The sequence below is a fragment of the Ailuropoda melanoleuca genome, chromosome X (assembly GCF_002007445.2).
Source record: "Ailuropoda melanoleuca isolate Jingjing chromosome X, ASM200744v2, whole genome shotgun sequence".
NCBI classification, from domain to species: Eukaryota; Metazoa; Chordata; class Mammalia; order Carnivora; family Ursidae; genus Ailuropoda; species Ailuropoda melanoleuca.
This window is the reverse complement of record NC_048238.1, coordinates 60,801,686-60,945,864: the sequence shown is the minus strand read 5'-3', so window position 1 is coordinate 60,945,864 and position 144,179 is coordinate 60,801,686. Positions and strand designations below refer to the sequence as shown.

Here is a 144,179-nt window from a genome sequence, read left to right as displayed (position 1 = left end):
GCCTGAGGGATCACAACATTCAATAGCAAATTTAAAATGCCATGACAGGTTGTGGGAGAGACTGCAGAAGAAAAGGAAAAGTTATCTATTTTAGAATCCTTAACAGCATTTCCCATACCTTTGGAACAAGAGGACCTGAATTTTCATTCTGCATTGAGGACTAAAAAGTATGTAACCATTTCTGAATAGTTGTTAGGAATGTGGCCTATGGCCAAATATAGTTTTTGTGGTCCAAACTAACTTCCTAACAAAGGGAGAAAAATACTACCTGTAGGCTACCCATCTCAGATCACTATCCAAGAAATAATAATACCATCAGGTAGAATTAAAGCAGGTATATTAGACCCCATTACCTAACTATCTAGAAGCATCAGAGCACAGTGATATTGAGTGCAGATACTAGAACCAATTGCCTCAGTTCACATCCTATCCTTTCTTGATGTGCAACTTTGAGTAAGTTAGTTAACATCTCTGTATTTTCACTTCCTTGTCTATGAGAAGGATAGTGACTATAATGATACCGATTTATAGGAATATTATGAGGATATAATGAATATATATATGTGTGTGTATGTATAATATGTATATGTGAGTATATATATATATATATATAATATGTAAAATGTATATTGAATATTTCTTGATTCTTAATAAATTCTCAGTAAATGTTGTTCCAAATAGCTATGGACCCAACATATGAGGACAATTCTACTGGATAATTAATGAACGTTATCACAGAGATTGTGTCCAAAAAACACTATTAACTTCAACTTTTGAACCTTAAATATCTCAAATCTACAAGCTTACTAACAGTGTTCACTTTCTGCAAATATTTCCAATGCTTACTGAGTCATGGAATGCACAGTTCAAGGTAATAAAATTTCATTCCTTCAAGAAAATATAATGAGGCCACTGTGTGGAACATGTTCAACTTTGAAATGTATTTGGACTTCATGGTAAAATATTCTAAATAAGGTTGAACTGCAGTAGCAAGTTCACCACACAAGGTTTTTGAGTTGTATGCATTAAGTCTTGCAGTGCAAAAGGCCATGACTGTTAATGCACACAGAAGGTATTATTGCTTAACTGAAATTACATATCTAAAACATCTAGCATAGTTTGTGGCATAAAATAGATGCTCAATAAATAGGAACTATGATCATCGATATTAAATCTGTTGAAACCTCTGAGGCTAGGATGTAATTCAGCTCTCTGACCACTGGGTCATCTCTAGGATGTGACTGAAACTGAAGCTCTTTTAAAGGATTTCAGATCATCCATTATTATTATGCTGCATTTTATGACTGAATAAATCCTTGGCTATTACCTTTTGGGGAAGAAAGCAAAGAATAGTATGTTATAAGAAAGGTCATAGATGTGAATTTTATGGACAATTTTATGAGAAAGCCATTAGATGGCAACAGTAGCTCACAAAGTTGTTTTGCTATTCAGTACTAGTACTTACAGGTGCTGACTGACAGTGTAGAACCACAGAAATATAGACTCCCAGAAATGCAAGAGCCTATAAAAGCATGCATCACAAGGTCAGGCACATAGGAGGTACTCAAATGCTACCAGCCTTGGCCCCTTCCTTTGAGACTGTATAGTTCAAACTCCCAGTTCTACAAATGAGTATATGAAAGGGAATAACGAGCCAAAATTATACAGGTAATTTTGTGGTTAAATAGGAGCTAAAAAGTCTACAAAATGTCTCAAGAGACACAGATGAGGTTCTCCTCTATTTTTTAAAATTTTTTTTTTAAAATTCCAGTTAGTAAGCATACACTGTAATATTAGATTCAGGTATACAATATAGTGACATAACACCCTGTGCTCATCATAGCCAGTACACTCCTTAATCTTCATTACCTACTTACCCATCCCCTCACCCACCTCCCCTCTGGCAACCATCAGTTTTTCTCCATAGTTAAGAGTCTGTTTAGTGGTTTCCCTCTCTTTTCCCCATTTGCTTGTCTTCTTTCTTAAATTCCATATATGACTGCAATCATACGGTATTTGTCTTTAACTTATTTTGTTTCGCATGACATTCTCTAGCTCACTCCATACCCTTGCAAATGGTAAGATTTTATTCTTTCTTTGGCTGAGGAATATTTCATTGAATATACATATATATACCTTTTTAGAAATAATTTTTATTTTGTTATATTACTCAGCATACTTTACATCCCCAGTGTTGATGAAATGTTCCATGATTCATTATTTGCATATAACACCCAGTGCACCACGCAATATGTGCCCTCCTTAATACCCATCACCAGCCTATCCCATTCAACCACCCCCTCCCCTCTGAAGCCCTCAATTTGTTTCCCAGAGTCAATAGTCTCTCATGGTTCATTCCCCATTCTGCTTAACCCCCCTTCATTCTTCCCTTCCTCCTGCTACTGATCTTCTTGCTCTTTCTTAAGTTCATTAATAAGTGAAACCATATGATAATTGTCCTTCTCTGCTTGACTTATTTCACTTAGCATTATCTCCTCCAGTCCCGTCCATATTGCTGCAAATTTTGGGTAATCGTTCTTTCTGATGGCTGAGTAATATTCCATTGTATGTATGGACCACACCTCCTTAATTCATTCGTCTGTTGAAGGGTATCTCGCCTCCTTCCACGATTTAGCTATTGTGGACAATGGTGCTATGGACATTGGGATGCATATGGCCCTTCTCTTCACTACATCTGTATCTTTGGGGTAAATACCCAGTAGTGCAATTGCCAGATCATAAGGTAGCTCTATTTTTAACTTTCTAAGGGACCTCCACACTTTTTTCCAAAGTGGCTGTACCAACTTGCATTCCCACCAACAGGGAAAGAGGGATCCCCTTTCTCCACAACCTCTCCAAAATTTGTTGTTTCCTGCCTTGTCCATTTTTGCCATTCTAACTAGTGTAAGGTGGTATTTCAATGCGGTTTTGATTTGCATTACCCTGATGGCTAATATTTGGACATTTTTTAATGTGTCTGTTAGCCATTTGTATGTATTCATTGGGGATACCAGACTTTTATCTGTAGTGTCATTTGCAAATATCTTCTCCCATTCCGTGGGCTGCCTCTTACTTTCTTGGACTGTTTCCTTGGATGTGCAGAAGTTTTTATCTTGATGAAATCCCACAAGTTCATTTTTTCTTTTGTTTCTCTTGCCTTTGGAGATGTGTTTTGAAAAAGTTGCCATGGCCAATGTCAAAGAGGTTACAGCCTATGTTCTCCTCTAGTATTTTGATGGATTCCTGCCTCACATTGAGGTCTTTCATCCATTTGGAGTTTATCTTTGTGCATGGTGTGAGAGAGTGGACAAGTTTCATTCTTTTGCATATAGCTGTCCAATTTTCCCAGCACCATTTATTGAAGAGACTGTCTTTTTTCCACTGGATGTTTTTACCTGCTTTGTCAAAGATTAGTTGCCCATAGAGCCGAGGGTCCATTTCTGGGTTCTCTATTTTCTTCCGTTGGTCTATGTGTCTGTTTTTATGCCAGTACCATGCTGTCCTGGTGATCATAGCTCTCTAGTATAGCTTGAAATCAGGCATCGTGATGGCCCCAACTTTGTTTTTCCTTTTCAACAATTCCTTGACGATATGTGGCCTTTCCTGGTTCCACACAAATTAAGGGCTGTTTGTTCCAGTTCTTTGATAAATATCATTGGTATTTGGATTGGGATGGCATTGAAACTATAGATTGCTCTGGGTAGCATGGACATTTAAACTATGTTAATTCTTCCGATCCATGAGCATGGAATGTTTTTCCACCTTTTTGTGTCTTTTTCAATGTCTTTCAAGAGTGATTTGTAGTTTCTAGAATATAAATTCTTTACAGCTCTGGTTAAGTTAAATCCGTGATAATGTATGATTTTGGGTGCTATTGTAAATGGAATGGATTCCCTAATTTCTCTTTCTTCAGTCTCATTGTTCGTGTATAAAAATGAAACTGATTTCTGAGCATTGATTTTGTATCCTGCCACATTACTGAACTGCTCTGTAACTTCTAGTAGTTTGGGGGTGGAGTCTATTGGGTTTTCCATATAGAGTATCATGTCATCTGTGAAGAGAGACAGTTTGACTTCTTCTTTGCCTATTTGGATACATTTTATCCCTCTTTGTTGTCTGATTGCTGTTGAGAGGACTTCTAGTACCATGTTGAATAATAATGGTGAGAGTGGGCATCCTTCTCGTGTTCCTGATCGTAAGAGGAAGGCTTCCAGCTTTTCCCCATTGAGAATGATATTTGCTGTAGGCTTTTCATAGATGATTTTTATGAGATTGAGGAATGTGAATAATAATGGTGAGAGTGGGCATCCTTCTCGTGTTCCTGATCGTAAGAGGAAGGCTTCCAGCTTTTCCCCATTGAGAATGATATTTGCTGTAGGCTTTTCATAGATGATTTTTATGAGATTGAGGAATGTACCCTCTATCCCTACACTCTGAAGGGTTTTAATCAGGAAAGGATATCCCACTTGGTCATGATGGATAATCCTTTTAATGTACTGTTGGATCCTATTAGCTAGGATCTTGTTGAGAATTTTGGCTTCCATATTCTTTAGGGATATCGGTCTGTAATTCTCCTTTTTGATAGGGTCTTTGCCTGGTTTGGGGATCAAGGTAACACTGGCCTCATGGATTGAGTTTGGTAGTTTTCCTTCTGTATCTAGTTTTTGAAACAACTTCAGGAGAATAGGTATTATTTCTTCTTTGAATGTTTGGTAGAATTCCCCTGGAAATACATCTGGCCCTGGACTCTTGTTTTGGGGGAGGTTTTTGATCACTGCTTCAATCTCTTAATAATTAATTGGTCTGTTTAGATAATCAATTTCTTACTGTTTCAGTCTTGGTAGTTTATAGGTTTCCAGGAAGGCATCCATTTCTTCCAGGTTGTTTAATTTATTGGCATAAAGCTGTTGATAAAAGTTTCTAATGATCCTTCCTATTTCCTTTGTGTTGATAGTGATCTCTGCCCTTTCGTTCATAATTTTATTAATTTGGGTCCTTTCTCTATTCTTTGGAATAAGTCTGGCCAGTGACTTATCGATCTTATTTATTCTTTCAAAGAACCAGCTTCTAGTTCTGTTGATCTGCTCTACTGTGCTCCTGGTTTCTAATTCATTGATGTCTGCTCTAATCTTGATCAACTGCCTTCTCGTGGGTGGCTTAGGCCTGTTCTTCTCTTCCAGCTCCAGCTTCTTGAGGTGAGAATATAAAAACTGCATTTTAGATTTTTCTGTTCTTTTTAGTGAAGCTTGGATGGCTATGTATGTTCCCCTTAGGACTGCCTTTGCAGTGTCCCGTGGGTTTGGGACTGATTTGTTTTCATTTCTGTTGGTCTCCAAAAATTGTTTGATCTCCTTCTGAATGACCTGGTTTACCCAATCATTCTTGAGCAGGGTGGTTCTTAGTTTCCATGTTTTTCCTTGTGATTGAGTTCCAGTTTCAAAGCATTGTGGTCTGAGAGTATGCAGGGAATAATCTCAGTCTTTTGGTATTGGTTGAGACCTGTTTTGTGACCCAGTATATGGTCTATTCTGGAGAACGTTGTATGTGCATTCAAAAAAAAATGAGTATTCTGTTGTTCTGGAGTGTAGTGTTCTTTATATATCTATGAGGTCCATCTGGTCCAGTATATCATTCAAAGTTCCTGTTTCTTTATTGATTTTCTGCTTAGGTGATATGTCTATTGCTGACAGCGGAGTGTTGAGGTCCCCTATTATTAATGTATTATTATCTCTATGTCTGTTTTTTCTGGTTAAGAGTTGGCTTGTGTATCTAGCTACTCCCCTGTTGGGGGCATAGATATTTATAATTGTCATATCCACTTGTTGGATGCATCCTTTAAGAATAATATAGTGTCCTTCTGTATCTCTAACTACAGTCTTTAGTTTAAAATCTAATCTGTTTGATGTGAGAATTGGTACCCCAACTTTCTTTTGAGGTCCACTGGCATGAAAAATGGTTTTCCATTAAAGGGAGACTTTTGAATACTATTTTAGCCATGCTCTGCCTCCTAGAGTATAAACTATGCAAGTACATATCTGGTTGTCTTATTTGTATATCTCTTCCAAAAGTTTATGAGGACAGATTACACTTATGAACCATTTGTTGAATAGAGAGAATTTCAGACATCTTTTCAAGTGATGGATAACTGCTATTTTTGTATCAATTTCTACTTATATTTAGTGATTGGCGGCCAGAGACTTACACTGCTCTTCCACTTAGGCAAATCCAGCCCATTAACACAATTTGTTTTAACCAATATCTATTTTTTTTTTTTAAAGATTTTATTTATTTATTCGACAGAGATAGAGACAGCCAGCGAGAGAGGGAACACAAGCAGCAGGAGTGGGAGAGGAAGAAGCAGGCTCATAGCAGAGGAGCCTGATGTGGGGCTCGATCCCATAACGCCGGGATCACGCCCTGAGCTGAAGGCAGACGCTTAACCGCTGTGCCACCCAGGCGCCCCTAACCAATATCTATTTTTAATTTTCTCTTTTACATAAATGCCTTGAGAAGGAACATACAGTGTCTGGTTCACCTCAGGCATCGCTACTCCCTACAAACACTCAGCTTACATCACTCCCTTAAATCACTTGTGTTGGCCTAAAGATATTTGAGCTTGTGAGTCTGAGAGATACATTTTATCCTCATTTCAGCTTTTTACTCCAGAATTGTTCTTATATGTCTTGCCTCCTCTCCTTTTTTCCTCCCAATTTCCTCCTCTCATTTATTCTATGTTCACTTTTTGACCACTTACTGTACACCAGACCCATAAAAAATATATAAAAGTAACTTTCCCTGTTCTGGGAGATCTCATAGTACAGTTGGAGAGATGGGCAAGTAAATAATCTATTATATACATAGCATGAATATAATTATGGCAAACATTCCATAGAAATATATAGACACCAATTCCCTCTATCTGTTTTATTTTCCTCTTTAACTATCTCTTTTCTTTCTTCTTTCATCTTTCTTATTTATTTGGAGCTAAGAAGTATTTTGAAATCAGAACTGAGATTTAAAAGCTGGGTGAAAATTTCTTCTCATCCAGAATGGAAGAAAATTGACCATCTTAGCCCTTGCACAATAACATCATGACAGGCACATAGACTTTGGGATATAACATAGGTTTGAATGATGATTCTGCCAATAATTTGTACACTTAAGTTAAAGTCTCTGAACCTGAATTTTTTTCCAATTTTAAAATGAGGGTAATGTTACCTATCTTATATTTGGGTTGTTAAAGGATTCAATATAATATATCTAAAGCATGTTTCATAGTGCCTAACACTTGGTAAGTAATCATTACTAGTAGCTCTTGTTATTCACTTATTCAATGTATTGTTGAATACTTATTGTGTGTGTCTATTATGTGAATGTATTATGATTCAGTCATGCCTCTAAGTTCTGAGCAATAAGATACAGTCCCTGCTATAAGTGTCTAGTAGAGACTATTTAATTTGTGGCAAATAACTAAAAGTACTATTTTAGATTTTATCATAAGATGAAAGTAATTCTGTAGCAAAATAAAATTAGATTATATTTACTTAATTGTTACTATTGGGATCAAAAATGGTTTATTAGTTGTTGTAATGTCTGTATTTTCCAAAACTAAGTATTTATATGGGAGCTTTAAATTAGCTTTAGCTTATAAAGATATAACAAATAGTTTTTGGGAAACTCCCAACTTTCAGTCTTTGACTATCACTATAGGGAGGCAGGTTAGTACAGTGGTTAAGAGCACAGGCTCTAGAGCCAGATATACAAGTTTGAAGCTTACTCTGGCATGTTTTAGTTATATGACCTTACGCAATTTCCACAATCTATCTGACCTAATTTTCCTCATCTGTAAAATCAGGATGGAAATAATACCTCCATTTTAGGATTGTTATGAGAATTAAATGAGTTAATATATGTAAAGTACTTAGAATAATAGTTTATAAGTGCTATATAAGCACTAGCTGCTATTATTGGTTATACAAGAAATATAAGCTGTCTTTTCATTAAAGCCACACCACTGTGATAAACACCTGATATTAAAGTGGAGAAAATAGGAATCTTTTCTATGACTACTCTTTTTTTTTTCCTATGCCTATTCTTCATTGAAGACTAGGCGGGCTTGTGGGGTAGAGGCAGAAAATATGGGCAATCCTCTTTTAAAATAGAAAAAATATGAAGAGGTTATCTGATTCAAAGATGGTGAGTAGTTCCGATGAAGGGATGGTCTTCCAATGGACTATGGAGAGGAAAGGAAGAAATGTTTAGGTGATAGGTAGGCCTTGGCAGGGTGCTATAGGACTTGAACAGCCAAGGGTAACTGTGCAACATGCCCAGAGAGAAGTGTCTAGGATGCATTTTACTCTCTTCAAATTTTTTTCAGGGAAACCTATAGGCCTTCAGTATGAGAATTTTGTTATTCATTCATTCAATATCCTAAATATCATTTATTAGAATGAAGCATCTAGACTTTAAAGGGTTCTAGAAAATCTCATGTGTTAAAATTAGGTCTTTATGGAGCGCCTGGGTGGCTCAGTTGGTTAAGTGTCTGCCTTCAGCTCAGGTCATGGTCCCGGAGTCCCAGGATCAAGCACCACGTCAGGCTTCTTGCTCAGCAGGGAGCCTGCTTCTGCCTCTGTCCCTCACCCTGCTTTTGCTCTCTCTCTCTTTTACTCCCTCATTCTCAAAAAAATAAATAGAATCTTTTAAAAAAATTAGGTCATTATGATAGCCATAGATTCATTTTTATTTTCTTTCCAACTTATATTCTGACAAGTGGTTGCTTTATCCAAAACTGCTAGAAACAGAAAAAGATGACTTATATAATCTAAAATCAGCTTATAATGCTACCTTTCAAATGAAAATATTTATTAGTCACTAGATCTGAAATTGTATTAGATGCTCAGTACTTAATTTTTTACATAGTTGAAAGAAGATAGCAAAGATGATTCTCAAAATGATATAATTTTAAATGCCATATTTTGAACTGCTAACAGGTATTTTTCATTAGCTTTATATGATAGAAATCACAGTTGCAAAGAACCTAAAATGTTCCTTCATTCTCTCTGGAAGGAAAAAAAAATCACTTGTAACAAGATTATTCTATTGCTGGTGTTTCCAAGATTTGTAGTAATATTGATAAATCTTACTAAATTCATTTTCAAAATAAAGGAGATGGATTTATATATTTTAGCCAAGGCCAATATGACCACAGTTGACATCTAACAATCTATGTCACTTACAACAAGATATTTTAGTTTTCATGAAGGAAAAAAATCTAAATGCAGTTAATTTGGATGAGAATAATATAGAAGGAGATGATTTTTTTTACTTGTAATAAAGGCTAATATCTGACCTAATGATCAGACAAAACAACATGTTTTATATAACATATAATTATGCTATGAAACTCTAGATGCTTCAAGATATTATGCATGCAAATAATAATATGTTTCAAATATAAAACAGACACGTAAATAATAGCACATGTAGCTATATCGGTTACCTGACAAATGAAATACACATCAGTTACTAGGCTTTGGCTAGAAAGGTAAGAAAGGAGTCCGTTTGTTCACGATTATGTATTTATGGAAGTTCAAATTTTCCTTACCTTTCTCAAAAGCATCAAAAGTCATCACTCTAAGGACTAGACTTTTGGAGTTTCTTACAATTCCTTAATAATGCCTGTCTTCACCATAGTTCTTATTTAGTTTTGTACTATTTTTCATTTGTCTTACAGTTATTGTCATGGGAACAAATTAATACATATTATGCCATTTTGTAGTCACATTACAAATTTTGCCTTAAAAATGAAATTGTTTTATTATTGACTATATTCCATATGCTGTACTTTTTATATCCATGACTTTTATCTTATTACTGGAAGTTGGCACCTCTTAATCCCCTTTACCTATTTTGCCCATCCCCTCCACCTCCCCTCTGGCAACCACCAGTTTGTTCTCTGTATTTAAGAAGGAACTTTTTTTTTTAAATATCCAAAACCTATAATGAACTTATCAAACTTAACACCCCAAAAATAAATAATTCAGCTAAGAAATGGTCAGAAGACATGAACAGACCTTTTTCCAAGGACATACAGATGGCTAACAGACATATGAAACCATTTGTAATGACATGAATGGAACTAGAGGGTGTTATGCTAACCGAAATAAGTCAATCAAAGAAAGACAATTATCATATGATTTCATTCATATGTGGAATTTAAGAAACAAAGCAAAGGATCATAGAGGAAGGGAGAGAAAAATAAAATAAGATGAAATCAGAGATGGAGACAAACCATAAGAGACTCTTAACTATTGGAAATAAACTTAGGGTTGGTGGAGGGCAGTGGGTGGGCGGATTGGATAACTGGGTGATGTGCATTAAGGAGGGCACATGATGTAATGAGCACTGGGTGTTACAGGCAACTAATGAACCACTGAACTCTACCTCTGAAACTAATAATACATTATATGTTAATTAGTTGAATTTAATAAAAATAAATTGAATTTTTAAAAAACACACCCTAAAGAAATCGCTCATAATCAGGGAAATACAAATCAAAACCATGATGAGATACCACCTCTCACCTGTAGGCCAAAGTTATTTTTTTCATCTAGAATATATATGGTTTCACAATTTTAGGGAAACCTTCTTGGATTTTTAGAAGTATTTTTAGGAATAGGATAATATGAATCTTTTTTTAAGTGATGGTGAACACAAAGGAGACATTTAACTGTCTTTTCTAGGAATTTTTAAGTTATATATATATAGTGGAGTTATTTTTGAATTCTCTTCCTTAATGGGAATAAGACATGTTCATGGTTAAAGTGCTTAAGCCAAGTGAATAGCAGCATTACTTGCCTATGCTTTAGGTTAGGAAATCCATTGACATTCCTGTGTCAAACACAAACACTATTGTGTTTCAATGTGTTGTGAGGTGTGTCACAAAGAATGTGTTACTAATGGTAGTTGTAATATCAAAATGTGTGTTATTTACCTTTTTAAAATACATAAAAACAGATTACAGATTGTCTTGATGATATCACTCTCAAGTTCCTGTGTTACAGCTAATGTCCAGGGAACAGCACACAATCCTGGGAAAAGCCATCTAGTGTGTTGTTCTTATAAATGTCAACTGTCATGTATATTGCAGTGTGTGTGAGGAGGGATGTGAATCATTGCAGTAGTCAATATGAAAAAGGGAATTTCTTTTTAAGTTTGTTTAGATAAATTTCAAACATACTGCATTGTTCCTTATGATTTAGAACATAAAAAAGAAGGAGAAATGTGCAGAGCAATTAAAGCTAATATCAAATGAGTACTTACTATGTGTCAAGCACTAAGTTTACATTCTGCATGACTTATATGTTTAATTTTCACAACCCTATTAGATAGATGTAATTACTATTACTCTCATTTTACAAATGAGAAAATTAGACAGAAATTAAAGAAGTCAGGGCACCTGGGAGGCTCATTAGGTTAAGTGTCATTCTTGGTTTCAGCTCAGGTCATGATCTCATGGGGTCCTGGGATTGAGTCATGTCTGGCTCTGTGCTCAGCAGGGAATCTGCTTGGGGATTCTCACTCTCTGTCCCTTTCCCCACTTACACTTGTGCTCTGGCTCTCTCTCTCTCTCTCTCTCTCTCTCTCTCTCTCAAATAAATAAATAAATCTTTGAAAAAAGAGGAAGTTAAAGAACTTGGTCAATGACCCACAGGTAGTTAAGCTGCAGACATGTTATTCAAAACCACACCAAAATCCAGAGCACTCAAAATAAAACCCCTAAACTGTACTGATTTTTAATTCTGGAATGTGACAGAGACTCAGTAAATGTTTGTTGAATTAGTTAATTGTTTTTGAATAATTAAAATTATATGTCTCCAAGAAGTCCATACATAGTTTTGGTAAATTATTTCTTGGGCACCCATTTAATTGTGTTGCCTTTCCCTGGGTTTAGCTGGGGCTGGTTTTGTAAGCAGTCATCTCAGCTAGGAACTAAACCATCCAGACAGTATCCAAGGTGGATAACCAAGGCTTCTAGGGTCAAGGTATGGGTTTGGATGCTCTATAAGCACCAGAGATGGAGATTATTTATAATTTAAGAATCCAGAGCAGGCTGGTTTTATTTAGACACTGCTTCCCTTAACACCTCCCTCTGCCTGCAAAAAAGAAAAACCTAGAAAAATGAAAGGTCAAGATTTAGAGTCCTGAAAATAACTAAATGGCAGGAAAATAATTAGTACCAGGTCTTTTTTTAATTATTGAAATTGTGCCTTGATTTTTGATATTTAAAGTTTTATGGAGATAATTATAGATGCACATGAAGTTGTAAGGAATAATATAGAAAGGAAATTTGAAAAAAAATAAAAGAGGATTTAGTAAAAATTAAAAAAAAATAATATAGGAAGACTTGTGTACCCTTTACTTTTTTTCATCCAAGGTAACATCTTGCAAAACTATACTATATTACCACAGCCAAGATATTTACGTAAATACATCTGGGATGCCTTTGACAAAGTCAAAATGCATTTACTCAGTCAATAAGGGTCCTCTTTGAGCACTGCTCATTATGCTACTTATGTGACTTTACTTAAAGTTTATCTCAGTTTCCTGAAAAGCATGAAATACAGCAGTGGCAATTTGTTCTAGAAGGCTTAGCTAGGAAGCCAGCATAGTCATGAGATTGTTCACTGTGTTTCTAGCCCTTTTCCGTAATATAAGCATGCTTCTGTCTCCCATTACTCTGTATTTATTTAAGCACATGCAGGCTCATTGAGAATAATTTTCTTATTCTTCTGATTATCAGTGTTAATGAACATTTTTCACACTGACCATAGTTCTCACAAAATAATTGGAAATTTTGAAATAGTGCTACAAACCTCACTTTGTTGAATGCTTTTGGAAGAGGAAAAAATACATAAAGGAAAAAAAAGAAGACAGAATATGTTCCCCACTTACTGACTTTTTGTTAGAGATTCAGTTTTCTTCAAACTCTGAAAATTATCCTAACAAGTCAACTAAACAGTCACACCTTAAACATCAGTGCCATTTCCCCCACACGTTTCTGAATTCATAGAAATTATTTCATCCACTGCTAGTCAGCAGAAACACACTTCAGAAAATTTCAATGAATCTGGCTTTTAGCTGAGAACAATTTGATTTTTAAAAAAGGGGTTTCCAGGGTTTTGGGTTTTTTTCCTTTTTTTGTTTAAATAACAATACCCTTAAATTTTCCAACAGGAATTTCTGATCTGGAAATGTATTTTTCATGCTTTTCTTTGCCTTGTGTTTTTACTGTGTCATAAATCTCATACAATGTAATCCATCTTGGGAGCAGAACAATCACACAGAATCTTGTTGGAGTATGATTCTCAGCACCTGCTGGTGAAGTTTACACTCCTTCTTAATTCAAACACAAGTCACTAATCACAGTGGGACAGACTAATTCTCTAACAGGTAAAGAGGTGAAAATAAGGAGAGAGAAACATTTCATATTGCTTATGTTGCCTGACATTTACCCCAAGTTTTCAAAGTGTGGAGAGGAGAAACAGGAAGTGAGTTTTAGAAGTTGGTAATGTATTGATCTTTCTGCACTATACCCCTTTTCAAAATTTCTTTACAAACATAATTCAATCTCATCAGAGCTAGATACAGTTGCAAATGATGCAATGACTCTGTGTCTATACATATAAGTCAATTAATAGTTGCATCTACCTGGGGTTCAACAAAGATGTACAATATTATCAAAGTAGCATAAACAAATCTTGTTCTTAAATGTGAGAATGTATCATTAAAAAGTAACAACAAAAATACAGAACAGTGATACCGAATTTGACAATAGTATCTCCAACACTCTCCAACTCTTGTTTAATTAAAAATTGTTCACATTTCTATCTTATTTCTGTTTTCCCTAGGGATTGTTAGCTCCTCGTAACAAGCTCCATACCTTATTACACACCCTTCACATTCTAAGCCAATAATGCCTTGCAAATAGTATGCACTAAATAAATATACTTGTTAAATTGGATGTTGTAGACATTTTTATTCTATCAGTTTACATGTAAAATCTGAATATATTTATCATGTAAAAAATACTGGGTTTTGAAATTCATATGTTTGTATGGGGAAAGGTGGAGAATAGCTTTAAGCTATTATTATGTTGCCCCATTCTTGTCACTTTTTAATTTGACACTGAGCTTTGAGTAGGGACTGCACAATTCTGACAGCCAGAGACATGGAACAGGGTCAGGGCAGGCACAAAGGGATTAGATCAACAAATATTTTCCAGTAAATACCCAGATTCATTGCAGGTAGGTTGATTTTTTATGTGTTTTTCCAGAATTTTTTTAAATGTGTTTGCATACTATCAAGAGGTAATGATAGTATAGTTTGCACTGCTTTCACTGAAGAGGAGTTCCCATTTGTATCACATATCCCATAGTCAAGAGGGTTAAAAGTGAGCCAGAAAATAAATTATTCTCTATTAAAGTATAAGCCCTGGTGCTGAAAGCCCCCTTTACCTTAATACATTTAAAACATACCGAATCCACCCCCTTCAACTGAACAGCTTGTTCATTTTTACAAAACTGAACAGCTTATTTGTTTTCACAAAATACAAACTGGGTGGTGTTAGTGGGGGGTGGGAGGAGTTACTTGGGTGGTGATTATTAGCTTAAGAACAGTTTCAATGGTTACTTTTAAAACAATGAGTCCAGCGTGTGTGCTTTCTGTGCATCTTTGTGGGTGTGTGTGTGTGTGTGTGTGTAATTAGAAACAACCAAGAGACTGTAAGTTTAAGATTTTTCCATTTAAGTTTTTTTTTCTGCAGATGTTTATAACAATTTTAATTTAAAATATTATGCACAATTACTTTTGAGTATCACTGGTTTTTCAGTTACCAAAAAATGTTTTTCTCCAAAAGGCTCAAAGATAAATTTAAGCAAAATTATTGAAAACATGTGAATTCCTTTGCCATTTTTCTTCAAATATGACATGAGTCTAAAATGTAAGACTTTATTCCTTTGCAATAAGAGACCATGAACTTTGATATTCTCACACAGCAGTGAATGAGACCCATGGCATATACTGATTGCCCTTCAATTGTGCACAGAACTCCTATTGATATTAATGAGTTTTTGCCTGGACTGAGTGTGGTCATTTTATGTGGCCTGAAGTGGTCATTTTGTTGTGATTTGCATATTGGTTGTTGCAGGTGTATTGTATACATGATTTCTAAAGTGCCTAGGGATCCTTAAGGAGGAAAGGTAGAGCATAAATTGAAAATCTTATTGCCTTTATTTAAACTCTTCTACTTGCAAGTTCTCTAAATCATGCATAAGTACAGTACAAAGTACAAATCAGATGCACAGTGAAAGCTTCAGAAAATAAAATTATTTTAAATCAGCAATTTTTAAATTATCCACCTGTAGACATACTTGTCATCCACTGAAAAGAAGGCTAGTTAGTTCTCAGCAGCAGACATCAAGCTAGCACATGCAGAAGCAGAGGACTAAGGGGTGGAAGAGATTATAGAACTTGAACTTCTACTGTAGATGAGAGACTGAAGCTCTCAGGGTGGGCAGCAGGCCCTTTGTCCTGCAATCCCTTCTATACCAGCTTTTAGACCTGTCCTAAGGAAGCCAATGGGGAACATCCATAGAGCCAACAATGTCTACTCATCCATGGACAGTGATAGAGGGAAGACTCAGGATGTATGAAAGAGGTACACTGAAATATTACCTTAGTTTTAGTTTTAGTGTAAAATCTAAAGAAGTTTGAATTTTCTCTGCCAGGATATAACATAGAAAATGAAAGTGATTCAGGAAAATATGTTTATCTAGAATTTCAAAGGCTCAGAATTCAGAATTTTAGGTTAAAGACACTCAGCTCCTCTTCTTATGATAAAATAATTCATTTGTAAAAAATCGCTGTTCACTTTTGAGCAAGTCAATCCCTATCCCTTTACAGTGGCTATTGTACATTGTTTTGAACAGACACAGTCCCTGATTATGCCAATAAATTTCACAAATGTGATTTTTTTCTGTTATTTTTCTATGCCACCACAGGTTCAAGACAGACTTCTGTCTTTGATTCTGACCTTTTCTATATATGTAGGTATGTGTGCTTCTGTGGCAATAAAGAAAAAAAGAAGATGTTAATTAAATATGAATACTACCAACACCTCTGCAAGTACACTGTGAATAGTAAAACATTAAGAAAAATGGTATTCTTCTGTGCAATGAATCCACTCACATAGCTTTTTTTTCCTGCAGTTTGGAATCATATGCCATTTGAAGCCCTGTTAACTGCGCCTGGCCCATAGCCTTCTACTTACCGTACTTTCCAAATATGATATCAAGCAGATATCTTAGCAGGTCGTGAGGGTATGTGTGTGGTTTTCTGTGCTCAGATTGCAAGTATTATGGAAGGGAAAACCTTTTACCAGATATAAATTCTGTGGAACAAACCACTCTTTAATATTGGTCTTGGGGGGATAGTAACACCTACTTTACAAGTACACTTTTATAGTAGGCTTTTCCATATCTGTGAAAGGGGGCAGAGTAAAGGCTGGTCTCCAGTTTGGTCAAATCTAGGAGATAATCAGCCACATTATAATGAGATTCTCCAGTATGTGAAAAGTCACTGGGGAAGGTGAGAAGCAAGCAATATGAAAAATGTTTACATGACCCCCCTTCCTCCCAAGAATCAATGCTGATATGAGACATTGTTTACAAGGTGACAATGCAAGCAGTCAATACAGGTCGTGTGTGTGTGTGTGTCACAGTTTGGGGGAGGATCACTCAAACTAGATTTTTTTGACATTATATAAATAAAACAAGAGGTTGATAGAATGAGTTTTTTGTCTTGTCAATTGACTATACCAGAATAGTGTGGAAACTGAGTAGCTGGAGAGATGAAAAGACATACCTAATGAATTGGTCTTCTCTGTCTTGTCTCTGAGGACAGCCTGCTTTCTGTTACATCACCCTGTGAGTATGCAAGTGTGAGCATAGAAGGAGGAGGAGCTGGGAAGGAGCAAGTTTACAGTTGTGAGTAGGCCTCTCTCTCTCTCTCTCTCTCTCTCTCTCTCTCTCTCTCTATATATATATATATATATATATAGTAGAGTTTCACCCAAAAGCCAGCTGTCCTATGATTCTCTCCCTTAGAGAGTGAAACCACCTAATAATAAGGCCCTTTTGATAGTTGAGCAAACAAGCCCCCTTGGAAGGCATCCAAGATGAGCCCATCTTATACTAAATCCTCCTTGATAACAAATAAGTTTGTAAAGAGAACCCAGTGTTCTAGCTACTGAGTTAGATAATGTGTGAATAGGTAAAAGTTCTATATTCATATTTATGAAAGAAAGCATAATGATCTAATGCATTTTTAAACTGGAAGGCACAAAGGTTTAATTTTGTGGATTCTGTTTATAGAAATAATAATCTAGTTTCTTGCATGCGACCCTCCCTACCCCCACCTTTTGAGGCAGCCTAAATTAACTGGATATTCTTTTCAAGACTGTATTCTTTTACATAATCCCTTAATTTTAGAAATATTCCATCAGCAGTGCTCTTAAGAAAAGGTACTTTTATTTCATCTTATTACAAAAACCCTTAATTGATTTCAAATATATTTTATATTCACTTTTCTTAATGCTTTAATAATTAACATCTCTAAATGAGTAACTTGTATTAAGAATATTTTATCCTTTTATTTTACAGAATGGATTAGTGCAAGTGATATCAATTTGCATGGTATTGTTTTGCATCATTACCTTTTCCTGATTTGAAAACTTTTTGAAAGGGCCATATGTTTGGATTTTTTAATGTTAATTCATTGAAATAATTTCCACAATCTTAAAGTTCCATATGTGTCTTTAAAAGAATATGACAGGGGCGCCTGGGTGGCACAGCGGTTAAGCGTCTGCCTTTGGCTCAGGGCGTGATCCCGGCGTTATGGGATCGAGCCCCACATCAGGTTCCTCTGCTGTGAGCCTGCTTCTTCCTCTCCCACTCCCCCTGCTTGTGTTCCCTCTCTGCTGGCTGTCTCTATCTCTGTCGAATAAATAAATAAATAAAATCTTAAAAAAAATAAATAAAAGAATATGACAGAAAAAAATACATTCTTGTTTTGGGAAAACTATCTTTTAATGTCTAATCATTTTCCACTAATCTATTTTCCCTTTCTTTTCTTCCCTCCTTACTGAAAAAGATATTTTAAGTAAAAACAGAAATTTATGTTTCTACTTATATCCTATAGGCAATTAAAACAACAACAGCATCCTGACTTGGGAGCAAGGGAAATATCTGAATGCTAAATATTTCCAAGGGAACAGTGTTTGATTTTATTGAAGACAAACACAGCTCATGTACTAATGTAGACAATAGTTTCCCCTACCCTTTCCTTTTTAAAGACAAGAAACCAATTCCCAGGAATAATATTTCTCTTCTTTTATTGTTGGGAGGATACATGCTGGAGGTTAGTAATCTATTTACCTTTTGTTATACATACAGAGAACCACAACCATTTAGGCAATCATGTCTACATACAAACATATACTTGATTCACATATCTGACTTTGTTAGAATACCTGTAACATCTAAATACTTGCTCTTTTCATATCCCATCACTTCCAAAATCTCACCCTCTTCACAATCTCTTAATTTTCTATTGCTCTGATCAGGTGTTGGGGATGAAACGTTTACCTTCACCCATTACATATTATTATTGTTGAACCCACCAATTCTCATTATGGGAGAGAAAGCCACTGTTATGAAGGCCTAAGAGAAACTGAGGCCAAAGCTGCTTCTCCTACAAAGCCTTTGGGTGCAAATAGGATGGCAGCAACCTCAATACAAAGAAAGTCCTAGGCAAAGGCACCAACATCCCCTGAATTTTAATGAAAATGTTATGTTAATGATATAACAAGGTAGATAAAGAGGTCCTCATAAAAGCCAACTAGGCCTTAGTTATATTTTAAGAAAAAGAAAACAGTCAGTAAAGGAACAAAGTCTTGTAAACATGTATAAAATACATGTATCAGTAATACATAGTAAAAATATTGTTGAATAGTGACAGATGTCTATATATAAGTATCTCCTATAATACCTGCTCATGGTCCCATTAAAAACTTTAGAATACACTGCTAGTTGGTTTCTGTGTACTTTAATGAGAAAAGTATAACTTTTTGATCAATTAAAAAATCATAGGATATTGAAAGAGAAAGAGGTTGGTTGGTATGAACAGAAAGAGAGCCAACAGATTTAAGACTATATATTTTGTGATTGTAGACACATCTCTATAAATTCAGTATTATTTATAAAGAGAGATATGCCTATGGGCATACAAAGAACATACAAAGAACATGAAGCATATTTCATTTATAATACTCACATGTGCATTGTGCACTGTGCAACAATAATAATTAGGCAATCTAAAAATGCAAGACATTACATGTGATAATCTGTACCTGCTAAAATGATTAAATGATTTTGCTTTGTCTACCAAAAAACATTTTAGAATATGAATTGAGAAGAGTTTTACTGTTGGAAAGTTATAGTTAAATGTCTTGTCTATTGCATGATATGCATCTACTAAAACAAAAAGTTGGTTAAATCTTGCATGTACATACAAAGCCTTAAAACATAGTTGCTTCTGATTTAGTAAATTACTCCTAAGCCATCACTACAGGTAACTGTCCCTTATTCTATGGAGGGTCTTGTGACAAAATAACAGAGTTGAAATGGTAAATAGGAGTGGGAAGAATTATAATAAATTAAACTTCTCCTCCAAATGTCTCTAATGATTTTTTTCTTCCCCCCTGAGTCATATAGGAATGGACAGAATTCAGGTTTAGTGGGCAACATTAAGTGGACAACAGTTTATCAGAGTTTCTGGGCCCAGAAGGGGCCTTAAGAAGGAGAGCATTTTTTACATTTAGTCACCTTTTCATCCTTCATCAAGGGAATGAGAGCTCATCTACCAGAAAGGTACTGGTCCCAAACCAGAAGAAGAGGAGTGGTTGCAGGGAAGCAAGATGAAAACCTCAGCGAAGGTCTGGGTCCAGTTTCAGGAGGGACAGTTTAAGAGAAGTGTCTGTCTGCTGGACTAGAGACAGACACACCCCTTTCAGAGAACATTAATAATATTACACGTCCTGAAATAACCCCCTATCCTGCCAGGTTTCCCCATGCCGTTTCCCACCATTTAGGGTGTGTTTTGCGTGAGCGGTGGGCATGTGCACGATAACGGGCCCCGCTGTGCATGCCAGTGCATGAAAGGCTAAAAGTCAGAGGGAGAGAATCAAGAATCAAAACAATGACTAATGATTTCTAACCTGAAGCAGAGCAGATGCGCTGCTTACCAGAAATGTGCCTCTATTTAAATGCTTCAATTCACACACCACACAATTAAAAAAGGAGGAAAGAAAAAAAAACGATTTTTTTGGAAAAATGTTTTATTTAAATGCTTTATTTTAAATCTTTTACAACAATAAAATATTGCGTCAATATAAACCCCTTGACTAAAACTGTTCACATCAAACATTACAGCGAATTGTTTTCTTTTTGACATCCAACTCATCTTTGAGTTTTCTTTTAAACATAATTCAGAATTTATTGAAAATAAATAATTGCTGACAACTGCAATAGGCAATTTGAATAAAATAGTTGAAAAAGCAACTCTTAATGAAAATAGTGTTTATTATACATCAGTTACTAAATGAATAAACTAAATGATCTTTCTTTAAATTAATAACTTCAAAAACGTTTAATATACAAAACTGTACAATTATAAAGTCAGCAGAAATATTTGGGTTAACTCAGGTTTGAATCATAGCACTTAACTGCAAAGGAAAATATAAAATCAAAACAAACCAAAAATCCTAACAGTTGTAAAACACAAATTCAGTGTGGAAAAACAAAACAAACAAAAGAATTTCCAGAACAAAAATGCAACTACCAACAGAATGCAGTCTTGACAAAAAAGAAAAAGGGTCCAGGATTTGAATTAACACATGTCCTTCAACCTACAGCTGGGGGAGACGCAGTGTGGTGGACCAGAGGCCTGGCAGCCCATACTAGCGCATCTTCCACAAGGGGCCCTAGGCATTTTGGTCCTTAGGTAGTTTGATGCTTTGTCTACAGAAGCTGCACCTGAAGGCCGGGCCAGGCAGCCAGCCCAGGCATGCGGAGCCCCCAGCGAGATCTGGCGGGCTGTGTCTGGGTGTTGGGTGCTTGGCCCGCCCTGCACATGTGTGTTCATTGAGAATGAGGTGCTCCTGTGGACTTGGCGTTTAGACATGAGAGTGAGCAATAAAGCCACAGCAACTGCATATTTTTGGATCTCTACATAGCCTAGCGAGATTTTATGCAGTTTTTTTTTTTTGTAAATAGTAATACGATACACACAGCTATCTACACACACGCGCGCGCGCATTTGCACTCGCTCTCACGCACACACGCATAGACACACACACGCAGGTTAAAAATCAAAATAAAAAAACAAACAAACAAAAACAGAAACCCAGCCGCGGCGCTCGCTATCTAGCTTAATCATCGCTGTGGGCTTCTACCAGCTGTGCTTGTCAGAGACGTGCAGACGGCTTCCCGAGAGCCCGCTTAGAGACAGAGGTATGTATATACGGGAGAGGAGGTGGTAAAGAAGATAGACCAGAATCCTTGTGACCTCTGCCAATCATTTCATTGTCGTTCTGCACGGAGCAGAGAGCACCTGTCTACCACCCCACTCGCCACCCCTCCCCGACGGTTTCTCGCTTAGGGAGCGGGCGGTGAACTGGAGGTGAACTGAACTGGGAGGCACTGACTCAGTCTGTCGCCACCATCTCTGGTCGTCGTCTCCAGCGAAAGCAATCCTGTGTGAAGGCAAAGTCCTTCGCCTAGGAAGACGGAGGTGGGTTCGCGCTGGCGGTCTTAGTGAGGCACGGGACCCGTGCGGAGTTCTGAGTGCAAGCATTCCAGACCTCGGTAGGTGCAGAGCCCTCTTAGCTCCTCAGGCCGACCTCTTTTGTTGGGCGCCACAGGCAAATTCTTCTCAGGCACAGGGATCTGCTCTGTAGAAGCCTGCGAGGACTCACTCCACAGATTCGGGAGGGAGACAGAAAGCTTCAAAATCGCCTCTCCTACTTCACGGTACTTTGCAAACCCAATTGGCTTGCCTATTCTGCCTATCCTAGGTATTTTACCCTCTGAAAAAATTATATATATCCATCCACTATCATCATCAACAACTTTATCCATTGTACCTCTCTCTCTTCTCCATACAGATTCAGGGTAGGGGGTGGGTGGGTGGTTTTTTTTCATCTCTTCCCCTCCTCCTCCCACCCCCTTCCCTTTTTTAAGCAATTAGAAAACCATCAGCTCAATGAAGGAATAATCATAACAGCAATAATAATGTGGAGTGGCCGATTAGATACAAATTATCTCACAAATATTGTGTACAGCTTGTAGTAAAACACCGCAGACATTTAGAAACGCTATAGAAGTTTTTAAAAATGCAAAACTAGTCTATTGTAAAACAGATTTCACCTGAAATACAGCTGCTATAACCAAGGCGCTGAAAGGTTATTCAGAGGCACACATCTGTCTTCCCACCCCCTCCCATCCTTCCCCACCCCCATGTTACCCCACTCCTTGTTCTTCCAAGAGAGGAGCAACCAAACAGACCTTACTCAAAGTAAACAATATGTATTGATCAACAGAAAAGGTTGGAGGAAACAGTTGCCTGGGCCGCAGGGTGTAAGAGTTCCCCGCCTGGACTGCTTAATGCAACTGTGTATCAGCGTTAAGAAGCCTGAATGCGTGTGTGAGTGTGTTTCCTTTTTTAATATGTTAGAATCCCCTATTTTGAAAAAAAAAAAAGTAAGAAAGAAAAAAAAATGGGGGGAGAGAGAGAGAAGAGCCTTATCTAGATATCTAGATATTGCTATGTCTCTAGATACCAATAATAAAGCTGAAGCGAAAGGAAGAGAGTGGGAGAGAAAGAATTCCGCGCTGCTCCCAGTGCGGCCGGCCGCTTTCTTGCTTCCCGCAGTCAGAGATCGTGGCAGGACGTGTCTGTTTTCACGGTGTGCGAATAAACCTCATGTGGCTGCTGATCCCCCGGCGGAGTCATTCTTTTCTCTTTCTGTCTTCGATTACAGAACCAGACACGCACCACTTCTTTCTCCAACTGGAGGCTGTCTGCCAGCGAGGAAATCTCCTGCGCGGCAGGCTTGGGACACTTGAGGAAATGCGTTTCCAGTACGCCCTTGACACTCACCTCGATGGAGGTTCGCTTCTTGCGCTTACGGCCCTGAGCTGCGATTTTGTCAATGCTGGTCGGGCTCCCTGTGGACGAATCAGCCTCCTCCAGCCACTTGTTCAGCAGCGGCTTCAGCTTGCACATGTTCTTGAAGCTCAGCTGCAAGGCCTCGAACCTGCAGATAGTGGTCTGTGAGAACACGTTGCCGTACAGTGTGCCCAGCGCCAGCCCCACGTCGGCCTGTGTGAAGCCCAACTTGATTCTTCTTTGTTTGAACTGTTTGGCGAACTGTTCCAACTCATCCGAGGTTGGTGTCTCCTCGTCCGAGTGGTCCTGGCAGTGGTGCGAGCCTAGGTCGCTGTGGTCTGGGGGATCCCGGAGCACGGGGTGCAGGCTCTGTGCAGAGGCAGAGGCTGGCGGTGGGGTGAGCCCTCCGTGCTCCAGCATGCCGCTCACTGTGAAGCCAGGCTGCGAGTACACGTTAAGGGGTTGGCCGCTGGACGTGATGGACGGGTTCGGAGCCGGGCTAGCCCCCCATGCATTCGGATGGTTAGTGTGCGGAGAGTGGTGGGCGACGTGCGGTGAGCGGTGATGGATGATCGCACCCAGCTGTAGGTCTTCGCGCCCGGGCTTCACGTCCTGCTGGTCCAGGGGGTTGGTGGCAAGTGTGGAAGACCATGGGCCTCCATCGCCCAGACTGGTCACCCAGTGATGCCCGAGAGGATGCCCATTGCTAGGAACTCCCTGCAAGTAATCACTTTGGAGAAGTTTCTGAGGGTTTCGGAAAGGGCTCCCCTGCTGCATGCCCGAAGAGTCCGCATGGACTAGGGAGCTAGAACTGAGAATGCTGTAGGGATTCGAGGCAGCTGTGGCCATGGTCTATGAGGATCCCCTACTAGTTATAATGTGGCAAAGGGAGCAGCTTCAGCCTTTGACATCTATGGTGCGGGGGAGCCAAAGCCGCGAGAGCGAGTTACCGGCACGCGCTGTGGCCAATTGCAACACGTTTCGGCCTGGCCAGCCGCGGTCTCGGCCAATGGCGGCACGGGAGGCCGGGCTAACTTTCCAAATTAAGCTGGCGAAGCACTAGAGTTTCAGCGAGACCTGAGCAGGAAGTAAATCAATCTTTCGGCTCCATTGGCTGCCTCGCGCTGAGTGGCGGCAGCTTATTTGGTTAACCCTCCTCCCTCCCCTCCCCCCCTGCCCCCGGACTTCGTGGATGTTTGTAGTGGAGGGGGAAGTACCAAGAGGGAAGTGTGTTTGTATGTATTTGGGGGCGGGTGGATAGGGGATGAAGTAGCAAAATGGTTTTAGAATTCCTTTTGTATTATTTAGATTAACCAAAATAGAGAAAGAAAAAATATAAGAAAACCATATAACCAGTTTAAATGTCATCTAGGTTTCAATGGATTGGGATTTTTACCAAATTCGTTTAGCGTTCTGGGTTAGTTGTGTGCAGGGGACCGCAAACCAAAATCTTGCTACAAACTTTGAGCAAAGGAACCCCTTTTTGATAGGACCCTAAATCTATAAGACTGGAGTCCATAATTCCAATAAGAACTATTTCGACTTGTTTTATTTATTTCATTTTATCATTTATGAGAAACTCAATATCAAGGTCAGAAAGCATCTAAGAAAGAGATGTCCAACTTCTTCTAAAAATTTTTATTTAAGGCGTGAAGAACTGGAAGATTCTGGGAAAACCTAATGTGATAAAAGTAAAATCTAATGTGATACTAACAAAATACAGTTATTTTGAAGTTTTCCTTCCAATCTAGTTGGTCAATTGGACGACTTGCTTTTTATTACTGCTCCATATTAGCTCCCATCAGCGATCCCACAACTTCTTTCAGAGGTAATGCTTGCTGAAATGGGCAGCCCTCCCTCACAGTCACCCCAGATACACAGCGGACCCGCTCTCAGTAGGCACATAGAAGAATGTTCGCGATTACCGCGCCCGATGCTGTCCCCTAGGAAAATTGTTTTTAGCATGCACTGCTTTCCCCCTCCCCATCCCAGTCAAGTTGAAGTAAATGGGTATCATTTAGTGTGCCCTGAAAATTCAGAGAGAGAGAGAGAGAGAGAGAGAGAAAGTGATGAGAGATGGCAGGCTGTTTGGCATTAAGTACCCCCCCACACACACACACATCCCCATAAGCTTGAATTTGCTTTCGGCTTGGGAGGACAGGACCGTTTTCACATTTTGGTTAGAGGAAACAAGAAAGACTTGTACTCCTAAGCTTTTGTAAGTTAGGGAAGGGCAAGTCCCCTGTACTCTACAGCCCTATGCAAAGTCGTTGCTTGTAAGCTGAGTGGGGTGAAAATGCAAAGGTTTTACATTTGCTCTAGCTGAGAAAAGGCAACACGGGATACCCAGCTGGATTTCTGAAGTAAAAAAAAAAATGACCTTCCATTGCATAATTTCGAAGGTAACCTAGCTGCGTAATTATATTTGCACTTACAGAAGACAGCATCAGAGTTCCCTTATTGGTTTGAAATCCCATTAAATATATTGCAAGAGCTCCTAGGTTTAGCTTGATTTAAATTTGCATACATTTTCATATATTTAGCAGAAATAAAAGAAGGCTTGCAGCTACCAGAAAGTCATTAAGGCATTAGTTTCTCTAAGAAGACAGATCTGAAGAAAATGCAAGAAAATGAGAAAAAAAATAAAAACAAGGTGAGCTTATTCTGCCATTCCTTTATATAGATAAAGAGCATGTATTTCCTGTGAAATGAGTAATTTCTTATGAGAGCAGAGAGCGATAGGAGTTTATATTGGTAAATGTAAATTGTATCTATTAAGCAGGAAAATGAGGCGTCTGGCTAAGATCTATTTCTTTCTTTCTCTCTCTCTTAAAAAAGGGATAAACACTTAGTAGTTATTGGCAGAGATGATAATTTGCCATCTTCTCCCCCTCCTCCTTCTCACTGAAATTGTGGTTTCTTTTGCTGGTGTCCTATTATAAAAGTTTATCTGCTTTTAACCCAGAAATTGTTTTTTTTTTTTTGCTTTCCTTCTCTTTCTCTGCCCCCTCCTTCCCTCCCTTCCCTCCCCTTCCCTTCTCTTCTCTTTCTGTAGAACGTCTTTTCTTTACTGCCAACTAACTGTGTGTATCTTCCTTTGTAAGAATACAATCTCTTATGTGTCTGAACTTTCACTTCCTGAAGAAAAAAGTACTTGTTAAAATCAAACAAAAATAAAGGTTTCATGTGCTCCGTTAGGCTGCCTGTTCAAGGCTCCATTTGCTAGTCTATGTCATGTCAGTTTAGAGGTCAGAGGGAAACACACCGAAGGAACCATACCAGCAAAAAGATCATGATCATTGCCACGTTGTTAAAATGGTGTGTTCCCCACCCCCACCATCGCAGCTGAGTTTGGGTGAAAGAGTTACTAATCTTAGTCTGGCCATGCAGGGGGTTAAAGCAATTATCAATTTATAATGCTTTTGCATGGAGAAAAAAAGGGGTCCTTTTCCAATTCTGAATTGCCTGAATTCTTATAATCAACCATGTAGCCCTTGGCCTCTACTCTGGGCAAGCAATTTTGCCAAGCATTCAAAAGTGGTTCAGACCATGCCCCTAGGCTGGGGAAGGGCAGCTATCCGGAGGTATCTGCATCCAGCGACAGGTTTTCACACCTTTGTTCTGCAGTCCTTTAATGTTAAGAATAGCTTCTGTCAGGAGCTAAAAACAATGTACTCATCTTTCTTTCTTTTCCCTTTCTTTTCTTTTTTCCTTTCCTTTCCTCCCTCTCTCATTCATTCGTTCATTTGTTCGTTTGCTCCTTTGTTCGTTCGTTCCTTTTTAAAAATCAGTTCCCATGAATATGGATACTGCCTAATTCAGGTGCAGTCCCACCCTCTAGCTGCTGTAATAGAATCTTCTCTTACATGTAAGATGTTTTGTTTTCTGAAGAAAATATCTGCATATAGTAAAATCTCCTTGCTGCTCTAACTAATCTACTGGAGAGGTTTCCTTCACCCTCTCCTGTCAGTCTAACTTCCCAAGTGTAACAGATGCCGCTCTCAAGCCCTCCTTTCTGTGGCTTCTCTTTATTCAGCCTTGCATATTTCTCCCCATGATCTGGGTTTCCATAGAGAGAGGAATAAAAGGGGGGACCATGGTCACAAATCCCCTGCCCCATGCAAAATAAAAGAGCCTTATTCAATAGACGACCCCGTCTGGACATGGGAGAGAAATAAGTACATGTGAAGCTACTGTTGCAAAGAGCTGGTAACTTATTTTTCATAGACTGATTTTGCCTTAAACTCAAAGTTACCACTGATAAACTGCTCTCTTGGGTAGTTGTGCCAAATACACAGCTTGGTGTTCTTTTCATCCTGATCTTGAAGTCCACTGTGGGGTCCTCAGATCTGATTTACCCCACCCCGTCTATAATTATGGTTTGAATATAATAATAACTACTCCACCCTATGAGGTTGGGGTAGCTAAAAGCCATCTTGAAGGGGTGTCTAACTTAAAAATCGAGGAACTGTAACTTTATCTAGTCCACACACCTATCTCTAGCAGGGAAAAACAGGTTTCGATCTCTTGCTATGCCAGCACACAGCACAAACTTCATTCTTCCTTGGGTTGCCTTCACACCCAAATTTACCACTCCACCCTACCCATCACTGTGCTTGTTTTCTAAGAGTGAAATTTCATTAATTTCTGAAAGCAAGTCAGATTGGTTTATTTGTATGTTCATTCATTTATTTGTAACCAGGGGGTCCACTGTGACTCTCCTTCAAAAATTTAAGCATACATGACAACTCCTGAGTGTCTTCCCAGACATTCCTTGCCTCTTTGGAAGCAAGGAAGGACTCATAAAAGAAATTAAGCAGATTAATGTAATTTAAGTCACACTCCTGTGTTAGCACGGGAGCTTGGTCGCAGTTGGGCAGTCTATGCCCAGGTTTATTCAGAAATGGAGATTATGCCTCTTGTAGATTTCATAAATGAGTGTAAATTATGAAGCATTCTCATTATCTGTACAAATTGGAGGAGGGGGAGGTAGTCTGGGGCTGATATCTGGGGTGAAGGTCAGGAAGGAAGTCCAAAAGGCCAGATTTGAATGTATATAATACAGCATGAATTTCCAGACAGTAGGACGTGGCACATAGGCATGACCTTAATATTGAAAACTTCGTCTTCAACGCAAGTCCACTTTGGAAATAGGGTTACTTATATTGGCCTTGGAAGGGACAAGTACACATTTTCTTTTTATAACCTGGAGCTCATAAGGGAAGGGAAACAACTGGACAGCCTCTGAAAGCAACAGAGAAAGAAACCCTTTTCTTAGTGTCTGCACTTTGAGCTCATTAGAGGTTCTCAGTGTGAGTCACAGCTGCCCTTCAGAGCACCAGCCTACTGTAGCTCCTCTTACAGTTGTTATTGTTCTTCCTCCTCCACCGCCTTCTTCCTCTTCTTCTTCGTCTTCTTCCTTTTCTTCCACCTCCTCCTCCTTTCAACCCTCCTCCTCCCCTTCCTCTTCCCTCTCCCCTCCTCCTCCTTCTTCTTGACAAATTGTGTGGGGGGAAGGTAAAGTGGCTCAAAACATTCTGGGGAGAATCCTTAAAAAATTAGACAGCATTAGCAGACATTAGCCAATAGCAATTCAAGCTCAATTAGTTCATTTTTTAGATTTCGGTTGGTTTTCCTTGAACATGAGGAAAAGGATCTTTAGAGAAAAGGGGAGACGGAGGAGGGAGGAGGGATAGCATACAGCGAATGCTGCAGCAGACACGGGGTAATTTAAAATAAAATATTCATCATGAAAAAATTTAATACAAATACCTCAATCTTGGAGAACATTAGTCATTTACTAGCAAAATCGATTGTCAGTTGCGAAGTGCTGAGGAATTGTGTGGTTGGGGCTGCTGATAGGATGGTTAGAGGAAAGACCGGGACAATAGAGACCTTTACTGCGGAGGGAAAGGATGCGGGCTCCCGCAGCTGTGTTGTCAAGGTCCCCTTGATTCAGTCTCAGTTTCTCTTCTGAGGTCAGTTCTCCCCTTGCCATTGCCATTGTCAGTGGTTGAACCCTGATCTTACAGGTTCCCAAGGAAAGAGCTCTACAGAGACAGAGCTATTATGCAGTACTTTGTGTGGCTCTCATATTCCCAGTACCAGAATTTGGGGTGTCTAGGAATCTTTGTGGCCATTTTCCAGTTTCTTGTTCTGCATTTCAGACAGAGCCTAGTTTCAGAAAAGTCCAGTTGATGATTTTACAAAATACAGACCCTGTGTGGAATTATCCTTTTTTTTTTAAACGGAGTTGCAGAATTTTTCCAAATTTAAACTGCAGTGGTGGTTTTTATCTTTATTTTGATTTTTTCTGAAAGTCAGAAATGGTGGGAGTATTAAAGAATAGAAAATAATTGTTTCAGCTCTATGATCGATCAGAGGGAGTGTAGAGATAATGTATTACTTTAAACTCTGTGGATTGGTATCTAAGGTATCAATAAGTTATCTAGTTGAATATTAGACACCTTTTATAAGCTATTTTGTAGTTAAGAGAGATGTCCCAAATTGCAATGCACTTCTGTCTTCATAGGTGGATTAAGATTTTAACACGCAAAATTGTAAGAATGCTCAGATTTCATTCATAACTGAGATTCTGTTTTCCTTGCTCTCTTGCCCCCCGACCCCAGCCCCTTCCTTACGAAATATTATTTACTGAAATGGCTAGCATTCTGTATCCTGTGAAGTGAAGGGACTACAGGAAACTTGATTACAGATCAAAATGTGGGCTCCTTCTAGGAAAGGACCTTTAATAAGTAATCTGCTGTGTGTTCTGGGCTCACATTACTATTTCCAGGCTCCCAAGTGAGGAGGGAATTATATCACATTTGAAAATGCGCAAGTGACCAGATTTAACTTGCTATCTTTATTCAGAAATTTTGATTTTTTTTTCCTAGAGGGATTGGGTAGGGAAGGAGGCAATGATTGTGAGGGAAAAAAATTTATATATATATATATATATATATATCATATATATATATATGTTATATATATATAATACAAAATTATTTAGATAGATATATAGATATGAGAGAGAGAGGTGGAAGGAAAGAGAAACATGTTAACACGTTTGGGGAAAGTCCACTTTGCAAGGACATTTTGGGAACTTGATTTTTACAAAAATATTAGTGCTTTCTCTGTTGCGATTGTTGTTATGTTCCTTTTTGGGGGAGCGGTGTAAGTTTCCTAGGTGCTGTTAAAATCTCCATCTCTTGTAACTTTTTTTTTTGAGCCCTCTCTTGCACTTTACCTCACTCTCAGTTGCGGGAATCAATTTGGCTCCCCTGCTTGGAAAATAGATCTACTTGATCTTGTATTTTTGTTTCCAGCTGCCTGTGGACACATGCCATCATATGTGTGCATTTTATATGCAAGAACATTTTGGAGTTTCTTTTCAAAGTAGAAGAGCTCAGGCGGACATCAAAAGAGCCCAGTCCCTTAAGAAGTCTTTTTCCTTGGTGGGTCTACTCCTCCCCTGGCTATGACTCTGAGGCTAGTCTACTCTCAATTTTGGTGTTGCTAAGAACCCAAGTTCACCTGCGCCAATCTGCAGAAAGTCAGGGCCACAGAGAATCAAGGAGCTGTCCCCAAAGCCCAGCGCTTGGCCTCAGCTGGAGGGGGAGTGATCTGGGCAGCAACAGAAGCCCTCAGGTCTGGGATAGCCTGGCTAAAATGCGCACATGAAGCCCAAAGGCTGGACCTGACTTTAGCCTCCCACATACATCTGAATAAAGGTGGCTGCACCAGGACAGGGGTGGGGGTGTGAAACTGAGAGTTCCCATCTTAAGATAATTTGGTGGATGACAATTCTTTAAGCCTAATGGGTCCCATTCCAACAACCAGGCAGCCCGAAAGAGGGGCTTATTTTGCCAGGCTTCTGGCTCTCACCGCTCTGCCCTCCTGCACTCCCCAGGCCTATTAGTCCTCTGTTTGGAGCAGGATCCCTGGGATTGAGGCAAGACCTAATTCCTCTGGTTGGAAGTGGAGGGAGGGAGGGAGGATCTAGCAGAGCCAGCACCAAGGCAGCTGTGTGAGCTTGGTAGCCTGCAGTGGTTGTTTTCTCAGGATCACCTGGCCTGGGCCAGGCCAGACTGGCCGAGTATCTTTGTCCCTGGGCAGCCTCTGCCCTTCACAGATGGGCCCCTTGAACAATCTTAAGACCAATGCCTCCCTCTGTAGGCCTGCACAAAGGTAAGGTGCTCAAGGTAATTTTTTTCTCTGGAAACAAGGCCCAGCCCTTTCACGGACAAATGCTGTATGTTACCAGAGCTCTGATTCAGTGACACCTTTCCTTGGGGATGTGTGTAGGAGAATATCGCCCCCATGACTCTTCTTGAGTGTGTGTATGGGAGAGTGAGGGTGGGGGTGAAAGTCATCCTAAAATACTTTGTTTAGGCACTAAAATGTTAACTCAGATCACATTAAGGGCAGCAGGATTTAAACCTGCCTAATCCTCCTTAAAAATAGCAAATTAAAAAAAAAGACAAATTTCCTTGTTTCTAACAATTGACAAGGTCCAGAGAAACCTTAGGTCTCTAAGGTAATATTCTTAGGATGATCTAAATATCAACACTCAAATTTCTCTTGTATGTCCTAAATATTCATTTCAACTTATTGAAATGGTAGTGAGAATGAGACTGTCTCCTTTCTTCCACCTATCCTCTTCTTACTACTTCAACTTTTAGAAAGAGATTGAAGTTCTTCTTTACAGTATAACTACAATTCAATCACACCTGCACTCATTTTTATTTTTCTAAATAAACATTTCCCCAGGTGCTTGATGTAAACATTAGATCCCCCCCTTAAACAAAGGGATTACACAAATCTGTGTGTGTGTGTGTGTGTGTGTGAGAGAGAGAGAGAGAGAGAGAGGGTGAGTGAGAATATTGTATGGATGAACATTTCATATTGAAGAACACACCTATGTGAGTGTAAATCACCTTCAATAATTATCTGAACTCTGAGTATGGATCTCAGCTCTGCAGAAGCTGAGTGTTAGAGCTGCAGAATTTTGGTTTTCTTTTAACAGCTAGTTGACAGCTTTGTAAAGAACTGAGATTTGTCCTATATAAATACTCATATTAGTGATGGAGAGAAGCATTTGAGCTCTATCCACTTCCCTTACCTTGCAAAGTAGAATAACTGCTTTTCAAATATATTCTGTATGTTTTCAGTTTTGCCGAGGAGTGTACAAAGTCTTGTAAAGAGGAGGAAAATAAGTCACAACACACAAATAGAAACATTTCAGTAAAGATAGTTTTTTTTCCTGAGATTTCACTGCTAGAAATTGAAAGAGACCAAGCTTTCTAGAATCACTTCTAGTGAGATAATGACTCAAATTATAAATATACTTATTCTTTTCTTTTCATGTTCTTAGAGCAACTCTCATCCTAGATTATTAAATTTAAAGCCCTATTTAATAATCCATTCTACCATATTTTAAAAGTTGTGATATCTATACTTGCTATGAAAGGAAACCAGAAAATAGTTATTGGAAATCTTGGGGATGTTTGAGAACAATACAATGAAGTTGAGAGTAAAAAGAAGTGCAGTTAACTTCCACTAGTCTTTAAGCATTCTTTATAAACATTTCTGATACATGTTTGTAAGTAAACATCATCTCTGCCCTGTATAACATATTGGAGATCATTTTGTCTTAATGGGATGATGCTTACTTTTGGAGGTGATTGATGAAAGTAAATAATAATCACAAAATAAGCTAGCTTCGATGAATGATGGAGGTTTATTGACAAAGATAGGTTAAAGTGTTCCTAGCTTGCGTACTTTTAGCTGGACACTCTGTTTTCAGATGTACTGGAGTATTTCTGATTTGGTGGATCTGCAAACTGCTTTGAAATGACTAGTAGTGTAGAAGTACATTGCAAGTAAACCTAGTGAATTGAGATAATTCTCTATCGGTTTAATTTATGTTTTATAGTTAGTTTAGCATTCTGATTTGATTGCCTTAGTAATGTGAATTGCCTACAGCTGCTGATGATACAGCTTTAATTCTGTTTTAAAGGTCATGTAAACATGTGCCTGTAGCATAAGGAATGCAAATTCAATTCCCTTTTAATGTTTCCTCACATTCACTTTACAGTCTTCACCTAGAAAATTTGCGGGATTTAATATAAAACTGTTTTAATGTTTTGATTTCATTAAAATCCTTTTTCAATGTTTTACTTTTCCTTTTGCAGGATAAAGAAGTCTTCCTCTACTTTGCAGTGCATAGTGTATGCAACACACATCACTCATATTGGAAGGGAGAAAAGCATTTCTGTTAAGATCTATTTATTTTTCCAAAGCTTTTTTCTAATAAAGAGCTGAGAACTTCATTTTAATCTCCCTGTAGCTGCAGATAAAAAGTAGATAATCTAACTACATTTTAGATTGTAGTGGAGAGAGTCAGAATATTGTGCACCCGTATAAGACCTTCTAGTCACAAGAAGTTGTACGATATGAATACATGATTGAAAATGAACTAGGGAAAGGATATGTCAAGAGAAAAAAAATTTATAATAGAGTTGACATAGAGAAGAATGCTTTGTTTCAAATTAATATAAAAATTTTACACGTTATGGCTTCAAATTTCTAAGACTTATACACTGGTTGTTATGCAGAGTAATTTTTTATATTACTTTCTAAAATATATTAAGACCTTGAAAGTTGTGCAAATTTATACCACTAGATTATATTAAAACTTTATAAAGTGTGCTTTAAGCAATTGAATACATCTTTACAAAATATACCATTGTTAGTGGAAGAGACAGTCATGTGGGGATGAGGGAAGTGGGGATGTAAACATACAGGTTGAAATGAAATGGAAAGTTTAACCTAATGTTTGTGGTAATATCATTGTGCTGTTTTAGTTTATATCTCTGTTGTGTGTATATCTCTAAACTAAAACTTGTTTGCACTGAAATTTAGCTAGAGATAATGTTTTCAAATACATTTCTCCTTAAATTAGATTGGCCAAGTGATGGGAGCGTTTAAAAAGTATAAATAAAAATATATAAATAAATTTATTTTTTAGCATATTGTTAATAAAACAAAAATTAAAATAAAATAAAAACACATATAAATGAAGTCTGAATGTGATCAGTCTCAAATGCAGTTTCATTTGGTGTTAAGAAAAAATAATTTGAAAGTTTGAACTTCAATTCTGGAAGACAATTTCAGTTCCAGTCTAGGAAAGAGGTTTTGTTCTGTGTTTGTGTTTTAAAATTCACAACACATGAATAATCATGAATGCTCATAGAGTAAAAGAGCTATGGCCATGAAAATCTATCTAAGTGGTTGACTTTTTAAAAATTTGTTTTGTTTTAAATTTTGCCTCTGGTTTGCTGCTATGCATTTTTCAGACACTCCCCCCCCTTTTTCTTAGTAGCAGGGAACTCATTATACAAAATTTATATTTAAAGCCTGGAAAAAATGACTACATTTTCATTAAGACTTTGGATTCTAGCAATATAATACAGCAGAGATAGCTGATTGGAGCTAAAATCAGTATGAAAGTAGACTCTGCTTTCTGTAATTTGGTCACCCTACCTTATGTTAGTGTAAGTTAGAATTGAAATTGCATGGGGATGAATTTGGTTTTTGTTGCTATATTTACATAATTTTAGTGTTGGTTTATACACGTTCTTAGAATGAAAAACACAACTGGGAAAGTTATATCACACTTCAAATTGTAAAAATTCCCAACGTGTTTTGCTTTTGATAGAAGACCTTTAGTTACGTGACTATTTTCTTACTTAAGAGAATTTAAATTGTACAATGATGCAAGCCCTACATTTTTTGGAATTTGCATTTTGAGCAATAGATTCTAAAGAGCAAATTTCTAGTTTTTCATCAGATTTAAAAGTTTAAGGACTCTGTTCACAAAAGTGTTCTTTTAAATAGAAATGGGAAGTAAATAAAATAGAACTCCAAAACCATTATGCATGGAGCTCTATGTATCACGCCTAAGCTGAATGATCATCACTCACTCATTTGGTTGTGGGCATTTGATGACTTTAGTCAGATGATACTGCATCCACAGGTGTCATTTTTAATGTAGGTCCACATTTTCCTTTGATGGTGTTTTCAGTGCCATTTTTCTGTTAAAAAGATACAAAGATACTTCTCACAGTTGAAAATTAACTATTTCGTGACTGCCTTCTAGCGCACCAAAAGAGAGATTCTTATTCATGTGCGAGTGGCATGTATCTCAGTAAAGTGTTTTGTCTGGAGTAGTTGGATTAAAAATAACATTTAAAATAGAAAAAGAAAGCAAACAAAGAAACAAGCCTTGACATTTACATCTAATCTGGACATGCTATAACCCACTTGCTAGATAGTTAATGGCCCTGCTTCTTTAAATTGTGTGCATACACACACATATCCTGAAAATAAAACCAGGGTGCTTTATAATGCAGTTAATCCTACTATCATTTATTTTCAGATTTCTTTCAACTGCAACCTATTTCCATAATTTTCTAATAACCAATACCTTCCCTGTTGGGCAATGGCACCCTCTATTTGTGTTCTGAGAATGAGTGATTTGATCACACATAGGTTATATAGAAGCAGTTTGTGGCTGACTCTGTTAATGTCCTTATCATTAAGTAGCTTTAAATATGAAGAGATTTAAATGACTTTATTAAATTAAATATGGTATTGTAAAGCACATGTCTCTTGTCTAATCACTATATAGTAGGACAGATGGAAATTCTTTGTTATACCTATTCAGAGAAAGTTTATATATGTTTACTTAAAATCAATTTCATTAGAACTGAGAGAAACACAATGTGCTTGAAACAATGAACCACAATTCAACATTCCCTAACAATGTATGTATGTTCTTGTATGTTCTACTATGTATTTTTCTTCATTATCTTCTTATATCTGAAGTTATATTACCACCCCTTACCCTCCACCCCATGTATTTGATCATTTCTCTAAGTCCCTTGGCTGAACCAATCTCTTTTCATGCAGAGGATAAAAAGAGAAGAACTTCAAAGTAGGTTCAGGTAATTAACAGCTGAGGGGAATATAATCTAAACCATAGGCCCTGCTTTGCACCCAGGCTGGATCGCTGAGCCAGCCGGCAAGGGAGTGCCTATTCCCTATAGCATCTAAATCTGCTTCCTCTGAACAGCACTGCCAGGCCTCCAGTTATCACATCTGCATTTCAAACACCATGGCTCTGGCATTAATTATTAATTAGCCTACAGTCACCCTAGAGGATTCAAGTTCCAGTCTGCACATACTTATTCATTGACCTCTATCTTAGTTTTTGTTGGGGAGAAAAAACTCAGTAGAATGCTTAATAATTTCCTTTCTCTCAGACCTTCTGTTCTAGTTTCATGGAGGGGAAACAGTATATTTTCCAAGTGGGAATAATCACACAGCGGCCCCAAAATTTGTTTACAGTAAAATGCTTTGTCAAATGATTAGGGGCATAGAAGGGATAGAATGATTTATAGATGGCATTGAGTGACGAAATGTACTTTTTTAATGTTCAGCACATTGACTGTAGTTTCCTCAAATTGGGAGATGTGGTCATGGGACAAAGCCAAATATTCCTTAGCTTTCAGTGAGGGCAACTGCAGAATTTGTAAAGTAGGATAGATTTCATCCTTGGAAAATATATGTGCATGATCAGTGAGACTAGTGAGAGGTGCATCAGATGCTGGAATGTCCAACAAAATTATAAACACAAAAATGATATTTTAAAAAGATAGATGTCCTAGTTTTTGTTTATTTCCAATAGAAATCTAGGCATGCTCCTTTCTTGCCAGGGAATATTTTAATGTGTAAATCAAATTATTAAGCTATTTGTGATAAATATTTGGGCCTATATATGGAAGCCTTTACATAATAGAAGAGAGATTAATTGAGTTGCTGAGAGTTATACAGACCTGGGTTTGTATCTCAGCCCCACCACTTAATAAGTGGCCTTAAATCCATATCATTTCTGGAACTGTGACTTCCCTTTAGGAAAATGAGGATAACACTGGAACCTACGTCATGGAGTTGTTACGAGAAGTAAATGGTGTGATGCATATAAATTGCTCATCATATTCATCATAGTGCCTGACATACAGTAATGTTCAATGAGTGTCTGTTATTTTAATAATATTTGTTCCATTATTTTATTGTGAGATTTCTATAGTTTATCTTAATTTGGTTTTATTTGGATGTCAGTTCCTCACTGAATTTATTTCCCAATATGGGAGCTTTTAACAGTTGCTATCACTTGTTTTCCTACTACCACTCACTTGCCATGGTAATTGCCCATTTTTCACCCCCAATATTGTTTTCTTGCTTTTTACCCTGACATTGCTTCTGGAATCTAGTCATCACTGCTGAAAACCTCCTCCCTTAATACATGAGCTCCTGTGCAGCTTTCTCAAACATTTCAACTTCTATCATTGGCATGTGGAGGATCCTCTGGAAACAGTCCCTATAAGCTTTTTCTACCCCTAAAATTCATCCATGAAGTCCTCCTAGAGTAAAATGTGACAAGAGTAGAATCAAGGCATAGGTCTATCTACCTCTGCCTAAGACTGAGAGTCTGCTTCTAATACTGAAGTGGAAGGAGATGGTGTCCTGTTGTCCTGAGTTTAAATTCAGAAATACTATCCCATGCAAATAAAGCTATAAATGGTAGGTAATGCTGAGTGCTATAAATATTATACAATGTTTTGATTATTTTGCTTTTCTTGTTGGAACAATAAGTATTTTTCTTAAAGATTTATACATTTTAAAGTTCTTATTTTACCACAGTTTTCTTTGTCACCATTCACACTGGAGGACAATTAGGTTAGTCAAATAAATGGATCAACTGAGGTGAGAAGGTTAATTTTTATGAGAATATAAATATGTCAAAGTGGATTTTAAACAAATAACACAGGTACAGGCATAGAGAACTTATAAAAATAATTACTTAAAAAACAGCTGTATTGGGGCGCCTGGGTGGCACAGCGGTTTAAGCGTCTGCCTTCGGCTCAGGGCGTGATCCCGGCGTTATGGGATCGAGCCCCACATCAGGCTCCTCCGCTATGAGCCTGCTTCTTCCTCTCCCACTCCCCCTGCTTGTGTTCCCTCTCTCGCTGGCTGTCTCTATCTCTGTCAAATAAATAAATAAAATCTTAAAAAAAAAACAGCTGTATTATGGAAATGGTTAATGGTCAATGAATCGGAGTTCTCTAGGAACATGATGTAGGGCTTTATATTAGGTCTTGCTCCATTCTTAATGTTTTAATGAACTGCTGAAATAAAAGTGTAGAAACCATATTTAGATAATTTCAGGGATAATTAATATATTATAGGAAAACTAAAATTCTGAAAGATTTTAACAGTGTGGTATTTGGGATGAAACCTTGAAATAGAGGAAGTCAGAGTTAGATGGGACTTCAAAAGTCATCTAAATTAATGCAGAAATCTCTTCTACAACATTCCTAAGCAATGTCCTCTAGTCTTTACTGATGTCGACTGGTCAGGAGCTCACCACTTCCAAAAGCATCTTATTCCAATTTGGCACAGCTTTGTTAGAAAACTATTTCTTATATTGAACTTGAGTGTTCTAACCTTCTAGTTTGGCGAGACCATTTCTGTTTCTATATTCCATCTCTTTAAATATCTGGAAATTTCTCTGTCTTACCTTACTCCTTTTCTCCATTCTTAAAATCCTCACTTACTCTACCCATGTATCACTGAATTGGTTTTAAGGTAGTCACTCACTGTATTAGTCTGTGTAAGCCGCCATAAAAAATACCATAGACTAATATGGTATAATATTAATAATACCATAGGCTTAAACAACAGGCATTTATTTCTCACAGTTGTGAGCTAGAAATCCAAGATCAGGGTGCCAGCATGGTTGGCTCAGGTGCTGGTGAGGGCTGTTCTCCTGATTTGCAGATAGCCTCCTTCTTGCTGTGTCCTCACATGAGAGTGAGAGAACACATGCACCCACGAGAGAGAGAGAGAGAGAGAGAGAGAGAGAGAGGTCTGCCTCGTAAATTCTATCAGATTAGGATCACACCCTTACAACCTCATTTAACCTTAGTTGCCTCCTAAAGACCCTATCTCCAGATACAGTCACATTAAGGGATTGGGCTTCAACATATGAATTTGGAAGAAGGACACAATTCAGTCCACAGCACTCACTATCCCAGACTCCATACACTTAGCACTCTGGTATGGTCAAAACTACTCTTATAATGTAGTGAACTAAAATAATTTAGGTGATATTTGAGCAGTACAAATCACGATGGGACTATTGCTCTTTTTTAACAATAAACTATAATTTTGTTAATATGACCTAGGATTGCAATCAGTTTTTCAGTAGCTATTTATGGAGAATATATAAATACTAAGGAAGAAAACAATCCCACCATTCACATTTAACATTTGGGTGACATTTTCCCATTTTTCTTTGCTTTTAAATATCTATAAATATAATTGTGATAATACTTTAAGAAATTTCATATGCTTAGGGTGCCTGGGTGGCTTAGTCGGTTAACCATCCAACTCTTAATTTCAGCTCAGGTCATGATCTCAGGGTTGTGAAATCCAGCCCCACATTGGGCTCTGCACTCAGTGGGGAGTCTCCTTGAGATCCTCTCTGTCCTCTCACACTGCCCCTCCCCCCTGCTCTCTCTCTCTCTCCCTCTCTAAAATAATCTTAAAGAGAAAGAAATTTTATATGCCTATATTTTCAACCTAACATTATATTATACAAATCCTCTATGTTATTGCTAAGTCTTCCTAAATATTTTTTAGAGGTTCCATACTTCCATCTATTTTTTAGGGAATTTTTAAGTTTATTATTTTTTTGAGCAATCTCTACACCCAGCGTGGGGCTTGAACTCACAACCCCAAGATCAAGAGTTGAATGCTCTTCAGACAGCCATCCAGTTGCCCCACATACTATTTCTTCTTAAAGATATACCATAATTTACACAAGTATTCTTTTTTGTTGACTTTTTGAATAATTCATATTTAAATCCAAATTTATTTGTACAATGTTTTATGCTTTTTCATTCTTAGTTTCAGCCTAAGGATGCACACACACACACACACACATCGTGATTTTATAGCAAATATTAGCTGTTCTTATGATTGTGTTGTGTACAAATTAAAGACTCTTCTATATCATGGTCTACATTGAAAAAATAAAAACTGTTGAAAACAATAAGACCAAAGACAGCCAAAGTTTAACTGCTTGAGATTTTTGTTCAGGCTTACAAAGATTTTTTAATCATACTCTTTAAGAAAACTTGTAAATCAAATAATGAATAGATTTCATCCAGCAAAAATTTATCTTGTATCTACCAAGTGAAACACATGGGATTTTAAAGGCAAAAGAGACCTCAGATAATCATATAGTCTAGCCCCTAATATGAAATTTTTAATGATTTGTTGAAAGGCCACCTTGTCATCAGGCTCCCTGCTCAGTGGGGAGCCTGCTTCTCCCTCTCCCTCTGCCTGCTGCTCCCCTTGCTTGTGCTCTCACTCTCTCTGCCAAATAAATAAATAACAATCTTAAAAAAAAATAAAAGTCTACCGTGTGTGTGGCAGTCTCATCTAGTAATCCTATCAGGTAAAGAAATGGAATTTGTTCAATGTGAGTTGTTTTTGGTGAAACTATGATGACTCCTATGATCACCCTGAATTTTTTTAAGTTTTCATAAAATTTTTCATGATCTATTTGAGAATTTCATTGGGAATCAGTAGTAACCTTATTGGTCTATAGTTTCTAGTATCTATCTTAGCTCTCTAGTTACAATTCAGTTGTTGTCTGCCAATTAACTGGCTCTTACATAAAACAATAATGTGGTGAAAATACAGAATTATAATTTTATGTTACTAATAGGCAACAATGTTTTGGGGCAAAAATATTACAGAGTTAGCATTAAAAAGTAAGTCTACAAGAAGCACTGCCTTTTCTGGTAGAAAGCTGTTGTAATAGGAGATGTGTGAAGAATGAATAGAAATAGGAGAGAGTGGGCTGAGTTAAGATCAGATGCCTTTAAGATCTTCAATGTTCTGGTTCTCTAAAACATGCTCACTAAAATTATTCTGAGATTAAGGCATGTTAATCAACCCATTATACATTGTTAAAAATGAATTTTTTAATTAGGGATCTTTTAAGTGACAAATTTTGGTATTGTAAAAAAAACAAAAAAAATTCACATATCCACTCCTTTAAAGAAGCAGTATTTAGGATATAAAATTCAAATTGTGAAAAAGTTAAATTGATCCCAAATGTATTTTTAAAAGCAGTTTGAGATATTATCCAGTAAAATTTTTAACTATTTTACTAAAAACTGTAAATATATACAAATATGTAAGTGCTGATTGACATACTTTTGGAGATGGTTAACTGGGATTCTAAATTGCCTGGAGTTTTGTGTGGCTCACCTAAAGTGATAATGACATACATATCTGCAAGGAACAAAAAAAGCAATTGTTTAAAAAGTGAAGAATTTAAGAATCAGTAAAAAGTTTGTGTGATCACACTGCTGTACAATGTTAAATGAATTAATCTGGGAAAGCACATGGCTTTGTGACTGGCCAAAATAAATCTGTTCTACCATATTTATCTACCATCATTTTTTTGAGTTTTTATTTTTATTCTGTTTTTTTATTTATATATAATTAACACACAGTGTTATATTAGTTTGGGTGTACAATATAACAATTCAATAATTCTACACATTACTCAGCGCTGAACACAATAAGTGTACCCTTAATCGCCTTCAACTATTTCACCCATCCTCCCCCAATTCCTCTCTGGCAGCCACCAGTTTGTTTTCTATATTTAAGATTGTTTGTTTTTTGTTTGTTTTTTTCTTTGTTCATTTGCCTTGTTTCTTAAATTCCACATATGAGTGAAACCATGTAGTACTCTTTCCCTGACTGACTTATTTTACTTAGCATTATATGCTCTAGGTCCATCCATGTTGTCACAAATGACAGGATTCCATTCATTTTTATGGTTGAGTAGTATTCCATTGTATATACATATCACCTATTTTTTATCCATTCATTTATGAATGGACATTTAGGTTGCTATTGTATGTTCACTATTGTAAATAATTCTGCAAGAAACATAGGGGTGTATTTATCATTTTCAGTTCGTGTTTTCTTTTCTTTTTCTTTCTTTCTTTCTTTCTTTCTTTCTTTCTTTCTTTCTTTCCTTTTCTTTCTTTTTTTTTTTATAAATTCCCAATAGTGGAATTAGTAGATCATATGGTATTTATAATTTTATTTTTTGAGGAATCTTCATCCATAGTGACCTCACTAGTTTGCAAAATCAAGAACAGTACAAGAAGGTTCCTTTTTCTCCACATACCCTCCAATACTTATTTCTTGTGTTTTTATTTTAGTCATTCTGAGAGGTGTCACATGTATATATAACTGTTTTCATTTTATCTTGATGTTTTAAAATTCTCTTTACCACTACTCTTTGTCACTTTAAGTATTATGTGTCTTGGGGTGGACCTCTTTGGGTTTTGTTGGGGACTGTCTGTTTCCTCCTATATCTGGATGTGTATTTCCTTCCTCCAATTACAGAAGTTTTCAGCTATTAATATCTTCAAATAAATTTTCTGCCCTCCTTTCTCTCTTTTCTTCTGGGATCCCTATAATGCAAGTCTTATTACACTTGATGGTGTTGCTAAGTTTCCTTAACCTATTCTAATTTTTTCTTGTTCTTTTTTTCTTTTTGCTCCCAGCTTGCTGATCCATTCTTCTGCTTCCTGTGATCTACTATCAATTTGCTCTAGGATTTTTGTTTTCAGCTATTGAGTTATTTATTTCTGAATAGTACTTTTGAAGATTTTCTATCTCTTTGTTAAAGGTTTCACCGAGGTTCTCTTTTCTCATACCCAATTATTATTTTTATGACCATTACTTTGAGGTCCTCTGATCTCGTATCCAATTAGTATTTTTATAACCATTACTTTTAATACTCTCTGTTTTTTTAAATTAATTCCAGTATAGTTAAAATACAGTGTTATATTAGTTTCAGGTGTATAATATAGTGATTAACCAATTCAATTTATTACCCAGTGATCATCATGACAAGTGTACTCCTTAATCCCCATCACCTATTCAAATCATACCCCACCTCCCCTCTGGTAACACAGTTTGCTCTCAGTAGTTGACAGTCTGATTCCTGGCTTCTCTCTCTCTCTCTCTTCCTCTGCTCATTTCCTGTTTCTTAAATTCCACATGAGTGAAGTCACATGGTATTTGTCTTTCTCTGACAAACATATCTCACCTAACATTATACTTAGCTCCATCCATGTTGTTACAAATGGCAGTATTTCACTCTTTTATTTAAAAAAATATTTATTTATTTATTTATTTATTTGATTTTATTTTTTAATGAGGGGTGGGGGAGAAAAGAGGGAGAGGGAAAACCAGACTCTGCACTGAGCATGGAGCCTGATGCAGGGATTGATCTCACGACCCCGAAATCATGACCTGAGCTGAAATCAAGAGTCAGACGCTCTACCAACTGAGGCACACAGGCACCCCTCATTCTTTTTCATAGCTGAATAATAGTCATATATAGATATAGATATAGATGATATAAATATCAGTCACTCCTTCTTTATCCATTCTTCTACCACTAGACACATGGGCTGTTTCCAGAATTTTGGTTAATGTAAATAATGCTGTTATAAACATATGGGTGCATATATGTCTTTAAATTAGTGTTGATGTATTTCTGGATAAATATCCAGTAGCGTGATTACTAGATCATAGGGTAGTTCTATTTTTGTGGAACCTCCATACTATTTTCTACAGCGCCTGCCTCAATTTGCATTCTCACAACAGTGCATGAGGATTCCTTTTTCTCCACATCCTCCTCAACACTTGCGGTTTCTTGTGTTTTGTTTTGTTTTTACTTTAGCCATTCTAACAGGTGTGAGGTAATATCTCACTGTGGGTTTATTTACATTTCCCAGATGATGAGTGATGTTAAGCATCTTTCCATGTGTCTGTTGGCCATCTGTATGTCTTCTTCAGAAAAAATGTCTATTCAGGTACTCTGCCCATCTTATAATTGGATTGTTTTTAGGATACTGAGTTGTATATGTTCTCTATATATTTTGAATACTAACCCTTTATCAGATACGTCCTTTGTAAATATTTTCTCCCATCCCATAGGTTGTCATTTAGTTTTGTTCATTCTTTCCTTCTGTGTGGAGAAGATTTTTATTTTGATGTAGTCTCCATAGTTCATTTTTACTTTTGTTTCCCTTGCCTCAGGAGACATTTCTAGAAAATGTTGCTACAGCCAATGTCAGAGACATTATTGCCTAGCTGTCTTCTAGGATTTTTTAAATTCAATTAGCCAACATATAGTACATTATTAGTTTCAGGTATAGAGTTCAATACTTCATCAGTTGTGTATAACACCCAGTTCTCATCACATTCTTCTAGGATTTTTATGGTTTCAGGTTTCACGTTTAGGTCTATAATCCATTTTGAATTTATTTTTCTGTATGGTGTAAGAAAGTGGTACAGGTTCATTCTTTTGCATGTAGCTGTCAAGTTTCCTCAACACCATTTGTTGTAGAGATTGTCTTTTTCCCAGTGGGTATTCTTTCCTGCTGTGTCAAGGATTATTTGACCATACACTTGTGGGTTAATTTCCAGGCTTTCTATTCCATCCTATTGATCTATGTGTCTGTTTTCTGTGCCAGTACCATACTGTTGTGATCACTACAGCATTGTAACATAACTTAAAGTCAGGAATTTTGGTACTTCTAACTTTGCTTTTATTTTTCAAAGTCACGTTGGGTATTCAGGGCCTTTTGTGGTTCCATAACATTTTAGGATTGCTTGTTTTACCTCTGAAAAATGCTGTTGGAATTTTGATAAGGATTGCATTAAATGTATAGATTGCTTTGGGTAGTATAGACATTTTAACAATATTGGCTCTTCCAACCCATGAGCATGGAATGTCTTTCCAATTCTTTGTGACATCTTTAATTTCCTTCATCTGTGTTTTATACTTTTCAGAGTCCAGGTCTTTCATCTCTTTGGTTGGCTTCATTACTAGATATCTTTTTAATTTGGGTGCATTTGCAAGTAGAATTTTTTTTAAATTTCTCCTTCTGCTGCTTCATCATTAGCATATAGAAATGCAACAGATTTTTGAACATTGATTTTCTATTCTGCAACTTTACTGAATTCATTTATCAATTCTAGTAGTTCTTTGGTGGAGTCTTTCAGGTTTTCCATATATGGTTTATGCCATCTACAAACAGTGAAAGTTTTAATTCTTCTTTACCAGTTTGAATGCCTTTTGTTTCTGTTGTTGACTGCTATGGCTAGGACTTCGAATAAAAGTAGTGAGTAGACATCCTTGACTTGCCCTGACATTAGGGGAAATGCTCTCAATTTTTCCCCATTGAGTATGATGTTCATTGTGGGTTTTTCATACGTGCCCTTTATTATGTTCAGGTATGTCCTCTCTAAACCTACATTGTTGAGGACTTTTATTATGAATTGGTGTTGTATTTTGCCAAATGCTTTTTCTTTGCCTATTGTGATGATCATATGGTTTTAAACCTTTCTCTTAATGATGTGATGTATGGCAATGATTGATTTGTGAATACGGAACCACCCTTTCATCCAGGGATCATCCCACTTGATCATGGTGAAGAACTTTTTTAAATGTGTTGTTGGATTTTGTTTGCTAGTATTTTGTTGAAGATTTTTGCATGCATGTTTCTCAAAGATCTTGGCATGTAGTTCTTTTTTTCCCTTTTCAAATTTTTATTTAAATTCTAGTTACTTAACATAGATAAGAGATAGAACATAGATAGATAGAACATGTTTTAATAATAGAACATAGATAATATTAGTTTCAGGATTAGAATGCAGTGGTTCATTATTTCAGTACAACACCCAGTGCTCATCATAAAATGGCCCTCCTTAATGCCCATCACCCATCTAGCCCATCCCCAACCAATCTCCCTCCATCAACCCTCAGTTTGTTCTGTATCATTAAGAGTATACACAACTAATCAATCATCCAACTTCATATCAAAATCTAATGATGTACTATATGTTGGCTAATTGAAATTAAATTAAAAAAAAAAGAATCTCTTATGGTTTGCTTCCCTCCCTCTTCCCCCCTCCTATATGTTCATCTCTTTTGTTTCTTAAATTCCACATATAAGTGAAATCATATGATTTTGTCTTTCTCTGACTGACTTATTTTGCTTAGTATAATACACTCTACCTCCATCCACATCATTGTAAATGGTAAATTTTCATTCCTTTATGATGGCTGAGTAATACTCCATTGTGTGTGTGTGTGTGTGTGTGTATAACACATCTACTTTATTAATTCGTAACTGGATAGACATTTGGACTATTTATATATGTTGATATTTTTGACAATGCTGCTATAAATTTTGGGGCTCATGTAGCCTTTGGAATCTCTATTTTTGTATTGGGGAAACACCTAGTCCTGCAATTGCTGGTCAAAAGGTAGCTCTAATTTTAATTTTCTGGAGACTTCCATACTGTTTTCCAGAGAGGCAGCACCAGTTTGCATTCCCACCAACAGTGCAAGAGTTTTCCCGTTCCTCCACATCCTTGCCAAAGCCTGTTGCTTCTTGTGTTGTTAATTTTAGCCATTCTGACAGGTCTGAGGTGATAGCTCATCATGGTTGTGATTTATATTTCCCTGATAATGAATGATATTGAGCATCTTTTCATATGTGTTACCATGTGGATGTCTTCTTTGGAAAAATAGCTATTCATGTTTTCTGCCCATTTCTTTTTTTAATAATAATATTTTTTATTATATTATGTTAGTCACCATACAGTACATCCCTAGTTTTTGATGTAAAGTTCCATGATTCATTACTTGCATATAACACCCAGTGCACCATACAATACATGCCCTCCTTAACACCCATTTCTTTACTGGATTATTTGGTTTTGGAGTGTAGAGTTTTATCAGTTCTTTATAGATTTTGGATCTATAACTCTTTAGCATATATTTATTTGCAAATGTCTTCTCCCATTCCATAGGTTCCCTTTTATTTTTGTTTGTTTCCTTTGCTGTGCAGACGATTTTTATCTTGATGAAGTCCTAATAATTCATTTTTGCTCTTGTTTCCTTCCCCTCCAGTTTTGTGTCTAGTAAAAACTTGCTATGACCAATGTCAAAGAGGTTGCTGCCTGTGTTCTCCTCTAAGATTTTGATGGTTTCCTGCCTCACATGTATGTCTTTCATTCATTTTGAGTTTATTTTTGTGTACGGTGTAAGAAACTGGTCCAGGTTCATTCTTTTGCATGTGGCTGTCTAATTTTCTCAACACTATTTGTTAAAGAGACTGTCTTTTTTCTATTGGATCTTCTTTCCTGCTTCATCAAAGATTAGGTGACCATATAGGTGTGGGTCCATTTCCGGTTTTTTAATTCTGTTCCATTAATCTATGTGTCTGTTTTTGTCCAAGTACCATACTGTCTTGATGACTACAGCTTTGTCATACAGCTTAAAGTCCAGATTCGTGATTCCTCCAGCTTTGCTTTTCTTCTTTGGAATTACTTTGGCTATTTGGGATCTTTTGTGGTTCCATAAAATTTTAGGATTGTTTGTTCTACCTCTGTGAAAAAATGTTGGTGGTATTTTGATAGGGATTGCATTAAATGTGTAGATTGGGTAGTATAGACATTTTAATAATGTTTGCTCTTCCAATCCATGGGCATGGAATGTTTTTCCATTTTTTTGTGTCCTCTTCAATTTCTTTCATAAGTGTTCTATAGTTTTCAGAGTACAGATACTTACCTTCTTGTTTAGGTTTATTCGTAGGTTTCTTATAGTTTTTGGTGCAGTTGTAAATGCAACCAATTCCTTGATTTTCTTTTCTGCTGCTTCGCTATTGGTGTATGGAAACACAACAGATTCTGTATGTTGACTTTATATCCTGCAACTTTTCTGAATTCAGGTATTGGTTCTAAGAAATTTTTTGGTAGAGTCTTTCAGTTTTTTTTAAATACAGTATCATGTTGTGTGCAAAGAGTGAAAGTTTGACTTCTTCCTTGCCAATTTGGGTGCTTTTCATTTCTTTTTGTGACTGATTGCTGACACTAAGACTTGCATTACTATGTTAAATAGTAATGGAGAGAGTAAACATTCCTGTCTTGTTCCTGAGTGTAGACAAAAAGCTCTGTTTTTTCCCCACTGTGGATGATATTAGCTGTGGGTCTTTGGTATATGTTGAGTTATGCTCCATCTATCACCACTTTGTTGAGGGTTTTTATCAAGAATGGATGCTGTCTTTTGTCAAATCAATTTTCTGCATCTATTGACAGAATCATACGGTTCTTATCCTTTCTTTTATTAATGTGGTGTCTTACACTGATGGATTTGCAAATATTCAACCACCTTTTGAGTCCAGGAATAAATCTCACTTGATTGTGACAAATAATTCTTTGAATGTCCTGTTGAATTCAATTTGCTGGTATTTTGTTGAGAATTTTTACATCCATATTCATCAGGGTTATTGGCCTGTAGTTCTCCTTTTCAGTGGGGTCTTTTCTTGTTTTGGAATCAAGGTAATGCTGGCATCCTGGAATGGGTTTGGAAGTTTTCAATCCATTTCTACTTTTGGGAACATCTTGAGAAGAATATGTCTTAACTCTTCTTGTCTGGTAGAGGGGTGCCTGGGTGGTTCAGTCTGTTAAGCATCTGCTTTCAGCTCAGGTCATGATCCCAGGGTCCTGGGATTGAGCCCTTCATCAGGCTCTCTGCTCACTGGGGAGTCTGCTTCTTCCTCTCCCTCTGCCCCTCCCCCTTGCTTGTGCTTGCTCTCTCTCGCTCTCACTCTTGCTCTTAAATAAATAAATAAATAAATAAATAAATAAATAAATAAAATCTTTAAAAAAAATGTCTGGTAGAATTCTCCTGGGAAACCATCTAGCCCTGTACTTCCGTTTATTAGGAGACTTTTGATTACTGATTCAATTTCATTGCTGGTTATGGGCCTGTTCAAATTTTCTTTCTATTTCTTTATGTTTTAGTTTTGGTAGTTTGTACGTTTCTAGGAATTTATCCATTTTCCAGATTGTTCAATGTTTTGGCATATAACTTTTCTTAATATTCTCTTATAATTGTTTGTATTTCTGTGGTGTTAGTTGTTATGTCTCCTCTCTCATTCATGATTTTATTTATTTGGCCCTTTCTGTTCTCTTTTTGATAAGTCTACCTAAAGGTATATAAATTTTATTAATTCTTTCAAAGAACCAGCTCTTAATTTTCTTGATATGTTCTAGTGATTTTGTTTTGTTTCGTTTTTGTTTGTTTTTTTGGTTTTGCTTCTGTTGTGTTTATTTCTGCTCTAATCTTTAGTATTTCTCTTCTCCTGGCTGTAGGCTTAATTTGCTGTTCCTTTTCTAGCTCTTTTAGGTGTAAGGTAAGGTTGTGTATTTGAGACATTTCTTGCTTCTCGAGGTAGGCCTGTATTGCAAAATTCTTCCCTATTAGGACTACCTTTGCTGCATTCCAAAGGTTTTGGACTGTTACGTTTTCATTTTCATTTGCTTTCATGTACTTTTTTATTTCTCCTTTAATTTCCTGATTAACCCATTCATTTTTGTTGGATGTTCTTTAACCTCTATGTTTTTGTGGTCTTTCCAAAATATTTCTTGTGGTTGACTTCAAGTTTCATAACATTTTTGCCTGAGAATATACATGGTATGATCTTGATCTTTCTGTAGTTGTTGAGGGCTGATTTGTGACCCAGTATGTGATCTATTCTGGTGAATGTTCCATGTGTACTAGAAAAGAATGTGTATTCTGCTGCTTAGGATGAAATGTTCTGAATATATCTGTTAAGTCCATCTGACCCAGTGTGTCATGTCATTCTAAGCCATTATTATTGATTTTCTGCTTAGATGATCTGTCCACTGATGTAAGTGGTGTGGTACCGTCCCTTATTCTTTTTGTATTATTATCAATGAGTTTCTTTGTGTTTATTATTAATTGAGTTATACATTTGGCTACTTCTAAATTGGTGCATAAATATTTACATTTGTTAGATCTTCTTTTTAAAAATATTTTATTTATTTATTTTGAAAAAGAGAGAGAGAGAAAGAGCAGGGGAAGGGGCAGAGGGAGAGCAAGAAAGAGAATCTCAAGCAGACTCCCCACTGAGAATAGAACCTAATATGTGTCTTGACCTCACAACCCCAAGATTACGACCTGAGCTGAAATCAAGAGTTGGACATGCAACGGACTTAGCCACCCTGGTGCTCCTACAATTGTTAGATCTTCTTGATGGATAGACCCCTAAATTATGATATAATGCCCTTTTTCATCTCTTGTTGCAGTCTTTATTTTAAAATCTAGTTTGTCTAATATAAGTATGGCCACTCTGCCTTTCTTTTGGTGTCCATTAGTGTGATAGATGGTCAGGTATTCTGATACCCTATGTCTTTTGATTGGATTATTTACTCCATTTACATTCAGATGATTATTGAAAATTATGAATTTAGTTCCATTGTGTTACTTGAAAATTTGATTTCTGGTGTTCTCTGTTTTTTTCTAGTCTTTGTTTCTTTTGGTCTTTTTTTCTCCACTTTAAGAGTCCCCTTTAATATTTCTTGCAGGGCTGGTTTAGTGGTCATGAACTCTGTTAGTTTTTGTTTCTGTGGAAAACTATCTCTCTTTCTATTCTGAATGACTGCCTTGATGGATAAAGTATTCTTGGCTGCATATTTTCCCTTTTCAGCACATTGACTATATTATGCCTCTTCTGGCCTGCCAAGTTTCTGTGGACAGGCCTGCAGTGAACCTGATCTGACTTCCTTTGTCAGCTTAAGGAATTTTTTTCTCTTTGCTGCTCTCAGGATTGTTTCTTTGTGTATTTTTTTGAATTTGACTATGCTATGACAGGCTTTTGTTGAACTTAATGCGAGTTATCTTGCTTCTGGGATTTTGATATCTTTGTCCTTCCCCAGGTTAGAGAAGTTTTTCACTATAATTTGCTCAAATAAACCTTCTGCCCCTTTTTCTCTCTCTTCATCTTCTGGGATTCCTATGATACAAATGGTATTAAGTTTTTTTTTTTTAAAGATTTTATTTATTCGACAGAAATAGAGACAGCCAGCGAGAGAGGGAACACAAGCAGGGGGAGTGGGAGAGGAAGAAGCAAGGCTCATAGCGGAGGAGCCTGATGTGGGGCGATCCCATAACGCCGGGATCACGCCCTGAGCCAAAGGCAGACGCTTAACCGCTGTGCCACCCAGGTGCCCCACAAATGTTATTAAGTTTTAAGAAGTTGTTGTGTTCCCTTGGTCTACCTTCATGATTCAATACCTTTATCTCCCTTTTCTTTTCAGCTTCATTATTTTCCATAATTTTATCTTCTATATAACTGCTTCATTCCTCTACTTCATCCATCCTTTTGTTATGGCATACATTCAGATTTGCATCTCAATTATAGCATTTTTAATTTTGGTTTGACCAGATTTTAGTTCCTTTATCTGTGCAGTAAGGGAGTCTCTAGTGTCCTCTATGCTTTTTTTCTAGCCCAGTTAGTATCCTTATAATTGTTGTTTTAAATTCTTCTTCAGATAGCTTACTTATATCTGTGTTATTTAAATCCCTGGCCATTATTTCTACTTCCTGTTCTTTCTTTTGGAGTGAATTCTTCTCTCTTGTCATTTTTGTTTAGAAAAAAAATAAAATAACATAAAATAACATAAAATAAAATAATAGATCTGAGGTGGGTTTTGACCTGCTTGTTAAAAGAAGCTAGATCCAAAAACTAAAAATAAATAAATAATAAATAAATAAATAAATAATAAATAGAATATGTATTTAAAATAAAAATTATTTAAAAAGTAAAAATAATAAAATAATAAAATGAAAAAAAGATATAAAAATAAAAAGGAAGCTAGGTCATATTTTCCTAGAGCTGAAATTTTGCAGCATTCTATGACCAGTAGACTTGGTTCTTGTGAGGGCTTTGTTCTGGTCTTCTGGTGGAGAGGCCTGTTGCACTGATTCTCAGTTGGACTTGCCCTAGTGGAGATGCACTTGCACCTGCAGTATGCCAAGGGTGTGGCTTGGCATGATTAGCTCTGGTCTCCACTTGGTGGCACTGTTAAGTTCACTGAGGTCTGTTAGTATTGATGGGCACAGTTCAGTATGGTGTCACTCCACTTTCTCCATCCAGGAGCTGGGAGTTCACCACCGAAACTCTTCAGGATGCCCTCACAGAAGAGTAAAGAATCGCTGTGTTTCAAAAACTACAAATTTTAGGGACTATTGCTGAGTGGCCCTGTGCTGATCCTTTAGAGAAGGGTCTCACCCCACTTTGCCATTTGGAGACCCATCCAAGGATAGTTGTCCCATGCCCATACAGCAATTTCGGGTTTATGGCAAAGTGGAGCAGGTAGCCAGCACCCAAGCTCACTGCCCTAAGCCAGCATCCCCACTCCTATGCCTGGGAACAGTGGAACATGTTGGCGCCACCCATTCTTCTGACCCTGGAGAGACCTTGCCACCATTCCCAAATGCACTCCAAGCAGGGGAACCATTTCTCCTGGAACCAAGGGGATCCTCAAACCATGTTGTCTCTGCCTCTCTGCCCTTCTTCCCCACAGGAGCACTGCTAAGCTAGCCAGGCACAACGTCAGTGGTGGTGGACTTCTAAAATTTCAGATTTTGCTCTCTGCTGCTTGTGATACATCTCTGTAAGCAAGGCTCCCTCCCTTCCACAGCACCTGCAGTTCTTATCTCCCCCAAATCAACTCTCTGTAGGTCCTACCCTCCACAATTCTTATAGACTTGCAGTTCTCAGTCTTCAGATTGATTTCTTTGGTATTCAGAATGATTTGATATTTATTTAGCTGTATTTGAGGGATAAGACAAACTTAGGGTCCCACTATTCCTCTGCCATCTTCTGTAGTTCTCTTTTTTTGTGGTGCTTTTACCTGGTTTTAGTGATACTGGCCTTACAGAATGAATTTGGAAGTTTTCCTTCTACTTTTTTGGAATAGTTTGTGAAGAATAAATATTAACTCTTCTTTAAATGTTCTGTAGGATTTGGCTGTGAAGATGTCTGGTCCTAAACTTTTGTGTGTTGGGAGTTTTTAATTACTGATTCAATAACCTTGCTGCTTGCTCTTTTGATCTGTTTACATTTTCTATCTCTTCCTGGTACTGTTTTGTTAGGTTATATGTTTCTTGGAATTTATCCATTTCTTCTAGGTTGTCTAATTTGTCAGCATGTAGTTTCTCATAATATGCTCATACAATTCTTTGTATATCTGAGGGTGTTGATCATTATTTCTCATCTTTCATTGGTGATTTTGTTTATTTGAGCCCCCCCCATTTTTTGTTTTTGTTTTATTTTGGTTGATGGGTCTGGCTACAGGTTTATCCATTTCATTGATCTTTTCAGAGAACTAGCTCCTGGTTTCATTCATCGATCTGTTTTATAGTTCATATATAATTTATTTCTTCTCTAATCTTTATTTCCTTCCTTCTGCTTGTTTTGGGATTTTTGTTTATCCATTTCGTTGATCTTTTGAGAGAACTAGCTCCTGGTTTCATTCGTCAATCTGTTTTATAGTTCATATATAATTTATTTCTTCTCTAATCTTTATTTCCTTCCTTCTGCTTGTTTTGGGATTTTGTCTGTTGTTCTTTCTCTAGTTCCTGTAGGGGTAAGGTTAGCTGATTTATTTGAGATTTTTCTTGCTTCTTGAGGTAGACCTATATTGCTATAAACTTCCCTTTTAGAACATCTTTTTAAAAAAGATTTTATTTATTTATTTGATTTAAAAAATTTTATTAATAATTTTTATTTTGTTATATTAGTCACCATATAGTACATCCCCAGTTTTGATGCAATGTTCCATGATTCATTATTTGCATATAACACCCAGTGCACCATGCAATATGTGCCCTCCTTAATACCCATCACCGGCCTATCCCAATCCCCCACCCCCTCCCCTCTGAAGCCCTTAGTTTATTTGAAAGAGAGTGAAAGAGAGAACATGAGTGGGGTAAGGGGCAGAGGGAGAAGCACTCCTCAAAGAGCAGGGAGCCTGATGATGAGTTCAATCCCAAGACCCCAGGATCAGACCTGAGCCAAAAGCAGATGCTTAACCAACAGAGCCCCTCAGCCCCTCCTTCCCTCGTCTTTTAGAACATCTTGAAAAGAAGGCGTATTCTACTGTTTTAGGATAGAATGTTCTGAATATATCTGTTAAAGCCATATGTTCCAGTGTGTCATTCAAAACCATTGTTTCCTTATTGATTTTCTGCTTTGACGATCTGTTCATTGCTGTAAGTGAGGTGTTTGAAGTCCCCTACTACTATTATATTGCTATTGATTCTTTCTTTTATATTTTATTAACTGTTTTATGTATTTGGGTTATTTCATGTTTGGTGTATAAATATTTATAATAGTTATATCTTCTTGTTGGATTGTCCCCTTTATTATTATTTAACATACTTGTCTCTTTTTATGGACTTCTTTTTAAAGTATTTTGTCTGATATAAGTATTGCTATTCTGGCTGTCTTTTGACATCCATTTGCATGATGAAGTTTCTCCATCCCCTCACTTTCATTCTGTAGTTATCTTTAGGTCTGCAATGAGTCTCTTGTAGGCATCATATGGATGGGTCTTCTTTTATTCTATTTATTTATTTGCTTATTTATTTATTTATTTTTATTTTTAAATTTTTTTTTAAAGATTTTATTTATCTATTTATTTATTTGACAGAGATAGAGACAGCCAGCGAGAGAGGGAACACAAGCAGGGGGAGTGGGAGAGGAAGAAGCAGGCTCACAGCAGCGGAGCCTGATGTGGGGCTCGAACCCATAACGCCGGGATCACGCCCTGAGCCGAAGGCAGACGCTTAACCGCTGTGCCACCCAGGCGCCCCTATTTATTTATTTTTATCCACACTGACACCCTATGTCTTTTGATTGGAGCATTTAATCTACTTACATTCAAAGTAACTATTGATAGATATGCATTTATTGCCATTTTTTTACTTGTTTTGTGGTTGTTCTGCAGTTTTCCTCTGATTCTTTTTTTGTCTTTCTTTCATAGCTTGTTGGTTTTCTTTAGTGACATACTTCAATCTTTTACCCAATTTTTTGCTTATCTATTACTATTTTTTGTTTTGTGGTTACCTTTTGGTTTATATGTAACATCTTCTGCATATAGCAATCTATATATTAAGCTGGTGGTCACTTAATGTTGACCTCATTCTTTACTCCTCTCCCTTCCACATTTCAAATATTTGCTATCATATTTGACATCCTTTTATTTTATGAATTCCATGACTGAATGTTACAGAAATACTTATTGTTACTGTTTTTATGTTTTTTACTTTGTATCTTCTTTTAGTTGTGGGGTTTGTCTGCCAGTCTTTGGATCACTCTTTGCTTTATTCACTCAGATGTATGTGATATCTACTTGTAAACACGAGATGGGGTGAGCTTAGGGTCCCTACTCTGCCATCTTGAACTTCCTCCAGATACTTTCAATTCTTTAACAGGCATATTGCTTATCTCCATTTCATTTAGCTCTTTTGCTGTGACTTTGTCCTCTTTTTTCATTTGGGACATATTTCTCTGTTTCATTTTGTCTAACTCTCTGGGTTTGTTTTTATGTATTATGAAAGTCAACTATATCTCCTAGTTTTGAAAGAAGTTGCCTCATGAAGAAGAGGTCCTGTAGTGCCCTAGTGCCCTTTAGTGTCATGTTCCCTGTTCACCAGAACCACATGCTTTAAGGTTGTCTCTGATGTGTGTTGTATGCAACCTACTGTTGTGGCTGACCACTGTTTGCCTTCATTTCAGTTACCTGCAATGGCCCACTTTACCTATTGTGGGCAGGGTTTTGTTCTTGTGCTCTCAAGGGGCCAGACTGGAGCCACCTTGGGCTTGTTGTAGGGTCAGACCAGATGTGTGCCCTCAGCCCATTTGCCATGGGTCTGTAGCAGCAAACTGCAAGGTGTTGTCCATGCATTGTCCCCTGAAAGGCTTTCATCTGTGGGTAAGGCCTGTAGTTGTCTGCCTCCAGTCCGTACATTGGTTTTGAAGTAACCCCAAACTATAGGGCCTTTTTCTTTGTGCTGCTCCTGTGACCTTTTTGGTGGTGGGTAGGGCTGAAAGTCAAATTAGTTGTCTGTCCCCAGACCAATGTTGGGGCTGCAGTGGAACTGGTGTGTGTGGTTATCTTCCCTTCCCCCATGGCAGAAGTGATTTGGGGTAGTGTTGGTCCTCCTTTTGGCTGCTTGCAGAGTAAGATTAGTCAGGAAACACTTGGAGGAACTCCTACAGAGTGTGTGGGGGATTGGGTGGGGTGAGTCTGCAGAACACAGGGTGTTAGCAAGGTAGGTAGAGAGTGAATGTGGCACTGGTATCTGTGGGGTCTGCTTACAGGATGAGATATGATAGGCACGATGTTGGAGGGGCTCCTGACAGTGGGGTAGGTTGAATGGTGAGAATCTGCAGATCACAGGATGGGGCACACAGTGTCAGCAACCTAGGTAGAGAGTATTCATACTGGTTCCCACAGGTGTCTGTGTATCTGGGCTTAGAGGGTGACCAATAACTTTTTTATTCTTAGAAAATTCTCCTAAAGATCCCTGCCCCTCCAGAGCATGTTCTGAGATTAGTAAATAAATCTACTTTCCTCCCATATACCCTGGGTGCTTTACAAACTGCTGTTTCCACGCCATATCTTGGTGGGTTTTTTTGTTACGCTGACTCTTTAAGGGTGGGTACTCAGTTTCCTTCAGCTCTCCCAAAGATAAGCCTTCTTATTTTGAAAGTACTAAGAGTTAAGCCCAATTGGTTGCACAAATTCATGATGTTAAGCCCTATTATTTTTCAAAGCCAAATGCTATGAGGAGACTGTCTCCCCCGTGCTGGTACCCCATGTCTGTAGTGCCTCTTATGGAGTTTGTTCCTCTCTCTTCTCCATGTTTGTGGTGTCCCTTCCATTTGTAGTTAGTTGGACCAGGAATTTGGCTTCAGTCCACTTCACGCACTCCCTTACTGTTTTGATGTGACCTTTCTAGGATTAACTGTTGAGAGTCTGTTCTGCCACTCTCCAAGTCGTTTTCTGGATCAGTTGTACCCACGAGGCTGCTATTTACATGTATCCATGGGGCAAGGTGAGCTTAGGATTGTCCTATGCTGCTGTCTTCCCAAACTTGTAATTTGTTTATCATTTGTAAGCAACACAAGATAACTTTTGTGATAGGAGGAACTCAGAATTTGGAATGAAGCATATTTGAGTTCCAATCTCAATTCTGGTCTTCCTTAGATGTAAAGGATGACCAATAAAATTCTCTATTCCTCAATTTCTTCATTTATAAAATGGAGATAACAAATAATCTTAGCTTACAGGAGTCTCTTAAGATTTAAATAAAGTAATATCTGGATAGTTTCTAGATTTGTGCCTGGAATATTGTATAGTATTCAATAAAATGTAGCTAATTTTATTTATATTAGTTTTTCCATATAAATATACTGGCCAGATAACAGTTTTACCTCTAAAGGGCAAAGAAAAAATTCCATTTTGGACAGAAACATTTATATTATATTTTTAAATTTTTTTTTCAGTAGACTTACTGAACATAAGTGACATTTTAAAAAATTTTAATTCCAGTACAAGTCAACATACAGTGTTATATTAGTTTCAGGTGTATAATATATAATTCAACAGTTCCATATATCATACAGTGCTCATCAGGACAACTGAACTCATTAATCTCCATCTCCTATTTCACCCACCCCTCACTTACCTCCCCCGGCTACCATCATTTTGTCCTCTATAGTTAAGTCTTTTTCTTGATTTGTGCTCTCACTCTCTCTTTTTCTCCTTTGCTAATTTGTTTTTCAAATTCCACATGAGTGAAATTTTATAGTATTTTCTTTCTCTGACTGACTTATTTTGCTTAGCATAATATTCTCTAGCTCTATTCATGTCATTGCAAATGGCAAGATTTCATTTTTTAAGCTGAATAATATTCCATTTTATATAAATATAGCACTTATTTATCCATTCATTAATCCATGGACACTTGGGGTTCTTCTATAATTTGGCTGTTGTAAATAATGCTGCAATAAATATAGGGGTGCAGTATCCTTTTCAATTAGTGTTGCTGTATTCTTTGAGTAGATACCCAGTAGGACAATTACTGGATTGTAGGGTAGTTCTATTTTTAATTTTTTGAGAAACCTCCATACTGTTCTCCCCAGTGGCTGATCAGTTTGCATTCCCACCAACAGTACAAAAAGGTTCTTTTTTCTCCACATCCTTGTCAACACTTGTTGTTTTTGTGTTTTTGATTTTAGCCTTTCTGACAAGTGTGAGGTGATATCTCATTGCAGTTTTGATTCGTATTTGAATGTCATTTGCAAGTATCTTGTCCATTCCATAGATTGCCTTTTAGTGTTGTTGATTGTTTCCGTTGCTTCACAGAAGCTTTTTATTTCTATGTAGTCCTAATAGTTTCTTTTTGCTTTTGCTTCCATTGCCTCAGGAGACATATCTGGAAAAATATTGCTATGACTGACATCAGAGAAATCACTGTCTGTGTTCTGTTCTAGGATTTTTATGTTTCAGCTCTCACATTTATGTCTTTAGTCAATTTTGAGTTTATTTTTTGTATGTTGTAGGAAAGTGGTCTTATTTTATTATTTTGCATGTAGCTGTCCAGCTTTTTCAACACCATTTGTTGAAGAGACTGTCTTTTTCCTATTGCATATTCTTGTCTCTTTTGTCAAATATTAATTAAAACTATAGTTATTTCTGGGTTTTCTATTTTGTTCTATTGATCTATGTGTCTATTTTGTGCCAGTACCATACTGTTTTGATTACAACAACATTTTTTAAAGATTTTATTTTATTTATTTATTTGAGAGAGAGAGAGAGAGAGAGAGAGAGGAGTGCTTGTGGGAAGAGGGGCAGATGGAGAGGGAGAGAAAGAATCTCAAGCACAAGCAGGCTCAATACCATGGCCCTGAGATCACAACCTGAACTGGAATCGAGAGGCAGACGCTTAACTTACTGAGCCATCCAGATGCCCCTTAAGATTTTATTTTTAAGTAATTTCTACACCCAACATGGGGCTCAAACTCACAACCCCAAGATGAAGAGTTACATGATCTATGGACTGAGTCAGCAGGGCGCCCCAATTATTACAGCTTTGTAATAAAACTTCAAGTGTGGAATTGTGATACCTCCAGATTTGCTTTGCTTTTTCAAGATTGCTCTGGCTATTTGGGATCTCTTGTGCTTTCATATAAATTTTAGGATTTTTTGTTCTAGTTCTGTGAAAAATCCTGTTGGTATTTTAATAGGGACTACATTAAATGTATAGATTGCTTTGGGTAGTAAAGACATTTTAACAATATTTTTTCTTCCTATTCATGAGCATGGAATGTCTTTCCCTTGCTCCGTGTCATCTTCAATTTCTTATATCAGTGTTTTATAGTTTTCTGAGTACATTTTCACTCTTTGGTTAAGTTTATTCTGAGGTATTTTATTATTTTGTTGCAATTGTGAATGTGATTGTTTTATTAATTTCTCTTTCTGCTGTTTACTTTTAGTGTACAAAAATGCAACAGATTTCTGTACATTAATTTTGTATCCTGTAACTTTACTGGATTCATTTGTCAGTTCTAGTAGTTCTTTGGTGGAGTCTTTAGGGTTTTCTATGTATGGTTGTACAAACTTATGGAATTCAGACCCTCTGTTTTTCAAGGCCAGATATTATGGGGATTCTTTTTCCCTGTGTGGGCTCCCTGGTCCTTTCCCCTCTCTGTGACCATGACTCCCTTCCTCTTGCAGGAAGCTCCCAACCACTATTTGTGCCCTTCCTAACCTCTCTCAAATGTGGCTTCTTCTCTACTTTTAGTTGTGGAGTTTGTTCTGCTAATCTTTGGATCACCCTCCAGTTTATTGACTTAGATGTGAATGATATCTAGTTGTAAATTTGGGACAAGGTGAGTTTAGGGTCCTCCTACTCCACTATCTTGCACCTCTCTCTTATTACTGATTTTTGATTTGTAGTTACCTTTAGGTTTGTATATAACATCTTATATACAGTCTTTCCTTTCTACACTGTGCCTCCTGGATCTGGATATCTGTTTCTTTCCCCAGATTAGGGAACTTTTCTGCTATTATTTCTTCAAATAAATTTTCTTCCCCCTTTTCTCTCTTCTCTTCTTCTAGGATCCCTATAAGGCAAATGTTGTTATGCTTGATGGAGTCACAGACTTCCCTAAGTCTATTCTCATTTTCCATATTTTTCCCCTCACCTCCTCAGCTTGATTACTTGCCATTACTCTTTCTTCTAGGTTATTAATTAATTTCTCTGCTTATTCTAGCCTGTTCTTTATTCCATCTTGTATTTTTTATTCATTTTTTTGAGTTCTTTATCTCTGATTGGTTCTTTTTTATGTTCTCCATCTTTTTAATAAGGATCTCACTGATGTCTTCCATTCTTTTCTCAAGTCCAGTGAGTATATTTATGATCATTACTTTAAATTCTCTATCAAGCACATATTACTTATATCTATTTCACTTATGTCTCTTTCTAAGGTTTTGTCTTGTTCTTTCATTTGGGACATATTCCTCTGTCTCCTCATTTTGTCTACCTCTCTGTGTCTGTTCTGTTAGCAAAGTCAGCTACATCTCCTTCTCTTGAAATTAATGGCCTTATGAAGAAGAGGTCTTGGAATGCCTTGCAACACAGTGTGTCCTATTCTCCAGGACCTGGTGCTTCAGGGGATGTCTCCAATATATGTTGCATGTGCTCTGCTATTGTTTTCTGGCTGCTTTTTCCTTCAGTCCAGTTATCTGCAGAAACTCTTTTTGCCAGTTTTTGGCAGTGTTTGGTCCCCTGCTGAGGTGGGACATAGTTTGAGCAAGTTATGTGCTGGTCTGCTTGGGAATGAGACCTTCTAAGGGTGCTGGGACCAGGGTCACATTGGTGGGGCGTGCAATTTTAATATGTGCCTAGGGCTTCTGCAAGGCCTGATGCTGCCATCACCAGCAAGACCAAGGCCCGACAAAACTCACAGGTTGGGAGACATGATGTTGGTGGGGCTTACGCTGGTCTTCTGGGGAGGGAACCCACAGAGCTGGGACTGAGGCAACAGTGACTGGAAAGGGTGGATCCTCTGATGTGTGGGAGGGGCAGGACTTGGTTTAAGCAAGTTAGGTATAGGAGTGTTGTGATGTGCTGGTTCCTGCAGGTGGCTGTGTGTTTATACTGAGGGGTAGGAGAGGAAATGGTGCCTTGCAGCTACTTTGTTTCTGGAGGTGTCTCCCTATGATTCCTGCTTCTCTGGACATGCTCTGAGATGAGTAAATAGCTTCCCCTTCTGTTTGTCCAAGGGGTTTTTCAAACTGCTGCTTGTATGCAGGATCTCTGCTGGCTGTTTGTAGTGTTGTCTGTTTAAGGGCATGGACTCAGCTTCCTAATGCCCTCTGAGCTCTCACAGAGCCTGGCCCACTGATTTTTACAATTCCAGGTCTTATGTCCTGTCGGTTATAAAAATCATGAGATTTGGTCCCTCTTGCATTCAAAGCCAAACATTATGGGGATTCATCTTCCCCATATGGGCTCCCTGGTGTGGTACTATGTTTCTCACCCTTCTCTCTACCTACAGATCCCTCCCAACTAATGATGACTGGGATCCCTTTGGCTCCCCACCACTTGTCTGCCCTACCTATCCTCTTGGATGTGGCATCTTCTCTACCTTTAGTTGTGGAATTTGTACTGCCATTATTTTGATCATTTTCTGGATTTTTTATGCTAATGTGATTGTTATCTTGTTGATTATGTGGGATGAGGTTAGCTTAGGATCTTCCTATTCCACTATCTTCCCAGCTTCCCCCATACCACATTTTCTTTGGTGAAAATTTAGATTGTTTCCACCTATTGGCTATTGTGAATAATGTTGTAATGAACATGGTAGTACACATATCTCTTCAAGATCCTGATTTCAATTATTTTCAATACACCCTAAGAAGTTCTATGGTAATTCTATTTTTGTATTTTTGAGAATCTAAAGTACTGTTTTCCATAGTGGCTGCACCATTTTACATTCCTACAAGAAGGACAGAAAAGTTCAGATTTTTTACATCCTTGCCAAAACTTATTTCCATTTTAATTCCTTTTCCTTTGCTTTTTAAATAATGGCCACTCTAACCAATGTGAGATGGTATTTCATTAGAGTTTTGATTTGTATTTTCCTAATTATTAGAGATATTAAGCATCTTTTCATATACCAGTTGCTATTTGTATGTCTTCTTTGGAGAGAGGACTACTCGATTCCCTTGCCCACTTTTTAATTGGGTCATTTGTTTCTGCCATTAAGTTATAGGAGTTCCTTGTATATTTTGGACATCATTCCCTTATCAGAAATATGGTTTGCATATATTTTCACCCATTTCATAGGCTGCTTTTTCACTCTGTTGATTGCTTCTTTTAATGTACAGAAACTTTTTAGTTTCAAGTAGCCCAGTCGTCTATTTTTGCTTTAGTTGCCCGTGCTTTTGGTATCACATCCAAGGAATTATTGCCAAATCCAATGTCAATCCTATGTTTTCTTTTAGGAATTTTGTAATTTTATATCATGTTTAAGTTTTTAATCCATTTTGAGTTAATTTTGGTGTATGATGTAAGATAAGTTCTAATTCCATCTTTTGGCATGTAGATACCCAGTTTTCCCATCACCATTTGTTGAAGAGACCATCCATTTCCCATTATGTAGTGTTGGTTCCCTTGTGGAAGATCATTTTACCATATATGTATGTGTTTAGTTCTTGCATCTCTATTCTGATCTATTGATCTTAATGCTTGTCCTCGTGTCAATACAATACTATTTTGATTATTGTAGCTTTGTAATATGTTTTGAAATGGAAGTGTATAGGCTACAGCTTTATTTTTCTTAAGACTGTTTTGGCTATTCAGTGTCCTTTGTCATTCCATACAAATTTTAAGATTGTTTCTGTTTCTATAAAAATTCCATTGTAATTTTGATTAAGATTGCATTAAATTAGGGGCGCCTGGGTGGCACAGTGGTTAAGCATCTGCCTTCGGCTCAGGGCGTGATCCCGGCGTTATGGGATCGAGCCCCACATCAGGCTCTTCCTCTATGAGCCTGCTTCTTCCTCTCCCACTCCCCCTGCTTGTGTTCCCTCTCTCGCTGGCTCTCTCTATCTCTGTCGAATAAAGAAATTAAAAAATCTTTAAAAAAAAAAGATTGCATTAAATTAGTACATTGCTTTGCATAGTATGGATATTTTAACAATATTAAGTCTTCCAAACTATGAAAATAGGATGATTTTCCATTTATTTGCATCTTCTTTAATTTCTTTCAGCAATGTTTTGTAGTTATCAATGTATGAGTTTTTGCTTCCTTGGTTAAGTTTATTTTTAAGTATTTTGTTCTTTTTGATGCTATTATAATTTTTTAAATTTCCTTTTTGGATTGTTTGTTATATCAGTGTATAGAAACCTAATTGATTTTTGTATATTTATTTTGTATTTTTCAATTTTGCTGATTTTTTGAATAGTTTGTACATGTGTGTCAGCATAATCCTTTAAGTTTTCTACATATAAATCATGTCATCTGTGACCAGAGATAATTGTACTTCTTTCCTTATTTGAATGCCTTTCATTTATTTTTCTTTCCTAATTGCTCTGAGAAAGACTTCTAGTATTATGTTGAATAGAAGTGGTGAGTGCGGGCACTATTGTTTTGTTCTTGGTTTTAGAGGAACAGTTTTCAGTTTTTTATTGTTAAATGTTATGTTAACTGTGTGCTTCATATATATATATATCTTTCATATATATATATATATGTCTTTTATTATGCTGAAACAATTTCCTACAATTTATAGTTTACTGGATATTTTATTATGGAAGTGTTGTTTTGGGATGCCTGGATGGCTCAGTTGCTCAAGCATCTGCCTTTGCCTCAGGCCATGATCCCAGGGCTCGAGATCAAGTCCCACATTGGGCTCCCTGTTCAGTAAGGAGCCTGCTTCTCCCTCTGCCTGCTGCTCTCCCTGTTTGTTCTCTCTCTCTGACAAATAAATAAAATAAAATAAAATAAAATAAAATAAAATAAAATAAATAAAATAGTATGTTGTTTCATTAAATGATTTTTCTGCATCTCTAAAGATGATCATGTGAATTTTATTGTTCATTCTATTAATGTGGCATATAACATTGATTTTCATTTGCTGAATCATCCTTGAATCCCAAGGATAAACTCCACTTACTCTTGTTTTAATGTGCTGTTGAATTTGATTTTCTAGTATTTTTTTGAGGAGTTTTGCATCTTTGTTCATCCTGGATACTGGCCTGTAGTTTAGCTTTCTTGTGTCTGGTTTTGATATCTGAGTAACACTGACTTCATTAAAATAAGTGTGGAACTGTTCCCTTTCATTCAGTTTTTTGAAAGAGTTTGAGAAGGATTAACATTAATTCTTCTTTAAATGTTTTTATAACACACCAGTGATGCAATCTGGTTCTGGGCTTTTCTTTTTTGGGAGAATTTTGATTATTGATTCAATCTCCTTGTTATTGGTCTGCCAAAGCAAGTCTTGGTAGGTGGCATGTTTCTAGGAATGTATCCATTTCTTCTAAGTTATCTAATTTGTTGGTACATAATTGTTCATTGTAGCTTCATAATCATTTTTAATTTCTATAGCATCAATCATAATGTGTTCTTTCATTTCTGCTTTTATTATTTGAGCTTTCTCTCTTTTTTCTTAATCTAAAGATTTGCCAATTTTATCTTCAAATAAACAAATCTTGGTTTTGTTAATTTTTTATTGTTTTTATATTCCCTATTTCCTTTATTTTTACTCTAATCTTAATTATTTCTTTCCTTCTACTAATATTGAGCTTAGATTTTTCTTCTTCTAATTTTTTGAGCTGTAAAGTTATATTGTTTATTTGAGTCTTTTTTTCTTTTTCAAGGTAGGTGTTTAAAACTATAAATTTTCCTCTTAGTATTGCTTTTCTGCATCCCATAAGATTTGTATGTTGTGTTTTCATTTTCATTTGTATCAAAATATTTTCTTTATCCCTTTCTTCTCCTTCCGATCTTCCTAGTTCTTATGTTCCATAGATGAGTGAAACCATATGATAATTGTCTTTCTCTGCTTGAAAGGGGGGTAATCAGAAGGGGGAATGAAGCATGAGAGACTATGGACACTGAGAAACAAACAGAGCTTCAGAGGGGAGAGGGGTGAGGGAATGGGATAGGCTGGTGATGGGTAGTAAGGAGGGCACGTATTGCATGGTGCACTGGTTGTTATACGCAACTAATGAATCATGGAACTTTACATCAAAAGCCAGGGATGTACTGTAGGGTGACTAACATAATATAATAAAAAATATTATTATTAAAAAAATAAACACTAAATTTTTTTTCTTATTTCCCTTTGATTTTTCTCTTTGACTTATTACTTTTTCAAAAGTATGTTGTTCAATTTCCACATATTCCTGAATTTTCCAGGTTTCTTCCAATCATTAATTTCTTTTTTAATAATTTTTATTTTGTTATATTAGTCACCATGCAGTACATCCCCATCAATCATTAATTTCTAGTTCATCTTACTGCAGTCTGAAAAGATACTTAGTATATCAATCTTAAATTTGGTAAGACTTATTTTGTGACCTAAAATGTGATTTATCTTGGAGAATAGTCCATGTGTGCTTGAGAAAACGTGTATTCTGCTGCTGTTGGGTAGAGTGTTTTTATATGTCTGTTAGGTCCATGTACTCTGTAGAGTTGTTCAAATTCTCCACCTTATTGCTCTTCTGCCTGGATGTTCTATCCATTATTGAAAGTGGGATATTGAAAACCCCTACTATTATTTGTTGCTATCTACTTCTCTCATCAGTTCTGTGAATATTTGCTTCATATATTTGGGTGTTATGATGTTGAGTACATGTTTATTTATAATTATTATATCTTCATGGTGAATTGATCCTTTAGTCATGTATATAATGTCTTTCTTTTTGTCTCTTTTGACAGTGACTGAAAATCTATTTTGTCTGATACAAGTATGGCCACCTTTGTTTCCTTTTGGTTTCTATTTGCATAAAATATCTTTCCTTATTTCTTTACTTACTGCCTCTGTGTGTTCTTTTCTTTTCTTTTTTCTTTTTTCTTTACTTTCTATTTATTCACATTTCATGGATTATTACACTTCATCAAAAACTAATGCAAGCTGAGATTACATTGTCTGACAATTCAAGTATTTTAGTTTTAGAAAACAATTTCCTATGTAAAATAGAGAAAACCACTTATCCAATTGATTGTTAAGAAGTTTTACATCTCTGTTACAATTAGGTTTGCATCAAGCAGAATCCATAGTCCTTACCATGATTGCCTCTGGCCCAGAATATACAAGTGCTTAGAACACTGACTGGAAGATAAGACATTTGGATGGGCTCCTCACAATCACCTACTGGTACCACAGGACACATCAATTTCTACTAAAAATTCTCACTCCCATAATGAGAATGAATACCCAGGTTTGGGAATGAGCCATTTATTTTGCAAAGCCTTCAAATGCACTGTGCTTGCATTTTGAGTGTTCTAAAATGAAGAATAACTAACAAATGCTCAAAAGGAAACAACTCATTTAACTTTAAAACTAAAGCAAAAAGGCATCTTCTTTTGAACTCTAATAGTAAGGTGGAATTTTTTTTTTTCTCTACCCCAGCACAGGTAGATTTTTTTGGCATGCAGCATGTGAAAAATATGATTTAGAACTGAAATTGAAAAACTATAATCCTTTTAAAGAAAACTCTTTTAAAGAAAATTATAATCCTTTTAAAGAAATCTGACCATAAATGGCCAGACTTGTCTTTTCATGGAAAACCCAATCTAAACTTCTTTAAAAACTGGCCACAAATTTTCAGCCTATAATTCTAATAATGAAGACAATACCATGTTCAATTTTCTGCTTACTGAAGAATGCTCAAAAGAATGAGATGAACACACCAGTTTTTAAAAAGGTCACTGGGATACTCAGTATTTGTCAAGATGCAAAACAAACTGATTTAGGATTAAAGATTAAAACACCTCATTTCAGGCCACATAGATGATACATTTCATAGATTTGCCAACTAAACATGAGAATTTCAGTCTACATTAAACATTTTAAAGCCTGATTTCTAATATTTTGTTAAAAATAAATCTAAGTAAACCAATGGGGCAAAATTTAGTTATTAATAAAGTGGGGAAAAAATGGTGAGCCCTCTGGGGCCAAAAGAGCTCCTTCCTCCAAGTAACATATAAGTATTTAGATTTTACAGTAAAATCCACTTACCCTCAGGCTCTTTTGTATTAATACATAATTAAGGTGGAGACCAAGAAGTTCGTAAAGCAGAAGTGACATGAAGGAAATATCACATTGTGAGTTAGAGCACATGCACCATATTTGTCCCTGTAACTATCACTTTAACAGTGAGTCTTAGCAACAGCATTTTTCTGGGAATGTTAGGGAAAAAGAATTTAAATTTAAATTATATATATATTATATAATTCATACATATATAAATATATATAATACTTATATATTTATATATTATTTACATAAATATATACAATTTAATTTATGTATAAATTTAACTTATATATGTACATATATTTTTTTCATCTAATTTTTTATTGTAAATTTATATTGTTTGAGTCTTTTAACTTAAAAAATTTAATTTAAATATTTTATTTAATTTAAATTTCAATTTAATTTAAACTTTTTACCTTTTTTTAATTGTTAATACGGGTGGAATTATATTTTTAATAATAATTTTTTATTATGTTATGTTAGTCACCATACTTAGTTTTTGATGTCATGTTTCACGATTCATTCTTTGCGTATAACACCCAGTGCACCATGCAATATGTGCCCTCCTTAATACCCATCACTGGCTTATCCCAATCCCCCACGCCCCTCCCCTCTGAAGCCCTCAGCTTATTTTCGAGAGTCCATAGTCTCTCATGGTTCATTCCCCCTTCTGTTTACCCCCCTTCATTCTTCCCTTCCTTCTCCTACCGATCTCCCCTGCTATTCCTTAAGTTCCATTAATGAGCAAAACCATATGATAATTGTCTTTCTCCACTTCACTTATTTCACTTAGCATAATCTCCTCCAGTCCCATCCATGTTGCTGCAAATGTTGGGTAATCGTTCTTTCTGATGGCTGAGTAATATTCCATTGTATATATGGACCATATCTTTTTAATCCAGTCATCTGTTGAAGGGCATCTCGGCTCCTTCCCCAGTTTAGCTATTGTGGACAATGCTGCTATGAACACTGGGGTGCATATGGCCCTTCTCTTCAGTACATCTGTATCTTTGGGCTAAATAATCCAGTGCAATTGCTGGATCACAGGGTAGCTCTATTTTTAACTTTTTGAGGGACCTCCACACTGTTTTCCAAAGTGGCTGTACCAACTTGCATTCCCACCAACAGTTTAAGAGGGATCCCCTTTCACCACATCCTCTCCAACATTTTTTTGTTTCTTGCCTTGTCAATTTTTGCCATTCTGACTGGTGTAAGGTGGTATCTTAGTGTGGTTTTTATTTGAATTTCCCTGATGGTCAATGATTTTGAACATTTTTTCATGTGTCTGTTAGCCATTTGTATGTCTTCATTGGAAAAGTGTCTGTTCATATCTTCTGCCCATTTTTTGATTTGATTATTTGTTTCTCATGAACTGAGTTTGAGAAGTTATTTGTAGATCTTGGATACCAGTCCTTTATCTGTAGTGTCATTTGCAAATATCTTCTCCCATTCAGTGGGCTTCTTCTTAGTTTTTTTGACTGTTTCCTTGGCTGTGGAGAAGTTTTTATCTTGATGAAGTCCCACAGGTTCATTTTTTTTTCTTTTGTTTCTCTTGCCTTTGGAGATGTGTCATGAAAAAAGTTGCTGTGGCCGATTTCGTAGAGCTTGCTGCCTATGTTCTCCTCTAGGATTTTGATGGATTCCTGTCTCACATTGAGGTCTTTCATCCATTTGGTGTTTATCTTTGTGTATGGTGTAAGAGAATGGTCCACTTTCATTCTTCTTTATACAGCTGTCCATTTTTCCCAGCACCATTTATTGAAGAGATGGTCTTTTTTCCACTGGATGTTTTTTCCTGCTTTGTCAAAGGTTAGTTGCCCATAGAGCCGAGGGTCCATTTCTGGGTTCTCTATTCTGTTCCATTGGTCTATGTGTCTGTTTTTGTGCCAGTACCATGCTGTTTTTGTGATCACAGCTTTGTAGCGTAGCTTGAAATACGGCAACTAAGTCCCCAAGTTTTGTTTTTCCTTTTAATTTAATTTAAAAATATGTAAACCATCTTGTCAGGGGTGGTTCACAGGTAACTGAATCCTGGTGTTTTCAGGCCATTTTTGGCAAATGTCCCACTGGACATGCAAAGGCTATTGCCACAGAAGTTACCCCTGAAGAGTACCTGAGAGATCTACCAGCTTCTGAGGACCATGGCAACATGTGTGGCTGAGGTGGGACACACTGGACTGAAACTTGTGCCCTGTATTTCCTCATCTTTGTAATAGCTCGATAAACCTAAAGTGAAGAAGCAGGGCCACTATTGCTGCAACAGTATTGACCACCTGCTTACTATAAATCACCTGTACACAAAAACTCACAAATATTCTTAATTCTAAAAAAAAAAAGCAAAAGTAATTGCCACTCCTTCTTTAGCTCTCCCAATGTGAGTTTGACCACATCCCGTTAAAGTGTAAGCATACCCCTCTCTTTGTATTTATCCAGAGTCACACGCTGGGCCAAATTCTTTCACTGGAATCAGAACACAGTAGTGCAGGAATCTCATGATAAATGTTGGGTCAACTACCATGCTTCAAGTATTTTGGTTAACATATTTGATCATAAAATGGTTTCCTTGCCCCCTTTATATCTAAAAATTATAGCTTCTTTAAAAAAAAGCAATTGTAATATCTATGATTATTTTGAGTATTCTAAGTCAGAAGACATTCTGCACTGAAGATCTGAATGTATAAGTGTGAACATTCAGACACAGACCCCGAGGCTTTAAACAAGATTATCTGGTACCAGCATTAAATGATTAATGAGAAATAAAAGTAGACATTTAAACATTAAAATCTGCATCTAATTCATGTGCCCAGAGTCTTCAAAGAATGCTAGGATTAGTTACCTAACAGCTATGGAGAAATGACACTGATATTCTTGTGCATAACCATGGCTCCCTTCCAAATGTTCATACTAAATACCTTACTCTTAAAAAGGTAAATGGAACTTTTAGATATCAAATGTAGAATGTATCCTGTCTAAAGTTAAAGGCAACATTTACACAGAGAATTTTCATTTCATTACCTTATTTCATGTTTCCTGGTTCTCATGGCTCATGTGTAATAAAAGCTTCTAGGACTCTAAGTAATAAGTAGTTCTTAGATTTACAGGATTCATCATAGTACAAATAACTAATACATATTCTCTTTCTTTTGTATTATTGTTTAACTTTGACTTAACTTTCTTTTTACAGGGGTTTCTTGTCCATGGTCTATAAACTATAAGCTACCAAATTTGTGCTTTTAAACCTCATTCCTGGGAATCTCCCTCTATTCTGTTTGTAGGGGAATACAGAAATAATGGCACCTCATGAATGAAACTACAAAACCCAATCTACAAAACCAAACAAGCCACTTGTTTCTTTTTTTTTGTATTAGTTTCAGAAGTAGAATTTAGTGATTCATCAATTGCATAATACCCAATACTCATTGCATCAAGTGCCCTCCTTAATACCCATCACCCAATTATCCCTCCCCCACCCCACCCCAGCAACCTCAAGTTTGTTTCCTAGAGTTCAGCATTTTTTATGATTTGCCTCCTCTGAATTTTCATCTTATTATATTTTTCCTTCCTTTCCCCTATGTTCATCTGTTTTGTTTTTTAAATTCCACACGAGTGAAATCATATGTTATTTGTCTTTCTCTGACTTATTTTGCTTAGCATATTACCCTCTAGTTCCATCCATGTCATTGTAAATGACAAGATTTCATTCTTTTTGATGGCTGAGTCATAGTCCTTTTAAATTGAAAAAGCAGTTTCTGGGTGGCTCAGTCTGTTAAACATCTGCCTTCAGCTCTGGTCATGATCCTAGGGTCCTGGGATTGAGCCCTGCTTCTCCCTCTCCCACTCCCTCTGCTGTGTGAGCTCTCTCTCTCTTTGTCTCTCTCTGTCAAATAAATAAATAAAGTCTTTGGGGGGGAAAAAAAGCAGATCCTGAATCAGGTAAAGCAGCCTATAGAGTTAAAGGTCAATGTTTAGCAATCTTCTTGCCCTGAAGTTTATTTATTTTTTTAGAGATTTTATCTATTTACTTTAGAGAGAGCTAGAACACAGAGGGAGAGGGAGAGCACAGAGGGAGAGGGAAAAGCAGACTCCCCGATGAGCGGAGAGCCATAGGCAGGGCTCCATCCCGGGATCCCAAGATCATGACCTAAGTTGAAGGCAGAAGTTTAACTGCTTAACCAACAGCCATCTAGGCACCCTGCCCTGAAGTTTATTTTTGTCTGATATTTCTGTGGCTACATTTGCTTTCTTTTGTTTAGTGCTTTGTCTTTTTCTATACTTTAACTTTTCTGTATATTTATATTTTGATTCTCTCTTTTGGAAATAGCATGTGATTGAGTCTTTCTTTTTCATTCAGTCTGATGGTATATATTTTTAGATGGCAACAATTAGTCCATTTATATTTAATGTAATTAATAATATATTTAGGTTTAAATCAATCATCTTACTTTGTGCTTTTAATGCCTTACCATTTCTATTTTCCGTCCATATCCTCACCTTCCATTCCTTGTGTTTTCCTTTTTTTCACATAATTTTTCTTATTATAGTCCCCCCTCTATTTGTTTGGAAGTCATATACACTTTAATGAGCTATTTTAAAAATTATAATATGCATCCTTGAATTATGAAAATAGAATGTTGCTTGATTTTTTTGTTTTTCTCCAGGACAATGTGAGGAAATTATAACACTTTAATTCTATTTTCCCTCCCTATTCCTGAAATTATATGCTAATTATGTACTGTATTTTAGTTTTCCTCCTTCTTTTCCCTTTTTCTTCTCTCTTTTCCCTTCCTTTCTCTTTACATATATATGTCTATATATAATATAATGTAATCTTATATAGTTTTTGTTTTCTTTTGTTAGTCTTCATTTCATTTCTTCCTGTGTCTGTGATCATCCATTTGGATTTTTTTTTCATTCTAACTGCTAAACACTTAAGAATTTCCTTTATTGTTTTTCTTGTGGTAAACTTTTTCAACTTTGTCTCTACTTTGTCTTCTTTCTTGGAGGATGTTGCCATTGAGTATAGAATTCTAGACTTGGCAGTCATTTCCTGTAAGTACATTGAAAATATCATTCCTTTGTCTCATGGCTTCCATTGAAGTTACCAATAACTCAGATGTCTTTATAACTGCTATTTCTTTGAAGGTAAACTGCTTTTATTCTGACAAATTTTTAAACATATGTTTTTAGTTTTCTATAACTTCTCTAAAATGTTTCTAGCTGTGGATTTTTTTTCCTGCTTGGAATTTGTTGGATTGGTTGAATATGTGAATTGACTTTTTTTTATGGAAAATTCTCAGCCACAATTTTTTCTAAAATTTACTATGTCCCATTTTTTTCCCTTTTTCTGGGACTCCCTTAAATGTATCACATTGTATCTTTTCTGTTTTTATTTTCTCTTTCATACATTCTACTACAATATTGCTTTAGAATTTGTTTTGCACAGTTTATTCCGACCTGTTCTCCAGTTCACTAAGCCTATATTCAGTGGTGCATAATTTATTGTGAAACTCATTTAATCAGTTCTTAATTTTGTCATTTTTTTCAAGTTTAGAGTTTTAATTTCTTCTTTATACATGTGTGCTCTTGTTTCATTTCCCTGTTAAAAATTTTAAGCTAAACGGTTTCTTGAATAAAATAAGCATGATTGTTTTACAGCCTGTGTTTCATAATATCTAATAATATCTAGAGTCTCCATGTTTTTTTTGTTTTTTTGTTTTTGTCTATTGTTTTTTTTCTGTCTCTAGCTTCTGTGGTTTTGCTTCCTTATGGATCTAGTTTCCTGTGAATGTGTTTTGAACATTCAGTACATTTTGTAGAGCTAGTATAAAATCTCGATTATTATATTTTTCTCCAATGATGATTTTAGTTTGCTTTTGTTAGTTTCCTGGGGACAAAAACAAATCAACAAGTTCAAGGCTTGTTATTTTCTGGCCTCAGATTCAGAATGCAAATTTTGTGGGTGTTAGTTTCTTTCTGGCTTGCCCTTATAACTAAGGTCTAACCTCTTGTGTTCTCATTCAACATCAGGGGAAATAGATACTCATCTTTTGCAGGTTCTGAACTTTGACTTTTTTCTGCTTAGTAGTTGGAAGTCACTCAATACTCAGTTCTACCTCTTAGCTGCATTTTTTAGATATGAAAATGTTCCAAAGATAACAGTATCTTTGGTTTCCTGTTCTCTACCACATCTCATTGCAGTAACTTCTCATTGTCTCCTTAGCTTTTGTATGCTTTTAAGAATATTGAAAAATATTTTCTGCTTTTCAGTTATAATCACCAGAAGCTGGGGAAAATTAGTCTAAATCAACTTGTCTGCCATTATAAGAAATATATCTTCAAAGGATATTTTCATTTTTGCTTTTTTAAGTTTCTGGACTGTGCTCTGGAAGGGTGAGTCTTAGCAGTAAATTGACTTTCACATACATACTTTTATAAAAGGATATGTTGGTTGCTAATGTGGGCACTTTAGTATCAGACACTATACTATATTTTTGTTTTCTTAGCACCTGGCACAGAACTAACATTCAACGTACGTTTGTTTAATGAATGAATCAATTAATAAATAAAAAGAGCATAGCATTCAACTTTCAAATAATGAAAATTCTACTACTATTACAAATCATATTTTATTTTGTGCTTGGTCTAATACAAGTACAGATAATTTTCCTTTAAAAAGATGTAGAAAACAGGGTCATTCCATAGTGAAAACTAGCATCTACCAGAATCTTCTCATGCCTGTAATTATATTTTTTGGACATGAATCAAGTTCTACTTCAAGTTTCTAGATTAATGGTAGTATTTTTATTTTAAAAAACCGTTGTTTCAACTCTTTTGTATACTTTGACATTAATTTAAGTTTAAGAGATTATTATTTTCTCATTCACAGCAGCTATCTTTCCAAGGAGGATTTTAGTAGTTGCAAAATTATAGGAATTGTATTCAGCAGTGATTCATATGTGAGATAGGATAATCTTTTCAGAAAGTACAGTGGGTGCTTTATGGAATAGTTAGTGGTAACATTTTTGACAATATATAAGGAGTGGCAGTAAAGGACAGAAAAATGAAGCAGTACTTGCTGATAAATAATTGAAGACATTGCATTCATTAAGCATCTGTGTTCTGTGAGATGGATTTGTAAACCACGTTAATTTTTATTATAGTTTATAGTTAACAATACATACACAGGGGCGCCTGGGTGGCTCATTCGTTAAGCGTCTGCCTTCGGCTCAGGGCATGATCCCAGCATTATGGGATCGAGCCCCACATAAGGCTCCTCCACTGGGAGGCTGTTTCTTCCTCTTCCACCCCCCCTGCTTGTGTTCCCTCTCTCTCTGGCTGTCTCTCTGTCAAATAAATAAATAAAATCTTAAAAAAAATACATACACAAATGTATGCTTTCCTATGTGTGCAACTGAGAAAAGGAATTAGTTTTTGTTTGTAAGGATCAAGTAAGGGTAATACCAGTCATAGGGTAAGCCCAGGTAAAGATTTCATGAGGGTAGAAGATAGTTGATACAAGAAGGGAGAGGAATACTGAAATGAAGGAATAGCTAGATAATTAACACCTGGAACAACAGGGTTCTATCATCAAGAATACAAGGATGAACAACCCAATCCATGCTCTCAGGTGATTCACCTTCTAATAGGAAGATAAACAGAAACCACATTCAGATATTAACAAACAGGTTAGCACTGGCACTGATGTGTCAAAATAAATACAAGCCTTACCTAGAGCAGAGTTCCAGAATTCAAGTTTTAATCCTTTAATTGATTGGTCATTGGAGGTTTGAAGGGGGTGTCTTAGGTGAAGATTTGAGATGACAGGAGGCAAAAGAGATTTCGTTTGAGACACTGGATATTAACCACCTTTTATGTAATATTGCAATATTATAACAATTAATAGGATTATATTAGAACTTACCCAGCCCTGGATACAGGAAACACAAAGAATGACAACATATAATGGAGTTTGTATATCACAAAGTGAGGTCAAAGACATGAGACTGTGGAGCTCTGCCTGGGGTTAGACTTAAGAGAGAAAGTAACACTTCAACTAAGTCTGGAAATATGAAAGAGTTTGACATGAAAGTAATGGTATAAAAGCATTCTAGAAACAGGGACTGACTTGTTTGAATACTGTATGTAATAGTGTGAAATGTTTAGAAAACCTCTAATTGCTCAGCTCAACTGAAGTGTAACTTGCAAGGAGGTAAGCACCAGGTGATGGTATTAGAGAAGTAGGTAGGAGAATTGATTTGCCCAAAGCCATACACTAGTAAGTTGAAAAGTAATTATTTAAAATTTAATACTTTCTCCCTCCAAAGGTTACATTTTTCCACTACACTTGTGCTTTATGATGCCTCTCTCTTTGAAACATAACATTTATTGAAAAAAAGATCTTATGCAGAATGTACAATGTATATAAAATGTAAGATATAATGTGCTTTGGTTGAAGCAGGGACTACAGTTGGCAGCCTCTTAGGTACCTTTTTGGTGAAATCCATTGCTCTACAAGTACTCCTTTTCTCTCTCTTGCCCTTCCCACTCCACAAATGGCATGGGTTAATTTTATAGGAACTCAGACGAGAAATTGGCTAATTCATTTGGGAGAAGTCATAGGAAGATTCATAAGAGAGGTGATATTCGACCTCGGCCTTGAATGACAGACATTTACTAGCCACAGAAGAGACGAGTAGGACTGCAGAAGGGATGGGGGATGGAAATGATTGCAGAAAAGTAATTTTGACCTACTTTTAGCTGAGGAACTTGGGCATTAACCTGTGAGCAATAGGGTGCCATTAAAAAATTTTCAGCAGGAGCATGCCACAAGCAAACTGGCATTTTACAAAGATGATTCTGACATCAGTTAGTAGAATGGAATGGGGCATCAGAAAAGCCAGGGGAGGTAAGTCATTTAGGAGGTTGTTATTTCAGCAAGAAATGAGGTGGGTCTGAATTTATACCCTGGTAGCAAAATGGCTCTCCACTCTGAATTGAGGTAAGATAATATAAATGATTTATTTTTATCTGGTTATTCAGTATTCAGGTCTGTGTACCCCAATTCTCAGCAAAATAGATTAACTGAAGGGGTTTCTCATGAGGAAAAGTTAAACCTTGATTTAACATTTTGTCTGATAATTTGGTGGTCCATTCCTGGTTGCCTTTACAAGTATAATTTATAAACTTTAAAAAGTTCCCAGTTGCTTTGTGATTTTTTTTTCTTTGCTTTGGAACGAGTTTCTTAAAAACAGCAATTCAGCAAAACCACACAGAGGTTCTATGATCCACACTTTTTCTGTATGTCTTAAAAGTGTTCCACAGCTTGACTAGACACAATGTGGATGGTTTCTTGTGTGCAAAAGCACTCTTTAGACTTACTTGTTTCCTATAATGTAAGGGATGTATCTGAAGATCAGTGAAAAAAATCAATTTGAATATATGATTTAATTTATATTTTTCATAAATAAAATAACAAATTTATATATTATATGTTATTTTCTTTGAAATACATGTTAGCTACTGTTATTTTAGGTTATTTTATATTCTACGTTGGCAGAACCCTGTACTTGGCTAAACATATATGATTGTAACTATTTTTGAAGTCTTTTAAGTTTTTATTCATGTCAGAAAGGCGTGATGCAGAGAGAAGTCATCAAACATGAAAGCTTTTTTGCTTTGCTGATGGATGTGGTTTAAAATATTCAACCACAGAGACATTTGTACCAAACATAAAGCCTAAGGATTGTTCCTATTTTCCAAATTGAGTTGTGAAGGAAACAGAAGAAATTAAAATATTTGCCAATAAGGCTGATATGGTGAAAACCAGTCCCCTTTTAAGTTCATACGTCCAAGTCAATCTTATGTGACTGAAATATATGACAGTGCTGCATATGAAAACAAAAGGAATTTCTAGCAAAGAGTCCTTTGCACAATTTAAGAGTGTGCTTTCTACAACTGTGGTGTAAGTTTTGACTACCCTACAGCATCTGACCTCACAATTAAGGGTGCGTTTTCTTCCCTCCCTACTTCCCTTCACTTCATTATGATCTATTTGAGTTTAGAATAACACAATTTAGCTATTGCCTCTTATTTCTTGCCTTTTCTCCTTTAATGCAAAGCACCTTGATTTTGGAAGGCATTTCTTTGGGGCAGATAGATTATTGCATTCTTCATTTATATAAGCATGAATACTCATGCTATGAATTAATTGTGTTTTCTTTAGGATAGTGGTGTGATAAAAAACTTGGAATGTAGCATCTTTGCCAACTTTCACTTTCTTCCCTCATCTATGCTCCTCTCTTTTTTTCCTTCTTTCTCTTTTTCAATATTTCTGTTCTCTGTAGTCTAAAGAAACAGGAAGTGGGTGATGAGCTGAGAGTGGTGTAGAAGCAGTCATATCCAATTCCTTTTCTACACTCCAGGACTTCATCTATGTGGCATCAGCATAAGTGGTTGAGATGTGAAAAATGTACAATTAAAACTATTTCTGTCAATTAGTGGTATTACTGGCTCATAAGAGCCAAGTGTTAAATTTCCAGAGATTTTGTAAGCTGGATGTTAAATCACTTATTATTAAAAATTAAATTACATGAACTTACAATTAAATAAGTTATAATAAAAACAAAAGTAACAAGCACTTATCAATTCTTAACTATTTTACTACACTTTGCTATTATCTATGATTTTAAGGTTATTTACAGCTATTGCACCTGCATCGTGGGAATATTATATAATGGTGTGCCACTGTACATCACTTCTCAATTCTGCCCTCGGTGATATCATGTTGCTAGCTTGAAATTGGACATAGTGGGAGTATTTACACTATGGAAATTGGCAAGTGCTACAAATAAGTGTTTTATTTATCATTTTGTTGATTTTTAAACCTAAGAATCAGCAAACTGAAATCTGTGAGTCAAATATAGCCTACCATCTATTTTGTAAATAACGTTTTACTGAACTGTAGCCAGTTCCAGTGCTGTAATGATGGAATTAAATAGTTGCAAAAGATACTGCATGGCTTGCAAAAAACAAAATATTTATGGTATGTAACCCTACATAAAAAAATTGCCAACTCTTGGTCTAAATTTAAGAATGTGGTAGAAAATGTTAGCAATGAAACTTAATAGTGTAATGTATCTATAGATGTGACACTGTGGGTACTAAATAACCAGCAAAGACAACATTTACCAGCATGACACAATATAAAATAATCGGAGTATACTGCCTATATTGAGGAAAAATATAAATAAAGGTGTCAAGTAATACTGCATTTATTTGGACAAGTTTTGAAGATAGCTGGATTATATAATCTGAGGGGAGGTATTTTTTTTATTTTTTTATGTATTTAGTCATACAGCATCTAACACTACTGAACACATGGTAACCACTCAGCTGATTTCTATGGGTTATAAATGATTCTTACCTTAAAAGGAAAACTTTCCCTTATATCCATATAAAACTAATTCCCAAATATATATTTTAATAATTCCCAACAAACTTTGAAAGATACGGGGTTGAGATTGTTAGCTATATTTGGCCAATAAGAACAATGATACCCATAAATAAATACTTTTGCTACCTAAAATACAGTTTCTAGATGAGCAGCAACATCTCATCACTTTTGACCTTGTTAGAAGTGCAAAATGTATTATTTCAAGTATTTTCCAGATTTACTGCTCCAGAAACAGTATGTTAACAAAATTCCCAGCTGATTCTTGTGCACATAAAGCTAGACCAAGGACTTCTGAGATGAGTGTTCTTACATACTGCCTCCCTAATATACTACGCTTTCATATTTCAAAATATGAGAACTAAGACAATACTCCAGTTTCTTGGATTCAGCAAATAGCAGAAGAAAAATCTTATTTATTCCAATATGTTTTCCCTTTTAGCTATCGTATGATTTTATTCTCACAAACTTCTAAGACACATAAGATGAGCATTGTTATGCTTTTATTAATAATGAGTTAATAAAGATATAGATAATTTATTACTGTCATAACCAACTTTAAACAGTATGTTAGTGACAGACTCATCAGGTGAGCTTTTTATACCAGTTTATTTTTGTATCAAAGTCAGCAAGAGGAATTGGGAGAGGCAATTATCTAATAAATTCAGATCCCTCATATAATCTGTCTGGATATTTCAGGCTCCTGTATACCCACTCACACACCCCATGCCACAAAATTCATGAAAAAATTAGCAAAATAAGGGTTTAAGCTGGCAGTATCTGTGTGATTTTGTATAGGTCCAGTCTCTACCTATTTAGGCTTTAATCTATATAGGAACCTTTTAATCCCTAAAATTTCTAATTGTAGAAAATATTTGATTACTGACAATAAACAAAGTAATTGAAAATGTCTTATTTTTAGTTAAAAAATCAATAAGTTAATTTTTCATAGCAAGGTTAACAGTGTGATCCTTTTTTAAAAAAATAATGTGCTGTTTTAGTACACTAAAATAATGGAACCAGTGAATAACCAACCAAGTATTTCATATTCATGTGTAGAGTGGTGTAACTGGTTGGATAAAATCATTGATATCTAATGATCAATAATAACTTACAGTATAATTCATTATTTTATTTTGAATATCATTACAAATAATTAAAAACATATTATCTTTATTATACAATAAATTTTTACTTTTTCAAGGTACCCTTTCCTGTTCCTTCATCCCCTGCAAGCTATACAGAGATATTTGTGCAAGGTCTCCATTAATCTTGCATATGCTAGATGGTATCCAAAGTACAGTGGGTTTCTATAGAAATTAATTTGTCCTGACAACAGGTCTAAAGATTGGAATCCAGGGATCACTTGGCAATTCCCTTAAAACCAAGCCTGATAAATAAACAAAAAAACTGATAACAATGGTTCTAAAAGACCACACGTTTCTAAAAGACCACACAGAGGATAGAACTAAGAATCAACTTGCTGTGTATATATTTGTGAGTACTTCTGTTAAACTAGCTTTCAGAAGCTCTATGCTTGTTAGAACTTATACATGCTGATTTATGAATGTTTTCATATTACATCATTCACAGATACTACAAACTTACATTTCAAACCAGTTATTTAAGAATCAATGATAATTTTAATTAATTCATTAACAAGATCCCACTATGGATATTGGATAACAGTTATTAATTATTTTTAATATCTGAATCTTTGAGAACAATTTTTCAATATTCTATTGTGGTTCAAACTTTATAAAATCTGTTTATCCTTACTGGGAGTTTTAAGGAAAAAGTTGATATATTCAAATAATGATTCAAAAATCACTTAGTATAGTATTAGGTAGTAAAGAACAATATTTTATATGTTCATTATACAGTTTTTCATTCAAATTTTGAAAATTTATTTAAATAATTTTTATTTATTTTTTAAATAACTTTTTAAAATAACAATTTATTGAACACTGAGTAAAGATAAAAATAGCCTATATGTTAGCATTACCATTGTTTTACTCTTACACTGCTTTTCTCATGTTAAGCTGTCAAATGAACATTGCTTCTTCCTAGGGTTCATGTTTGTGTTTTATTCATACTACATGTATCAAATGCTGTTTCTGTTTTTTAGTGGTTAACCCACCACATGAAGGAAAATAAAAGAACATAGTCAAATTGGTAATTTGAAATGTTGAAAATATGTAACTTGCCTGGGACCGAAAGGGATCTTAAACGTTGCTAATATGTATATGATTTTCTTTATGTGTAAGAAAATTTACCAAGTATTTTCCTTTTTTTTTTACCAAGAATGTTCTTCTTCTACATCCTGAAGATATATAATAGAATAAGTAATGGAATTTGAGGTATGTAGATGATATTATTTAAAACACAAAAAGAAAGTTTGAAAGTAAAACCTAACTTTTATTTCAATGACCAGGTCTATGCTCTGAGTCAGACTTTTAATGCACACAAAGAGATATATGAATGTATTTTTAAAAGTAGAGCAGAGTGCTTGACAAACATGACAACGTATCTAATTGCATGGGTCATATATGATTATCTCTACCATCTCAAGTTTTTATTTAGAATGAATTTTGGCTCTATCCTTTAATACAATGATTGCACACCTCTCAAAAAAGTCATTACTCTTCTTCACATAAACTTTTCAAAGAAAACATGAGCGTCTTGTAATAAACAGAAATATTAAAGTTGTAAATCTACAGATCCTAGGGAAAAGAGAGACTTAATTAACCTATCCAAAGTTCCAGTGCACAGCAACAATTCAAAAGAAAGGGTCATCTTGTGGGAGCTTTTACATCACGATGTAAGGGTGGGTGGCCATTTGCCAGCATCTCCATGGCTAAGGGCTTAAAAGAGCTGTCTCTATCATTTGAGAAGAATAATACATACGCTTAAATTGGAATTTAATTAATACATTTCTGTTTACACATTTCTAATACATTTTCCATATACTGGAAAATAACCAGGTATCTGCTAAATTTCAAATTCTTTTATTTTTTTCTTTAATTTCAAATTTCAAGCTTAATACATTTTGGAGAAAAACACTGCAAAATATTAATGTCTATTATTGAATTGTGCAGTAAACTTAAAATATTTCAATGGATTTACTTTCAGCAAACCATTGAGCTAGTGCAGTTCATATTCATATGTTGATGATTATTGTATAGGGAACAATTAAAACAGTTTATATGCTTCCTGATTAATTCTTCTATTTTTTTGTACCAAATCAGACTACCAATCCTCTTAATACATTGTTCTGTAACAGATGAAAAATGCATAATATAAATTTTGTTATATACAATAAATTCATGTCTTTCAACACACGGGCTGCTGACTATTTTAAGTTGAGATCTGAAAGTCAACATATTGTTTTTTTATGTCGGCTTTTTTATGCTACCTACTTGTTTGAATTGACTTTCTGCACATTAGCTGATGGTCTTATGAGAGCAAAAATAAACTTTTGAATATTTTTCCATTTGAATAAAGGTTCATATATGCCTAAATGTGTCCTATAGGCTAATTTCCCTGGAGAGTAATTATCATGCAGCTCACATTGTCACTCATCTACACTGTTGAACCTGCTATCAAATAACCTGCAGGACAGTACAAGTTATTATGTGTCATAGGACAGATTTATGATAAACTAAGCTTGAAACAAAGTAATGAATTCTTGACATTTATCTTGTCTCTAATAACGAGACTACTAATTCTATCAAATTTTATTTTAAATAAGAAAGATACATTTCCTCTCTTTATATTATATAGAATCCTTCATATATTCCCTAGTTCAATATGGTTTATGACTATATGCTTTTCCTTATAAAAAAATAAGAGAGGACATTTTTCTTTAAGTCATCAAACTAGTTACTAGAGGTCATCATGACTCTCCTTTCTGATTAAACTTTGGAATCCCCTTTCCATCTGTGCAAATTAAAATAACTAACTTTTTTCAGTGAAACCATGCACTACTATATTTGAATTGGAAACATCAGAATAAACTCATGAGATAAGTTATATCTAAAAATTAAAAAAATGAAATAACTATATTTTGACAACTTTCAGAGAATAATTCTTTGTAAAATATGAGACGTTTTACATTATTGCATAATGATAATGTTGCACATTATGAAAATGTACTCTACATCAGTGAAATTCAACAAATTGTAAACAGACATAGTATTTTTAAAATCTTTTTGTCTGTTGAGCTCTTTGTGAACTTTATTAGAATGGAATACATATGTATGTGCATGTTGGTGGGGGGAGGGCTGGAAGGAAATATAGAGGGAGTATGGTAGCTTATAGATATAGCTTATGTAAAACACTGCTTAGAGGAATTAATCCTTTAGGTTTGGTCACTGAACCCTTTTGATTGTTGCCATAATGAAGCTCCAGTATGTGAAGCCACAAACAGTGAAGGAAGTGAGGATGCAGGGAAAGAAAATAAGTTCTTAACATAGTTTAGTTATTCAGCACTTGGAATGGTACCACCCTTTAAAGTCACTTAAACTCCAAGAGAACTGTACCACAGTGTATATTTGAATATGAGCTATTCTCAAACATATATGTGTTTATATGCTTATGATAGAAAAAAATGTTTGATGAGGGTAAACGCTGGTATTTACAAGAATGTTAATAATTCAATCTATTTGAATTCACTGAATTAACTAGTTTTTTAAAAATATTTTTAATGTTGGGGAGTCTGGGTGGCTCGGTTGTTAAGCATCTGCCTTCGGCTCAGGGCATGATCCCAGGGTCCTGGGATCGAGCCCTGCATCAGGCTCCCTGCTCTGCTGGGAGCCTGCTTCTTCCTCTCCCACTCCCCCTGCTTGTGTTCCCTCTCTCACTGACTGTCTCTATGTCAAATAAATAAATAAAACATCTTTAAAAATATATATTTTAATGTTAAAAATGATAAGGTTATAATTTCATTTAGATTACTAATTACTATTTTTGTTTTTAAGCTCCATTGAGGTACAATTATTATATAAACAGCACACATTTTTTTATTTATCCATCTTGATAATTTAGGACATATGCATGCTCCCATGATATTATTGCCATAATCAAAGTACTAAATATATTTATCACCTCCAAAATTTTAGTTTGTTCTTTTTTGTGATAAGAACACAGTCTGATTATGTTCTGTCATCACTTTTAAGAGAACATTGGGCAAAATCAGTAAACTGCTATAAAGTTTACAGAGTGTTTTCATTCATTCATCAAATATTTATACATTGACTACTTTGTGTCATGTACTCCATTCTTTGTCAGAAATAAGACAGTATGTATATAAGACAGTAGGTATACAAGACAGTAGGCATTCCCAACTCTCAAGGAGTTTAGTCTGAAAGGAATTATAGACATTAAAAACAATAATAAATTATTAATTTAAATTTAAAATAATATCACAAAGAAAAGAAATAGAGGGTGCTTCTTATAAGAATGTGTATCTGAAAGCCTTATGTTGCTTGGAGGGTGGTTAGGAGAGGCATCATGTATCTCCTTTGAAATTCACAAACACTGTGAGGTAGTAAGAGCCAGTGTTATTGTTTTCTTTATTTTGAACATGTGCTAACTGAGGTCCAAGAAAGTGGAAAAATAGAGATTCAAATCTAGATTTTTAAAGAGTTTTACTGTGCCATGCTCCCGTCCTGGCAGTGATAATTTGACAATTGAATATTATGACAAATTTCCTCTAAAATACTCCTGAAAGATTTGTACACTACCAGAAGCTGTTTTTTGTTTGTGTTCTCCTTAACCTTTCTTATACACTCTATTAAATACACCCTATTAAAATAAACTCTATTAAATGCACTCTATTAAAAGTAGTACATGAAATGAAACAGAACAAATAAATGGTATGATTTTTGTATCTTTCCAAAAAGAGAAAGAAAAACAATGCAAAATAAAACATATAAACAAACCCAAGGAAGTAGGATTTTTTTTTCCTCTGCAGAGTTTAGAATGGTAGAGGGGCGCCTGGGTGGCACAGCGGTTAAGCGTCTGCCTTTGGCTCAGGGCGTGATCCCGGCATTATGGGATCGAGCCCCACATCAGGCTCCTCTGCTATGAGCCTGCTTCTTCCTCTCCCACTCCCCCTGCTTGTGTTCCCTCTCTCGCTGGCTGTCTCTATCTCTGTCAAATAAATAAATAAATAAATAAATAAAATCTTTAAAAAAATAAAATAAAATAAAATCTTTGGGGCGCCTGGGTGGCACAGCGGTTAAGCGTCTGCCTTCGGCTCAGGGCGTGATCCCGTTGTTACGGGATCGAGCCCCACATCAGGCTCTTCCGCTATGAGCCTACTTCTTCCTCTCCCACTCCCCCTGCTTGTGTTCCCTCTCTCACTGGCTGTCTCTATCTCTGTCAAATAAATAAATAAAATCTTAAAAAAAAAAAAAGAATGGTAGAAGACAGAAGGTAGGATAAGGAAAAGTAAAAAGTTTTTTTTTTCTTTTCCTTTTTTTATTCACTGGAAACTCTGCTGAAAAGTCAAAAGAGAAACCTACTCAATGAAACAATAGTTCCTCCCACACCAAAGTGTTCATGGTGAGGAAATATCAGCAGCAGGCCTAGAGATAAGATAAAAGAATACTACATTGATAAAAGATAAAGTTGAAAAGAAAATGTCATTCTTTTTCACAGCTACTTTATAAAGTTGATGAAGATGAATTTTTCAACATGGGCAAGGAGTGATGCCATAGAGAAGACTACTGTGTCTTATATATGTTACAACTGGAAAAGTCTGTGGATTCAAACAATTTAGTAAAGAATTACTCAATTAAGTGATTTGACAGTTTACTATTTTATTGATTGGATTGGCTAATTAAGGAAACAATTTGTGGTTGCTCTGTGTAATCAAGACCTTGTGTCTAAGGGAAGTAATAACTTTTTTTATGCCATGCATATCAAATACACCTGGAGTACTGGGCTCAGTTCCCAGTGCCACCATTACATGCTTAGTCATATTTAAATTGCAGCATTTATCTAATTTTGTGTTATTTTTTAAAAATCATATTTTTTATCTGCTCTTATTTCTTTTTTATTTATTTTAATTAAGTTATTTTGGTTCTTTTTTATTTTACATGACATTGGGAAGTGCAGAGAAATGAAACTATGTCTTCTTCTTCTTCTTTTTTTTTGAAACCATATCTTCTTGATATGAAGGGCCACTAAAGATCTAATCCAGCTCTTAGTGCCACATTTGAAGAGGGTAATTAATAAACTGAATTATATTCAGAGGTATAAACATTCATTAACTCAGTCATGTTAGTTGAAGTGGTAAGACTGACCAAGGTGATGAAAATGAAGCTAGGCCACATCAAATGAAGGGCAGCTAAGCAAAATGGAGGATGTATACCTTGTGAAAATATTATTTTGTGTAATGAAGGCTTGGGGTGGAGGTGGAGAATAGAGGTGTTCAAATGTCAAAAGAACTACTCTATAGAAGGATTCAGCTTGATTGTAAAGACTCCAAGAAACAGAATTAAATCAATAGATCGAAGTAAAAAGGAGGCAAACTTTGTCTAAATACAATGCAAAACTTTCCAACAATCACAGCTGACCAAAAATGTAATAGATTATCTCAGGACATAGCAGATTCTCTGTTATGTGAGATGTTCAAATATCTGGGTAACTGCATGTAGAGCTATTAGACAATAATCAAACGTTGGCATGATGAGAAAAACAAATAAGATGTATAAAATATGAATTTTTATGCTGCTAAATTTATACACTTTTTTAGTTTTAAAATGTCTTTTCCTTTTTGAAATGATGATGTTAGAAAAAATTTAAATATTCTTACTTAGTGAAACAAGTTGGTAACTTATAAACATTTACAAAAAAAAGGAAATTTACTGGTTTGGGGGATTTGAAATTTTTGGAAGTACTGGATTAGATGACCCTGAAGATTCTTTCCTATGTTGAGCGTCTATGATTAAAATTTTGAAAGGGTGACAAGAAAAGGTGAAAGTGTCTTTATAATCGTTAAGAAATTTGCATGAATAAATTTATCAGGTTGTTTTTTTCTACTTCATGCTAAGCCTGGTTTGCCCAAAGGCCCTGTACCTCTAGCAAAGGAAGGAGGATTAACAAAGAGACACAAAGGTTGTAGGTTATATCTGTTAAACACATCCTGCTTCACAATTTTGCTATTGCTAGCTGTATTCTGTGTTCTTCTCCACTGTCTTACTATGTCTCTTTGAACTTCTCTGTGAAGTCTTTTTCTGCCTTAATGTCTCTACTATTTTAAATATTCAATTGGAAGGTGACATTAGAAAATGGGTCAAAGTAACTAGTGAATGAATAATTTCATGCGTAAAAAGGAGTCATTTGGTGAATTATATTTGTAGTATAGAGTCTTACAAAGGTTATTTCACTCAGTTTTACTTAAAATCTTATGTTCTTGTTTGGCAGTGCTTTGTGTTGAATGCATTCTGGTGCTGATGAGGTCATAATAATTTCCCAGAAAAGAGTCGTATCTGTGGTCTGCATGTAAAAACAGTTGAAAATTTCATACTTGGACAAAGATACTTCTCCTAGTTTGTGAGTTTTCACATACAGCAATAAGAGGTTTTTAAAATCTGAAATATATGCACAGTTAATGAGTAGGTTTAATTGAAGATACAAAAGTGGGAATTTTGACTGTTTCTGGTACTTGTCTTGAGTAAATGCTACCTAAGATTTCAACAAAACTAGTTTCTTAGAGTTTATTTAATTTAGAATTTGAGATTATATGGTATGTTTGTTTTAGAAAGCTCTGTACTTTTTTTTTTTTAGTTTTTAAATTCCAGTTAGTTAGCATACAGTATAATGTTAGTTTCAGGTATACACTTTAGTGATTCAACACTTATATACAACACCTGATGCCCATCAAGACATGTGCACTCTTTTAATCCACATCACCTATTTAACTTCATTTTTGGAAATGCAGGGTTTTTTTTTTCCTTAAAAGATGAAAGAAGATATTTCAAAATTCATGTCTATTAAAGTATTATTGTAAAGACAGTTTGAGGAAAATTATGTAATATACGTTAAGTGCTTCAAATATTAAAATTCTTCTCTCTCATTTAACAAAACCTGGTTTCAAGCATATCTTTATTAAATAATGATTAAAAATATAGATATTAAGTAAATTCAGTTTGACTCACTACATTTTATTTAATGCAATTATTTGGGCAGATAGGAATGTGACAGTGTCACTTAAAGTTCTGTGTGTTGAGTTCACCATAAATAAATGAGAGGAAAATAGGTAAACAAAGCTGGAGAGTCTAGATGCATAATAACTTCACAACTAAATATACTACCCTGAGATGCTTTTCAAAACCATCTTTCCAAAATCCTTTTCAACTATTTTGAAGTTGTCCATTTACCTTTTATTCTTTACAAAATGGTTAATAAAAGCATTGAAAAGTTAAAGTGGAAATTTTATTTCACTTATTAAAAATATCCCAACAATCATATTTGTCAAAAGGTGACACACTGAAGTTTTTTTTTCTTTTCAGATTATGTTCCAACAGCTGGTATCACCACAAAGTAGCGGAAAAGCTGAACCAGAGTGAAATCTACCCAGTGACATTGCTGCTTTCCTAAACATGTAATTCTTTTTTTTAATTAATGCAGTTAAAACCTCATGAGATGTCCTCCTTATATAATTATACTTTCAGCTCTTGCCTGCAAGTATCAGATGCATAAGTAGAAACTGTATCTATTGTAGTGTGGTGAATTCAATATTCTGTCAATTCTCCAATCAGTGTTGAGCACACAGTGCTCTGGTCTATATCCTGGGGAAACAAAGATGAATAGGAAATGGCCCCTCCCTCAAGGAGTTTATAGTTTACCGATGAGATAAGAGACATATTGAGAAATGAGTACTTACATTTAATCTTCTCTTTATTCATCAACTATCCTTTAGAATTCTCAGAATTGTAATTGATAAGAATCAACTGTGTAGGCCAACTAGAGGGCAATTTTTCTTTTTTAGACTTCCACAAATTTATTGTATTTGGTGTTTCTCAGTAACTGTCAAAGCTAGGGAAAAGAGCTGTTTATTTTATTTTTTGAGAGAGGGAGAGAGAGAAAGGTGGGGAAAGGGGCAGAGTGAGAGGGAGAGAGAATCTTAAGCAGACTCCCCACTGAGTTCAGAGCCCCACACAGGCCTCAATCTCATGACCCTGAGATCAAGACCTGAGCTGAAATCAAGAGTTGGAGGTGTAACTGACTGAACCACCCAGGCATCCCAAGGACAGTTTATTTTAATAGCCTTCTTCCTGTGCCATGGCTTGCAAATAACTATCTTTTCAAATTTCATTCTGAACCTAAACTATGGGCATCTATATCTGCTGAAAGACATTTTCACCATGTATTCTTGCAACATTAGGGGAGGGAACATGCCTGTTTTGCCTGATTGTATCAGTAGTGCTCAGTATAATAATGCCTAGCTCATAATAGGCTTTAAAGGAAAGACATTTAGGGGCACCTGGGTGGCACAGCGGTTAAGCGTCTGCCTTCGGCTCAGGGCGTGATCCCGGCGTTATGGGATCGAGCCCCACATCAGGCTCCTCCGCTATGAGCCTGCTTCTTCCTCTCCCACTCCCCCTGCTTGTTTTCCCTCTCTTGCTGGCTGTCTCTATCTCTGTCAAATAAATAAATAAAATCTTTAAAAAAAATAAAGGAAAGACATTTAAGCTTGTTTATGCAGTTAATTTATAATTGTTTGGGAAAAAAATGGGGAGCTATTTAAATGCAAGTATCTTTCTGGAGTTCTTTGTTCATACCACCTGTCCCTGCAATGCATAAGAGAAGAACAGAGGTCAGCAATTAGGCATCTCACTCCTGAAATATTACTGACCCCTCATTTAGAGAATTAAAATAATCAAAATGAGCAGATTACTATTATATATAACTATATAACTATATAACTATATATAACTATATAACAACTATATATATATGTCATATATATATATATATATATATATATATGTCATTCTCAATTTCTTTCATAAGTGTTCTATAGTTTTCAGAGTACAGATCTTTTACCTCTTTGGTTAAATTTATTCCTAGGTATGTTATGGTTTTTGATGCGTTTGGAAATGGGATCAATTCCTTGATTTCTCTTTCTGCTGTTTCATTATTGGTGTATAGAAATACAGCAGATTTCTGTATATTGATATTTTATTTTGCAACTTTGAGAAGAACACTATGAGAAGAATAGGTATTAATTATTTTTAAATGTTTTGGAAAATTCCCCTGTGAAGCCATCTGGCTCTGGACTTCAATTTGTTGGGAGATTTTTGATTTCTGATTTAATTTCCTTGCTGGTTATGGGTCTGTTCAAATTTTCTATTTGGGGGTCTATATGTTTGTTGGAATTTATCCATATCTTCCAAATTGCCCAATTTGTTGCCATATAATTTTTCATAACATTCTCTTATAATTGTATTTCTGTGGTGTTTGTTGTGATGTCTACTCCTTCACTTGAGATTATGTCTGTTTGGGTCCTTTCTCTTTTCTTTTTGATTAAGTCTGCCTAGGGTTTTATCAATTTTATTAATTCCTTCAAAGAACCAGGTCCTAGTTTTATTGATTTATTCTACTTTCTTTGTTTCTATATTATTTATTTCTGCTCTATTCTTTATTGTTTCCCTTCTGTTGGCTTAGCCTTTATTTGCTCTTCCTTTTCTAGTTCTTTTAGGTGTAAGTTTAGGTTGTGTATTTGAAACTTTTCTAGCTTCTTGATGTAGACCTGTATTGCTATATACTTCCTTCTTAGGACCATTTTGCTGCACCCCAAAGATTTTGGACAATTATTTTTTTTTGTTTTCATTTGGTTCCATATACTTTTTAATTTCTTCTTTAATTTTCTGGTTAACTCATTCTTTCTTTAAAAGGATGTTCTTTAACCTCCATGTACTTGTGGTCTTTCCTCATTTTTTCTTCTGGTCGACCTCAAGTTTCATAGCACTGTGGTCGGAAAATATGCATGGTATGAGCTACCTATTTTTGTATTTGTTGAGTGATCTATTCTGGACAATGTTCCTTTTGCACTTGAAAAGAATGTGTATTCTGCTGCTTTAGGATGAAATGTTCTCAGTATCTATGTTAAGTCCATCCAATCCAGTGCATCACTCAAACCGATTGTTTCCTTGTTGATTTTCTGCTTAGATGATCTGTCCATTGCTGTAAGTGGAATGGAGTGTTAAAGTCCTCTACTATTATTGCATCATTATCAATGAAGTACTTTGTGTTTGTTATTAATTGACCTATATACTTGGCTACTCCCAAGTTGAGGGCATAAGTATATAAAATTGTTAGATCTCCTTGTTGCATAGACCCCTTTAATATGGTGTAATGTCCTTCTTCATCTCATGTTACAGTCTTTGGTTTAAAATCTAATTTGTCTGATATATGAATGGATACTCTAGTTTTCTTTTGACTTCCATTAGCATGATTAATGTTTCTCTGTCCCCTCACTTTCAATCTGTTGGAGTCTTTAGGTCTGTATTGAGTTGGCAGTGTATAGATGGGTCTTGATTTTTTATGCATTCTGATACCCTATATCTTTTGATTGGAGCATTTACTCCATTTATACTCAGAGTAATTTTTGATAGATACGAATTTAGTTCTTTTGTATTACTTGTAAAGTCATTGTCTCTGAAGAAATTCTCTGTTCCTTTCTAGCCTTTGTTGCTTTTGGTCTTTCTTTCCTACTCAAAGAGTCCCCATTAATGTTTATTGCATGGCTGGCTTAGTGGTCCCAAACTCCTTTAGTTTTTGTTTGTCTGCAAAACTCCTTACCCTCCTTCTGTTCTGAATGATAGCCTTGCTAGATAAAGTATTCTTGGCTGCATATTTTTCCCATTCAACATGTTGAATATATCATGTTGCTCTCTTCTGGTCTGTCAAGTTTCTGTGTAGATATCTGCTGCTAACCTTATTTGTCTTCCTTTGTAGTTTATGAGGTTCTTTCCCTTGCTGCATTCAGGATTCTTTTCTTATCTCAGTATTTTGCAAATTTTACTAAGATGTGCCCTAATGTTGGCCTGCTTCTGTTGATTTTGATAGGAGTACTCTGTGGCTCCTAGATTTGGATGTCTGTCTCCTTCCCCAGTTTAGGGGAGTTTTCAGCTATAGTTTCTGCAATTTAAATTTCTGCCCACTTTTGTCTTTCTTCTTCTGGGACTCCTATGATACCAATGTTGTTATGCTTTATAGATTTGCTGAGTTCCCTAAGTCTACATTCATGATCCAATATTTTTTCTTTGCCTCTTCTTTTCGCATTCATTATTTTCCATACTTTCAACTTTTATATCACTTTTTCTTTCTTTTACTTCTTCTATCCTTATGGTCATTACATACATTCAGTTTTGTATCTCAGCTATAGCACTTTTCATTTTGGGCTAATTGGTTTTTAGGTCTTTTATCTCTGTGGTAAGAGACTCCCTGGTGTCTTCTCTGCTTTTCTCAAGCCCAGCTAGTATCCTTATGATTGTTGCTTTAAATTCTGGATCAGGCATATTACTTGTATCTGTTTTGATTAGATCTCTGGCTGTGACATTTTCTTGTTCTTTCTTTTGCTATGGATTACACTGTCTTGGCATATTTTCTATGTCTCTGTCTTCTGTGTTTTAGGAAAGTCTGTTATGTTTCCTGCTCCCAAGAGTAATGGCTTTATTCAGAAGAAGGTGTATAGCTTCCAAGGCCTGGTACTTCAGAAAGTAGTTCTGGTGTATGCTGTGTACACTCTGCTATTGTGTTTTGGCTGCTTTTTCCTTCAGGCCACTCCTCTGCAGAGTTTCTCCTTGACTGCTTGGGGAGTTTTTGGGTCTTGCTCAGTGTGTGCCCACCTGGCAGTGCAATGTTTCTGTGTTTTATCTCAGATGTGCTGGCTGGGTTTAAAAACTCCAAATTTTAGGGATTCTGCATGGCACAGGCCCATGTTAATATTCTGTGGGAGGGTCTCACTGAGCTGTGCCTAGTGCTGGTTTATCCTAGAAGGGCAGCTGTGAACTCACAGGGTCTTAGAATCTATGTTAAAGTGTAGCAAAAAACAGCTGTCCAGGGGCTCCTGGGTGGCACAGCGGTTAAGCATCTGCATTCGGCTCAGGGCATGCTCCCAGCGTTGTGGGATCGAGCCCCACATCAGGCTCCTCCCCTATGAGCCTGCTTCTTCCTCTCCTACTCCCCCTGCTTGTGTTCCCTCTCTCACTGGCTGTCTCTATCTCTGTAAAATAAATAAATAAAATCTTAACAAAAAAATAGCTGTCCAGGTTAGCTGCCCTCAGCAGGTGTCTCTGCTACTAAGCTAATGAGCTGGGCGGTTCAATGCTGTCTTTTGTTCCCAGAGAGGCAGTGCCACATCTCCCAAATGCACTCCAAGAAGGGGAACTGTCTTTCTCAGTGTGACCCAAGGGATCCTCAGACCACACTGTCTGCTCCCAGTCCTCTGCACTCCTTCTCCATAAGAGCACCACTGTGCCCACCAGGCTCCACCCTGGTGATGATGCAGACTTCTAAAATTTCAGACTTTGAGCTCTGCTGCTTGTTAAACTTGTAATAATCAGACCCTCTATTTTCCTAGAGCTCCTAACCTTGTGCGGCATCTGTGGTTCTTTTCTCCCCAAATCATGTCTCCACACCTCCTACCTCACATTATGTGAACTGCTTCCTTCCTTTAGTTGTGCAGTTTTTTTCTCAGTCCTAAGATCTATTTCTTGGGTTTTCAGAATGATCTGATATTTATCTAGCTGTATTTGAGGTACAGGGCAAACAAATGGTCCCCCTACTACTTTGGCATCTTAACTGCTCTCCCTTCTTTGTTCTTTCAATTGTTTTTTTTTCCAAGCTTGTCAAGTGTATCTAATGTATAAGTGATCTTTGTTAAGTTTGGCTTATGACTAAGTCTTTAAGGAAACCAGTTTAACAAATGTCAGAACCACGTGTGAATATGTTGGGAGTTGAATATTTATATGAAAGATAATATATTTCAATTACAGAGTAGATGAATGGCTAATTCATGCAATGAATTCTAATCACTAATGATTTTTCTACATAGACATTTTTCTATGTAGACATCCATAAAGTGATTTTTTTGTGTCTTACTTGGTTTTAAACTTTTAAAGGAAATCTCTATTTTCTGCTTGCAAGTTATAGCTTGAGAGTTTTTTTTCTCATTCCATTTATTCATTTTAATTTGCTTTAAAATAGACCCTGAAATTTTATCTCACTTTAGATAAAGTCCAAGACAGTTCTTTAGTAGTCTAGATACAGTCTTTTGGGACTTTAGGTTTTCTATTTACTAATATATACCATTATTATTGTTATCTGAACTAATTAACTAACTAATCATTTTGCTGATGAGACTTGAGCACCCCAGAGCAAATTGAATGCATAATGTCTCACTTATAAGCACTACAGTTTAAATAATTTTAACAAGGATATGCTTCGTCCATTTTCAATTAAATTCTTTTTATTAACTGATTTATTCCACCAGAAAAAATTAAGAAGTGGAATGTTCATTTTTGTTTTTAATTTAGTCATTTTTATTTTATTCATGGATATGCCTTTTATTTATTCATTAGTACCCTTTGTTTCTGTAGTCATCAAAATCAAGGCAAAAATAATCAGGAATAAAGCAGTCCTTTTAACTGCACACAGGGGACAGAGAAGAGCATCAAAGAACAAAGTCTTAGGAAGAGCTCTTGGTTAAGCAAAATGTGTCATTCCCAGAGAGATCTGAGAATTTGTAAGCAGGCAAGGTATGCATCCCTTTGCCATCAACAGTTACACTCCTAAAAGTAGCAGTTCTCAATAGTGGAAAACAGCCTCTGCCATTTATCATAGTCACCAAGCATTTTAGCTTATTTACCATTTGTTCACAGATTAATTTTACTCCAAGGGAATTTAAGAGACTGTGAGTTGGATAGGTGAAATTCACTGGTCTATACTTTGTCAAAGAAGCAAACGTATGAAGCTGATACCCAGGTAGGTAGTGACAAGTATATTATGAATATGTCATTTAGGGTGACCATTTCCCATCCAATACCCTTACAAGGACAATATATAACCTGTGACTATTTTAGGAAAACCTGGACTATATTTACCTGGAAATTGAAGAATGTATAAACCAACCTGCAAGTATAAAGTAGATTTCCAAACAGAAGATTCAATAATAAGTAAAAAGGAAAATAATATGTCAACATCAAGGAAAGATGAGGGTCAATCTGTAAAAAAAAAAATCACAATCACAAATGCCCAATTCAAAAGACACACTGGCTTTCTAAATTTACATTTCATGATCCTTAAAAAACACTAGACAGGCCAAGCCAACAAAAGTTGCCACAAAGTTATGACTTTTTACTTATACCTATTTAAGATTTAAAATTATTGATAATTTTATATTCCACACAACATGGATAGAAGGGTCAAGAATAGTGAAATTATTTGTCCATGCCCAATGTTCTCTCTTGTAGTATGGCCAACGATCCAGCAGAGGGAGCACATGTTAGTAAATGATGACATATTAGGTGAACTAGACCTTTAGGGATATCAACAATAACGTGAGTAAACCTGTGACTTAAATGTTGGCTTATACTTCATGAAGAAATTATTATGGAGATCAGTTGCTTTTTTAAAACAACTGTCTTCTCTACCTTCTTGCAGTAAAATCCTTCCTATTTGTGCTTATTGTTTCACTGAATGGAGAGTTTCTGATATCTCTATTAGAAGTCTCTTGAAAGCCTCCTGGAGGAAGAAATAATGGTTTTATGTGTTCTTCTCTTTCAAGAATGCCAGTATTTTTTCTGACATAGTTTCCTTTTTATAATTTTGAAGGCAATATTTTTTATGAAATATTCTATCCTTTGAGCCATTCTTTATAGTGGACAACTAATATACTAAGTACTAACGACTCTATATATTAATCTTGAGGAAGGATTGGAAATACACAAATATCCATTTATTTTGGAGGGCTCATATTTGGTTTTACGGATTTGGGGTACATATTTATACTGCAAAAGATGTTCCAAATCAAGATCAGGCCAAATCAACAGTTTGTTATTGATTTCTAGCTTCACAAAAATAATGAGCATAGTACAAACATATTTTTTGTAAATATAAAATATCTTTGATTTTTGGTTTATTAATACAAACATATATTGCTTGAAAAAGGAAATACATCACCAATGTACAAAATATATTTACTTATAGAACTTTGTTTTTCAAAACAGAAACAGCTTTCCTCCTAACTTATACAAAAGTTATAAATCCATAAAATTATCAAGAAGGAAATAAAATTGTACACATTCAAAGATAAATGCTACTATTATTTTGATGTAGGGCTTTTACATTTGTTCTAGCAATAAGTATGCATATATGTATATATTGTTTTTTATGAAAAGTGTCATACTATACCTATTATTTGCAGCTTATGTTTTTATTATATTAATGTATTTTAAAATACATTTTATTTTTTGGAGCAGTTTTAGTTTCACAACATAATTGAGCCAGAGGTACAGGAAATTTCCATATAATGCCCTGCCCCAACACATAAACAGCCTTCTTAGTTATCAACATCTCTCACTAGAGAGCCACATTGACACATCATTATCACCCGTAGCCTGCAATTTAAATTAGGTCTCACTCTTGGTTTTGTACATTCTATGGGTGCAGACAAATGTATAACAACACCATATAGTAAACACCATTGTAGTAACATACAGAGTAGTGAAACTACTAGTTTCACCACCCTAAAAATCCCCTGTGTTCTGTCTATTCATACCTCCCTCCTCCTTGACCCCTGGCAATCACTGAACTTTTTACAACTTATGCAGCTTTGCCTTTTCTAGAATGCCATGCATTTGGAATCATATAATATGTAGGCATTTCAGATTGACTGATTTCACTTGGTAACATATCTTTTCATCACATAGTAATTCATTTCTTTTTAGCATTGAATACTATTCTATTGTCTATGGATACCACAGTTTATCCATTCACCTACCAAAAGAGATCTTGGTTACTTCCTATTTTGTCTAATTATGAGTAAAGCTGCTATAAACATCTATATGTAGATTTTTGTATAGATGTGAGTTTTCTAATCCTTCAGGTAAACATAAGGAAGCACAATTGCTAGGTCATATGGAAAAATTCTGTTTAGTTTTGTAAGAAACTTCCAAACTGTCTTCCAAATTGGCTGTAACATTTTATATTCTCAGCAATGAATGAGACTTTCTGTTGCTTAACATCCTGACCAGCATTTGGTGTTGGATGTGGCTTTTCTAAGTGTGCAGTGGTGTCTTATTGTTTTGATTGTTAGTTCCTTGATGACATATTATTGGAACATCTTTTCTTTTTTTTTTCTGTGAGTTTAATAATGTTGTATCATATAATAACAAAGTTTTTATTTACTTTTTTCATTTTTTAATTTAAATTCAATTAGCCAACATAAAGTACATCATTAGTTTTGATATAATGTTCAAAGATTCATTAGTTGCATATAACACCCAGAGTTTTTATTTAAACTCGAGTTACTTAGCATACAGTATAGTATCAGTTTCGAGTTAACATATAGTGATTCAACACTTACACACAACATCTAGTGCTTGGGGTGCCTGGGTGGTTCAGTTGGTTAAGCATCCAACTCTTGGTTTCAGCTTAGGTCATAATCTCAGGAGTCTGCTTGAGATTCTCTGCCTTTCCCTCTCCATCTGCCCCTCCCCCTGCTTGTGCATGCCCTCTCTCTCTCAAATAAATAAATTTAAAAAAATCTTTTACAAAATTTATTTTAAAAAAGAGGGGTGCCTGGGTGGCTCAGTCAGTTAAGTGTCTGTCTTCAGCTCAGGTCATGATCTCAGGGTCCTGGGATAGAGCCCCATGTTGGGCTCCGTGCTCAGTGGGGAGTCTGCTTCTCCCTCTCCCTTTGCCCCTCACCCCACTTGTGCTCTTTCTGTCTCAAATAAATCAAATCTTTTAAAAAATTAAAAAAAAAACAAAACAAAAAACCACCCAGTACTCATCCCTGCAAATACATTCCTTAATCCGCATCACCTATTAATCTATCCCCCGCTGTACCCGCCTCCCTTCTGATAACTGTCAGATTGTTTGCTATAGTTAAGAGTCTGTTTCTTTGTTTGCCTCTCTCTCTCTCTCTTTTTGTCCTTTTGCTTTATCTCATAATGTTTATTTCTTAAATTCCACATATGAATGAAATCCTATGGTATTTGTCTATCTCTAACTTATTTTGCTTAGCATTATACTCTCTAGCTTCATCCATGTCCTTGTAAGATTTCATTATTTTTTATGGCTGATTAATAGTATACATATATATGCTATTTTACACACACACACACACACACACATGCACACACACACACACAAATCAGGGGGTATGCATCCTTTCGAATTAATATTTTTGTATTCTTCGGGTACTACCTAGTAGTGCAATTGTTGAGTCATAGGGTAGTTCTATTTTTCACTTTTTGATGAACCTCCATACTGTTTTACAGAGTGGCTGCACCACTTTACATTCCCACTAACAGTGCAAGAGAGTTCCCCTTTTCTCCACATACTTGCCAACACCTGTCATTTCTTATGTTGTTGATTTTAGCCATTCTGACAGGTGTGAGGGTGATATTTCATTGTAGTTTCAATTTGTATTTCCCTGATGACCAGTGATGTTGAGCATTTTTTGATGTGTCTGCTGGCCATCTGTATGCATTCTTTGGAGAAGTGTCTATTCATGTCTTCTGCCCACTTTTTAATTATTTAACTTATTCATGTTTTAGGTGTTGGTTTTATAAGATCTTTATATATTTTGGATACTAACCCTTTATCAGATATGCCATTTGCATATATCTTCTCCCATTCCATAGGTTGCCTTTTAGGTTTGTTGATTGTTTCCTTTGCTGTGCAGATGTTTTATTTTGATGAAGTCCCAATAGATTATTTTTGGTTTTATTTCCTTTAACTCAGGAGACATATCTAGTAAGAAGTTGCTAAGGCTGATGTCAAAGAAGTTACTACCTGTGTTTCTTCTAGGATTTTTATGGTTACAGGTCTCACATTAGCCCTTTGATCCGTTTTGAATTACTTTGTTTGGTGTAAGAAAGTGGTCTTGTTTCATTGTTTTGTATATTGCTGTCCAGTTTTCTCAACAACAATTATTGAAATGACTGTCTTTTTCCCATTGGATATTTTTCCTTGCTTTGTTGAAGATTAAATGACCATACAGTTGTGGGTTCATTTCTGGTTCATTCTGGGTTATCTATTCTAATCCACAAATCTGTATGTCTACTGTTGTGCCAGTACCATACTGTTTTGATTAATATGCTTTGTAATGTAACTCAAAGTCTGGAATTGTGATGCTTCCAGCTTTGCTTTGCATTTTCATGTTTGTGTTGGCTATTCAGGTTTTTTTGCGATTGCATACAAATTTTAGGATAGTTTTTTCTAGCTCTGTGAAAAATGACATTTGTATTTTGATAGGGATTGCAATAAATATGTAGATTGCTTTGGGTAGTATAGGCATTTTAATAATAATTCTTCTTCCAATTCTTGAGCATAGAATGTCTTTCCATTTCTTTGGACCTGGACCTTCAGAGGCTCCTTACCCTTTTCCCTGTCCTTAGAGTATGGGTTTCACTTGCCTTTCCTGCTCCCAGAGGGTGTTCTAAGGACAAAGCCTTGAAATTATGTGGTGTTGAGAACATTTGCATGGTATATGTGACTAAACCTAGTTATGTGAGTGTGGGGATTCACTTGTCTTAGTGCCACCCAGAATAAGCCCCTTTGTGCTTCTAAAATCATGAGCGGTCCCTGGTCTGAGGTGGTGGCAGCAACCAGCCCCTGGGTCTGCAGGCATGCCCCCTCAGCTCCTGGATCCTTTCTGAGCACCATTAATCAGGCCCTTCCCATCCCACTGGTATTGCTCTTCAAGTTATTGCTGGTCCCCTGGCACAGGACACTTTTGTGCTCCGGTGTTATATCACCTTCCAGGAGCCAGTTATGGAGGCTCCCTCTCCCTTCCTTTTATCTTCCAATATCTGCCTGCAGAATCACAACTCTGTGCTTCATACCTCAAAACCACAGATCTTCAGCTTGTGGAGATCCAGATATATATTCTTTCATCTCAGGCTGATTTCATGAGTGTTCAGAATAGTCTGGTAGATATCCAGCTAAATTCAGGGGACTGGTTGAATTGGAGTTCCCTACTCCTCCACCATCTTGCCCTCTCACCTTGAAAGCAAGAGCTTTTTATCAGTGTATACAGCACTCCTCCAAGTAGAGCCTCACACAGCAGCCAGTGTGCAGCAGCAAATGGGCTGAACTCAGAACAAATCTGACTGGTGCACACTCATGAGCATTGGCTGTTAACCCTTTGCACTGACAGTTAAACTGTTCTAAAGAGATTAACCCTATGGCTTGGACAATGGGAAGACACAGGGTGGATAATCATAAATAAGCCCTTGTAAGGGGCAGGATAAGTGAAAAGATATTTCGGTCTGTCTGCAAAAATCTGAGGCACCCCTCACTGTTTTTCATGTCCCAGCTCATAAGATACTGACTACCCTCTGCAGTCAGGAAGCTGATGGCCTAGCTTGGGTACAAATTCTATGTACTGATCCTTCAGTAGATACAGCAGATTTACCACATAGATTGCCTGGCCACTGTAGTGCCCAAATAGAACGGCATATTACCAAGGATACCAGATGGCCTTTGAAGCATAGTGACTTGGTTAATGCCGTAACAGCATGTTCTTTGTTTTCTTTTATTTTTCCCCCTTTTTTTCTTTCTTTTTTCAAAAATTATGTTCAATTAGCCAACATATAGTACATCATTAGTCCTTTGTTTTCTAAACAACACCCAAGGCAACTTCCAAAAGAATTTGGGCTAACCACCAGAGTTCCCATCCACTGAGGGATTGGCAAATTGAGTTTATTGGCCCCCTCCATCCGAGTGAGGGTTCTAAATATGTTTTGGTTTGTGTGCACACTGTGTCTGGCCTGAGCCAAGCTTCCTTGTCATCATCAAACCAGGTTGCTACTATTATGGCTTTAAAGAAACTGAATGCCATGAATGGATACTGTCATTGAATAGATTGTGATTGGGGGTCACATTTCAAAGGCCATGATGTAAAAGACTGGGAAAAAGAATATGACACTGAATTAAGGTTCCTTCTCCCCTATAACCTACAAGCAGCAGAGTTGGTAAAAAGAAAATATGAGATTTTAGAGAAGCAAACCAAATTGTAAACAAGGAAAACCACATTGGCTGGGTGGATTGGGGTATTATTCCAGGCTTTAATACATTTAAATGATCAACCATCAGGGACTGTTGCCCCATATGCTAGACTGGGGACTGCTGACAAAGCACTCAATACCATAAAGATATGAAAGTCATGGGAAACAGCCATTGCCCCAACTCTCACCATGGATCAACATGCTACGCTGGTGAGAACACCAAACCCTATCTCACCTAGGACAGCAATTACTTAATGGAATTTGCAGTTAGACATCCCACCAGGATACATGGATTACTTCACACTCCTGGGTGAGATAGAACTACTCAGTCTCCACTGGAATCCTATTATTCTGCTGCAAGCTGGATCTGTTGAAATACACTGCACCCACATGCCATATCAAAAGAGGGTAGAAGGCAGGAGTCCTGGTCTGGCATATTTTGTCCCTCTGCATCTGGTCTATTGCCCTATGCCTGATACTGCTGCTTCCCCTGGCCAATATGTATGATATGTACAATCAGGTCCAGTTTCTAAAGCTGCTAATCTTCTCTTCAAGATCGGGTGGGGACATTCTGTTTTTCCACCAGTATGATCATTTGGTCACCACCTTTTCCCCTCTGTTGGCCGGGAGGACTTTATAGCACACATAAAAGCCCTTACAAATTTACCCAACAAGCCTTAAATGATAGTCAACAAAACTTGTCCTTACTGAATAGTGAAATGGCTCTAATGAGAAAAGCTAAACTTCAAAATAGGATGGACTTGGGCATTATTACTGCCTCACAAAGAGACACCTGTGCCATTATCCAAAAAAAAAACATTGTGTGTTCATACCTGATGTGTCTGTTAATGTATCATCTTTATTAAATCACACGAGGATGCAAGTGAATGCCCTGGGTGATCTGGCCCCCAGCTTAAGGGACTTGAAAAGGCAATGGTTCAGAACATGGGGGTCTTAGTGGAAAAAGTTTTCACTAATTTTGGGAATTATTATCTTAATCTGTGCTTTCTCTTGCATGTGTCTGTATTGTTGCTGTGGCATTTGCCTCCACTGCAGCCAGATAGTAGCCAATGGAGCTACCTTCACACTAATGAAAACTTTTGTTGACTGTTCATGGCTTGTTATAGAAAAAAATCAGCATATGAAATTTTAAGAGCTGATTATGAAGGCTGGAGTCTTGGGGAAGGTCATCAAAAAGTTGTGACTACTGGTTGGCCCATGAGCTGTACCTGGGCACTTAGAGGATCCTCACCCCTACCTTGTCTTTGGCATATGTTTTCCACTTGCCTTTCCTATTCCCAGAGGCTGCTCCAAGGACATAGTTGAAATAATTATGTGGTGTTGCATGGTATATGCTACTGAAGCTAGTTAAAGCCTCTACATAAACTGTTAAGATATGGCAGGTGGGTGTGGGGATCCACTCACCTTGCTGCTACCCAAGCCAAGCCTTGTATATAAGTTCTCTTTGCTTATTAAAACTGCCACCTACAAACCTGGAATGGCCTGTCAGTTTCTTTGGTTTCTCCCTGCCCCCTTTGTATGGAGACTAGTTTAAGAAACACCTGAGAAGCTCCTGAGAGGGTTGTAAATCAACACCTGATTATAAACAATGTTGAGCTCATTTTCATATACCTATGGGTCATTTGTTTGTCTTCTTTGAAAAAATGTATTCAGATCCTCTGTTTATTGATTAGATTATCTCCTTGCTATTGAGATGCATGAGATTTTAAGATATGTCAGGGATAATAACCCCATATATGGTTTCCAAAAATTTTCTGCTATAGCATAAGTTGCTTTTTCAATTTATTGATTACTTTGCTGTGCAGAAGCTCTTCAGTTTGATGTAGTCCCACTTGTCTAATTAAGCTTTTATTGTGCTTTTGGTGCCTTATTAAAAAAACTGTTCTAAGACAGATATCAATGATTTTTTTCCCTGTTTTCTTCTAGGAATTTTATGAATTCAGCACTTATATTTAGGTCTTTGATTAATTTCAATTTTTTGTGAGTGGTATAAAGTATAGGTTCATTTTACTCCTTTGCATGTGGATATCCAGTTTCCCAACACCAATTTAGTGAAGAGACTATCCTTTCCCCATTGTGTGTTCGTTGTGCTCTTGTCAAAAATTAGCTGACCGCATATGTGTGGGTTTATGTCTGGTCTTTTTATTGTGATCATCTCGTATAGAGATCTGTTTTTGCACCAGTACTATACTGTTTTGATTACCATGGCTTTGTAATATAACTTGAAATCAGAAAGTGTAATTCCAACTTTGTTCTTTCTCAGGATTACTTTGACTATCTAGGGTCTTTTGTGGTTTCGTGCAAATTTTTGAATATTTTTTTTCTATTTCTTAGAAAAATGTAATTATGATTTTGATTAGGATTGCATTAAATCTGTAGATTACTTGGGTGGTATAGAATTTTTCACAATATTAATTCTTTCAATCCAACAACACAGTATACCTTTCCATTTATCTGTGTCTTTAATTTCCTTCACCAATATCTTATAATTTTCAGTGAAAAGTAATTCACCTCCTTGGTTCTATTTATTCCTAAGTATTTTATTGTTTTTGATGCTGTTGTAAATAGGATTACTTTATTAATTTCTCTTGCAGATAATTTGTTATGGTATATAAAAATGCAACTAATTTCGTATGTTTATTTTGTATCCTACAACTTTACTAAATTCTTTAATTAGTTCTAGCAATTATTTGATGGATTCTTTAAGTTTTCCTATATTTAATATCAGGTCATCTGCAAAGAGATCATCTTACATCTTTTTCTGATTTGATGCACATCTTTTTCTGATTTGATGCATTTATTACTTTTTTCCGTAATTACTAAAGCCAAGATTTCCCATACTATGGGAAGAAATGGCAAGAAATGGACAAGAGTGGACATAATTTTCTTGTTCCTGAGTTAAGAGGAAAGGCTTTTAACTTTTTTTGAGTATGATGTTAGCTGTGGCCTTGTCCTAGGTGGCCTTTGTTGTGCTGGGGTATGTTTCTACTATATCCAATCTGTTGAGAATTTGTATCATGAAAGGGTGTTGCATTTTGTCAAATGCTTTTTCTGCATGCACTGAAATGATGCTATGATTTTTATCCTTCCTTCTGTTAATGTGATATATCACATATATGAATATGTGTATGATGAATCATCCTGTATTCCGGGAATGAATGACACATGATCAAATTGTGCTCTTGAATTTGGTTTGCTTGTATTCTTTTTAGGACTTTTTGCATGCATGTTCATTAAGGATATTGGCCAGTAAGTTTCTATTCTTTAAATTGAATTAGAATTGACAGTATACTACATTAGTTTTAGGTGTACAACAGAGTGTATATTTTTATACATTATGAAATGATCATGTCATTAGTTACCCTTGTCAGTATACAAAGTTTTAATATTATTGAATATGCTATATTTTATATCTCTGTGACTTATTTTGTATACAACTGGAAATTTGTACCTCTTAATTCCCTTCACCTATTCCATCGCCCCCCACACTCTAGCAATATCTTTGTTTTCTGATCTTGAGTCTGTTTCTGCTTTTGTTGTTGTTGCTGTTGTTGTTCAGATTCTACATATAAGTGAAATCACATGGTATTTGTCTTTCTCTATCTGACTTATTTCACTCAGCATAATACACTCTGAGTCCATCCATTGTCATGAATGGCAAGATTTCATTCTTTTTCATGGCTAAGTAACATCCCATTGTGTATATATATCAAATTGTTTTTATTCATTCATCTATTGATGGAAACTTAGGTTGCTTTTATATCTTGGTTATTATAACAAATGCTGCAATAAACAAATCTTTTCAAATTAGATTTTTTTTTCAGATAAATATCCAAAAGTGGAATTGCTGGATTATATAGCACTTTTATTTTAATGAAACTTCCACATTGTTTTCCATAGTGATAGCACCAATTTATATTCCCACCAACAGTGTAGAAGGGTTCCCTTTCTTCTGCATCTTGCCAATACTTGATATTTCCTGTACTTTTGATAATAGCCATTCTGATAGGTGTGAGGTGGTATCTAATTATGGTTTTTATTTGTAATTCCTTGATGATTAGTGATACTGAGCATCATTTAAGCTTGAAGAAGTACCTTTAGAATTTCTTGTAAGTCAGATCTAGTGGTGATAAATTCCCTCACATTTTGTTTTTTTCAGGAAAGTATTTGTCTCTCCTTTATTTTAATGTACAACTTTGCTGCATAAAGTGTTCCTGACTGGCGGGTCTTTTTCCTTTAACTAACTTGAATATATAATCCCACTTTCTTCTTCCATGCAAGGTTTCTGCTGAGAAATATGTCCATAGCCCTTTTGGGGATCCTTTCTACGTGAGTTATATTTTCTCTTGTTCCTTTCAAAATTCCCTATTTGTCCTTGATTTTTGAGAACTTGATTAAAATATGGTTTGGTGGAAATCTCTTTGGGTTGAATCTGTATAAAGATTTTTTAGCTTTATAAACCTGGATGGCCATATATCTCCTCAGATTTTTAGAGGTTTTCAGTCATTACTTCTTTCAAATAATTTCCTTTCCTATTTTCTCTTTTATTCTTTGCTACTGCTTAAGGTGAATATTATGTCATTTGATGTTCCATAATTCATTTAAGAATTGTCCACTCGTCTTTTTCCTTTTTTTTTGGTGCCACTATGAGACTATTTATTACAAAGGTTCAGAATGTGGCAACGAGATCAGACTACAGAGCCAGGGATCCTCAGACCTTACATTCTTGACAAGTCTCGGTGTTTCCCCAAGAGATGAGGAGTGATGGTGGCCCAGAAAATCACTCATCAAGGGGAACCTCAAACAGACATGGCTTGAGGATCTCTGATTTTTTGGATTTTTGTTGTTGTTGTTGTTGTTGTTTAAATAATATTTTTTAAATATGTTAGTCACCATACAGTACCTCCCCAGTTTTTGATATAAAGTTCCATGATTCATTACTTGTGTATAACACCCAGTGAACCATGCAATACATGCCCTCCTTAATACCCATCACCAGCCGATCTCATTCCTCCATCCCCCTCCCCTCTGAAGCCCTCAGTTTGTTTCCCAGAGTCCATACTCTCTCATGGTTCATTCCCCCTTTTGTTTACCCCCCCTTCTTCTTCCCTTTCTTCTCCTACCTATCTTCCTACTTCTTATGTTCCATAAATGAGTGAAACGATATGATAATTGTCTTTCTCTGCTTGACTTATTTCGCTTAGCATTATCTCCCTCTAGGCCCGTCCATGTTGCAGGAAATGTGGAGAAATCACTCTTTTTGATGGCTGAGTAATATTCCATTGTATATATGGACCACATCTTCTTAATCCAGTCATCTGTTGAAGGGCATTTCGGCTCCTTCCATGATTTAGCTATTGTGGACAATGTTGCTATGAACATTGGGGTGCAAATGGCCCTTCTCTTCACTACATCTGTATCTTTGGGCTAAATACCCAGTAGTGCAATGGCTGGATCATAGGGTAGCTCAATTTTTAACCTTTTAAGGGACCTCCACACTGTTTTCCAAAGAGCCTGTACCAACTGGCATTCTCAACAACAATGTAAGAGGGATCCCATTCTCCACATCCTCTCCAAAATGTGTTGTTTCCTGCCTTGTTAATTTTTGCCATTCTAACTGGAGTAAGGTGCTTTCTCAATGTGGTTTTGATTTGAATTTCCCTGATGGTTAATGATGTTGAACATTTGTCATGTGTCTGTTAGCCATTCATATGTTTCCATTGGAAAAGTGTCTGTTCATATCTTCTGCCCATATTTTTATTTGATTTTTGTTTCTTTGGTGTTGAGTTTGAGAAGTTCTTTGTAGATCTTGGATACCAGGCTTTTATCTGCAGTGTCATTTGCAAATATCTTCTCCCATTCCGTGGGCTGCCTCTTAGTTTTTTGGACTGTTTCCTTGGCTGTGCAGAAGATTTTATCTTGATGAAGTCCCACAAGTTCATTTTATCTTCTGTTACTCTTGCCTTTGGAGATGTGTCATGAAAAAAGTTCCTGTGGCTGATGTAAAAGAGGTTGCTGCCTATGTTCTCCTCTAGGATTTTAATGTGTTCCTATCTCACATTTAGGTCTTTCATCCATTTGCAGTTTATCTTTGTGTATGGTGTGAGAGAGTGGTCAAGTTTCATTCTTTTGCATGTAGCTGTCCAATTTTCCCAGCACCTTTTATTGAAGAGACTGTCTTTTTTCCTCTGGAAGTTTTTTCCTGCTTTGTCAAAGATTCGTTGCCCATAGAGCCCATTTCTGGGTTCTCTACTCTGTTCCATTGGTCTATGTGTCTGTTGTTGTGCCAGTACCATGCTGTTTTGGTGATCACAGCTTTGTAGTATAGCTTGAAACCTGGCAACCTGATGCCCCCAGCTTTGTTTTTCCTTTTCAACAATTCCTTGGGGATTTGGGGCCTTTTGTGGCTCCACACAAATTTATGGGCTGCTTGTGCCAGTTCTTTGAAAAATGCCATTGGTAATTTGATTGGAATGGCATTGAAAGGATAGATCGCTCCGGGTAGCATAGACATTTTAACTATGTTAATTCTTCCGATCCATGAGCATGGAATATTTTTCCATCTTTTTGTGTCTTCAATGTCTTTCAAGGGTGATTTGTAGTTTCTAGAATATAGATCCTTTACGTCTCTGGTTAAGTTAATTCTGAGATAACACATGATTTTTGGTGTTATTGTAAATGGAATGGATTCCCTAATTTCTCTTTCTTCAGGTTTATTGCTCATGTATAGAAATGCAACTGATTTCTGAGGATTGATTTTGTATCCGGCCACATTACTGAATTGTTCTATAACTTCTAGTAGTTTGGGGGTGGAGTCTATTGGGTTTTCCATATAGAGTATCATGTCATCTGTGAAGAGAGACAGTTTGACTTCTTCTTTGCCAATTTGGATACGTTTTATCCCTTTTTGTTGTCTGATTGCTTGCAAGGACTTCTAGTACTATGTTGAATAATAATGGCGAGAGTGGGCATCCTTGTTGTGTTCCTGATCTTAAGGGAAAAGGCTTCCAGCTTTTCCCCATTGAGAATGATATTTGCTGTAGGCATAGATGGTTTTTATGAAATTGAGGAATGTGTCCTCTATCCCTACACTCTGAAGTGTTTTAATCAGGAAAGGAAGCTGTGTTTTGTTAAATGCTTTTTCTGCATCTATTGAGAGGCTCATATGGTTCTTGACACTTTTCTTGTTGATATGATGTATCATCCTGATGGATTTGCGAATGTTGAACCACCCTTGCATCCCAGGGATGAATCCCACTTGGTCATGATGGATAAACCTTTTAATGTACTATTGGATCCTATTAGCTAGGATCTTGGTGAGAATTTTTGTGTCCATATTCATCAGGGATATTGGTCTGTATTTCTCCTTTTTTGATGGGGTCTTTGCCTGGTTTGGGGATCAAGGTAATTCTGGCCTCATAGAATGCATTTGGTAGTTTTCCTTCTGTTTCAATTTTTTAAAACAGCTTCAGGAGAATAGGTATTATTTCTTCTTTGAATGTTGGTAGAATTTCCTGGGAATCCATCAGGCCCTGGAGTCTTGTTTTTCGGGAAGTTTTTGATCACTGCTTCAATCTCTTCATAATTAATTGGTCTGTTTAAAAAATCAGTTTCTTTGTGTTTCAGTCTTGGTAGATTATAGGTTTCCAGGAAGGCATCCATTTCTTCCAGGTTGTTTAATTTATTGTCATAAAGCTGTTGATAGAAGTTTCTAATGATTTTTCCTATTTCATTGGTGTTGGTTGTTACCTCTCCATTTTCATTCATAATTTTATTAATTTGGGTCCTTTCTCTATTCTTTTGAATAAGTCTTGCCAGTCGCTTATCAATCTTATTTATACTTTCAAAGACACCAGCTTCTAGTTCTGTTGATCTGCTCTACTGTGCTCCTGGTTTCTAATTCATTGATCTGTGCTCTAATCTTGATCAACTCTTTTCTCGTGCGTGGATTAGGCTTATTTTTCTGTTCCTGTTCCAGCTTCTTGAGGTGGGAATTTAAAAACTGCATTTTAGATTTTTCTATTCTTTTGAGTGAGGCTTGGATGGCTATGTATTTTCCCATTAGCACTGCCTTTGTAGTGTCCTATAGGATATGGACCATTGTGTTTTCATTGTCGTTGGTATCCATAAATTGTTTAAATTGATTTTTGATTTCCTGGTTTATCGAATCATTCTTGAACAGGATGGTTCTTAGTTTCCAAGTGTTTGAGTTTCTTCTAAATTTTTCCTTGTGTTTGAGTTCCATTTTCAAATAGTTGTGTTCTGAGAGTCTGCAGGGAATAATTTCAATCTTTTGGTGTCAGTTGAGACCTGTTTTTTTGACCCAGAATATGGTCCATTCTGGAGAACATTCAATTTGCATTAAAAAAGATTGAGTATTCTGTTGTTCTGGAGTGTAGTGTTCCATATATATATCTATGAGTTCCATTTGTCTAGTATGTCATTCAAAGCTCTTGAATCTTTGTTGATTTTCTGCTTAGGTGGTCTGTCTATTGCTGAGAGTGGAGTCTTGGGGTCCCCTACTATTAACGTATTTTTATCTATATATGTCTTTATTCTCATTAAGAGTTGGCTTGTGTATCATGCTGTTCCTCTGTTGGGGTGTAGATATTCATAATTGTCATATCCACTTGTTGGATACATCCTTTAAGAATAATAGAGTGCCCTTCTGTATCTCTAACTACAGTCTTTAGTTTAAAATCCAATCTGTCTGATAGGAGAATTGCTACCCCAGCCTTCTTTTGAGGTCCACTGGCATGAAAAATGGTTTTCCATCCATTCACTTTCAATCTGGATGTATCTTTAGGTTCAAAATGAGTCTCTTGTAGACAGCAAATGGATAGGTCATGTCTTTTTGTCCAACCTGCAATCCTGTGGCATTTTATGGGAGCATTTAGGCCATTCACATTGAGAGTGATTATTGAGAAGTATGATTTTAGTGATGTAATGTTGTTGTAAAGTCTTTGTTTCTATAGATTGTAACTTTCTGTTCTGTATCACTCTTGGGTCCTTTTTACTTTTATAGAACCCCCCCTTAATATCTCATGTAGGGCTGGTTTCATGGTTAGGAAATTTGTCATTTTTCTGGCACTTCTGGAAGTTCCTTATCTCTCCAACAATTCTGAATGACAGCCTTGCTGGATAATGGATACTTGGCTCCATGTTTTTCTCTGAGAGAGCTTTAAAAATGCCCTCCTGACCCTTTCTCTCATTCCAGCTCTGTGTACACAGGTATGATGTAATTCTGTTATTTTTGCCTCTGTATGTGAGAAATTTTTTTTGCCCTGGCCACTTTCAATACTGTATCCTTGGATCTAATATTTGCGAATTGCACTATGACGTGACGGGTGTAGGTTTGTCATTGTTGAATTTGGGAGGGGTCCTCTCTGCCTCTTGGACACGAATGCTTGTTTCCTTTGCTAGATTAGGGAAGTTTTCAGCTACACTTTGTTCAAATATTCTTCTAGACCACTCTCTTTCTCCACCCCCTCGGGGATGCTGATGATTGTGACATTGGAATGTTTCATTGAATGAGTAATCTCCCATAATCTACGTTCTTGAGATTGGATTTTTTTGAGCCAAGCTTCTGTTGTAGCTTTCTCTTCTACCATCCCATTCTCCAATTTGCTAATTCGTTCATCTGCCTCATTTAGCCTGGCCATCAGAGCATCTAGTTTTGACTGCATTTGATTCATTGCTTTTTTATTTCTGCAAGATTTGCTCTCATTTCTGCCCTTAGAGATTCTATATTCTCGTTAGTATTTTCGTTAATATTTTTTTCAAGTGTACACATCATCTTGACCATTGTTACTCTGAACTCCATTTCTGATAATTTGTTTATATCCTTATCCATCAGTTCTGTGGCAGAGGCCACAAACTCATTATCTTTCCTTTGCTGGGGGGGATTTCTCCTCCTTGTCATTCTGATTAGGAGAGGTTGCTAGGTTGCCCAGAGCCCACATAATTGACTAGAACCCAAGCAATGTGCACTTGTTTTATAGGGACCTTAGGGATGTGGGCTTCTTGATTTTTCAGCCTGCCTTCTGGGGGAGCTGCCTGCTGCACTGATACTCTGGCAAGCCTGTTTGGGTAGAGTGTCCCTGTGCCCTGTGAGGGGGTATGGAGATTGGCACAATGTGAGCTGATATTTCGGGGCTTTTGTTCTCTGGCGGCTTTCCCTGGTGGTTTTCTGTGGCTCTTCTGAGAGTCAAAGCAGCAGTGGCCGAATTCCAGCTTCTTTCTCAAAACAGAGAGATTGCAGTCTGCTCTCCACTAAGCTCTCTTGGCCTCTTTAACTCTCTTTCTTTTGGTGCTGCTATAAACCCTTCAGTATCCCAGGTTGTTCATCTCACAGCTGGCATCCCATCCCTCACTTCCAGGGCCAGGATGTCTCTGTCCTTTGTGTTTCTAACACTGCCAGCCACCCCCAGTTTCCACGGACTCCCGAGCTCTCTGTTTCAGTGTGGTTCAGGCACACTCCCGAGTCCTGATTTTCAGTCTGGTTGCGCGTGTGCTTCTGAGCTCCCAGTATCAGCCCAGTTCTAATGAGTGCTCTGGAGCTCTCAGTTTCAGTCTAGTTCGAGTGAGAGCCCTGGAGCTCCAGTTTTTTCTGGTCGTGCACGTGTTCCCAGGCTCACGGTCTCAGTCTGCTCTCTCGCGGGTGCCGGTCTGTGAGTCCAGCCCTCTCCCCAGTGCAGGTGGCTACCGCTTCCCGGCACCCGAGCTCGTCGGCTCCCTCCCCCTTCTGTTTGTCTTCTGATATCTGTGTGCAGATTCATGGCTCCCCGCTTCGTGCCTCAAAACTCAGTCCTGGAGATGTTCATTTGTAGAGATCCAGATGTATCTTCCTGCATCTCAGGCTGATTCCGTGGGTTTTCAGGATGGTCTGGTACCTCTCCAGCTCGACTCAGGGGACCAGCTGAAAGAGAGGACCCCTACTCCTCCACCATCTTAACTTGGGATCCTGTCCACTCTTTTTCAATCATTTCTTTTTCTCCTCTGACTGGATAATATCAAGGCATCTGTCTTCAAGTTTCCTGAGTCTACCTTCTGTTTGATTGACCTCTCTTTTGAAGCTCTTTATTGCATTTTTAAATTTCCTTTACTATATTTTTCAGTTCCAGAATTTCTGTTTTGTTTTTTTAATAATTTTTCTTTGTTGAGCTTCTCATTTTGTTCTTACATTGTTTTCCTAAGATTATTTAGTTGTTTATATGTTTTCTCTTGAATTTCACTGAGCTTCCTTGAGAATAAAAGCTGTCACTATTTGCAGATGACATAATACTACATATAAAAAACCTTACAGATTCCACCAAAAAAAACTACAAGAAGTAATGAATTAATTCAGTGAAGTCACAGGATACAAAGTTAATATACAGAAATCTGTTGCACTTGTATAAACTAATAATGAAGTTGCAGAAAGAGAAATTAAGAAAACAACCCCATTGACAGTTGCACCAAAAATAATAAAATACCCGGGCACAAACCCTGAAAACTATAAAACACTGAAGAAAGAAATTGAAGATGACACAAATGAATGGAAAGATATTCCATGCTCTTGCATTGGGAAAACAAATACTGTTAAAATATCTATACCGTCCAAAGAAATCTACACATTTAATTCAATCATTATCAAAATCAAAGTGTTGAATAGGAGCAGGAAGAGGAGGCATCTTTATCTTGTAACAGACTTTGAAGAAAATCTTTTAAACTTTAATCACTGAGTATGATGTTGGCTGTGGCATTTTTATGTGTGATCTCTATCACGTTATGTTTCTACCATACACATTTGTTAAACATTTTTATCATGAAATGCTGTTTATTATCAAATTCTTTTTTCTGCATCAATTGAAATATTTATATTTTTTTATTTTTTATTCTATTAATGTATAATATCACATTTACTTGCATATGTTGAATAATTTTTACATCACAGGGATTAATCACTCTTGATCATGGTGAATAATCCTTTTAATAATCCTTTTATCTTGATATGCTATTATTTTGTTGAGAGTTTTCCTGACTACATTCATCAGTGATATTGGTCTGTAATTTTTTTTTTTTTGGTAATATCCTTATGTGGCTTTGGTATTCTGGCCTTGTGAAATGAGTTTGGAAGTTTTCCATTTTCTTCAATTTTTTTGGAAAAGTTTGAGAAGAATTGGCATTAGTTGTCTTTTCAATAGATGGAATTTTAACACTTTTTTGGTTTGTTTTTTATTGGAAGGTTTTCCAGTATTAATTCAATCTCCTTAATCATTATTAGTCTGTTCAGATTTTTTATTTTTTCATGATTCAGTTTTTGGAGATTATGTTTCTAGAAACTATCCCTTTTTTCTAGCATCCAATAAGTTGATGTGGAATTTTTCATAGTAGTCTCATGATTCTTTTTATTTTTGTGGTGACAGCTGAAATGTCGGTTTTTTCATTTCAGATTTTATTTATTTGAATCTTCTCTTTTTTATCTTATTCTTGCTAAAAGTTTGTCAATATTCTTTATCTTTTCACAAAACTTACTATTAGTTTAATTGATATTTTCCATTGTTTTTATGATCCCTAGTTCATTAATTTCTGTCCTGGTCTTTGTTATTTCCTTCCTTCTGCTAATTGTGGGCTGACTTTGTTTTGTTCTTTTTCTAGTTGTTTGTGTTGTAAATTTTTTTTAAAGATTTTGTTTATTTATTTGACAGAGATAGAGACAGCCAGCGAGAGAGGGAACACAAGCAAGGGGAGTGGGAGAGGAAGAAGCAGGCTCATAGCGGAGGAGCCTGATGTGGGGCTCGATCCCATAACGCCGGGATCATGCCCTGAGCTGAAGGCAGACACTTAACCGCTGTGCCACCCAAGCGCCCCTGTGTTGTAAATTTAAGTTCTTTATTTGAAATCTTTTTTTCTTAATATCGTTATTAATTGATAGGAACTTCTTTCTTAGAACTTTTTTTGGTAACACTTCATGTATTTTTTATTTGATTATAGTTGACACACAGTGTTATATTAGTTTTAGGTGTACGATTAATGATTTGACATCTCACATATTTTTATATTTTGTCCTTCCAATTTCATTTATTTCAATTTATTTTTTATTTCCCCTTTGATTTCTTCTCTGACCCATTTGTTGTTCAGCAGTGTGCTGCTAAACTTCCACATAATTATGAATTTTCTACTTTCCATTTGTTATTAATTTCTATTTTCATAACATTATAGTAAGAAAAATTACTTGATATAATTTTAGTCTTCTTTAGTTTACTAAGACATGTTTTCTGAAATATTACATGAGCTCTCCTGGAGAATGTCCCATGTGATCTGAGAAACGTGTATATTCAGCTTCTATATGATAAAATGTTGTGTAAATGTCTTCTAGATCCATTTAAATCAAAATATGATGTAAGCCTGGGATGCCTGGTTTGCTCAGTTGGTTAACTGTCTGACTCTTGATTCCAGCTCAGGTCGTGATCTCAGGGTCCTGAGATCAAGCCCCACATCAGGCTCCTTGCTCAGTGGGGAGTCTGCTTCTTTCCCTCTTTCTCTCCCTCTGCCTCTCCCCTGTTTGCACTCTCTTTTTCTAAAAATAAATAAATAAATAAAATATTTTAAAAATATGATTTATGTCCGACATTCATATGGTGATTTATTTCTGAATGATCTGTTGTTAATAATGTGTATTGGACGGGAAGATGGTGGAGGAGTAGGGGACCCTATTTCAGCTGGTCTCCTGAATCTAGCTGGATATCTACGAGACCATCCTGAACACCCACAAAATGAGCCTGAGATGTAAGAAGATACATTTGGATCTCAACAAACAACACCCACGGCAGTTAGTCTTGAGGTAGTAAGCAGGGAGCCAAGATTCGGGATGCAGATATAGGCAGACAAATGGAAGGGGGACAGAGCCTCCATGCTCATGTGCTGGGAAAGCAGAAGCCTCCCATACTGGGGAACAGGCTGGACTAGCAGACAGGTAGCACTGGGGAAAGGTCTTTGGATGCCACACCAGATTGAAACCTGGAGCTTGGAAGTGAGCATGTGAACTGGAGGTAGCTGGCTGTTTTAGAAGCACAAAAGGCAGAGATGTGCCTGACCCTGGGAGTGAGGACTGGGAGAGCATCTGTGGGGTGCACAACCCAGGACACTGTGGGTTTTTGCAGCACCAACAGAAATGGAGTCAGTGTGGCCTGGAGAGCTCAGTGAAGAGCAGACTGCTATCTCTCTTTTCTGAGATAGAGGTTTGGATATGGTCACTGCAGCTCTGACTCTCAGAAGAGACACAGAAAGCCACCAGGGAAAGCTGCCAGAGAATAAAAGCCCCCCAAAACTGGTTCTCACTGGGCCCACCCCCCCCAAAACAGGTGGCAGAGCAACTCTGCCCAAATAGGGTTGCTTGAGTAACAGTGTGGCAGATCCCTTCCCCAGAAGGCAGGCTGAAAGAACATGAAACCCACATCCCTAAGGTCCCTATAAAACAGGTGTATCTCCTTGGGTCCTGGTCAATAATTTGGACTCTGTACATCCCCACAACCACAGCTCATCAGAATGACAAAGAGGAGGAACCCCCCAAAAATGAAAGAAACAGAGACTGTGGCCTCTGCCACAGAACTAATGGATATGGATATAACCGAGATGTCAGAAATGGATTTCAGAGTAACAATTATCAATATGATGTAGAGGCTTGAGAAAAAATATTAATGAAAATATAGAATCTCTAAGGGCTAAAATGAGAATGAATCTGGCAGAAATTAAAAATACTGTGAATGAAATGCAGTCTAAACTGGATGCTCTGACTGCCAGGGCAAACAAAGCAAAAGAATAAATTAGTGAGTTAGAAGATGAGATGATAGAAATGAAGGAAAAAGAGGTATCATGGGGAAAAAAAAGAATCCAAGTTCAAGGAAAAAAGCTACAGGAGATTCCTGACTCAATGAAACATTCCAATGTCAGAAATATCAGCATCCCCGAGGAGGTGGAGAAAAAGAGAGGTTTAGAAGAGATATTTGAGCAAATTGTAGCTGAGAACTTCCCTAATCTGGGGCGGAAACAAGCATTCGTGTCCAAGGGCAGAGAGAACCCCACCCAAGATCAATGAGAACAGACCAACATCACGACATATAATAGTAAAATTCGCAAATCTTACATCCAAGGAAACAATCTTGAAAGCATGAGAATCCTTACGTACAGAGGGAAGAACATCAAAATAACTTCAGATCTGTCTACGGAGACCTGGCAAGCCAGAAAGGGCTGGCAAGACATATTCAGAGCACTAAGTGAGAAGAACATGCAGCCAAGAATCTTTTATACAACAAGGCTGTCATTCAGAATGGATGGAGAGACGAGGAGTTTACAAGAATAGCAGAAATGGAAAGAATATGTGATCACCAAGCCATCCCAACAAGAAATATTAAGGGGGGCTCTATATAAGTAGAAAGACCCCAAGAGTGATACAGAACAGAAATTTACAGAGACAATCTATAGAAACAAGGACTTCACAGGAAACATGACGACATTAAAATCATATCTCTCAATAATCACTCTCAATTTGAATGGCCTAAATGCTCCCATAAAATGACACAGGGTTGCAGATTGGATAAAAAGGTATGACCCATCCATATGTTTTCAAAAAAGTCTCACTTTCAACCTAAAGATACATCTAGACTAAAAGCGAAGGGATGGGGAACCATTTTTCATGCCAACAGAACTCAAAAGAAAGTTGGGGTAGCAATTCTCACATCAGACAAATTAGAATTTAATATAAATACTGTAGTTACAAATACAGAAGGACACTATATTATTCTTAAAAAGCATGTCCAACAAGAGGATCTAACAATTATAAATATCTATGCCCCAAACAGGGGAGTAGCCAACTTCATAAGCCAACTGTTAACCAAAATAAAGAGATATATAGATAATAATACATTAATAGTAAGAGACCTCAACACTCCATGCTCAGCAATAGACAGATAATCTAAGCAGAAAATCAAGAAAGAAACAAGAGCTTTGAATGATACTCTGGACCAGATGGACCTCATAGATATATACAGAACACCCCACCGTAAAACAACAATATACTCATTCTTTTTGAATGCACATGGAGCATTCTCCAGAATAGACCATATACTGTGTCACAAATCAGCTCTCAACCGATACCAAGAGATTGAGATTATTCCCTGCATATTCACAGACCACAATGCTTTGAAACTGAAACTCAATCACAAAGAAACATTTGGAAGAAACTCAAACACTTGGAAACTAAGAACCATCCTGCTTAAGAATGACTGGGTCAACCAGGAAATTAAAGAACTTAAGCAATTTATGGAAACCAATGAGAATGAAAACACATTGGTCCAAAACCTATGGGACACTGCAAAGGCGGTCCTAAGGGGGAAATACATAGCTATCCAAGCCTCACTCAAAAGAATAGAAAAATCTAAAATCCAGTCCTTAATCTCACACCTTAAACACCTGGAGATGGAGCAAAAGAACAGCCCTAGCCATGCAGGAAAAGACAACCAATTAAGATTAGAGCAGAGATCAATGAATTATAGACCAGAAATATTGCAGAGCAGATCGACAAAACTAGAAGCTGGTTCTTTGATAGAATTTATGTGATCGACAAACCACTGGCCAGACTTATTCAAAAGAATAGAAAAGGACCCAAATTAATAAAACTATGAATTAAAGGGGAGAGATCAAGACCAACCCCAAGGAAATAGAAACAATCATTAGAAACTATAATCAACAACTATACGCCAATAAATTAAGCAACCTGGAAGAAATGGATGCCTTCCTGGAAACCTATAAACTACCAAGGCTGAAACAGGAAGAAATTGACAGCCTAAATAGAATGATAACAAGTGATGAGATTGAAGCAGTGATCAAAACCTCCCAAAAAACCAAAGTCCAGGGCCTGATTGATTCCTTGCAGAATTCTACCAGACATTCAATGAAGAAATAATACTTATTCTTCTGGGGCTGTTTCAAAAAATAGAAACAGAAGGAAAACTTCCAAACTCATTCTATGAGGCCAGCATTACCTTTATCCCAAAACCAGGCAAGGACCCCATCAAAAAGGAGAATTACAGACTGATATCCCTGATGAATACAGATTCCAAAATTATCAACAAGATCCTAGCTACTAGGATCCAACAGTACTTTATAACGATTATCCATCACAACCAAGTCAGGGTCATCCCTGGGATGCAGGAGTGGCTCAACATTTGCAAATTGATCAGTGCAATAGATCATATCAACAAGAAAAGAGTCAGGAACCATATGATCCTCTCAATTGATGCAGAAAAAGCATTTGACAAAATACAGCATCCTTTTCTGATTAAAACACTTCAGAAGGAGGGATAGAGGGTACATTCCTTAATTTCAAAAAAAAAACATCTATAAAAATGCTACAGCGTATATCATTCACAATGGGGAAAAGCTGAGAACCTTTCCCTTAAGATCAGGAACACAACAAGGATGCCCACTCTCATCACCATTGTTCAACATAGTACTAGAAGTCCTAACATCAGCAATCAGACAACAAAATGAAATAAAATATATTCAAATTGGCAAAGAAGAAAGCAAACTCTCTCTCTTCACAGAGGACATGATACTCTGTATGGAAAACCCAAAGACTCCACCCCCAAATTATTAGAACTCATCCAACAATTCAGTAATGTAGCAGGATACAAAATTAATGCTCAGAAATCAGTTACATTTGTATACATGAACAATGAGACTGAAAAAAGAGAAATCAGGGAATCAATTCCATTACAATAACACCAAAAAGCATACGATATCTCAAAATAAATTTAACCAGAGAGATAAAGGATCTATACTCTAGAAACTACGGAACACTGATGAAAGACCCTGAAGAAGACACAAAGAAATGGAAAAATATTCCATGCTCATGGATCGGAAGAATAAACATAGATAAAATGTCTATGCTTCCCAGAGTAATCTAAACTTTCAATGCTATCCCGATCAAAATACCAATAACATTTTTCAAGGAGCTCAAACAAACAGTCTTTAAATTTGTGTGGAAACAGAAAAGGCCCCGAATCTCCAGGGAAATGTTGAAAAGGAAAATCAAAGCTGGGGACATCATGTTGACTGATTTCAAGCTATACTACAAAGCTGTGATCACCAAGACAGCATGGTACTGGCACAAAAACAGACACATGAACCAATGGAACAGAATAGAGATTCCAGAAATGGACATTCGGCTCTATGGGCAACTAATCTTTGACAAAGCAGGAAAAAACATTCAGTGGATAAAAGACAGTCTCTTCAATAAATGGTGCTGGGAAAATTGGACAGCTACATGCAAAAGAATGAAACTTGACCTCTCTCTCACACCATACACAAAGATAAACTGCAAATGGATGAAAGACCTCGATGTGAGACAGGTATCCATCAAAATCATAGATGAGAACATAGGCTATAACCTATTTGACATCGGCCACAGCAACTTCTTTCATGACACGTCTCCAAAGGCAAGAGAAACAAAAGAAAAAATGAACTTGTGGGACTTTGTCAAGATAAAAATTTCTGTACAGCAAAGGAAATAGTCAAAAAAACTAAGGGGCAGGCCATGGAATGGGAGAAGATATTTGCAGATGACACTACAGATAAAACCCTGGTATCCAAGATCTATAGAGAACATCTCAAACTCAATAAATGAGAAATAAATAATCAAATAGAAAAATGGCAGAAGATATGAACATACACTTTTCTAATGAAGAAATACAGATTGCTAACAGACACATGAAAACATGTTCAAAATCATTAGCCATCAGGAAAATTTAAATCAAAACCACATTGAGATACCACCTTATGCCAGTTAGAATTGCAAAAATGGACAGGGCAAGAAAAAACAAATGTTGGAGAGGATGAGGAGAAAGGGGATCCCTCCTACATTGTTGGTGTGAATGCAAGTTGGTACAGCCACTTTTGAAAACATTGTGGAGGTCCCGCAAAAAGTTAATAATAGAACTACCATATGACCCAGGATTCGCACTACTGGGTATTTACCCCAAAGATACAGATGTAGTGAAGAGAAGGATCATATATACCCCAATGTTCATAGCAGCATTGTCCACAGTAGCTAAATTGTGGAAGGAGGTGAGATGCCCTTCAACAGATGAATTTATAAGAACATGTGGTTCATGTATACAATGGAATATTACTCAGCCATCAGAAAGAACAATTAGCCAACATTTGCAGCAACATGGACGGGACTGGAGGAGATTATGCTAAGTGAATTAAGTCAAGCAGAGAAAGGCAATTATATGGTTTCATTCATTTATGGAACATAAGAAATAGGAAGATCGGTAGGAGAAGGTAGGGAAGAACGAAGCGGGGTAAACAGAAGGGGATGAACCACAAGAGACTATGGACTCTGGGAAACAACCTGAGGGCTTCAGAGGGGAGGGACGTGGGGTATTGGGATAGGCCAGTGATGGGTATTAAGGAGGGCACATATTGCATGGGGCACCGGCTGTTATACATAAACAATGAATCATGGAACAGTACATCAAAAACTAATGATGTACTGCATGGTGAAGAACAAAACATAATAAAAAAATTTTTTTTAAAAATGGCCACACTGAAACCTCTGTCCCAGAGCAGAGAAATCCCAGTAAGTTTTTCATTGTGCCCTCCAGGACATACAGTCTCCGTTTTGTATGCATCACTGAAAACTGCAGCCTCCTGCAGTGTGTACCCACAGTGACGCTCCAAGAGGTCAAACCCAGGGCCTGGGCCTGTCTCTGCCCTTTGTGCTTCTAAAACCACAAGGGGCCCTGGGCTTGCAAGTACACACCCGCTGCTCCTGTATTCTCTTTGAGCTCTTTAAAGCCCTTTCTTGGCAGCTACCGCTCTGTGAATTTTTTCCCAGTTGCTAGCACAGGATGCTTTTCTTCTCCAGTGTTATATCACTTTCCAGGTGCCAGTCTATGGTGGCTGCCTCTTCCTTCTGTTTATCTTCTGATATCTCCCACAGATTCATGAGTATGCCCTTCCTACCTCACAACAGGTGGCATTTTTCTGGCTGTAGAGATCCAGATGAATATTCTTTCAGCTCAGGCTAATTTTGTGGGTGTTCAGAATGGTTGGGTAGATATCCATCTAAATTCAGGAGACTGGTTGAAACAGAGTCCCCTACTCTTCTGCCATCTTGCCTCCCTCAGGTAATAAATATTTAGAATTGTTAGATCTTCTTGTTGTGTAGACCCTTTTATTATGATATAATGTCCTTCTTCATCTCTAATTATAGTCTTTGTTTCTGTTTTTTTTTAAGATTTTATTTATTTATTTGACAGAGATAGAGACAGCCAGTGAGAGAGGGAACACAAGCAGGGGGAGTGCGAGAGGAAGAAGCAGGTTAATAGTGGAAGAGCCTGATGTGGGGCTCGATCCCACAATGCTGGGATCACGCCCTGAGCCGAAGGCAGACACTTAACCGCTGTGTCACCCAGGCGCCCCATAGTCTTTGTTTTAAAATCCAGTTTTTCTGATGTAATAATGGCTTTCCAGCTGTCTTGATGTCCATTGGTATGAAAAATTGTTCCCCACCCCCTTACTTTCAATCTGGTGGTCTCTTTGGGTCTAAAATGAGTCTCTTCTAAGCAGCATATTGATGAGTCTTTTTTCTTTTTCTTTTTCTTTCCATTCTGATACCCTATGTCTTTTGATTGGAACACTTTGTCCATTTATATTCAGAATAATTATTGAAAGATATGAATTTAGTGCCATTTTATTACCTGTAAAGTCACTGTTCCTGTAGATTGTCTGGATTCTTTTCTGGTCTTTGCTAATTTTGAGTTCTCTCTCTGCTCAAAGGATCCCCTTTAATATTTCTTTCAAGGGTGGTTTAGTGTTCACAAATTCCTTTAGTTTTTGTTTGTCCTGGAAACTCTTTATCAGTCCTTCTATTTTGAATGAGAGCCTTGCTGGATAAAGTATTCTTGGCTGCATATTTTTTCCCATTTAACACATTGAATATTTCATGCCAGTCCTGTCTGGCCTGCCAGGTCTCTGTGGACAGGTCTGCTGCCAGTCTTATGTGTCTACCTTTATAGGATAATGACCTCTTGTCCCAAGATGCTTTCAGTATTTTCTCTTTTGTTTGAAATTTTGAAGATTCACTACTGTATACCGAGGTGTTGACCAAGGTGTTGACCTATTTTTACTGATTTTGAGAGGGGTTCTATGTGCCTCATGGACTCAAATGCCTGTTTCCTTCCCAAGATTATTGACCTTCTATGCTACAGTTTGTTCAAATCAATATTTTACCCTTCTCTCCCACTCCTCATCTTCTCGAGCCCCTATTATCTGGATATTATTAGGCTTTATGGAGTCAGTGGTTTCTCTAAGTCTCTCTTTGTGATCTAATAGTTTTCTTTTTATCTTCTTTTCAGTTTCCTTATTTTCTGTCTTTTATCTTCTATCTCACTGACTCACTCATCTGTCTCATTCATCCTTGTTTTTATAGTCTCCATTTGGGACCTGGTCTCAGTAATAGCATTTTTAATTTCAGTTTGACTAGATTTTAACTCTTTTATTTCTACAGTAAGGTATTCTCTAGTGTCTCCTATGCTTTTATGAGGCCCAGCTAGTATCTTTATAATCATTGTTTTAAATTCAGGTTCAGACCTCTCACTTATATCTGAATTGATTAAATCCCTGGCAGTGAGTTCTACTTCCTATTCTTTCTTCTCGGTGAATTTTTCCATCTCATCTTTTTTTTTCCTAGAAAAGAAATAAAAAAGGTTAAGACAAACAAACAAACAAAAATAAACAATAACTAAAACTTCAGGAAGTACTGCTTGTATATGCTGTGTACTCTTTGCTCCTGAGTTTTGGCTGCTCTTTCCCACTGGTTCATTCTCTACAAAGTTCCTCCTTCCCTCTAGTGGAGAGTGTTTGGACATTTAACTAGGTGTGCTTTGATTTGTTTGTTCAGAGAAGCCTATATCTGGTCTCCTTGGATGACCTCTAGACACCTGCATTCGTGGGAGGAAAAAAGTGCCCTGAAGATAAGGAAATGCTGTGTTAGATTTGCTGATGTCTGGGATCCTGGTTGACTTTGCACTACACTTCAGAGCTCTGCTTTAGTATCTGGAGGCTGAGTTGTACATGTTCTTTATTTATTTTGTGTATTAAGCCCTTGTCAGATATATCACTTGCAATTTTTTTTCTTATTTAGCAGGTTGTCTTTTTGTTTTGTTGAGGGTTTCCTTTGCTGTGCAGAAGATTTTTATTTTGGTATAATCCCAGTAGTTTTATTTTGCTCTTGTTTCCATTCCATTACATATCTACGTAAATATTTCTATGGCTCCTGTCAAAGAAATCACTGCCTATGTTTTCTTCTAGGAGTTTTATAGTTTAAGGTCTCACATTTAGGTTTTCAATGCATTTGGGGTTTATTTTTATGCATGGTGGGAGCGTGTGGTCTAGTTCCATTCTTTTGCGTATAGCTGTGAAGTTTTTCCAGCATCATTTGTCATTTCTGCAGTGAATATTCTTGTCTCTTTTGTCATTGATTGGCCATATAAGAGTGGGTTTACTTCTGAGTTCTCTATTCTTTTTAATGTATCTATGTGTCTTTCTTTGTGCTGTTATCGTGTTGTTTCAATTACCACATCTGTGTAGTATATCTTGAAAACTAAGATTGTGATGCTGCCAGTTGTGGTGTTCTTTCTCAAGATTGAATTAGCTATTTGGGTCTTTTGTGGTTCCACAGAAATATTAGTATTATTTAACTTAATTCTGTGAGAAATACTGTTGGTATTTTGATAGGGATTATATTATATGTATAGTTTTTTTTGGGTAATATGGACATATTGGTGATATTGTTTCTTCCAATCCATGAGCATTGGCGATCTTTCCATTTTTTTGTGAAAAATCACTTATTTTTATAACAAAAAAGTACCTATTCATTATGGAAAATTTGGATCATATTCTACTTACTATTTTGAAACTTTTTTGGGGATACCATCATACTTCTCAGTAATATAGTGGATTTGAGACTGCCTCTCCAATTAAATGGAGATGTTTACATTTTAGTGTCAATGTTTATTAAAATCTCAATTCACAATGGTCCAAATAATTTACCTAGGATTGCAGATTTAGAAAAAAATACAGTTGGATGCACAACTAAATTAAGTAAACTTTTAGCATAGTATGCCTCAAGTATTGTCCTGCATTTTATCTTTCAAATTTATGACCTAAGTCTTAATCTTATTCTTAGATTTTTAAAAGATTTTATTTATTTACTTGAGAGAGAGTGTGAGAGAGAGAGAGAGATTGAGATTGAAAGAATGAGCGGGGGAAGGGGCAGAGGGAAAAGGAGACTCCCTGTGGAGCAGTGAGCCTGACATGGGACTCGATCCCAGGACCCTGGGATCATGACACAAGGCAAAGGCAGATGCTTAACTAACTGAGCCATTCAGTAGCCTTATTCTTTGTTTTTTATAGAATGAAACTAATGATTAAAAATAGCAAACATATCAAAACAAATTTTATTAAGAAATTAATAAAACACAGACAAACAAAAAAAACCAAATACACAGCAGATCTTAGGACACATCGAGTCTAGTCTCCCATACTCACTAGTGTCTCCAGTCCCAAATGTGAGAGGCAGATTTTTATTAATGTGGAAATATTCAGAACCAAGTAGGTTTTATAGTCCACATGTTTGCTTGTCACCAATTTTCACCTTTCAATTCCTTATCTGTAAAATTCAGTAATATCTATGTAAAATGGATGTTTTCAAAATTAAATGACATAACCTGAGTAAGGTTTTGGGCGTGTAGTTATCTGGTGTTTCTTTAATGAAGTAAAAGAAGATTAAATTATATTTACCAAACTCACTAAGGAAAAAATTTTTGAAACTACTATATTTTAAATTTTGTTTTTTTTTCTGTTATGAAAAATTTTAAATGTATCCAAAGGTATAAAGAACATTAATGATTAAACTCCATGTATATAATATCAAACTTTAATAATTGTGTACATTTTGCCATTCTCATCCTCTCTCTTTTTTTTTGCTATAGAATTCTAAATTATATCCCAGATCAAATGTACTTTTACCCATGAATTCTTTAATATGTATTAGAGAAATGTTTAATAAGGATTAAACTCCTTTTCTAAAAATTAGCTGGAAATTTGTATCACTTCCCCCATTATTTAAAACAAATATCATAATAAAGTAAATCAAATAAATTTTATGTTTCCCCAGGGCATATAAAAATTTGTATACATTATGCTCTAGTTCATTAAGTGTATAATAGCGTTATGTCAAAAAGTACATATCTTTATTAAAAAATGCTTTTGCTAAAACATGTTAACCAATATCTGAGTTTTCAGAGAGTCATAATCTTTTTGTTGGTGGATGGTCTTGTCTTGCCTCCTCAATGTTGATAACTGTGTACTGATCAGGGTGGTGGGTTGCTGAAAGTTGGAGTTGCTTTTACAATTTCTTAAATTAAGACAAAAAAATAAGTTTCCCACGAGGGACTTCTCTAGGAACAAAGGAACTGACAAGTGTCACTTCTTTCTCCACCCCTCATGATAAACACGCAACCACCTATAGGAACAGTGCAGAGCTGGCTCACACTAACTTGAATACACTGTATCCTGCACCACTGCTCCCAGCCAGACCTGCCTTAGTCCTGGTGCTGCAGATCCCCTTCCCCAGAAGACCCATGCAAACCTTACCAAAATTGCATCTCCTGACCTCCCATTGAGGATGTGTGCACCTTTTTAAAACTGCACCCTTCCATGAATTCTGTGCAGAGTGGCCTTCACCAGCCTTAAGCTCTGTGGTGGCTGAGCATCACCTGTGGAGGAGGAATGGCACCCACAGATTGTGAAACCACACCCCTGCCTGCCCACTTGCAATTTGTGGAGCAGCTTGACCAGCCCCCATCTCCTGAGGGGAAGTGTGTCCCCTGTGGAGGAGGACCAGTACCATCTAGTTAAAAGTGCATGTTCCATCCACTACTTTCAAGAGCAAGACACATAGCTGGTGTTCCTAACACATAGAAACAGACAGAAAGTTAAACGAAATGAAGAGACAGAAGAATATGTCACAAATGAAAGAATAAGACAAAACCACAACATGAGTCTTATGCAAAATGGATAGAATTAGCATGTCTGATAGAGAATTTAAAATAATGGTCATAAAGATACTCACTGGACTTGAGAAAATAGTGGAAGATATCAGTGAGACTTCAATACAGAGATAAAAAAAGAACCAATCAGTGATGAAGAACACATAAAATGACATTAAGAATAAACTTTATGGAATAAGCAACAGGTTGGAAGAAGCAGGGGAAAGAATTGATGAACTAGAAGACAGAGTAATAGAAAGTAATCAAGATGAAGAAATGAGAGAAAAAAGAATTATAACAAATGATAATAGACTTAGGGGACTCAGTGACTCCATCATGTGTAATAACATTCACATTATAGGTATCCCAGAAAGAGAAGAGAAATAAAATGGCCAGAACATTTATTTGAAAAAAAATAATAGCTGAAAATGTACCCAATCTGAGAAAGGAAACATATATCTGAATCCAGGAGCACAGAGATCCCCAACACAATCAACCAATGGAGGTCCACACTAAGACACATTGTAATCAAAATGGCAAAAAGTAGCCATAAAGAAAAAAAAAAAGACCAGGAAGAGAAAAGATGACAGTTACATACAAAGAAAACCCTATAAGGCTATCAGTGAATTTTTTGGCAGAAACTTTGCAAGTCAGAAGAGAGTGGCATGATATATTCAAAGTGCTGAAAGGGAAAAATCTGCAACCAAGAATACTCTATCCAGCAAGGTATTCAGAATAGGACAGATAAACAGCTTCTCAAACAAAAACCAAAGGAATTCTTCAACATTAATCCAGCCCTACAGAAAATATTAAAGGGGACTCTAAGTGGAAAGGAAAGACCGTAAGTGAGGGTATGGAAAGTAGGAAACACAAAATCAATAAAAATAAGTATTTTTTTAAAAAAGTCAATGGATATACAAAATAAAAGGATGTAAAATATGATACCATATATCTAAAACTTGTGGAGCAGAGAAGTAAAGACTGGGTTCAAACTTAAGCAATCTTCAACTTAATATATACTGCTATAATGCAGATGTTATATACAAACCTAATGGTCACTACAAATAAAAAACCAATAATAGATATACCAAGACTAAAGACAAAGGAATCTAAGTATATCACTGAAGAAAACCAAAAACAATGAAAGAAAGATAAGACCAGAGACAAACTATGAAAATGATGACACACAAGTAACAAAGTGGCAATAAATACATACCTATCAATAATTTCTTTGAATGTAATTAGACTTAATGCTCCAATCAAAAGACATAGTATGACAGAATGAATACAACAACAACAACAACGACAAACTCAAAGCATCTATATGCTGCCTATGTGAGACTAATTTCAGACCTAAAAAACCTGCAGATTGAAAGTCAGGGAATGGAGAAACATTTATAATGCAAATGAATCTCAAAAGAAAGCCAGAGTAGCAACACTTACATCATACATAATAGACTTTAAAACAAAGGCTATACCAACTTAAAAGGAAGGACACTGTCTAATAATAAAGGGGTCAATGCAACAAGAGGATAAAGCAATTGTTAATATTGATGCATCCAACAAGAGAGCACCCAAATACACAAGGCCATTAACAAATACAAAGGAACTGATCAATAAGTATACATTGAACTAGGGGACTTTAACACCCACTTCTATTGATGGACAGATCATCAAAACAAAAAAACAACAAAGAAACAGTGGCTTTGAGGGGCACCTTGGTGGCTCAGTCAGTTAAGCATCTGCCTTTGACTCAGGTCATGATCCTAGGGTCCTGGGATTGAGCCCCACATCAGGCTTTCCGCTCAGCAAGGAACCTACTTCTCCCTCTACCTCTCCCCCTCCCCTCTGCTTGTGCTTTCTCACCCACACTCCTTCTCTCACTCTTTCAAATAAATGAATAAAATTCTTTTAAAAAAAAAAGAAAAGAAACAGTGGCTTTGAATGATATACTGGACCAGATGTATTTAATAGATATATGCAAAACATTCCATCCTAAAACAGCAGAATACACAGTCTTTTCGTGTGTCTATAGTACATTGTTCAGAATAGATCACATATTAGGCCATAAGCAAGTCTTAACAAATACAACAAGGTCAAATTCATACCATGCATCTTTTCTGACCGCAATGCTATGAAATGAGAAAACAACCATAAGGAAAAATCTGGAAAAAATCACAAATACATGGAAGTTGATTAACATGCTAGGAAACAATGAATGGGTCAACCAGGAAATCAAAGAAGAAATCAAAAAGTACTTGGAAACAAGTGCAACTGAAAACATCATGGTCCTAAGCCTTTGGAATGCTGCAAAAGAAGTTTGAAGAGGGAGGTGTATAGCAATATAGGCTTACTTCAAGAAGCAAGATAAACCTCAAAGAAACAACCAAATCTCACACCTAAAAGAACTAGAAAAAGAAGAATAAACAAAGGTAAAAATCAGTAGTAGGAAGGAAATAATAAAGATCAAAGTAGATGAATGATACCAAAACTAAAAAAAAAAATCTATAGAACAGAGCAATGAGATCAGGAGCTGAAATCACCAATGAAAGAGGAGGAATAACAACCAACACCAGAGAAATACAAAAATCATTAGAGAATATTTTGAAAAAAATATATGCCAACAAATTAGACAAACTAGAAGAAGTGGATAAATTCCTAGATCCATATAACTTATCGAAATTGAAGTTGGAAGAAATAGGAAATTTGACAGACCTGTTGCCAGCAAGGAGATTGAATTAGTAATAAAAAAACTCCTAGCAAACAAACTCCAGGACCAGATGGCTTTGCAGGATAATTCTACCAAACATTTGAAGGAGAGTTAATACCTATTATTCCCAAACTGATTAAAAAAATAAAAGAAGGAAAACCCAAATTCATTCTATAAGGCCAGTATCAACCTAATACAAAAACCAGATAAAGACTCCACAAAAAAAGAGATCTACAGGCCAATATTGTTGATGAATTTAGATGAAAACTCCTTAATGGAATACTAGCAAACTGAAGCCAACAATACATTTAAAAAATCATTCAGCAAGATAAAGTGGATTTATTCCTGGTTACAAAGGTGGTTCAATACTCACAAATCAATCAACATGATACATCACAACAATAAGAGATAGAATGAAAACTTTATTATCATTTCAATAGATGCAGAAATAGCATTTCACAAAATACAACATCCATTCATGCTAAAGCAAACAAAGAAAAAAACCACAACAAAGTAAGTTTAGAGGGAACATTCCTCAATATAACAAAGGCCATATATGAAAAACCCACAACTAACATCATAATCAATGGGGAAAAAACGACAGCTTTCATGTCAGGAACAAGATAAAAATGTCCTGTCTCACTTTCATTCAGCATAGTTCTGGAAGTCCTAACTATAGCAATCAGACAATAAAAACAAGTAATAGACACCAACTTAGTAAAGAAGAAGTCACACTTCCATTATTTGCAGAAGAGATGATACTTTATGTAGAAAACCCTAAAACCTCCATTAAAAATTACTAGAACTGATAAGTGAATTCAGTAATATCACATTACAAAATCAATGTAAGAAATCTATTGCATTTCTATACACTAATAATGAATTAGCAAAAGAGAAATTTAAAAAAAAATCCCATTTACAGTTGCACTAAAAGTAATAAGATACCTAGGAAGAAACCTAATCCAAGAGGTGAAAGATCTGTATTCTAAAAACTATAAAACATGAATGAAAGAAAATGAAGACAACACAAAGTCATGGAAAGACATTCCATGCTCACAGATTGGAAAAACAAGCACTGTTAATGTGTATGCTCCCCAAAACAATCTACATATTTAATGCAATCCTTAACCAAATACCAACAGCATTTTTCATAGAACTATAACAATCCTAATGAAACCACAACCTATCATGAATAGCCAAATCAATATTAAATAGAAAAGCAAAGCTGGAGGTATCACAATTCCAAACTTCAAGTTATATTACAAAGCTGTAGTAATCAAAACAGTTTTGTACCGTCACAAAAATATACACATAGATCCATGGAACAGAATAGAAAACCCAGAAATAAACCCACAGCTATCTGGTCAATTAATCTTCAACAAAGCAGGAAAGGTTATCCAATGGGAAAAAGACAGTTTCTTCAACAAATGGTGATGGGAAAACTGAAGAGCTACATGCAAATAATGAAACTGGGTCACTTTCTTACACCATACACAAATATAAATTCAAAATGGATGAAACACCTAAATATGAGAACTGAAACCACAAAAATCCTAGAATAGAGCACAGGCAGCAAAGTCTTTGACACCAGCCATAGCAACATTTTTCTAGATATGTCGTCTGAGGCAAGGGAAATAAAACCAAACATAAACTATTGGGAATTATTAAAATAAAAAGTTTCTGCATAGCAAAGAAATGTTCACCAATTTGGATGCCTGGTAGGCTCAGTCAGTAGAGTGTGTGACTCTTGATCTTGGGATTGTAAGTTCCTGCTCCATTCTGGGTGTAGAGATTACTTAAAAATAAAATCTTGAAAAAAAAAGAGAGAGAGAAGGAAGTGTTCACCAAACTAAAAGGCAACCTATGGAATTGGAGAAGATATTTGCAAATGACATATCTGATAAAATGTTAGCATTCAAAATACACGAAGAAGTTTTACAGCTCAATAACCCAAAAACAAATAATCCAATTACTAGTGGGCAGAAGACATCAGCAGGCATTTCTCCAGAGAAGGCATATACTTAGCTAGCCAAGAAGCACGTGAAAGGATGTTCAGCATCATTCGTGATCAGGGAAATGTAAAACATAACCACAATCAGATATGAAACCACAGCTATCAGTAAGGCTGAAATAAACAGAAGAAACACATGTTGGTGAGGATGTGAAGAGAAAAGAGTCATGTTGCACTACTGGAGGGAATGCAAACTGGGTCAGCCACTGTGGAAGACAATATTGAGGTACCTCAAAACATTGAAAATTGGACTACCTTATGATCCAGTAATTTCACTACTGGGTATTTACACAAATAATACAAAAACAAAACAAAAACAAAAACAAAAAAAACAAAACAAAAACCCCAAAACAAAACAAGAAAACAAAACCACTGATTCAAAAGGATGGACGATGATGAAAATGGATGCAAAAATTCTCACCAACATACTAACCAACAGATTCCAACAATACATTAAAAGGATTATTCAAGATGACCAAGTTGGACTTATTCCTGGGCTGCAAGGGTGGTTCAATATATGCAAATCATTCAATGTGATACACCAAATTAGAAAAGAAAGAGCAAGAACTATAGGATCCTCTTAATAAATGCTGAAAAAGCATTTGACAAAGTACAGCATTCTTTCTTGATTAAAACTCTTCACAGTGTAGGAATAGAGGGAACGTACCTCAATATCATAAAATCCATCTATGAAGAGCCAAAAGCAAATATCATTATCAATGGGAAAAAACTGAGAGCTTTTCCTCTAAGGTCAGGAACATGACAGGAATGTCCACTATCACCACTGTTCTTCAACATACTACTAGAAGTCCTAATCTCAGCAATCAGACATAAAAAGAAATAAAAGGCATCCAAATCGGCAAAGAAGAAGTCAAACTCTCGATCTTCACAAATGACACAATACTCTATGTGGAAAACCCAAAAGATTCCACAACAAAATTGTTGAATTCATGCAGGAATTCAGCAAAGTGGCAGGATATAAAGTAATGCACAAAAATCAGTTGCATTTCTGTACACTATCAATGAGATAGAATAAAGAGAAATTAAGGAGTTGATCTCATTTATAATTGCACCAAAAACCGTAAGACACCTAGGAACAAATTTAACCAAAAGACAAAGTATCTGTACTCAAAAAACTATAGAACACTCATGAAAGAAATTGAGGAAGACACAAAAAATGCAAAAATATTCCATGCTCATGGATTGGAAGAACAGATATTGTTAAAATGTCTATGCTACCTAGAGCAATCTATACATTCAATGTAATCGCTATCAAAATACTATCAACTTTTTTCACAGAGCTGGAACAAATAATCCTAAAATTTGTATGGAATGGGAAAAGACCCTGAATAGCTGAAGAAATGTTCAAAAAGAAAACCAAAGCTGGTGACATCACAATGCTGGACTTGAAGCTCTACTACAAAGCTGTATTCATCAAGATAGTATGGTACTGGCACAAAAACAGACACATAGGTCAATGGAACAGAATAGAGAACCAAGATAGGTCAATGGAACAGAATAGAGAACCGTCAACTCTATGGCCAACTATCTTTGACAAACCAGGAAAGACTATCTAATTGAACAAAAACAGTCTCTTCAACAAATGGCATTGAAAAATTGGACAGCCAAATGCAGAAGAATGAAACCGACCATTTCCTTACATCATACATAAAAAGAGACTCAAAATGAATGAAATACCTAAATGTGAGACAGGAATCCATCAAAATCCTAGAGGAAAACACAGGCTGCAACCTGTATGACCTCAGCTGCAGCAACTTCTTGCTAGACATGTCTCCAAAGGCAAGGGAAACAAAGGCAAAATGAACTATTGGGACTTCATCAAGATAAAAAGATATGCAAAGCAAAGGAAGCTGTCAACAAACCCAAAAGACAATTGACAGAATAGGAGAATATATGTGCAAATGTCTTATCAGTTAATGGGATACTATCCAAAATCTATAAGGAACTTATCAAACTCAACACCCAAAGAACAAATAATCCAATCAAAAAATGGGCAGAAGACATAAAACAGATATTTCTCCAAAGAAAACATGCAAATGGCCAAGAGACACAGGAAAAAATGCTCCACATCACTTGTCATCAGGGAAATACAAATCAAAACCACAATGAGATACCATCTCACACCATTCAGAATGGCTAAAACTAACAAGTCAGGAAATGGCAGATGTTGGGGAGGATGCAGAGAAAATGGAACTCTCTTACACCATTGTTGGGAATGCAAGCTGGTACGGCCACTGTGGAAAACAGTATGGAGGTTTCTCAAAAAATTGAAAATAGAGCTACCCTATGACCCAGCAATTGCACTACTAGGTATTTACCCCAAAGATACAAATGTAGTGATCCAAAGGGGCACCTTCACCCTAATGTTCATAGCACCAATGTCCAAAATAGCCATAATATGGGAAGAGCCCAGAAGTCCATCAACAGATGAATAGATAAAGATGTGTTATAGATATGTGTGTGTACACACACACGCACACATGAGCTCGCACACAGTGGAATACTACTCAGCCATCCAAAAAATGAAGTCCGGTCATTTGCAACAGCATGGATTGAACTACAGGACATTAAGCAAAATGAGTCAATCAGAGAAAGAAAATTATCATATGATCTCACTCATATGTGGAATTTAAGGAACAAAACAGAGAATCATAGGGGAAGAGAGGGAAAAAAATAAAACAAGATGAAATCAGAGAGGGAGACAAACCATTAGATACTCTTAACTATAGGAAACAAACTGAGGGTTGCTGGAGGGGAGAGGGGTCTGGGTAACTGGGTGATGGACATTATGGGGGGGGCACATGATGTAATGAGCACTGGGCACTGGGTGTTATTTGAGCCTGATGAATCGCTGACCTTTACCTCTGAAGGTAGTAATACGTTATATGTTAATTAATTGAATTTAAATAAAAATAAGTAAGTTAAAAATTAAATTAAATTAAATTGAGCCATGTGGAGGCAAAAAAAAAACAAACAAAAGGATACATGCATCCTTATGTTTAAAGCAGTATTATTTACAACAGCCAAATTATGGAAGCAGACTAACTGTACAGTGATAGATGAATGGATAAAGAATTGTGCATAAAGAAATGGAGTATGCAGCCATTAAAAATAATGCAATTTTGCTGTTTACAATGATGTGGATGGAGCTGGGAAGTATAATGGTAAGCAAAATAAGTCAGAGAAAAACAAATACCATATGCTTTCACTCATATGTGGAATTTAATAAACAAAACAAATGAGCAATAAAAAAAAATAAGAGAGCGAGAGCAGCAATCCAAGAAACAGACTCAACTATAGCGAACAAACTGATGGTTAAAAGAGTGAGGTGGGTAGAGGACAGGTGAAATAGATGATGGGTATTAAGGTGTGCAATTGTGATGAGCACTGGGTGATACACGGAATTGTTGAATTACTACACTGTACATCCAGAACTAATAAAACTACATGTTAACGTTATTGGAATTTAAAAAAAAAAAGTTTCCCACAGTGTTTCTTTTCCTTTTATGAATAATTTTTCCTTAACCTGTGATGTTGTTTGATAGCATTTTACCTATAGTAGAACTTCTTTTAAAATTAGAGTCAATCTTCTTAAACTCTGTCACTGCTTTATCAAACAAATTTATGTAATATTTTAAATTTTTTGTTGTCCTTTCAAAAATCTTCTTCAGCAGGGAGCCTGCTTCTCCCTCTCCCTCTGCCCCTCCCCCCTGCTTGTGGGCTCTCTCTCTCTCTCATGCTCTCTGTCCTTCAAATAAACAAACAAAAAATCTTTTTAAAAAAGAAAATCTTGGGGCGCCTGGGTGGCGCAGTCATTAAGCGTCTGCCTTCGGCTCAGGGCGTGATCCCGGGGTTCCGGGATCGAGCCCCACATCAGGCTCCTCCGCTGGGAGCCTGCTTCTTCCTCTCCCACTCCCCTGTTGTGTTCCCTCTCTCACTGGCTGTCTCTCTGTCACATAAATAAATAAAAAAATCTTTAAAAAATAAATAAATAAAAATAAAAAAAGAAAAAAAGAAAATCTTTGGTTTTAAATAGCCATCTTCTTCAATTATCATAGCTAGATCTTCTTGATGACTTGTTGCAGCTTCTACATGAGGACTTGCTGCTTCATCTTGCACTTTTAAGTAATGGAGATTGTTTCTTTCTCTAAACCTCATGAACCAAACTCTGCTAGCTTCTAATTTTTCTTTTGCAATTTTCTCACCTCTCTCAGCCTTCATAGAATTGAAGAGAGTTAGGGCCTTGCTCTGGCTTAGGTTTTGGCTTAAAGGAATATTGTGGCTGGTTTAATCTTTTATCCAGACAGCTAAAACTTTCTCCATATCAACCATAAGACTGTGTTGTTTTTTTCATTTATGTGTTCACTGGAATAGCACTTTAAATTTCCTTCAAAAACTTTTCCATTGTATTGATAACTTAGCTAATTGGTGTGAGAGGTCTACCTTTTGACCTATCTTGGCTTTCTGTGTGCCTTTCTCACTAAGCTTAATCATTTTTTAAAATAATTTTTATTTTTTTATTAGTCACCATACAGTACATCCCCAGTTTTTGATGCAATGTTCCATGATTCATTATTTGTGTATAACACCCAGTGCTTAATCATTTTTATTTTTCGATTTAAAGTTAGAGATATGCAACACTTATCCCCCACCCCCCTCCCCTCTGAAGCCCTCAGTTTGTTTCCCAGAGTCCACAGTCTCTCATGGTTCATTCCCCCTCTGTTTACCCCCCCTTCATTGTTCCCTTCCTTCTCCTACCGATCTTCCTATTACTTATGTTCCATAATTGAGTGGAACCATATGATAATTGTCTTTCTCTGCTTGACTTATTTCACTTAGCATAATCTCCTCCAGTCCTGTCCATGTTGCTGCAAATGTTGTGTAATCGTTCTTTCTGATGGCTGAGTAATATTCCATTGTAAGCTTAATCATTTTTATTTTTCGATTTAAAGTTAGAGATATGCAACACTTCTTTTATCACTTGAACACTCACAGGCCATTGTAGAGTTATTCATTGGCATAATTTCAATATGTTGTGTCTCATGAAATAGGGAAGCCCAAGAGAAGAGACAGAGACGGAGAGATGCCTGGTGGGTTGCACAACCAAAACCCACACATCATTCACCAATTAAGTTTGCCATTTTATGTGGGCATGGTTTGTGGCACCCCAAAATAATTACAATAGTAACATCAAAGATTACTGACTCACAGATCACCGTAAGAAATATAACAATTAAAAAGTTTAATATATTGCAAGAATTACCAAAATATGACACAGAGACACACATTGTAGTCGATGTTGGAAAAATGACTGCAATAGATTTGCTTGACATGTAGTTGCCACACACCTTTAATTTGTAAATAGTACAATATATGTGAAGTGCAATAAAGTCAAGAACAATAAAATGAGTTATGCCTGTACACTATAAATTAAATGTCTAAAGGAAATTGGTATTGAGATACCCAGACTATAGTGCTGTAGACTAGAAATGCAAATACTGTCATAAGATTATGTTTTGAGTAAGGCAGAAAGAGACAAACCCTCACCACAAGAAACTAAAAGCAGTTTCACAGGGGCGCCTGGGTGGCTCAGTCAGGGACGCCTGGGTGGCTCAGTTGGGGGCACCGGGGTGGCTCAGTCGGTTAAGTGTCTGCCTTCAGCTCAGGTCATGATCACAGACCCTGGGATCAAGCCCTGCATTGGGCTCTCTGCTCAGCAGGGAGCCTGCTTCTCCGTCTCCCTCTCCCTCTGCCTGTTGCTCCCCCTATTTGTGCTTTCCCTCTGTCAAATAAATAAATAAAATCTTTAAAAAAAAGTGAATTATCATCTGAAATCAAACTACCAAGAGAGCAATTCTATCTATACAAATAGCAAAGATGTGCTGAAGCATGCTATAGATAAAATGGTATTTCTTGTAACAGCTCATTGTTTTTTTTTAATATTTTATTTATTTATTTGACAGAGATAGAGACAGCCAGTGAGAGAGGGAACACAAGCGGGGGAATGGGAGAGGAAGAAGCAGGCTTCCAGCGGAGGAGCCTGATGTGGGGCTTGATCCCAGAATGCCCGCCAGGATCACGTCCTGAGCCAAAGGCAGATGCTTAATGACTGAGCCACCCAGGTGCCCCATAACAGCTCATTGTTATTAAAAGCAGTTTCACAGAAATAGAAAACAAATTTCTCAGGAATTGAAGAAATGTTATTTGCCATTGCAATTGTATTTTTGCGCCAATGGGAAGAAAACATTCTTGGAACTGAAAGAAGGCTATTTTGACATATCTTACATTCGAAAGACTTTAGTTCTTGAAGTTACTTGAAATCTACATAGCAATAAATAATTTAAACTCCACTGAAAAGAACTATGTGGGATTATTATTCTAACAACCTAATTCTTTCATCCTCCCTATTGTATAAACATTAAAGCTGAATGCACCAATACTGGCTTACATAATATTTAAAGCAAGTATTCCCATAATATTAGAGTGAATATGAAAAGCCCAAATGAAGATAACATATCCATACATATATGCCTTCTATTCAAATGAGTAATGGCAATTGGAAAAATGTTTAACTAGTATTAACTCACTGAAAATCTTATAAACTTCAGTAGGGATTGAATGAAAAATGGGAAGAGATGCAGATTCAAAGACCTGGAATGCATTCTCAAGTTCTAGCATTAACCAGGGGGATGGTATAAACAAGAATTATGCATGATGAATGGCCTCCCTGTAAAGCACTATATACAACACACTTTTTCCTGCTATATATGTGTATTTGTTTCCTATGAGAATCCCATGGCTTTTTTGAAACAGCAAAGCTGCCAGGTGAATTGCCAAGTGGTTTCCTGTGGTAACTGTTTCCTACTTAACAGTGGAATACACAAATGCAAATATGCATACAAGTTGAAGGTTATGAATGCCTGAGGACAGCATAAAACCCACTCCTTATTTCAGCATTTATTTTCAGGATTTCTGCAATTTTACACAAATAGGCTTGTAGTAAAATATGTCCTCTCTTCTCCTCTTTCATTTGAACTCCTGTGTGGTTGTGCATCCTTCTGACCTCCAGCAGTAAGGTAATAATAGAGAAGGGCAGAGGCAGAAAAAAAAATTGATGAGTTTTCTGAATAGGCCTAATTGAAAAACAAAGGTAACAACATTTTATCTTTCCTTGGAACATTCATTGAATGGGCAGAGTTAGAGATTCTTCTTTTTAAAATCAATGAGCAGATCTTTTTCCTCTTTGGTTAGGTTTATTATTTGGTATCTTATGGTTTTTGGTGCAATTATAACTGGGATCAATTCTTTATTTCTCTTTCTGTTGCTTCATTCTTGGTGTATACAAATGAAACGGATTTCTGTAGGTTGATTTGGATCCTGTGACTTTGCTGAATTAGTGTATCAGTTCTAACAATTTTTTTTGGTGGAGTCTTTTGGATTTTCTACGTAGAGTATCATGTCACCTTCAAATAGTGAAAATTTGGCTTCTTCCTTGCTGATTTGGATGCCTTTTATTTCTTTTTGTTGTCTGATTGGTGAGGCTAGGATTTCCAGTACTATGTTAAATAGCAATGTTGAGAGTAGATATTCCTGTCTTGATCCTGACTATAGAGGAAAAGCTCTCAGTTTTTCCCCATTAAGGATGACATCAGTTGTGGGTTTTTCCTGTATGGCCTTTATAATATTGAGGTATGTCCCTTCTATCCTTACCTTGTTGAGGGTTTTTATCAAGAGCAGATGTTATATTTTGAGAAATTCCTTTTTTCTACGACTACTGAAATGATCATGTGGTTCTTATCCATTATTTTATTAATATGGTGTATCACATTGATTTGTGAATATTGGACTGGCCTTGTGGCCCAGGAATAAATCCCACTTGATCGTGGGAAATAATACTTTGAATATTCTGTTGGATTCAATTTAGTATTTTCTTGTTGAGAATGTTTGCATCCATGTTCATTGAGGATATTAGCCTGTAATTCTACTTTTTAGTGGGGTCTTTGACTGGTTTTGGAATCAAGGTAATGCTGGCCATGTAGATTGAGTTTGGACATTTTCCTTCCATTTCTATTCTTTGTAACAGTATGAGAAGAATAGGTATTAACTCTTCTTTAAATGTTTGGTAGAATTCCCCTGGGAAGCCATCTGGCCCTGGACTTTTGTTTGTTGGGAGATTTTTGATTACTGATACAATTTCTTCGCTGGTTGTGGTTGATGGCTATTAAGGAGGGCCCTTGTTGTGAGGAATATTGGGTGTCATATGTAAGTGACAAATCGCTAAGTTTACTCCCTAAACTGATATTACACTATATGTTAACTAACTAGAATTTAAATAGAAACTTGAAAGAGAAGTAAAATCAATGAGCACTTTGTACTTGAACTAGGATCTATTGGCTTCTAAATTCAATAAGTTTGAATCACTAACATGAACCAAACCATTCCAGTCTGTTCAAATACTTTTAGTTTTGGCATGTAAGCAAAACTTTGTTGAGATGCATGTTTCCTATGTGCAGTTATTATTGAACTGCAAAGTGGAAACCAATCCAAATTGGAATGAGTGTCCTCTCCACTAGTAGTTGCCAGATTAAAGTTCAATATCTGGAGTGTCTTCTCCACTAGTAGTTTCCAGTTTCAAGTTCAATATCTGGATCAAGTTCAATATCAAGTTCAATATACTAACTGAAATCAGTGTTTTATTTAAATAAGTGAATTTCTTAAATTTACACAAGTGAATTTTATTAATGGAAACGTTATGGGACCTCTTTTCCTAGTTACCTCTCCACTCCATTTAAAAATTCTCTCCTGAAGATTTCTGAGATTTTTGTTTGTTTGTTTGTTTTGCTTTTTGTTTGTTTTTCCCCTCAACCATGGTACTTGGATTTCACAAAGTCATTCATGAATGCAGTTAAAAAGAGGAGCCATTCTTTTTTTTATTTTTTAATGTTTTTTAAATTATATTATATTAGTTACTGTACAGTACATCCCTGGTTTTTGATGTAAAGTTCGATGATTCATTAGTTGCATATAACACCCAGTGTACCATGCAATATGTGTCCTCCTTACTACCCATCACCAGCCTATCCCATTCCCCCGCCCCCTCCCCTCTGAAATCCTCAGTTTGTTTCTCAGAGTCCATGGTCTCTCATGCTTCATTCCCCGTTCTAATTACCACCCCTTTTTTTTATCCCTTTCTTTTCCTACCTATCTTCATAGTTCTTATGTTTCATAGATGAGAGAAACCATATGATAATTGTCTTTCTCTGCCTGACTTATTTCACTTAGCATTATCTCCTCCAGTGCCGTCCAAGTTGCAGCAAATGTTGAGAAATAGTTCTTTTTGATAGCTGAATAATATTCCATTCTATATATGGACCACAACTTCTTAATCCAGTCATCTTTTGAAGGGCATCTCGGCTCCTTCCATGATTTAGCTATTGTGGATAATGCTGTATGAACATTGGGATGCATATGGCCCTTCTCTTCACTACGTCTGTATCTTTCTGGTAAATACCCAGTATTGCAATGGCTGGGTCATAGAGTAGCTCAATTTTTAACTTTTTAAGGGAAATCCACACTGTTTTCCAAAGTGGCCGTACCAACTGGCATTCCCACCAACAATGTAGGAGAGTTCCCTTTCTCCACATCCTCTCCAGCAATTGTTGTTTCTTGCCTTGTCAATTTTTGACGTTCTAAAGTGCGAAAGTTGGTATCTCAGTGTGGTTTTGATTTGAATTTCCCTGATGGCTAAAGATTTTGAACATTTTTTCATGTGTCTGTTAGCCATTTGTATATCATCATTGGAAAAGTGTCTGTTCATATCTTCTGCCCATTTTATGAATTGTTTATTTGTTTCTCGCATATTGAGTTTGAGAAGTTTTTTGTAGCTCTTTGATACCAGTCTTTATCCTGTAGCATCATTTGCAAATAACTTCTCCCATTCTGTTGGCTGCCTCTTAGTTTTTTTGACTGTTTCCTTGGCTGTGCAGAAGCTTTTTATCCTGATGAAGTCCCATAAGTTCATTTTATCTTTTGTTTCTCTTGCCTTTGGAGATATGTCATGAAAAAGGTTACTTTGGCCGATGTCATAGAGGTTGCTGCCTATGTTGTCCTCTAGAATTGTGACGGATTCCTGTCTCACATCAAGGCCTTTCATCCATTTGGAGTTTATCTTTGTGTATGGTGTGAGAGAGTGGTCAAGATTCATTCTTTCATGAAGCTGTCCAATTTTCACAGCACCATTTCTTGAAGGGACTGTCTTTTTTTCCACCAGATGTTTTTTTCCTGCTTTATCAAAGATTAGTTGCCCAAAAAGCCAAGGGTCCATTTCTGGGTTCTCTATTCTGTTCCATTGGTATGTGTCTGTTTTTGTGCCAGTACCATGCTGTCTTCGTGATCACAGCTTTGTAGTATAGCTCGAAATCCTGCATTGTTTTCGCCCCCAGCTTTGTTTTTCCTTTTCAACATTTCGTTGGCAATTCGGGGCCTTTTCTGGTTCCATACAAACTTAAGGACTATTTGTTCCAGCTCTTTGAGAAATGTCATTGATATTTCGACCGGGATAGCATTGAAAGTGTAGATTGCTCTGGGTAGCATGGACATTTTAACTATGTTAATTCTTCTGGTCCATGAGCATGGAATATTTTTCCATCTTTTTGTGTCTTCTTCAATGTTTTTCAAGAGTTATTTATAGTTCCTAGAATATAGATCCTTTACATCTCTGGTTAAGTTAATTCCAAGGTAACGTATGGTTTTTGGTCCTACTGTAAATGAAATGGATTCCCTAATTTCTCTTTATTCAGTCTCATTATTCATGTATAGAAATGTAACTGATTTCTGAGCATTGATTTTGTATCCCGCCACGTTACTTAATTGCTCTATAACTTCTAATAGTTTGGGGTGGATTCTTTTGGGTTTTCCATAGAGTATCATGTCACCTGCGAAGAGAGACATTTTGACTTCTTCTTTGCAAATTTGGATACCTTTTATCTTTTTGTTTTCTGATTGCTGTTGGAATTACTTCTAGTACTATGTTGAATAATAATGGTGAGAGTGGGCATCCTTGCATGTTCCTGATCTTAAGGGAAAGGCTTCCAGGTTTTCCCCACTGAGAATGATATTTGCTGTAGGCTTTACATAGATGGTTTTTACGAGACTGAGTAATGTACCCTCTATCTCTACACTGTGAAGTGTTTTAATCAGGAAAGGGTACTGTATTTTGTCAAATGCTTTTTCTGCATCTATTGAGAGAATCATATGATTTTTGGATTTTTCCTTCTGGATAAAATCTAAGACACTGATCTATTTGTGAATGTTGAACCAACCTTGCATCCCAGGTATGAATCCCACTTGGTCATGATGGGTAATCCTTTTAATGTACAGTTGGATCCTATTACCTAGGATCTTGTTGAGGATTTTGGCGTCCATATTCATTAGGGAAATCGGTCTGTAATTCTCCTTTTTGATGGGGTCTTTGCCTGGTTTGGGGATCAAGGCAATATTGGCCTCATAGAATGTGTTTGGTAGCTTTCCTTCTGTTTCTATTTTTTGAAATAGCTTTAGGAGAATAGGTATTATTTCTTCTTTGAATGCTTGGTAGAATTCCCCTGGAAAACTGTACGGGCCTGGAGTTTTGTTTTTTGGAAGGTTGTTTATCACTTTTTCATTCTCTCCATAATTAATTGGCCTGTTTAAAAAATCAATTTCTTCCTGTTTCTGTCTTGGTAGTTTACATGTTTCCAGGAAGGCATCCATCTCTTCCAGATTGCTTAATTTATTGGCATAAAGCTTTTGATAAAAGTTTCTAATAATCCTTCCAATTTCCTTGTTGTTGGTCATGACCTCCTCCTTTTCATTCATAAATTTATTATTTTGGGTCCTTTCTCCATTCTTTTGGATAAGTCTTGCCAGTGGTTTACTATTTTATTTTTTCTTTCAAAGAACCAGTTTCTAGTTCTGTTGATCTGCTCTACTGTACTCCTGGTTTCTAATTCATTGATTTCTGCTCTAATCTTGATAAAGTGCTTTCTCGTGCAAGGATTAGGCCTGCCCCTCTGTTGCTGTTCCAACTTCTTGAGGTGAGAATATAATAACTGCATTTTGGATTTTTCTATTCTTTTGAGTGAGGCTTGGATGGCTATGTGGTTTCCCTTTAGGACTGTCTTTGCAGTATCAAATAGGTTTTGGAAAGTTGTGTTCTCATTCTCGTTGGTCACCATAAATTGTTTAAGTTGATTTTTGATTTCCTGGTTTATTGAATCATTTTTGAGCAGGATGGTTCTTAGTCTCCAAGTGTTTGAGTTTCTTCCAAATTTTTCCTTGTGATTGTGTTCCAATTTCAAAGCTTTGTGGTCTGAGAATATGCAGGGAATAATTTCTGTCTTTTGGTATTGGTTGAGACCCGTTTTGTGACTCAGAACATGGTCTATTCTTGAGAATGTTCCATGGGCATAAGAATAGATTGAGTATTCTTTGGCTCGGGGGTGTAGTGTTCTATAGATATCTATGGGGTCCAACTTGTTGAGTATGGAATTCAAAGCTCTTGTTTCTATGTTGGTTTTCTGCTCCGGTGCTCTGTCTGTTGCTGATACTTGAGTGTGGAGGTCGCCTACTATTAACGTATCTTTATCTATATGCCTCTTTATTCTGTTTAAGAGTTGGCTTGTGTATCTTGCTACTCCCCTTTTGGGGGCATATATATATTTATAATTGTCATATCCATTTGTTGGATACATCCTTTAAGAATAATATAGTGCCCTTCTGTGTCTCTAATTATAGTCTTTAGTTTAAAATCCAATCTGTCTGATATGAGAATTGCTACCCCAGCTTTCTTTTGAGGTCCATTGGCCTGAAAGATGGTATTCCATCCCGTTACTTTCAGTCTGAATGTATCCTTAGATTCAAAATGAGTCTCTTGTAGACAGCAAAT

General features: G+C 36.4%; 1 protein-coding gene across 1 annotated transcript; it reads right to left on the bottom strand.

The window, feature by feature from the left end:
- Positions 1-20,452: 20,452 nt before the first annotated feature.
- Positions 20,453-24,175, bottom strand: POU3F4 (POU class 3 homeobox 4). The gene has a single exon (XM_002930034.3). The coding sequence runs from the start codon at positions 24,133-24,135 to the stop codon at positions 23,050-23,052; it is 1,086 nt and encodes a 361-aa protein (XP_002930080.1). The 5' UTR covers positions 24,136-24,175; the 3' UTR covers positions 20,453-23,049.
- Positions 24,176-144,179: the final 120,004 nt, after the last annotated feature.

Excerpts from the sequence above, each read along its gene's own strand:
- POU3F4 (XM_002930034.3), bottom strand. The coding sequence starts at position 24,135 with ATGGCCACAGCTGCCTCGAATCCCTACAGCATTCTCAGTTCTAGCTCC.